General features: G+C 47.2%; 1 protein-coding gene across 2 annotated transcripts; it reads right to left on the bottom strand.

Annotated features, from left to right (window-relative positions):
* Nucleotides 1-51,550: 51,550 nt before the first annotated feature.
* LOC146822435 (uncharacterized) lies at nt 51,551-125,867 on the bottom strand. Of its 2 annotated transcripts, none has more exons than XM_085613537.1 (2): nt 125,487-125,867; nt 51,551-54,414 (listed from the first exon to the last, which is right to left on the bottom strand). In XM_085613537.1, the coding sequence occupies exon 2, from the start codon at nt 53,995-53,997 to the stop codon at nt 52,180-52,182; it is 1,818 nt and encodes a 605-aa protein (XP_085469663.1). In that variant the 5' UTR covers nt 53,998-54,414; nt 125,487-125,867; the 3' UTR covers nt 51,551-52,179. The 2 variants fall into 2 exon arrangements, with proteins under 2 accessions (XP_085469663.1, XP_085469664.1); XM_085613538.1 differs by having other exon boundaries at nt 125,514-125,667.
* Between the last annotated feature and the right edge of the window lie 18,312 nt (nt 125,868-144,179).

Genomic DNA, 144,179 nt, shown 5'->3' with positions numbered 1-144,179 from the left:
GGCGATGCGCTCTTGGACCAGGTGTTCCATAGCGAACTGCAAAGCTCCATCCTTGAATACAGCTGGCGATTCCATGGCGATGCGCTCTGGGACCAGGTGTTCCATTGTGAACTACAAAGCTCCATCCTTGAATACAGCTGGTGATTCCATGGCGATGCGCTCTTGGACCAGGTGTTCCATAGTGAACTGCAAAGCTCCATCCTTGAATACTTTGAGATTAACGCTGGAACTGTGTCCACACAGGCCACCCTGTGGGAGGCCTTCAGGGCATATGTCCGGGGGGAGGGGTATGTATTTCCAAGCATGTGGGTATCCTTAGGGATATCCGCACACAACTCGGCCGAGTTCAGGGGAAAATACGGGACCTGGAGCTTGAGGCAATAGCAAACGGGGATCACCAGTTGCATAAAAGGGTGGAGCTCCTGGCCAAATACTGGGACTTAGCAGACAAACACGTTCAAGTGCGTCGATATGGAGAGGAGAGACCAGGTCGCGCCGTGGCATGTCTACTGCGCCCAAATAGGTCACTTAACTATGTGGTGGAGCTCCGAACTAAGGACAGGTAGACTGTCACGGGTGGGGAGCGCATTATGACTAGATTCTGGTCATATTACCAGGAATTATACGCTTCTCGTACCTCTTATCACCCGATGCAACATCTTCGTATCTTGCAGACATCGCAGTGGTATGGCTTCCAGTCAGCCAGAGGCAATTCCTGTGTGAACCGCTAACTTTGGAATAAGTAACACAAGCAATTGATGCTTTAGATGGGTCCATTGTATCTGAAACAAGGGTTACCCTTCTCACAAGGAACCAGGGTATCAGTATTGTAACACAGAACAACAGTTCCTGCGGCATATGTGTCTGGATACTTCATAGGTAGGACGACCAATGGCAAATATTTGTGCGGGCGGTGAATGTCAGAAGGAGAATCAGGGTCACACACCAGATGCAGTTATCAAAACAGACAATTTTACTGAGTGATAATATTTTTCACAAAAAATGTAAACATATAAGTGCGCAGTTTCCCGAATGAAATAGAATCTTATAAAGGGAAAGAGGTGTGAATGAGTGGTAAGAAGGTTTCTATGTACAACAAACGAACACAATACAATATTTTCAGATCATCAATCAGTCCCCTAGAACAATGCTAAGGGTCTGTGAAGGTTGCTTGTTTGTACAGCGTGTTGATGATGTTTTGACCCCACAAGCAATGAGGAGGTTTCATCAGGACTCTATGATATGGAACACCTGGAATATAGTGATAAGGGAAAATGACTTGAACTGACAAAACAGCAATGGGGGTGGGGGGAGGGGAGGTGTGAATAGCTCAGTTAGCGCTTATTTGAAAAATACCCGAGTTGTGCCATTGGACTGCCAATGTGCTCAGTGGAAAACACCAGCGGATTGAAGTGGCTCAAGACTGGAGTGAGAAAGAGAAGAAAAAGGAATACTCACAGTGGGGCACAGCCGGGCACTGTTAGAGAGACGGAAACCACAATGGGTAGGGGTGTAGTTGGCTGCTTAATAATAAACACAAACACCGTCTCTGCAAAAAATCATACTAATGATGTATAGAGGTATACGGTGAAAAAGTCTCTAAAAGTGTACAGTATTGGTGAGCAGCGTGGCCGCTGAAGAATGAAAGAATGAATGAATTAAATTATATCTGTAAAGCGCGATGGCTGCCCTGAACAGCCAATGGCCGAGGAGGTATGAGTATTAGACACCATTTCTGAAGAGGCATGTTTTAAGAAGCTTTCAGAAGACCGGCAGACCGGGCTTGGATACTCTGGTGCTTATTGGTGGTATATTGAGGGGCTCCCAGATAGAGGACGTTTCCGTAGTCCAGACGGGAGAGGATAAGGGCCTGGACCATGATCCTTCTGGCTTGGAAAGGGAGGAGGGGAAGGATCTTACGCTGCAATCTGAGTAATCCAAAGAAGGTGGCCGAGAGTTTAGCTGCTTGGTGATTAAAGGTAAGGGAGCGGTCCAGCCAGATGCCCAGACTCTTTATCTGATCTTTCGGGTAGGGGCAGGTCCAAGGCAGTTGGGCCAAAGCAAGGCAGAGTTGAATGAGGGGAAGTTGCCCAGGAGCATAAGCTCCATCTTGTCCCTGTTGAGTTTAAGGCATGAGAGTTCCATCCATCTGTCAACTAGGCGTGGGCGAAAATTCCGTTCTGCTTGCGGAAATTGCGATAATTTGACATTTTTGCGTTCCGCGGAGAGCGCTAAAATGTCAACATTTCCGCAATCCGCATCTTACCGGATTTTTTTTTCTTGTTCGCGCTGTAAAAAAATACATTCTTGTGTGTACGCGATCGCCTTACCTGAATCTACGCGTTCGCCGACAAGTTTCCCGATCCGGTCGCGTTCTCCACGAGAAGATGGATTGTTGGTAGCCATTTGCGCTGTCTCGCGACAGTTCGCGCCCGCATTAACGTCATTCATCGCGCGATCACGTCATTCGTTGCGCGATCACGTCTTTCTTCTCGCGATCATGCACTGCGAGAGTATGAGATGATTGAGATCCCGAACACGTCATTCTCCACCGCGAGCGAGAGCGTGAGGACGCGGGCACGTCATATCGAACGCGAGCGGACAGGACAAGTGAAAACAAGATGGCCGCGCCCGTGAGCAACCGCATGGGTAAGTTGAAGAGCCGCGATCACGCAGAAAATACCGGGAACGGGCGGGAAAAAAACTTCCTCGTCTTCGCGATTTTTAACATTTTTGCGATAGTTTGCCAAAGTGAATTTCGCAAATTCCGCCCACCCCTACTGTCAACCTCCTCTAGGCAGCAGCCTAGGGTGCAAGATGACCTCCCGGGGTGGTTTAATGCCACTACGAGCTGCGTGACATTTGCATAGGTGATGATTTTGATGCCAAATGGATGGATAATCTCAGCCAGGTGTCTCATGTAGATATTAAATAGGGTGGGGCTCAAGGAGGAGCCCTGGGGAACCCCACAACTGAGAGGCAGCTGCTTGGAGACCACTCCTCCTTCAAAGACCTTAAAGGATCACTCGTTCAGAAAGGATTGTAACCAGGTTAGTGCGATACCGGATACTCCTAGATTTCTAAGTCTGAGGATCAGAGTGTTATGATTGACAGTGTCGAACGTGGCACTGAGGTCAAGGAGGATAATCACGACATTACCCCCATGATCCAAGATCCTTCTAGTCTCCTCAGTTGCTGCGAGGAGGGCGGTTTCTGTCCCAAATTGAGGTCGGAAGCCAGGCTGATAAATTGATCTTATTTCCGTAGAAAACAGCTTGGGCAGCTTTGATCAGGGGCGGCTCTAGGCTCATGGTGGCCCTGTGCAGGGAGCGTAGGTAGGGGGCCCCGGAAGAGGGGGTCCGGGCGGGGTGGAGCTCAGGAAGGTGGTTTAATAAAACGTCCAGAAAAGGCGTTAGATGACCAGTACCTGCGGCTGCTCCTACCCTTCCGAATTCGTCTCAGAACGATAACATTTAGGAGGAGGAGGGCATTGTGACACACGACGTGAGGGACTGGCACAGCAGGGGCGGCCTTAGGCATGTGCAAGCTGTGCACCTGCACAGGGCCGCCAAACCCCAGGGGCCACCACGAGGAATCGGATACAATACTATATATATACGTGGCGGCCCCTGGCAGGGATTTGGCGGCCTCCGGCTTCCACTAACTTTCGAAAACAGGCGGCAGAGAAGTAACAGGACTCTGTCTTTTCCTTTTCGCCCAGAGAAGACAAAGACAGTGTCCACTACTGCTCTGCCGCTTCAGCTGCCCCCCCCCCCACGCTTTCCTTCTTCTCTCTCTTTCTGTCTAGCAGTTCATCTCTTCCTGAAAACCGAGATTTCAAGACGGGGTTCTCACTCTCTTTCCTCTCCTTTCTTTTATTTGCTCCCCTGTGAAATGGATCCAAAAAAGAAAAGCACTTTTGCTGGAAATGTCGTATTTTAATTCCAAAGTGCAGCATCTGGAATAAAAGGTTAAAAATATGAAAAATAACTAAATAAAGTAAGACAGAATGGTAGCAAACTGACCAGATTGATTTTATTCACACCCAAACACATTAGCGCCACTTTTACAGAGTTTGCCAATGAAGCGCTATTTTTGTTTTCTTGTCTTTGTTTTCCCTGGGCTTGCAACTTCTGCACCAATCCTGGAGGGACTGCAAAGTGTGGATTGGAAAACAAAATGTGTACTGCGGCTCTGCGTCCAGGGATGTGGTCTTTTTACCATACTGCTCATGTTTTGTAAGGATATAAGCAATGGACATTGAAATGGGTCCATTCAGGGCCCTGTAGTCATGTTCTTAACTTTTCAGGCAAAAGCACTCATTGATTTCTGAATGGTGAGTGTAAAAGCGTTAAGGTAACCATGTTGTTCCTGCTTACATTTCACATGGTTTGCTAAATTTTGCATTCCCTATGAGGGTTTGCTTTTTCCAGGATGTTGTTACTTTTTGTTTGTAGGCCGCATATTGCTCTTGCCCAGTGCGTCATTTAAATTGAGCCGCATCCAGGTGTTTATAGTTGGCAGCAATTGGGTTGTAGTTGAAGGCAGTGTGAGTTTTTCTCATTGGGGCAGTATGGTGTTCACTGGGGGAGAGGATGTGGCACTATGACCAGAGCTGCTTAATTTAGAACTGGGGAACCAGGTTCAGCCTTAATGACCAGTCCACCTGACCACTCTCATGAGAGAGCACATTCCCATGCTAGGCCTTAGAAGGCTTCGCAAGAGCTTAGAAGCGCTGGTATCTTAGCACCAGCAGGTGGACCCTAGCAGTGGCAAGTGTGGGTTAACCTTCAAGGTTTGTCCACCACAATCCATACTGAAGTTCACCTCAAGTCTTGCAGACAGGCCTTTGAAGCAGCACACTCTAGAGCAACAGTGACTCTGTCACTGAGGTCACAGGACACTTGAGAAGGGCCAGCTCTAGGGCAGTGCAACCAGTGTGACTGCTCCGGGTGCTGACTTTGGGTGGAGGCATTATGTTTGCAAGTATATTAAGGTTTTAAAAGCGCTTGCTGCCTCCTTCCTGGCCTCCAGTGATTTTCGGCAACAATAAAAATGTCATGATGACTCTGGTGTTTAATGTTCTTCCTAGAGGGTATAAAGATAGAATATCGACGGGAAAATATCGACTAGCATTAATATCGTGGTAAGAATATCGACTGTGAAAAATATTGTAATAGAAAATATCTTTGTAAAAAATATCGTTTCGTGAGAATGACAAAAATATCGTCATAAAAAAATATCGATGAACAGAATATCATTGATCAAAATGTCGTTTTATATAATATCGACAGAAAAATATAATTTGTTATAAAATTTATAAAAAAATATGTATTATGTTTTTAAAAAGCTTACAAAACTCCTACTAGTAATAATATGTGTTAAAAAATATTTTCTACAAAAGAATTGTTAAAATTTTAGTAGCGGGTTATTGGTATTATAGGGGATAAGGGTGGGTAGTAATTTAAAATTTGATTTTTAAAAAATTTATAAAATATAAACAAATTAGAAAATATTTAAGAAATCCAAATTTTAATTTGAAATTTCGAATTGTTCACGAAATTAAATTTGTAATTAAATTTTATAATTTCAAATAAAAATTTTAGGAGCGGGTTTTTGGTATTATAGGGGATTAGGGTGGGTAGTAATTTAAAAATGTAGTGTTTAAAAATTGTATAAAAAATTAAAAGATTAGAAATTTATAATGAAATCAAATTTTAACCTCAAAATTTAAAATTTTACACGAAATTTATTATTTAATATTAATAAAAAATATTACATTAATATTGAAGAAGCGTTATTTTGGAATTATAGGGGAATAGGGTATAAAAAATAATTTAGATAGAAAAATTTATATTGTTTACTAACCTGCACATTTCCTGACTTATGTTGGATTGGAGTTAGAATAGTAAATTATTATAAAATATAAACAAATTTGAAAATAATTAAGAAATGTAAAATTTAATTTTAAATTTCTAATTGTTTACGAATTTAAATTTGTAATTAAGTTTAAAAATTTCTAATAAAAATTTTAGGAGCGGGTTTTTGGTATTATAGGGGATTAGGGTGGGTAGTAATTAAAAAATGTAGTCTTTAAAAATTGTATAAAATATTAATAAATTTGAAATTTATCATGAAATCAAAATTTAACATCAAAATTAAAATTTTTACACAAAATTTATTTTTTAATATTAATAAAAAATATTAAGTTAATATTGAGGAAGCGTTATTTTGGTATTATAGGGGAATAGGGTCTAAAAAATAATTTAGGTAGAAAAATTTATATTGTTTAATAACCTGCACATTTCCTGACTTATGTTGGATTGGAGTTAGAATAGTAATTTATTATAGTTTACTATCCAGCACTTTCCCTGAGTTATGTTATGTTTGGAGTTAGAATAGTAATTTATTATGGTTTACTATCCAGCACTTTCCCTGACTTATGTTGGATTGGAGTTAGAATAGTAATTTATTATGGTTTACTATCCAGCACTTTCCCTGACTTATGTTGGATTGGAGTTAGAATAGTAATTTATTATGGTTTACTATCTAGCAGTTTCCCTGAGTTATGTTATGTTTGGAGTTAGAATAGTAATTTATTATGGTTTACTATCCAGCACTTTCACTGACTTATGTTGGATTGGAGTTAGAATAGTAATTTGTTATGGTTTACTATCCAGCACTTTCCCTGAGTTATGTTATGTTTGGAGTTAGAATAGTAATTTATTATGGTTTACTATCCAGCACTCTCCCTGACTTATGTTATGGTTTACTATCCAGCACTTTCCCTGACTTATGTTATGTTTGGAGTTAGAATAGTAATTTATTATGGTTTACTATCCAGCACTTTCCCTGACTTATGTTGGATTGGAGTTAGAATAGTAATTTGTTATGGTTTACTATCCAGCACTTTCCCTGAGTTATGTTATGTTTGGAGTTAGAATAGTAATTTATTATGGTTTACTATCCAGCACTTTCCCTGACTTATGTTGGATTGGAGTTAGAATAGTTATTTATTATGGTTTACTATCCAGCACTCTCCCTGACTTATGTTATGGTTTACTATCCAGCACTTTCCCTGACTTATGTTATGTTTGGAGTTAGAATAGTAATTTATTATGGTTTACTATCCAGCACTTTCCCTGACTTATGTTGGATTGGAGTTAGAATAGTAATTTGTTATGGTTTACTATCCAGCACTTTCCCTGAGTTATGTTATGGTTTACTATCCAGCACTTTCCCTGACTTATGTTATGTTTGGAGTTAGAATAGTAATTTATTATGGTTTACTATCCAGCACTTTCCCTGACTTATGTTGGATTGGAGTTAGAATAGTTATTTATTATGGTTTACTATCCAGCACTCTCCCTGACTTATGTTATGGTTTACTATCCAGCACTTTCCCTGACTTATGTTATGTTTGGAGTTAGAATAGTAATTTATTATGGTTTACTATCCAGCACTTTCCCTGACTTATGTTGGATTGGAGTTAGAATAGTAATTTGTTATGGTTTACTATCCAGCACTTTCCCTGAGTTATGTTATGGTTTACTATCCAGCACTTTCCCTGACTTATGTTATGTTTGGAGTTAGAATAGTAATTTATTATGGTTTACTATCCAGCACTTTCCCTGACTTATGTTGGATTGGAGTTAGAATAGTAATTTGTTATGGTTTACTATCCAGCACTTTCCCTGAGTTATGTTATGTTTGGAGTTAGAATAGTAATTTATTATGGTTTACTATCCAGCACTTTCCCTGACTTATGTTGGATTGGAGTTAGAATAGTAATTTGTTATGGTTTACTATCCAGCACTTTCCCTGAGTTATGTTATGTTTGGAGCTAGAATAGTAATTTATTATGGTTTACTATCCAGCACTTTCCCTGACTTATGTTGGATTGGAGTTAGAATAGTAATTTATTATGGTTTACTATCCAGAACTTTCCCTGAGTTTACAATTTATTTTTGATCAAAAGGGTATTTAGTCTTCTGGAACGCGAAGACCCTCGGTTTCAGTCGTCACATACTGTAACTACATATTCTGTGGGAAAGTTATGTCAATCCTGGCTGCGATATTCCACCTTAGCATCTGTCAAAGTTCATTTATCGAAGTTACATGACAAAATAGATTTGAATTATTTTGTTAAAGGTCCTGTGGGTGGCAGAACCAAAAGGTGGGCGTATGCTATTTACAACGAAGTGTGGAAATTTTCGCAAATTGAGGCGGCTTCAAGATTGAGAGCTATTGACCAAGCAAACATGGGAAAGGTTTTAGCTGTTATAGATAACAGCATTAGCACTCTCTCTTCCAGAATTTATACATTAGATAATATTGTTTCGTCAGTTGTTGATATTGTGCATGATGATATGTCTGTGTTATATAATGGTTAAAACCAGTTGCGTTCTGTTATGCAGTTTGCATGGACATTGCAGACGTTAAAGGCAGGGAGGGTCCCTTGGGACTATTTGAGCACTACATCGTTATTCATTCCTTTTAACTTTACTGATAAGCAGCGATTTATGTCCATGAAAGATGCTACATATTCATTATTACATATTGAAAAATTAGAACCGTTACCTTTCTCTGTTTTCGGAAATCAATTCAGTCACGTGGCTTATACACGGGTTGATAACTCTACCGTTCGCACTTCTTAAGTTTACGTCTTGTATGAAACATTATGCTCTGGTTAGATATGAACAGCTGGGCACCGCTTTCATACATGAGGTTTGGTCCCTCCCCTTTACGTATAGATGTACTAGGGACGGAACTGAGGTTTATCTGAAGGGTGAGGAATGTACCACGACACCAGATCATTCCTTGGTATGTAGGCACATTCAATTACACGGTGCATGCAATGTACAAGCCCCGATTTTGGCCTGCGTCCTACGAGGTGTCCCAGTGCCTGTGATTACGCCTTCTTTGACGCTGCTTGCAAACAGTAGTTATTTAATTTTGAATAATGAAGCTTGCTGCGGGATGTTAGTGGGAATCCCATATATAGTAACTGTATCGCAGAGGGTTGTCTGCTGCAATAATGTTCTCTTTTCACCCCCGCACGGGCAGCTGGATGTTTCCATCTGGCCTTCGATTCCAACCTTGAAAGCAGAGTTCAACAAGTTGAGCAGAATAAGAGCTGTATTGTCCCAAAAACAGGTGCCATTGACTTCCTCTCGTGAAACATTTGTCCTTCACGTTGCTAATACGCGTACTGAGGTACAGGCGGTTTTGAATACTGACCTCCCCCTACATTTTGGAGCTTTGATCCAAACTATTTTCAATGGCTCGTCCACGATCGGCCTGGCTCATTTTTTTAAACTTGTAGGCTCAGGCCTCGTGACCTCTTTCCAAACTATTTTTGGTGTGATTCCGGCATTTTTTCATTCGATTTTCTCGAGCATCTTTGGAGGTGTTCCGCTGCTTCTGGCGCTGGTGGCAGGTGTGCTGCTTTTACTTTTCATACTACGGAATGGCTGCTGTTTCTGTGCCACACGAGCACCTGTCCCGTCTGCATCTTCTTCGTGATAGGATGCTTGACTTTTATGGCCATTGGCGACTTTAAGCCTGGCATATGGATTATCCTTCAGGTATTCCTACTTCACCTGCGTGCAACCTGTATTTCACTGCCTGGATTGTCCCTTTGAATGGCCTCTGGATTTGTGCTTGACCAACACGGTGTCTCCGGTGCCGGATTTCGATCGACTGATGAGGCCCTTAGTGTCTCACGAGTTGGCCTGTTCTGGTGTCCGGATTATGGCTTGTGGTGCGGCGCATGGTATCCTCGGTAATTGGGACATATTAACGGCTGCCTACGACTTCTTGGCTATGAGCTATTTAGAGGAACATTCCGGTTGCCCTCTGATTGTGCTAGAGGCTCCGATGGTTGAAGAACACGTATGTTCCTTTTCTTTAATTAATTGGATGGCTGAGACTTTTAGTGGCCCTGCAAACGATTTTTTGTTGGAAGCAGTTGCCACGTATGCTGCCTATACATTCATGGATTAACTGAACTATCGTCCTTTGCGCATGTGCTACTGGACAGCAACCTAGCGCAGCATTCATTTTTTTTTCTAATGATTTTGTTATCTTTTAGTATTTGGATGATAATAGTTGTTAATATATGAAGTAAATTGTACATTTACTTAGCAAGTTTAAATAATTTTTATCAGCTATCTAAGTAGACATGGATAAGGTAGTTAATAAATGTTTTTACATGTAAGTTTCTGGTCGTTGTTGATAAGTTCAACATGTTTTGTTTTCACTCTAAAGAAGAACAGTTTTTAAATTAGGGAGTTTATCTAATTTTTGGTAAGTTCGAATGAAAAAAGCAATGGGATTTTACTTACTTCAAGTGTAGTATGACGTTTTGTAGTTGTAGTCGTAGGTTTGTATTCTCTTCTCTCAGCAAGGTAACCGTTTTTCTCCAAGTTAGGCCCAAAAATGGTAAATTACGTTAAGTGTATAATTGTTTTTATATTAGTGAGTTAATTAATGGTAGCTTTTGATTGGTTCAATTAGTGAAATTTCAAAATCATTGGTCGAGAACTTTATTTTGAATTAGAAAACCGTTAAATAATGATATGTGTGAATAGTTTTGTAAAGTAAAATAGTTAAAAAAAGTGTGTAAAATAAAAGAATAGTGCATATCGAGTTGGTAATAAAAAGACGATATTTTTTGTATATTTCTATAAACAGATAGGTCGTCGATGTTAGTGTAGTCGATATATATGTCTAAGGTCATGTTATTTAAAATAAAGTCGATCATGTAGTAGTCGATATTTATGTTGTCGATATTAGTGTGAACGATATTAGGGTTGTCGATAAAAAAAAATCGATATTTGTGTGAATCCTTGTTTAAGTATAGGATGACGATATTAATGTAAGCGATATTTTAGTGACGATATTTATTTCTGACGATATTTATGTTAACGATATTCCATCATGGAACCTTCCTAGAGAGAGATCATTTTGTCTACTGGAAGTTTTGATTCATGGAAAGGTAGCTCAGAGGGTTAATGGCCCTGCTGCAAAGAACATGTACCATGCAGATTGTGAGAAGTTGGCCTGGTATATGCTGTCCACTAGTTATAACGGGCACCTTGTACCAGTCCAAACAACCCTTATTGATGAATTGGTTAAAGACAACCTTTATTGAAAGCTATCCTAGTGGTAGCTGTGTGGAGCAGCCTTCAGGCTTAGTCTTGAAGGAATGTAAAGCAGCTTGGTTTACCAGATTATTACCTCTTGAATTACTAAATGAAAGGACAACCACACCAGGTAGATATAAAATATATGTATTTATTTCTAAACACTCACTACTAATCTCTTTCTGAGATTAGAGTCCAAGATACACAATAATATAGTTCTGCATGCACCACCTTACCCAGGCTGCAGTGACTCAGATGTTGATCCCGGAGATTTACATACCGAGCTGCGAATGTTCTCCTCCTTAGTGCCAAATAATGCAACAGCTTTGGAAACATTACAATTCATTTATGAAAACAAACTGAACACTGCAGTTCCAAATCTTACAGTGGCTTTACGCATTGCGTTGACAATCCTAGTTACAGTGGCTTCAGGGGAAAGAACTTTTTCAAAACTGAAATTGATTAAAAATTGTTTGAGGACATCAATGACTCAAGAGAGACTAAATCATTTGGCCATGTTATCAATTGAACATAACATTGATAGATCTCTGGATTACGGACAGTTTATCAGGGAATTTGCAGCACAGAAGGCTCGCAAAGTTGACTTCCTCTCATAAAGAAGTACGCAAGATGTTTTCCATGGTTTTAATCAGACTCGCTATGTTGCTACTCACTAAGTATGCAGAAATGAAAAAAACAGGTGGTAAGATAACGAAAGAACGAAAATGGAATTGGAAAAGTGGAAACAATATAGAAGAGATAGCAAACAGTAAAACACAAAAAGGTAAAAAAGTAAAAGAAAAAGTTAAAAAAACATAACATAAAAAACAAACCAATAAAAAAAAAAGCTGGGTATTGCTGCTACCTCCACGTGGTGCCTGGTGGAAACAGCGAAAGCTGGCAAAACGCAGCGGCAAATTTTGGCAAAAGTTAAACGCTTGTGTCACGATGCGGCTATGCAGTGTCCGCAACGGACATGGCCATGCGTAAGACACCATATTCGATATGGTATTGATATTACTGTTTCCGGGCAAAGAGCCACAGATTCTTTCTCTGTGGGGGGGCTGTGGGTCCGGGGCCCCCCTGTCATGGCCCTGCAGCCGTCTGTGCCCAGGGGCGGCTCTAGGCTCATGGTGGCCCTGAGGGTAGGGAAACTCAGAGTAGAGCACTCCACGGCATACTGAGAGGAGCCTCACACAGCAGAGAGCAACATCATCTGGCAGGCGATACACACCTGTCTCATCTTGCCAGTGCATATTAGTCTCACAGTGGTTGTGTAGCACAAGATGGGTACATGTGAATGTCAGGCCTCATTGACGATTGTCTTAGCAGTCCGGATCCCACCACAGAGGGCAAAGACAAGGCCACGGCTCCTGATCGAATATGTTTAATTTCAGTTATGTGGGATCGGGGCTTGCAATCTCATTCCAATTACAGTCAGAAACGGAAATTGTAATGGAATTTTGTGAGTTATTGGGCTCACTCAGCAGTGTGGTAAGCAAGAGTTAAGCACAATTTCCATATGCCTGAAGGGTGGCACAGGCAACAAGTTTAACACAGCCAAAACATATCAAGGCACTCAGTGGCAGATGCACTATGACATACGTTCACAGAAACCAGACACCATTTATTTGTCTGCCGTAGTTTATCAACAAAACTGCCTGCGCAACTGTCTGGTCGATGCAGCTAAGTGTGTGCACTCTGCAAACAAGGGCATGTTACAGGTTGCTTTAGTTAAACTATTTTCACCCTTCCTATAGCCATGGCAGCCAGGCGGGTTGGGAAGCTGTCACCTTACAAGTATGCTGTGGTTCAAAAGTTGGGGAAACATCGGGTTAGAGCAGAAGTGGCTACAACGCATTAAAGAACATTTGGCATTCCCAGTATTGAAAAAAGGGCAGGTAGCTGTACACATTGTTCCCCTCATGTTCCCACCAACTTGTCTGCACCCTGGTATACATTAGCAGAAGTTGGGAGTGCAAGACCTCACCTAGGGTGGTGACTGGGCAAAGTTTGAGGGACAAGTCCAAAATGTTTCACATTTACTGAACGTGTGAACTTTTTCAATTTCCTGTGCATAGTTTTACCCAAGACACAGTATCATATTAATTTAAATAATCACTGTATTGACTAGTGCGACCAGAGGACGCTCACGCATCAAGGAATCAGCTGCAGTGAGTGTTGCTATGCTGTAAGGATATAAAAGTTAAATACGACTGCCAGGTCCCGATGGGGTGTCAGCCTATTGGCCTCTTACGGGTTAAAAGGAGAGTTCAAAGGGCACATGAGGGGTCATGGCAAAGGAAACCTGGACAGATGTATCTTTTGGGTCTGATGGTGGGTTCGACCTCATTGTCAGAGGATCACACCTCGTTGGGCTCAATCAACCTTTCATCCTTCTGTGGTTGTTAAAATGAATATCTGGGAGCGGGGTAATTTATATTGCTTATTCCGTGGCAGCATGACCACGGGAGCACTTGCACATCACAAATACACAAGCATCATGTTGTTCCAACAAGCGCTATACACAGATCACTGGGTGAGAGGAAAGTAGGGCGGGCTGGATATAACTCCGACTTGTCAAAATTAGTATCAGCGAGTGGGGCATCAAACATCCCTTATTCCGCAGCAACATGCCTAGGGGAGCATGTGCACTTCACAAATGCACAACTAGGTTATCTCCAACAAGCACTGTACACAGATAACTGGAAGAGAGGGAAGTAAGGGGCGCTGGTTGTAACCCTTACTTCCACCTGCATTGGCACATCTTGTAGGAGTGGCTGGGCAAAGGGTATTGCAGACTGCCAGGCAATGTTGACAACTCATCCACACCGAGCAGAGTGTTTAAGTTCATCCAGTGTCACACATTCACAGCTCTGCAATAGGCCCCTGCGGGTCAGCGCCTTGAATTACCAATATTACAACCGAGGAGGATCAGAGGGTTAGCCCTGCTAGCAGAGGTGATACAAGAGGGATTTTGGGGCACATGGGTTTTCCATGCAGCACGGCCCTCGCTGTTCACAACACAAGGTTATTTCACACATATTACCACTGTGGGGGGGGAGTTATTTAGGTACACCCATCAAGCAGATCTAGTCAGGTACACAAGCTGTAGAGGTCAAAGGGGAGTACTTGCCCAGATAACCACTGCTTTAAAATATCATCTAATTGTAACATTTGACTACGGCTGCTAGCTCCATTCTTGGTCAGTCGGAGAAGGGAAACAGTGTGTAGATACCGCAAGGTTTATCAGTTATTCTAAGGGACTTACTTGGTGATGCACAATAGGCAAGTACCCGCTGGTACTGGATTATGACACAACATTGGTCCAATTAGAGGAATAAATAATTCATGTGAGGTGCAAACCTTCTGGGCAGATAACGGCAATGTGCTCTCAGAAAAACCTGGGTACAACAGGTCGCTTCAATTAATGTTGGAGACTGCCTGCTTTATGCTGGTCAGCCATGTGGGTGGAGTGGTTACCCGGTAAAATAAAAAAGGGTCCAGGGTTCTCTAGGGTGTGAGACAGGATAAGAAGCTGAGTACTGTAAGGATGAGTGTGGGTTAGTTGAGCACGAATATTACCTTAACTGCAGACAATGCCATTTCCAAACAGTGGGCTGTCCACCCAATAGGGTTGGAAAATGGGTTTGGAGCACAGATACTGACAAACCACCAGACCCAATCTGTAGGGAACTTTATGGAGGGCAAGTAAATTGTGCATAGGCGTTTCTCCATGTCCTCAAAGCTTATACCATTGGAAACCTTTTGGACACCCTGGTATAACTTGAGCAGAAGCTTGGGCTGCATCGCTGGGGTGGGGGACACCAGCAGAGTATCACAGCGTCTGATGATCCCAGCCAGACTGAGGGTTTTTTTGCAGGCAATAAGGACATGAAACAGAGCAGATTTTTATGAGTACCTTATGGGATCACAGGCCTCACCGAACCAGAGCCTCTTTTAAGGGGACTAATGCTAGAACCATGGAATGGAGGTACATCTGACTCAATAACCATCTTCACCAAGCATCAGTGCGTCAAGTGTTGCCAGGTGTCTGTCAGTGACAGGCAAGTGCCTTAAGGAAGCTGCATGAGGTAGCAAGGTTACTTGCAGTGAGGCAGTCTGGTCCCAGCGGACTCACAAAATGGGGCTGCGGTGAAACATGAAACTGGGAATCTTGATTCCAACAGTATCATTGTTTTATAATACGCACGACTCCCTGGTTATGCGGGGTATGAATGTTCCAGCCTGAATTACAAGGTGACTAGAAGGTAATCTGAATGCGGCTTTGGTTGTGTGGAGGGCAATCATTCCAGGATAACAAGTGAACAAGGTCTATAGCTGGATTGAGCACCAAGGGTCACAGCTGGTTAGCAGGTATGTGTGTATTGGTGATCGAGCTTTAGGTAAGGAAGCCTGGTAGGCGGCGTAAGTTGTCACTCCAAAAAGGGTGCTGTGACTGCAATAGTGTGCGCAATGTGAACATTTCTGTTCGCCATGGTTTAGCAATCAAAAAGGTCTGTGCAAATGTCTGGTCAACTTCAACAAAGCATGTGCACTCTGCTCCGAGGGCAGGTTACGGGTTGCTTCAGTTAAGTATAAAATTCCCCGCCCTGATAGCCATAGTAGATAGGCTGGTTGTGAAAGCGGTCATCTAACAAGTGTACTGCTGTTCCATAAATTGGGGAAACAGGTGTTTAGGCACATAAAGTGCTAGAAGGATTGCAGCTACAGGTTGCAGGAGGTTGGAGCCTACATTAGATTAGCTTGAAGGGTAATATAGCTGTGGTTAAGAGTAGAGCTCCCTCCTGGGAGGCCATCACATTCCTACAGGTCATGTGAGGCAGTTGAACATTCCAGGAGAAGGATAAACAGCTCCATGCGCAAGTTCACAGACCAAAGGGGCTTTGACTTCATCAGGCACGGGCTAATCCAGGCGAACACCAAAGGTTATTTTGACGAAGTTGGGATGCACTTGTCACAGGTGGGCATGGATCTGTTCCTACTGGACATTAGCGGGGCCCTGGAAATAGCGGGTTGCAGGTGAGAAACTTGGCAATCTTGATGGGGGCTCTGTAGGTGACGGGAGCCACCTCCAGAGCTTTGGCGGAGTTACAGGGCGATCCGGAGGCAGAAGGGTACCTCTTCAGGAGCACAATTGGGGTGCCAGTGCCAAATCCCAGGAGTCCTCATGGCAGGTCCCTGGAAGAAAATTGTCGGCGCCCCGCTAGTTCTTAGGGCGGTTGTAAGCTTGAACAACCGGGGGCTGGCCTTGCAACGCTTCACCCAGAAAAGGGCGTGAGTAAGATGGTGGTCCAGTGGTCCACATGATCCTAGAGAGGAGGATCACACCATAATTTGTAGCACTGATTGGGTTGGCCACAGTGCAATTTGGCTCATCAGGCAGGCAGGACAGCGTAGGTTAGTCGCACGCTGCCTGCCCTTGGATCGCCGAAAGATAACCCACCATATTGCATACATGTGTATGGAATAAACCTGCAGCAATATTTTCCCAACCAAAAAATTGTGTTGTGTATTTATTTATTCCATCATGCATGCTATTTGGCATTGGGTGGAGAGTGTTGCCTATATAGGCACCATTACTCTTCCTTGTAGACAACAAACAGTACTGTAGATAACTAATATAAGGTCTGAAATAACTAAGGTATGGTGTAGTGAAGGTGGGGAGAGCAGGACTTTGTCCTACTCGAAGGTGGTGATGGTCAGATTTGTTTAGACGGTGGGGGGTGGAGGCAAACAGTTTGGACTGACGGTTTGAGGGGGGAGTTTAGGTATTTGTAGAAGAGTAGCAGTTTCCGTTTCTTTTAGAAGTGAGGAAATGATTGATTGTTCCGTAAATCTTGAAGTTGTGAGTTCCAAATTCTGGGGGCATTTCCGAAGAAAGAATGTGTGCAAGATTTCTCGCTCTTAAAGTTTGCTGGAATCAGGAGTAGACGGTTAGAGCGGCGGAGGTGTCTCATTTGGACAGCTTTTGTTAATTCATGTGTAAGGTAGATTGGGTTTTCAATGTAGAGCGCTTTGTGTGTTATGCACACAGTTTTGAGTATAGCTCGTGCCTTAGTTTGTAGCCAGTTACAATTCTTGAGAACGGGAGGGATGTGGTTGAAGCGACTCTCCCCAGACAGAAGTCTGGACGCTGCGTCGAGTGTGACTTTTGGGGTGCCCATGATCATTGCGCTGCCGTAGTCTAACTTGGGGAGGACCAAGGATTGCACCACAGTCTGTAGGTCTTCTGAGAGGATGAAGGGTTTGACTATTTATAGGTATTTTAGCATCCAAGAGGTACCTTTTGGCTGAGGCGTTTGTATGCTCCTTCATGCTCAGATGACGGTCGAGTGCCATCCCCAGGGATTTCACAGAATTGGAGGTTGATGGTTTGCAGTTTAATGCAGTAAAATTGTCGGGTCCGAGATTTATGGGAAAGGAGTTTTCTTTGGGTTGGATGAAAAGGAGTTTTGTTTTGTTTGGGTTGAGTTTAAGATGGTTGGTTGTCAGCCAGGACTGAACTATGGTAAGGGTGCTATTTACGTGCTGGATGTCTTTAATTGCTGAGATTTTTAGGTAGTGTTGGGTGTCGTCTGCATAGAGATGATAACAATTTTGGTTTGTTTCAGGATCATTGTTCTGTATAGAGGCTGCATAGGGCTGTATTGAGACCCTTGTGGGACTCCTTGTGGGACTGGTGTTTCTTTCGAAGTCGAGTTGTTAAGTTTGATTATCTGTAAGCGCTGGCTCAAGAAAAGATGTGAACCATTTAAGGATCATTCCATTGATGCCTGCACGCTATGCGAGGATGTTTATGAGGGTGTCATGGCTGAGAGTGTCAAAGGCAGCCGATAGGTCCAGGAGGACTAGAAGGCAGGCCTGGCCATCGTTTGGGTATCTGTGTAGGTTGTCTATGATGTTCAGTATCGCAGTCTCTGTACTGCAGCCTTTCCTGACTCCCGATTGGAAGCTGTCGTGCAGATTGTATTTGTCTATGTGGCTCTTGAGTTGTGTAAGTCCACATTTTTTTATGACTTTGGCGAGGAGAGGGAGGTTAGCTATAGGTCTGTAGTTATTACGGTTGTTCTGGTCCACGTCTGTTTTTTTGATGAGGGGGGTGACTTGGCTGAGTTTGAGGGGGGGCGGCATTGAGCTGCTCCATAGGGAGAGAAGATGTAGCTGAGTTTTTTTAACAAGAACTCAAGGTAGTGTCCCCCACATGACACTATGTTCTCTTACACATCAAACACCCCCTTATTCACAACTCGCCTATTCAGCCTGAATGACTGAACCCAATCATATGTAATAATATAACATTTTATTATTATAGTAGTATAAAAATGTTTTAAAAACAGTACTTATTGTAAAATTCCAGCCTGACAAATTCTAATATTTAATTACAAAATTATCTCTTAGTACATCAACAGGCAAAATGTACACATCAATGTACATGAATAAAAACTACATTCAATCATCTATATCTCCTTAAAAAAGCACAAAAATATCTGCCATATGTTAATCCGTATGTACATATAAAATAACGAAAACCATAGAGTTGTCAATGTGGCGTTTCAGTGGATGAAACTCGATAGGACCACCTTCCTCCGGACTTTAATTATATGACGAGAGTATTCTATTGGTGAAAATATAAAACAAAATTACTACTACTCAAAAATGTCACAATTACATATAAAGAGGTCAGTTATTTGCACATCCATTCCAATGTGTGCACCCTTTTATCAAATTAATTCATACTAATGTTCTAAAAGGTTGAGGCCCAAATCGTAAATCTATTAATTTTTTTTTTTTGTGCAAGACAGGTGGATTTAGACCATCAATTAGGGTGACTGTATTGTCTTAAGTTCACTACCCTTATCACCCTAATTGTTATTGTTACACCCCAGTTAATTTAGGATTAACCTCAATTATACTATATATAGGCCCCACAAATAATCCAGGAATACTATCTTTAGATACCAGTTTGTTGTTATTCACAGAATCTGTAATTATTCGCAGATTCCAAGCTGTGTTGAAATCTACAATCAAAAAATAGTTGATCTGCAACTCATGATTATGGGATCAATTATCTCCAGCTCATTGCTCCCACCCAGGCTCCTTCATTACCTTTACTGGGTGGCAACCATTGCGTTCCCAAGATAATTAAAATGCTCTTAAACATCAAATTTGCGCTTCCAAACGGATATCTGGTTAGGTACTCTAGAAAAATAAAATACCAAACACCAATCATGTTATTACCCCTGGGTCTCCCAGACCAATTTTTTTATAAAAGGCCTAGTGCCTAGTTTATGTTGCTCACCTCTACCATTAGTACTCTCTAACTCTCTTTCATTATCTGTCTATTTTTCCACACTTCTCCCCAGGTTTTCTTCAAATATCCTTATGGCGTCAGCGTGAATGAGTTCCTGATGCAAAGAGGGGTTACATGTAATTCCTGCACACTAAGGTGACATGGGTATTTACCTTCCTACTGCAATAAAGCCAGAATTTAAAACACTCTCTTCATGTATGACAAACACCATGTTCTCTGTTTCTCGCTCTCTTTTTCTCTCTCTCTTGTTCTCCCTCGCTTTCTTCTCTCTAGCACCCAGCCGCTCACAGGTATCGTGTCTTGTCCTAAGACGCCAGCACAGGACAGAATTTCTGAGCGACTTCTGGAAATTTTAGTTTAATAAAGTCTGCCACTTGTTAATGCTTCCGATAAACTCCTCTAGGTAAGTGCTCTGCATCGTGTGTTTGGTGCTTGCATGCGGGGAGCTTTACATGCTGACTTGTCACTCTACGTCTCGCTGCAAAAAATCAAAAGGCATCCATGTAGTTTGGGAGCAAATCCAGCTGTGCAGATGGCACTCATTATTATTATTGTATGAACTTGTGTTTTATTTTTAATCCATGGCCACATGATTATTCAGATGCACATGTCCTGCACTTTGAAACACACTTTACTCTTCGACTCTGCACTAAATATGATAGTCATTGGGGCATTTTTTTGATGTAGATCTCCAATTTGGAAATGTAGAAATATAAAATATCATTTTTGGGGGGGAGGGAGGGTGAGTGGTAGAATTTACTACAGCTTGAGCTCCAAGCAGTTCAGCCCAGTTTGAGGTGTGTAAGGCCTCCGGGTAAAAAAAAAACGGTGGGATCCACACGTCACATCAACCAGAACACCACAGGGTGTCTACGTTTCATGAATGTCTGCGCTTGATAGGTTTCCCTGGGTGGCATCGGAGCTAGGGCCCAAATTCCGCAGCTACACACACCACAATAAAGGTGGATTTTACAGGGTTCTTCAGATTGCATTTTGGGGCATTTTTAGTTGAGGGTGCCAGCTCCATCCAAGCAAGTGGGGTACTGTTTTTATCGGAAGATGTGTGGCAACACTAATTGGTCGGAATTTTGTGGTTCCCCGCAGCTCCTGATAATTTTGCTCACAGAAATCTGAGGAAAATGGGTGTTTGCAGCCAATGTTTGAGGTTTGCAAGGCCTTCTGGGTACAAAGCAAAAGACACACAATTTATGGATGGAATGCAGAACCAATCAAAACAACCACCCCCAGTCAAGAGATATGGGTTAAATCCATAATTCTTTTGCTCACCATGCCACCCCAGTTTAGACCTGGCCACATGCAAATCAGTCTTGACCCTGTGCCCCATGGGAACAGTCCAGCCCGAACGGCCAAGCCAGGTCCTCTCTGGACTGGAAACAGCATCCTAGGACCGGTTTCGTGCGTTCAGCCCTCATCAGCCAGGATAGCTTGACTCCAGTGGAATGGAGAGCATGGTACCCACGTCTGGGCATACCCGTCCCAAATGGGGTGACAAATGCAAAAACAACAATTGATGGACAGAATGCAGAACAATGTCGTACATTCACACCAGTATTGGTATTGGTGGTGGAGGTGGTATTGCTGGTGGTGGTGGTAATGGTGGTGGTGGTACTGGTATTGGTGGTGGTATAGGTGGTGGCGGTATTAGTATTGGTGTTAGTGGTTTTGGTATTGGTGGTGGGATGTTGGAGGTGGTATTGGTGTTGGTGGTATTGGTGGTGGTTGTATTAGTGGTGGTGGTATTGGCATTGGTGGTGGTATTGGTGGTGGTATTGGCGGTAGTAGTGGTATTGGTAGTGATGGTATTGGTGGAGGTGGTGGTATTGATGGTGATGGTATTGGTTGTGGTGGTATTGGTTGTGGTAGTATTGGTGGTGGTATTGGCGGTGGTATTGGTGGAGGTGGTGGTATTGGTGGTGGTGGTATTGGTGGTGGTGGTACTGTTAATAAAACAGGCTTTTGAAAACAACCGGTCAGGTGGCTTTAGTACAGATGACATATAACACAGATACAGATGTGCTGTCGTCTGCTTCAGCCCATTAGTACATGGTTATGTGCTACCTGGAATTTACATGACTTAATTCGCTAATCATTTCTAAATCCATTTTACTTGGGGGGGGGGGGTGAAACAGACACACGATAATGCTATAGGTTAAAGTGATTGGAAGCAGGCGCCTGTGTTAAGGGGGCGGCCGTACTGCTTAAAAAAACACAAGCAGTTTCAGCTGAAGCAGCACGTTTGGCCTGCAGTAAGAGAAACTCAATAAAGTAAATAGCGCTTACAGACTAAATAACAGATCCAGTGTAACAATCGAAGTAAAAGGGCCAGTCGCCATGGGAGGGTAAAAATGAAGACAAGGCCGTACTAAGGACAGACTAACAAGCCTATTAACGAATACGAAGGCAGTATTTACGAAAGACAATGGCACAAGCCAATGAAAAATATGGGAGGAGAGAGGGCGCAGCTTCTCTCTCATACTCTACTACAGCAGTCTTGCAGTGCGAGCAGCACGTGCACGCTGCCGCTAGGCTCGATCTTAAAACAATGTTTCCTTCAAACCCATTTTCCATTTATCAGATGTTGCCATATGAATTGCTGCATTGTTGGTACACAATGAAAAATCATTATAAGCTGCAGCTGTGTTGTTGGCTCTGGGTATCTTGTGTTTTTGGAAAACCTAAAACCCCTGTATATCCCTGCCAAAAGTAGGGTCTGACAGATTTGATAATATATTGCTTTTGTAAATTGGCCATAGTGCTAAAATAAATAACAGATGAAAACATTGTCACTAATTGTTTATATTTTTTTAAACGTATTTTCAATATATTTTTAACTCAACAATTAGTTTCTTTGGGAAAGCTTTGAGGGATCTATACAATGACCTCTTTCTGAATTAAGAATTTTGACGACTTGGGATCGTAGTCATGATCGGTACCAAGATGGCAGCACACTTCTGAAGCTCCAGCTCAGCGTTTCCCTACTTGCTGTTTGCTGCTTCCGGAACCCTTACATATCAGCATGCACAACTATCTGGGAAGCCAGGGACCAGAGGACCGTGGAAATGGTGCCCGGCCAAAGGACTAATGCCAGCATTTGAAGAAGAGGGGAAAGGCAGGCCTGCGCAGCCGACACAGCCTCAGAGGCCCCATGGCGACAGGGGCCGCTGGTGAGCCTGAGGCAGAGATCACCCAACCTCGTCGGTTACTGACATCCTCCCTCCTTCGTCTCTACATCGAGCTGCAGGAACGGGCAGCCCCTCGCTGGGGGCACAAGAACTGCCCTCAGGAGACCGCGACGTGGGAGACAGCTGCGGCCTACCGGGAGATGCAGCCAGATGCAACCGGGTCCTGTGTGGGAGTGGCGGTCTGCCCAACACTGGCAAGAATTTGAATGAAGCCAAGACCCACTCCCTGCCGACGCACCAGGCCCCAGAGAGACCGCTGTGTGGACAGAGCCGAACACCTATAAAATTGGTGTGAGTGCTCTGCCGCACACAGACACTAATTGGACTGCGCAACTGCCCAGCTCCATTGAGTGTGGCAGGGATGAGATTGCGGCGGACTGCCACTACCTGCAGAGGTCCGCCCAGTGCTATAAGGCCCTTACGGCCCAGCGACCATGCTGCAGCACTGGCTGCAAGTGAACTTTCTGCTGCCCCCTGCTGTCTCAACCATATGACTACGTGCAATACACGCTGCATCTACCTACTGCCACTCCCATTAACAACACCCCCCAACTAGGGGGACAAGACAGTTGAACCCCCGGGCAGGATAGCTTCTCATCAGAGATGCACTCCTTTGAACATTGGGGGCTAGGCTCGCGGCCTTGTCCCCCTTTCCTTTTTTTACGTAGGTAGGGGAGGAGACAAGAGTAAAATCCTGACACTACCCATGGGCCATTGCCTGTACTGTGAGGGCGCTGCTTCGTTGGGACCCCAGAATTCATCGCTCAGACCCTAAACAGAGAAGTGTCACTTTTGACCATGTGGGCATTGCCAGAAACTGGTGTTGTCAGTCTGATTCTGAGGAGGCACATAGCCTTGACACTGCGGAGGCCCACGTGTGACATATCTGCAGTAACAACTGAACTAAGGGCTGGCATTGGTGCCATTGAAGCATGGTTTGACACACTGGCTGGCTGCATGGACAAGATGGGAGAGCGGGTGGACAGATAGGGGGGCTGTATCCATGGTGCAGAGGAAAGACTTTCCAGCCTGGAAGATAACACCACAACACTACAAAAACGCCTAGATAAAAAGGAGTGGATACTGAAACAGGTGGCAATCAAAAATGAAGATTTGGAGGCCGCCTACAGACAGAACAATATCCGCATTTCTGGTACAGCGGAAACTACCAACATGGGACGACCAGAGGACTTTGTGGAACGACTCATAACTACTCTCTTCAAGCGCTCTAGCTTCTAGTTGACCTTTGTGGTATCGCTCCTTGGGGCAGCGCCCCCCTGAAGGAGCACCTCCAAGTATAGAGACGGAGATATCGCACGGATGGCCCGGGAAAAGGAGCCCTTGCAGTACCAGGGCTCAAACATCTTTATGTTACTAGACTTCACCCCAACTGTACAAGAAGCTAGGAGGAAATACAACAAAGTGAAATGCACTTCGCAAGCAAGGGGCTCGCTATTCCATGCTCTAAGTGGCTCGCTTGAGGGTGCGTGTTGAGATCCTTGATACCCCAGCTGCTGCAGAATCTTTCTGTAAATCTATCCCTGCTAGATACCTCGCAACCAGTGGCTGTGACGGACCTGGGAGATATGAGAGCCCTCCATCGACCTCTCGAGATGAAGCTACATGAAACGGCCTGATTTGAAATTGAGAAACGGGAGATGTTGAAGATATAGACACGAGTGCAGGACACTGTTTCTCACGATATTGCACCCAGCCAAAGTTAACGTACCCTACAACGGCGACTACAGTATGACTGTTCTTTTGGGGACTGCTGATGTGTGTTGGCACCACACCTTCATGGTGTTTACCAACTCTTACTACTTGGGGTTATGTTTTCTTTTTTCTAAGTGTTTGAATGGGATTCACTGGATGTTCTTAAATCTGCTGTGGGTGGGGGTGGGAAACTGTTAGAGGGTTAATTCATTGGGTTTGAAAAATTAACTGATGATGCACATCACATTTTTATACACAATGCCCTCATCGCCATATATTGCTTGGGCTTAAGGCCTGAGACACATCTCTATAAATCTGCTTCATAGTATGGCTAAAACAATTGACTTATCAGTCATCTCATGGAACACACATGGCATCAACAACCTGCAAAAACGGAAGAAAGTACTGTCCTATCTTAATAGACACTCCATTAAAATTGCCTTTCTCCAAGAGACACATCTTCTCCAGCTCTCTGAGCACACCTTCACCAAGGATTGGGGCACACACCGCTATTTTTCATGTTATAGCTCATACTCCTGAGGTACCTGTATTCTATTCCACAGAACAATACCATTCCTCTGTCATTCCCACTACTCCGATCCAGCAGGCAGATATTTGTTATTGCAGGGAACACTCTGGGACAAAAGCATTTTGTTCGTAAACATTTATGCTCCAGACACTGATGATCCTGATTTTTTTCAGAGACCTCTATACCCGACTGGATGGTTTCGAAGTGAACCATCTAATAATAGACGGGGACCTTAATGTGCCACACCGCCTGCAAACGGACTCCATTAGCACACAATCAACAGATAAACCTCGGGCTAGGGAGGTGTTTAGGCATTTCTTTGATACTTATGCCCTATATGACATATGGCGGACCCATCACCCTACTACCCCCAGTATTTTACATTTTACTCGGCGCCCGCGCGGTTTGGTCACGGTTAGATTAGTGGTTTCTGTTGGCCACTGCCCGCATGTGGGTGTCTGAGATCACCGTGCTCCCACAGACACTTTCAGACCACAACCCTGTCCTTTTGAAACTCCGGATCCCACACGGTTGTTGCCGTGAATACCTTGGTGATTCCATGGCGATGCGCTCTGGGACCAGGTGTTCCATAGTGAACTGCAAAGCTCCATCCTTGAATACAGCTGGCGATTCCATGGCGATGCGCTCTGGGACCAGGTGTTCCATAGTGAACTGCAAAGCTCCATCCTTGAATACAGCTGGCGATTCCATGGCAATGCGCTCTGGGACCAGGTGTTCCATAGCGAACTGCAAAGCTCCATCCTTGAATACAGCTGGTGATTCCATGGCGATGCGCTCTGGGACCATGTGTTCCATAGCGAACTGCAAAGCCAGAAACCGGTCCTAGGAAGCTTGTTTCCGGTCCAGGGAAGGCATGGCTTGGTAGTTCGGGCTGGACTGTTCCCATGAGGCACAGGGTCAGACTGATTTGCATATGGCCATGTCTGAACTGGGGTGGCAGAGTGGGCTAAAGAACGGTGATGGATCAAACCCGGATCTGTTGACTGGGTGTGAGTGTTTGATTGGTTCTGATGCTCCGTCCATCACCACCCCCTTTTGTACCGCTTTGTTCGCCATAAGTTGGCAGGGTATGCTCAGACGTGAGTCCCTTGCTCACTTTGCCACTGGATTCAAGCAAGCCTGGCTGAAGACGGCTGAAATGCCAGAAACCGGTCCTAGGAAGCTTGTTTCCGGTCCAGGGAAGGCATGGCTTGGTAGTTCGGGCTGGACTGTTCCCATGAGGCACAGGGTCAGACTGATTTGCATATGGCCATGTCTGAACTGGGGTGGCAGAGTGGGCTAAAGAACGGTGATGGATCAAACCCGGATCTGTTGACTGGGTGTGAGTGTTTGATTGGTTCTGATGCTCCGTCCATCACCACCCCCTTTTGTACCGCTTTGTTCGCCATAAGTTGGCAGGGTATGCTCAGACGTGAGTCCCTTGCTCACTTTGCCACTGGATTCAAGCAAGCCTGGCTGAAGACGGCTGAAATGCCAGAAACCGGTCCTAGGAAGCTTGTTTCCGGTCCAGGGAAGGCATGGCTTGGTAGTTCGGGCTGGACTGTTCCCATGAGGCACAGGGTCAGACTGATTTGCATATGGCCATGTCTGAACTGGGGTGGCAGAGTGGGCTAAAGAACGGTGATGGATCAAACCCGGATCTGTTGACTGGGTGTGAGTGTTTGATTGGTTCTGATGCTCCGTCCATCACCACCCCCTTTTGTACCGCTTTGTTCGCCATAAGTTGGCAGGGTATGCTCAGACGTGAGTCCCTTGCTCACTTTGCCACTGGATTCAAGCAAGCCTGGCTGAAGACGGCTGAAATGCCAGAAACCGGTCCTAGGAAGCTTGTTTCCGGTCCAGGGAAGGCATGGCTTGGTAGTTCGGGCTGGACTGTTCCCATGAGGCACAGGGTCAGACTGATTTGCATATGGCCATGTCTGAACTGGGGTGGCAGAGTGGGCTAAAGAACGGTGATGGATCAAACCCGGATCTGTTGACTGGGTGTGAGTGTTTGATTGGTTCTGATGCTCCGTCCATCACCACCCCCTTTTGTACCGCTTTGTTCGCCATAAGTTGGCAGGGTATGCTCAGACGTGAGTCCCTTGCTCACTTTGCCACTGGATTCAAGCAAGCCTGGCTGAAGACGGCTGAAATGCCAGAAACCGGTCCTAGGAAGCTTGTTTCCGGTCCAGGGAAGGCATGGCTTGGTAGTTCGGGCTGGACTGTTCCCATGAGGCACAGGGTCAGACTGATTTGCATATGGCCATGTCTGAACTGGGGTGGCAGAGTGGGCTAAAGAACGGTGATGGATCAAACCCGGATCTGTTGACTGGGTGTGAGTGTTTGATTGGTTCTGATGCTCCGTCCATCACCACCCCCTTTTGTACCGCCATCCTTGAATACAGCTGGCGATTCCATGGCAATGCGCTCTGGGACCAGGTGTTCCATAGCGAACTGCAAAGCTCCATCCTTGAATACAGCTGGTGATTCCATGGCGATGCGCTCTGGGACCATGTGTTCCATAGCGAACTGCAAAGCTCCATCCTTGAATACAGCTGGCGATGCCATGGTGATGCGCTCTGCGACCAGGTGTTCCGTAGTGAACTGCAAAGCTCCATCCTTGAATACAGCTGGCGATTCCATGGTGATGCGCTCTGGGACCAGGTGTTCCATAGCGAACTGCAAAGCTCCATCCTTGAATACAGCTGGTGATTCCATGGCGATGCGCTCTGGGACCAGGTGTTCCATAGCGAACTTCAAAGCTCCATCCTTGAATACAGCTGGCGATTCCATGGCGATGCGCTCTGGGACCAGGTGTTCCATAGTGAACTGCAAAGCTCCATCCTTGAATACAGCTGGTGATTCCATGGTGATGCGCTCTGGGATCAGGTGTTCCATAGTGAACTGCAAAGCTCCATTCTTGAATACAGCTGGCGATTCCATGGCGATGCGCTCTGTTACCAGGTGTTCCATAGCGAACTGCAAAGCTCCATCCTTGAATACAGCTGGCGATTCCATGGCGATGCGCTCTGGGACCAGGTGTTCCATAGTGAACTGCAAAGCTCCATCCTTGAATACAGCTGGTGATTCCATGGTGATGCGCTCTGGGATCAGGTGTTCCATAGTGAACTGCAGAGCTCCATCCTTGAATACAGCTGGCGATTCCATGGCGATGCGCTCTGTTACCAGGTGTTCCATAGCGAACTGCAAAGCTCCATCATTGAATAACGCTGGCGATTCCATGGCGATGTGCTCTGGGACCAGGTGCTCCATAGTGAACTGCAAAGCTCCATCCTTGAATACAGCTGGTGATTCCATGGCGATGCGCTCTGGGACCATGTGTTCCATAGCGAACTGCAAAGCTCCATCCTTGAATACAGCTGGCGATTCCATGGCGATGCTCTCTTGGACCAGGTGTTCCATAGCGAACTGCAAAGCTCCATCCTTGAATACTTTGAGATTAACGCTGAACTGTATCCACACAGGCCACCCTGTGGGAGGCCTTCAGGACATATGTCCGGGGGAGGGGGTATGTATTTCCAAGAATGTGGGTATCCTAAGGGATATCTGCACACAACTCAGCCGAGTTCAGGGGGAAATACGGGACCTGGAGCTTAAGGCAATAGCCGACGGGGATCACCAATTGCATAAATGGGTGGAGCTCCCGGCCAAATACTGGGACTTAGCAGAGAGAAAATGCATATATGGGCAAACACACTCAAGTGCATCGATATGGAGAGGGAGAGGGAGAGAGACCAGGGCGCCCTGTGGCACGTATACTGCACCCCAATAGGTCACTTAAATATGTGGGTGAGCTCCGAACTAATGACAGGGAGCGCATTATGGCTCTGGTCATAATACCAGGAATTATACGCTTCTTGTACCTCCTATGTCCCCGATGCAATATCTTCATATCTCGCAGACATCGCAATGGTATGGCTTTCAGACAGCCAGAGGCAATTCCTGTGTGAACCGCTAACACAGAAGAACGGTTCCTACGGCCTATGTGTCTGGATACTTCATAGGTAGGACGCCCAATGGCAAATATTTGTGTGGGCGGTGAATGTGAGAAGGAGAGTCAGAGTCACACACCAGATGCAGTTATCAAAAGAGACAATTTTACTGAGTGATAATATTTTTCACAAAAAATTTACACATATAATTGCGCGGTTTCCCAAGTGAAATAGAACCTCATAACGGGAAAGAGGTGTGAATGAGTGGTAAGAAGGTTTCAAACAAATGACAACAATGACTACAATACAATATGTTGAGATCATCAATCAGTCCTCTATAACAATGCTAAGGGTCTGTGAAGGTGCTTCGTTTGTAGAGTGTGTTGACGACGAGCAATGAGGGGGTCTCATCAGGAACTTATGATGTGGAACACCTGGAATAAAGCGATAAGGGAAATTGACTTGAACTGACAATACAGCAACAACATTCTTATGGATAAGCCAAGGAAAGCAATTTCAGATTTTTTTATGGTGGCAGTAAAGGTAAAGTGTTTTTGGACGTTGTTGAGGTACAGCACGAAGTCGTGTAAATCGACTTCACATCCAGACCAAATCAGGAAAATATCATCTATATACCGCTTCCACACAGAGATGTTGGAACGAGATCTATTTTGATGAGACAGGGCATATCTGTGTTCAACATGATCCATGTGAATATTCGCCAAGTTTGGCGCAAAACTGCCCCCATCGAAGTGCCAGAACATTGTTGACAAAACTGGCCATCGGAAAGAAAATAGTTGTGTTGAAGTGCTGTCCTTAATAATGATATGATAGAGTTTGTTGGCACTTGTGTGGGCTGTGTGCACGTGTCTAGTAAATTCTTTATTAGCATGATGCTCTCCTCCTGTTGGATGTTTGTGTACAATGAAGTGATAGCCAATGTAGCAAGCCCATCTGTGTCGATGCTGAAGGGCAATCCTTCAACCAGGTTTACCATAAACGTGCTGTCTCTCACATAGGGTTCTTGTAGAGGTACAAAGTCTTTGAGAAAGAAATAGATGTATTGGCCAATTGGTTCAAGAGCTGACCCACAGCCTGATAGTATTGGGCGACCTGGTGAATTGGTGACACTTATGTATTTTGGGTAAGGTGTATCAGACTGAGGGGCGACCTGGTGAATTGGTGACACTTATGTATTTTGGGTAAGGTGTATCAGACTGAGGTCCGGGGTGTCTCATTGTTGAGGTATTCAAATTCTTTCTTTGTTAAGAATCCCTGTTCTTCGTCCTCATGGTCACTTTAAAAGTTTCATTTTTAATAGTTGAGAGGGGATTTGATGTCAATTTCCTGTAATGTTTGGGGTCTGCTATCGGTTTGCTAATCTCATTGTCGTACTCTGCACGATCTTGGATAATGATCCTATCCCCTTTATCTGCTGGTTTTAGGATTATTGAATGGTCGTTTTTTAGATTTTTTTTAGACCGTCCCTTTTGGGGAAAGAATTATTGTAAGGAATGAAACACCATTCTGATTTTAGTTTATCTATGCAGCTGAGAATCAATTTCTTGAAAAATTATTAATTCCGGTGGCATCATGGAATTGGTAGGGTAAAAGGTGGATGGTAGTTTTAAACCAGAGATCGAGTCTTGTGTAGAGTAATCGTTATCCATAAAGTAAAACCTATGTGAGAGACAGCCCGTTCGAACCAGATGATCTTGAAAATGCTGTATTTCTGTCGATGGACAGAAGAAAACACCTAGGTGCAATCACGGGAGAATCACCTTGAGGCAAGTTTGACTACAGGGGTCTCCCCTCCATTTTCTTCCCATGGGGCATGTAGGGTTTGTTCCCAGGGCTTACTCAGAGCTCTGCTCTCTTCGGTCAAGTGTAACACAGGCCATCCCACCAGTGGTACCTTCTCACCACAAAGTTGGTAAGAACGGAGCCCCCTTGTTTTAGGTCCTGATGAATGCCACAAACCCATCTGGGCCAAACGGCAGAAACATGTTGACCGCACTCATCACGGTGAGGGGACAATAAATTCTTCCATTCACTGTCCACCCTCTTTTTATAATACCATATAGCTACCTACCACACTAAAAATGCATTGGGTAACTATAACTTTACTCACTTTTCACGGGCCCCCACTTAGTTTAGAAGTGCATCCCTGTCGTCAGGTGAATGCCTGCCCTCTACCAGAGTTTCTAGAGGGCGGGGACTGCCGATGAAGAAGCATGACACCTGGTGGTGTGTGAGGCCAGTCCTTCACTTTTTGTGAGATGTCCACACTCACAACTTAGTCTCAGAGCACCTTCGATCACTGTACTGGGAGCGGCCCTATTTGTGTTGAACATTTTAGGTTGGAGGCTGGTCTGCTCCTAGCTCCCCGCACCTCTAGTTCCCTCCTCCAGGATTCCCCTTGGGGTTAGTGTGATTTCACTCTCTATATCGCCTTTCACATAGGTCTGAATCAGGTGACTTCTGCCCCTGTCCTTGCTGACTTTTCGTATCTACAACCAAGGTGGGCCTTTCCCTGGTTGGGAATTAACCAACCCCGTACCACGATTGGAGGGACCTTACCCAAAGACCAAACAGGACTGCTACTCCACCCTCACCATGGGTGAGTACCAGGGCTGGGCGGAATTGGCGTAATGCCATTACGCAGAATTAAGGAAAAAATGTGTGGAAAACTAGCGCACGTCCTGAGGGTCCGTGTGCCCGGGACAGGAGTCCCTTGTGCCCGGGCAGGCTCCCCGATCTCCCTGGCCTGGCTGGGTTGAGAAGCAGGGACTGGCTCCGGGGCCTGGGGTCCGGTGAGGGCCTGGGGTGTGAGAGCCCCCATCCTGCGGCCTGCCAAGTGTCCAGGGACAAGGGTCCCTTGTGCAGAGCCCTGGAGCCCTGCAAGGGCAGACGGGAGCCCTACCGCTATGGCTCAGCTCGGGGTGGGCAACTGAGCATCCTTTCGGTCCCAGCCATCTGGTCGCACCTTTCCCCTCGACCATCTTGTCGCACACAATGCTTTCCAATGGGGCGACCAGATGGCCGGTGTGAGAAGTTGGATTAGCATATGCTGGTCACTAGTTATAGTGGCCACCTTGCACCAGTCCAATTCGACTCTTATGGTAGATAGGTTTAAGACAACCTTTTAAAGAAAGCTATCCTAGTGGTAGCTGTGGAGAGCAGCCTACAGGCTAAGTCTCTGAGGAATGTAAAGCAGCTTGTTTTACCTTATAATATCTTGAATTACCAAATGAAAGGACACCACACAGATATATATATCAAATATGTATTTATTTCTAGACACACTCTACTAATCTCTTTATGAGATTAAAAGTCAGGTACACATTCAAATGTCAACAGTTCTCAATAAATTAAGCACAAATATGGCTGGAGCCCTAGGGGCGTACCAGACCATATACTAAAAAAATGGGTTAACAAAGTCGACTTGCAAAATGACAAGGCCTAGGGCCTGGGGAATCGCTGGGGCTTCACTACTGCAGTGTTAGCAGGTAGGTAACAAGCCCACGGGAGACACGTGCAGTGTCTAAACACAGCCGCGGGTACCCTATTGGTTTCAATGGAGCAAGTCGCGGTTTGTATTTTAAAGTTCTAGGGCACTTCGAGGAAGTCAACAAGCAAGCCACTTACAAGGTAAGTACTTCGAGGGCCAACACACACTTGGGCACCGGAGTGCACGAGTTACCTCACCCAGGGAAGCCGGGTGCATAGATGTCTTTTGGTGTCAGGTCGAGGCGCTGTTTTCAATGGAGACCAATGAAGACTTGCTGCTTGTGACGACTGGAGAGGTGTCCGCTGGAATCCGAAGATGGGTTGAAGATGGAGAAGACCTGAAAATTTAGGGGACAGTGTTCAAGGTCACTTGCCAGTGACCGCTGGCCAGCAAGATGGATGACCACTGATGTTGCGTCGATTCAGGCTGGTGATGGAGTTTTGACTCTTCGCCCACGAGGTCCAGGAGAGATCGACGATGACCAACAGCTGGATTCGGAGTGCCCCACGACGGCTGCAGCTGATGGCGGTGTAGGCAACCAGATTGGAGCCAACAAGCCTTGGCAACTGCAAGTCTTGTGTAGACTGAAGATAGTCGATGATGCAGACCAGCAAGTTCTGAAGGACTCACCCAGCAAGGGTAAGTGAGAGCAGGCATGGAGCAACCAGGGGAGCCCTTTAAGTTGATGAGAAAGTCTTCGGGGGACTCACTAGGCAACGGGCAAGTGACCGCAAAGACGTCACCTCAGGAAATGCTTCACAGGAGCCCACGGTCACTCGGGACGGGTAGGCAGCTGATTTTTGGTGCAATACCTGCTGGAGGCTTGGGCCACAAATGGTCCAATGCACAAGTTCTTGGCACGTTGTTTAGGGTTTGCACTCGACAATAGTGCACGGTTCCCGGGTATTACTGTTCCTCGTCACTCGTGGGGTCCACTCACCACAGCTTTGATGGGGACTCACAGGGGCCATCGCGAAGTCAGGAAATCCACTTCCGGGGCAGCATGGACTTCGAACTCCAGCAGGAATGTTTGCAACCGTTGATTCAAGTTTCTGGTGCCTGCCAAGCAGGGGAGTAACTCCTTGACTCCAAGGGAGATTCTTCTGTCTTCCAAAGGTAGTGGAACGTCGAAGGGCCAGGATTCTTGTTTGCAGAGCGTCGTTCAGGGTTATCTGCTTTGAAATGGCAATGCTTGGTATCTTATAGTGAAGATAGGGGAGGGACTAGCTCTATGACCACTCCTCTAGGAGGGCCAGGGTCGTGGGTGGTTACACCCACTTCCCTTTGTCCAGTTTTGCACCAGAGCAGGGGCAGGTAGCCCCTGAACCAGTTTGAGCTGGCATATGCACAGAGGAGCCTACTGCTCCCCCAGTGCAGGACTTCAAAGCACTCTAAGAGTGCACCCACCCAGCTCCAATACACTAAATCCTGTCTGGGAGGTGGTGACACCTCCCTGTGACAGGATACCTTTTGTTGGGCTTCCTCCACTGCGAGTTTCGGTCAGCAGCAGGAGGGCAGCCCAGTCTCTGTGCTGGTGGCATCCATTTTGTGATGCCAGGGCTCCTTTAGATTTCTACCGTTTAAAACAGTGGGTACATGTCATCCCCTCTAGAAGGGTGGGATCATACTCCCACACCAGTTACTGGTGTGGAGGTATGATTCCAAGTTGTTTGACACCAAACACGACATGTTTTGATGCAGTCATTCCAAAGTTAGCATTTACCGCGAGGTTATAATGCACTTAAGAGTATATGGTTTAACCGCATCCAAAAACCGCAGCAGAGAATAGACTCTGCCATCTGCAGAGGGGTCCTGCTCATGCAGAAGCACCCCCTCACATAGTAAACCAAGCACCCTGCCCTCAGGATTGATAGGGCCTACTATAGGGGTGGCTGATAGGTTTATATGTGTGTGTATGGTGAGATATAGGAACCTATACCTCAGTGAGGAGTGCTAACACTACCTCACACAGGCTGCAGTAGCAGGCCTGTGGTGTCAGATTGAGAATGCTTCCCAGGGGTGGCATAACATATGCTACAGCCCCTGGTAGGCCTGTGAAGTACCAATGCCCTAGGTACCATATACCAGGGGCTCATAAGGTACCACAGTATCCAATCACTAGTGCATCTAATATGCGCACCAATCATTTAAAGGAGTAAGCAGATAGGCTGGGGTCCTGGATAGCAGGATCCCAGCCAGACTAGTCAAAAACCATGCAAACACCAGGAGAAAGGTGGGGGCAACCATATAGTCAGATTCCACCTTCCTACAGCCGGGCTTCCCTGGAAGTCCCGATGGGGGCTCATTTGCATCCTGGATCCCAGCCTGGGCTCCAGGAGGTCAGGCGCGTCCAGGCCCACGGTCCCCTGAGTCTTGTGGTGTGCACGGGCTCCCAGAAAGAGGGGTACCTTTCCTCCAGATTAGTAGGGGCAGGGTATGCTGGAACACCCCTCCCGGGCTGGCAGTTCTTTCTAGATGGTCTATGCCCGGACAACACCTCTCCTCCTTCCGGGGGCTCCCTCCTCCAGCCCACGGTGTGGCAAAGTACTCGGTAAGAGCTCCATGGGTCCCGGGCAGTCCTCCCCCAGGCGTCTGGGCCCGAGAGCTCCAGTGGTCCTCCCCGTGCCGGAGGCCCAGCCAGTGTCCCCCCGGCCACCCAGGTCGCAGAGCCCCTGAGCCCTGCCTGGGCGGGCGGGAGCCCTACCATGAAGCTCAGGCGGGCAGATGGGAGTCTTTTCGGTCACGGCCATCTGGTCGCACCTTCCCCCTCGGCCATCTGGTCGCACGCAATGCTTTGTAATGGGGCGACCAGATGGCCGGGCTGCCCTGTAAGTCCCGATGAGGGCTCCTTTGCCTCCCGGATCTCAGCCAGGGCTCCAGGAGGTCTGGCACGTTCACGCCCAGGGTCCCCTGAATCTCGTGGTGCGCAAGGGTTCCCAGAAAGAGGGGTAGCTTTCCTCCAGGTTAGTGGGGACAGGGTATACCGGAACACCCCTCCCGGGCTGGCGGTTCTTTGCCGGGGACCAGATGGGCTATACCGGGACAACACCTCCCCACCCTCCGGGGTTCCCTCCGACCGGCCTACACCATGGCAAAGTGCCCGGGACGGGCTTCATCGGTGATAGGCAGTCCTCCACCGGGCATCCGGGGTCCGAGAGCACCAGCGGGCCTCCCTGTGCCTGAGGCCCAGCCGGGGTCTCTAAGTCCATGGGAAGCGCATCCCCCAAGCCCTGCAAGGGCAGGCGGGAGCCGTACGCTGAAGGCTCGTGGGGGGGGCAGATGGGCGTCCTTTTGGTCCTGGCCATCTGGTCACACCTTTTCACCCTCTGCCATCTGGTCGCACGCTATGCTTTCCAATGAGGGGACCAGATGGCCGGACCGCCCTGGAAGTCCCGATGGAGGCTCATTCGCCTCCTTGATCCCAGCCAGGGCTCCAGGAGGTCAGGCACGTCCAGGCCAAGGGTCCCCTGAGTCTCTCGGTAAATGTAAATGTAGTGCATATATATAGCGCTCCGCACACCCCCGAAAGGGTCTCTCAGGCGCTGTGCACATACCGCTGTGGAACCCTTCCTGGCATTTCCCTGTGAAGTGCCCACTCCTGGGCACCCCCAAGTTGAAGCCAGGCATCCTAGCGCTGTTGGGGCCGTTGTGGAGATTAAGCAAGCTATTGCCCAGAGTGGCAGAGTGTGACCCATGATTAGAATAGGCACAGAGGCGAGAATTATCAGGTCCGGGGAAATTGAGCCCAAGACCCGCCGAGGCGGGAATTGAACCCTGGTCCGGGCCAGACCTCTGCATCATGGTCTGCTGCTCTAACCATTGAGCCACACTTCTCCACTTCTTCGGTGCGCATGGGTTTCCAGAAAGAGAGGTAGCCTTCCGTCGGATTACTAGGGGAGGGGTATGCCAGGACACACCTCCTTTGCTGGTGGTTCTCAGCCAGGGACCAGATGGGGTCGGCCCAGATGACCCCTCCCCACTCTTCGGGGCTCCCTCCGACCGGCCCGCGCCATGGCAATGTGCCCCGGATGGGCTCCATTGGTGCCAGGCAGTCCTCCCCGTGTCCGAGGCCCAGCCGGGATCTCCCAGCCCATGGTAAGCGCATCCCCCGAGCCCCACTGGGGCAGGCAGGAGCCCTACGGCAAAGGCCCAAGGCGGGCAGATGGGCGTCCTTTCGGTCCCAGCCATCTGGTCACACGCCATGCTTTCCAATGGGGCGACCAGATGGTCGAACCACCCTGGAAGTCCCGATGGGGGCTCATTCGCCTCCCTAATCCCAGCCAGGGCTCCAGGAGGTCAGGCACGTCCGGGCCTAGAGTCCCCTGAGTCTCTCGGTGCGCACGGGTTCCCAGAAAGTGGGGTAGCCTTCCTCTGGATTACTAGGGACAGGGTACTCTGGGACCCCTCTCGGCCTGACGTTCCTCAGCCGGCAGCTGGACGGGCAAGGACGCCTCCCTAGCCCTGGGTCTGTCTGTCCCCGGGCCTGCCGCATGGCAGGCTGCCCCAGATGGGGTCCCGCAGACCTCCCCCTGCTCAGCTGGGTTCAGGAGCTCCCAGGGGCCCAAGGAATGCAACCTCCCCACCCCAGGCTCCGTCCTCGGTCCTGCCGTGTGGCAGGGTGCCCGGGATGGGGCCCCGCGGGCCTGGGGAGGCTTCCTCTTTGCCTCTTGGCCCAGGATCCCCGGGTGGGTCCAGGGTCCCGCCAGGCCACTGGGTCAGGTGCTCCAGCTCTGGGCCCTGTCCTCCAGCCTGCCAGCCTGTCAAAGTCCCGGGATGGGGTTCCGTCGTGCCCGGGAAGCCTCTCGCTGCTCGGCTGGGTTCAGCGGCTCCCAGGGGCCCCGGGAAAGGCAGCCTTCCCACCCCAGGCTCAGTCCTCAGTACTGCCACGTGGCAGGGTGCCCGGGACGGGGTCCGGCGGGCCCAGGGAGGCTTCCCCTGCGCCGCTGGACCTAGGAGCCCCAGCTGGTTCCAGGAGCCCACTGGGCCCCGGGTTGGGTGCTCCGGCCTTGGGCCCTGTCCCCCGACCAGCCGCTCTGCCAAAGACCCAGGACGGGGTTCCGTTGTGCCTGGGGGGCCTCACCTTGCTTGGCTGGGTTCGGGAGCTCTGGCCGGGGCCCCTGAGGGCCCCGGGAAGGGTGGCCTCCCCACCCTGGGCTGTGTCCTTGGTCCTGCCGAGTGGCAGGGTGCCCGGGATGGGGTCCCGTGGAGGCTTCACCTGTGCCTCTGGGCCCAGGAGCCCCGACTGGGTCCCGGGGCCCAGGGTCAGGGGCTCTGGTCTGCCGTTTTGCCCCCGCCGGGGTCCCCAAGGGGCCCGGGTACGCACCTGCCTCTCAGCCACTTCCCGATGGTCCTATTGTCTCCGAGTTTGCTCAGTCAGGCCTTTGTGAGTTCTGGCGATGCCGAGATGGGGAAGACAGCACCCGGGCCCACCCGCCTGGGCCCCCAGGGGTCCTGGTATGCACTTACCTCTCAGCCCCTTCCCGATGGTCCTTTTTCTCCGAGCCTGCTTGCCCCGGGAGCAGGCAGGGACGTTAAGCCAGCATACCCCCTGCGCAGGGCAGCCTGCCAGGGTGTGCCCCAGCCATACTCTGATCGATTGGGCATTCTCTGTCCATTTAGGGATTGACTGCTTGGCTAGCCTCGGCTGTTTTTCAAGCACGGAGCTTCCTCTCTGCATGGACAGTCTGACTCGAGGGCCTGCCGCCTGGCGGGAGGCCCTTCACCCTACCCAGTAGAGCGAAGGCCGAGTGGCCCAAGCAGCCTGTGTCCCCCAGTGGTCTGACCCGAGTGGAAGGGGTCGGGTGGCGCCAGGCCTTCGGATGCTGCTGCCCAGCAGGTTTGTGGGCCCCGTGCACCACGCTGTCACCCCTCTCCGCCCAGCAGATTTCCACAGCAGCTCGGAAGGACCGTTCCGAGGGGTGCCGCCGCCAACAGGCTCCAGCACCCCTGCATCTCGCTCAGGCTGCGCCTCGACCCACCTCTCCTTGAGATGGCTGGGCCTGACAGTGCTCATGTGACCGCACCTCTCCACCCCTCTAGTGGGCTCCTTCCCCCAGTAGGCTCACAGAGGGAGGGATGCGTAAAGGTTGCCGGTCAGGGAGATGGGCACGCACACCCCTGAACCTACCCCGTCTGCAGGTGCGGCTACCTGGTTGATCCTGCCAGTAGCATATGCTTGTCTCAAAGATTTAGCCATGCACGTGTAAGTACACACTGCCGGTACAGTGAAACTGCGAATGGCTCACGAAATCAGTTATGGTTCCTTTGATCGCTCTATCTGTTGCTTGGATAACTGTGGTAATTCTAGAGCTAATACATGCCGGCGAGCGCTAACCTCCCGGGATGTGTGCATTTATCAGACCAAGACCAATCCAGGCACGCCCGACCGCTTTGGTGACTCTAGATATCCTCAGGCCGATCGCACGTCCCCGTGACGGCGACGATGCAATCGGATGTCTGCCCTATCAACTTTCGATGGTACATTCAGTGCCTACCATGGTGACCACAGGTACTAGGGAATCAGGGTTCGATTCCGGAGAGGGAGCCCTAGAAATGGCTACCACACCCAAGGAAGGCAGCAGGTGCACAAATTACCCACTCCCGACTCAGGGAGGTACTGATGAAAAATAACAAGACAGGACTCTTTCGAGGCCCTGTAATTGAAATGAGTACACTTTAAATCCTTTAACGAGGATCCATTGGAGGGCAAGTATGGTGCAAGCAGCTGCGGTAATTCTAATACCGAGCTTCTTTCTTTCTTAATACTTTCTAAAAATGGCATTTTCAAACGCACAATTTAAAAACTATCTTTAGTAAAAGATGTGTTATTAAAATCTGAGTTCAGAGAGCCTAAACTTTATTTTTCTATCTTATCCCTTTGGGAAGATATGCTTGTAAAATGTTACAAAGCATTCCCCATTCTGTCCTATGGGGCAAGATAGCCTTTCAATAGTGAAAAACAAAATTGGCAGTATTTCACTATCAGGACATGTTACACACATCAGTACATGTCCTACCTTTCACATACACTACACCTTGCCCAGGGGGGTACCATGGGCCTACCATAAGAGTGTCCTATATGTAAGAAACGGGAAGGGTAGGCCCTGGCAAGTGGGTGCACTTGCCAATGCAACATGGCAGTTAGCAGACTGCGCACAGGCACTGCAGTGGCAGGCCTGAGACATCTTTTTAGGGCTACTCATGTGGGTGGCACAATCAGTACTGCAAACCCACTAGTAGTATTTGATTTACCAGCACCGGCACACCCAGTGCATTTTACTAGGGACTGACCAGTAAATCAAAATATGCCAATCAGGGAGAACCAATCATAATACCAATTTACATAGAGAGCATATGCACTTATGCACTGATTAGCAGTGGTAAAGTGCCCAGAGTCCTAAAACCAAGAACAACAGATCAGGAAAAAAAATAGGAGGAAGAAGCAAAAAGTTTGGGGATAACCCTGCAAAAAGGGCCACATCCAACAACCCTCAAGACCTGGCTGTTCAAATCAGCCTACAGGACCTGCAAGCGCCTGGATAACCTATTGGGCGATTAGCTGTGTTTTATAAATCCTGCTCGATTGAAGCCTTGATCATTGTCGAATTAACAGTTAGCCTTTCATAAACAAGTAAAGCGAAGCAACCAGTTTTTTTAATAGCCTCTATCCAAGTATCGATGTCTTCAGGATGGTGAAACACTGACCTATCAATTGCTCCTTCTGTCTTTTCAAGACTGAGGATTTAACTTCGTATTCTTCCCGCTGCGGTTCTTGGGTCACCAAATGGTGTGCGTAGATTTATTGTGACTGGTGGATAAGTGTCACTTCTAGAAGTTGGCATGTCTGTGTGCTGTGTGATGTGAATTGCCTGTCTGGCTTGTGATTGATAGGAGCAGGGAGGACTGGGGAATTCCAGGTGCCAGGGTGAGTCTGCCCGGTGGTGAATGGAGAGATCTGCATGTAGATGGGAGGGAGGAGTTGCAACTGGGACCTGAATGGGGCTGGGCCTTCACTTCACTGTGCTGGCTCCACCTCCTGTGGTGCGTCTGATGTCCCTGGCCTGTCCTGTGAATAGAGAGGGGAGATGAGCAAAACAGTGCTCCTGAACCAGTTGTATCTGGTTCTCCCCTTGCCCTACAGTTGCAGAACAAAAGGAAAATGCTGTATAAAAGAAGGGGCTGTGACCCCATGAAAATGTTCTTGTTTTTGACTTGAAACTACCAGGGGCGTGCTGCTGCTGGGGCCCAGGGGAAGGCTTGCCTCCCTGGGCCCTGCCCCTGGATACCTGGAGGACTTCTTTTTGGGGACCCTTCTGCCCTACATCGCACACCCTGGATGCATTAAGGACTTTTTGTGACCATTTTCTCCCTTTGTTTATGCCCCCAGGAATTTGGCATCATCTAGCGCCTGGAAGCGCTATCCTTTCATTGCCCAACTGAGGATTAGTGTGGGCTGCGCAGCGCGATGCTGGTCGCCTCGTTGGAGGGAATCCCCACCGGAGGGATGCCCCCGTGAGGCTGGTCTCGCGGGTGCCCACCCTGCATTTATCGCCATTTCGTGGGTGCCCACCCCACATGGCCGCTTATTACTCATTCAGAGTGGCGGGAGCCCACCCCGCTTTTTGATCATCATTGCGGGTGCCCACCCCGCTTGGCATTTTGAATTTAGAGGGAGCCTACCCCTTCCGCCTTTCTTATAAAATGGGAGCCCACCCGCGTCTAACCACCACGGCCGGAGGCTGAGGAGGAAGTCAGGCAGAGATTGCCTGTGACCTGGGCGGGGCCTCACTGGAGTCCGGAAGCCCCACCCGCACTACCGAGGAGCGTTAGAAATACAGAGAGAAGGGAGGGCGGGAGCCTACCCCACCTCCCCGAGCACCGCGGCAAAGTCCCGGGTCCCAGGAGGGGGCCCGGGTGAAGAGAAGGAGGCGGCAGGTCCGGTCGAAGTGCCTCGCATCCCAGCGGGGCTCACTTGAGCGGCAGGGAGCCTCGGGAGCCCAGGGTGACGAGCGAGACGTGCGGCGATGATGAAAGCCCCGGTCCCAGAAGAGGGACAGGGTGAAGAGGAGACCGGAGGAGCAGAGTCTGCTGCCTTTACCCCCCAGAGCCGGTGAGTGAGGGCTGAAAGGGGGACTGGGCCGCATTTCGCTCCCGCCCCAACGGAGGGATCATATGTTGTTTTACGTGCCAGTGCAGGTACTGTGTTTAGGTTTCTTGGGCGGCCCCGTCTGGCAGCGGGCCGCCCCAATGGGGGCAATATTATTTCCAGAGCCTACGTGGCTCCCATGTTTGGCCCCATAGTCTTAAGAGCCCCGTGTGGCTCCAACGCTGTGGGCATATTTACTTTAATGGGCCAGAGGAGCCAGCGTTCTTTCCCAAGTTTGCCCCTACTCTTTTTAGAGCCTAGGTGGCTCCAACTTTTGGTACATTTGTTTTAAGGGCTACTGAAAGCCCATGCTACATTTTAGTAGTTACAGCTGCGCAGCAATTAGTGCCAGCTGCACCGTTTAGGCCCCCAGACTATTGTTCTCAGCTGCCCAGCAAGTAGTGGGCAGCTGCAATGTTTAGGTTTTGCGCAGATTGCGCACCCTTGACTTTTGCTGCCTTTGCAGCGCGCCCTGACTCTTGGGACATAGGGCATTTGAGCCCTCTTTTTGGATGGCCAGTTGGCCGGGGGGGGGGGGGGGGGGATTGTTTGATTTATAGGGCACCAGGCCCTACTGTGATTCTTGGGTGCTAGGAAATGTAATGTATGTAGAATGATTTACGCACCTGTGTTGATACCTCTAAATGTGCGTTATGATTATGAGGTTGGTTCGCATATAATGGTTTATGCTAGTGAGAGTTATTCCCTAAGGTAGTTATACTTAGGAGGTTAGGGTCTAATGTGTTTAGACTTGTGAGAGAATTGCTTAATGTGGTTATGTTGGTGAGGTCGGCGTACAATGCGTTTGGTGCCTAATGTGATACTGTGCATAATGTAGTTTATGTTACAGACGGATGCTAAGAACAGTGAGTCCCGGTGGTTGCAGGTTGTATGTTTATGATCTGCTGTACTTTTACTAAGTTCGCTTTGTGATGGTACTGACAGTGGTCCATGTGGCCCTGTCAGGTGTACATAATCCCTTGTAAATATTGCCCAGTGCCAGTTGGCATAGTGTATAATGTGTGTGGCATCGTAGAATGTTCCTCACGTTGCCTGGGGAAAAGGAATGTTTGTGATTGAGAGGATGGAATGATGTTAGGAAGAGGAGCAGTTGAAGCCAGCCTGAGATGCTTGCAGGAGCTCCTGGTGGATGGGATCTTTTACTTATAATAAACCTGAAGAACCTACATTTATTTCTGGCTTTAAGTACTTTATTATACTTGGCGACGCTGGATGGTTCAACTTTAAGGATTTATTGATTTAGACAAGGTCCCAACCCTACTTCGTTTCAAAATGGATCAATTTTAAAGGAAATGAACTCTTTGATCGCGCTGCTCTACAGGTATGGCACAGTTTTAAACCTATCTCGACGTTTTGAATGGACTCTGCGGGCTTTGAGGCTTTGTTTCATGTTCCCAGTTTCAAAAGAAGCAAGCTATGAACTGTCCGCCTGCTTGGCTCGTTTGAAGGGAAAGTGATTGCATCGTAGACTCAGCGTTTGTGTATTGTGGCCCGGTGTGGAGTGGTTTGAGGAACCCATGCACTGCGAGCATGTGCGCTTCTTTGGGTGTGCAACAAGCTGATTGGAAGCGTTCTGCGCAGCAATTAATTTGAAAAGTCTACGAGTCTGACTCTGAGTCAAAGAAAGCTTAAAGGTGTATTTGAATCAACGGCAGCAATTTGGCTCATCAAAAAAAAAAAAGGAAGAAGAGAAGGGAACCACATGGCATCTTTCAAGTCGGCGCCTCTCACCGTTTTCGAACGCCGACAGTGATCCGCCATTCTGCCATTCAGGTCTCGCGTTTGAGTGAGGCTAGACGCACTAGCGTGTTGCGTCACCAGCTCTCCACACGTACTACGCTGGTTGTCAAGGAAACCACAATAAACAAGTGGGTTGCTGCTGGACGCATCGCGTCTTAAACCGTCTTTCTAAATGTGTTTGGCGTTGCTGGGCAACAAAGATGGACATCGGCAGCTCGTGATCGGCGCATATACGGGGAGAGAGGTACTTTTAACGGGCATGAGTAAAGGATTAGAAAATGTACCTCCTCAGTGATACACACATTTTGCTACAAAATGAGACTGAATAACAGTACAGGTGCACACGTTTGTTACTGAACATTTTAAAAGAAAAGGAGACACACCATTTTTTTTTTCTTATTTCAACCTCTTAGTAACCAGTTTAGTGTTTAAAAAAAAAAAAGGGTAATTGTTAAATTTTCATTTGTCTCACATTTCCATTTTATTTTTTTTTTTTTTGAAAAGGTACAATTTTATTTGGGGTAAAGTGTTCCAAGTTAAAAGTATTACAATGCAAAACGTTACTGCACCTCCTTTCTTTCTGTCATCACCGGGAGATCCTCCCATAAAGTGGCGAAAATGGCGCAACGTTTTTGAAAGGTAGGCTAGAGTGTGTGGTGTCTTTAAGTGCAGAAAGGAAGACTGCCTTGTTATTGCATTGCCTGGGCTCGGAAGGACAGGAAGTCTTCGACCATCTTCCTGAACTGGTTGATCGTAACCTCAATGAGTACGAAATTTGCATTGCCATGTTAGATAAACATTTTTTACCCAAAGTTAGTACCATTTTGGAGAGATACCACTTTGGCAGAAGGTCCCAATTGGAAGATGAGAGTGTTGAGAACTACATCACCTCTCTCAGGAAATTGGCTTCCTCATGTAAATTTGCTGCAACACTCGACGAAAGAATAAGGGATCAATTCATGTTGGGTTGCAGCATTGAACGGTGTCAGAGAGGAATTGTGGCAAAAATATTAACCGAATTTGGAAGAGGTTATTGTATTTGCCAAGAGGATAGAACACTCTTTAAAATGCGTAGATGTCATAAAGAAAAATGGGGAAAGTAAAGAAAAAAACTCTGTTCAAGCCGTCAAGACTACCCTTAGAGGAACTCTTGATCATAAAGAAACCCAGAAAAACTAAGCTTTAAAAGAAGCTCCCAAGAGATTTAATGTGTCTAATGTAAAATGTTTTCGTTGTGGGAAAAATGGTCACTTTGCAAATGACAGGCAATGTCCAGGGTGGAAGGTCACATGTAGCAAATGTAAAAAGAAAGGTCATTTCTCTGCTATGTGTAAAGGGAAAAATCACAAGGGGAAAGTAAGTGAAATATATTATGATGTAGATGATGATTATCAAGGCCAAGATGAAGTGGATTGTGGGCAAATTCAAGTACAGGTAGTACAAAATGGAGAAGGGAAAAATTGCCCAATAGATGAAATCCTAGTTGAAGGAAAGCCTACTAAAGTTCTTTTTGATTCGGGTGCAAAAATAACCATTATTTCCAGAGAATTTTACAAAAAACATATTATGGGAAAGACAAAGGTTTTTCGTCCCGACATAAAACCTGTGGCCTATGGGGGGGGACCAATTAAACTTGTAGGGTACTTCTGGGGTTTAATTGACTACAAAGAAAGATTAGCCAGTGCAAAAATATACATCTCACAAAAGGGAGACAGCATTCTCAGTTGGTTCCACCAGAAGTACTTGGGGGTCATGTTAGGCCCAAATTCGTCTCCCCCCGTTATTTTAAAAGATAGTTTTGTGTCGGTATCTGTTGTTCAAGACTCTAATAGCAAGGAGTTTTCAGATGTTTTGAGGAACAGATTTCCAAATGTGTTTTCAAGTAAATTAGGTTGCCTCAAAGGGTACCTTCATCATATTAGAATGATTGACAATGCTAAACCCGTTTGCTGTAAAGTTAGGAATGTACCTGTTGCAGTTAGAGATCTGGTCAAAGTAGAATTGGAGTGACTCAAGGACGAAGGAGTAATTGAGGAGGTAGAGGCGACTCAGTGGGTTGCTCCTGTCGTCGCAGCAAAGAAAGGTGATGGGTCTCTTTGTTTGTGTGTGGACCTTCGCGAAATAAATAAGAGTGTAGTCACTGACCGATACCCTCTACCAAAGATAAACGACATGTTGATGTTCTTAAAAGGTGCACAGGTTTTCAGTACCATTGATTACGGTCAGCATACCACCAGATTAGATTAGATGAGGTTTCTAAAGATCTAACGGCGTTTGTCACTCCTTTTGGCACGTTCAGGTTTGCTAGACTTCCTTTTGGGCTGGTATCAGCAGCCTCAGTTTTCCAAAGGGCACTGGAGAAGGTTTTAAAGGGTTTAACAGGTGTAAAGATTTATCAAGATGATATATTGATTTTTGGATGTGACACAAAAGAACACGATGACGGGTTATACAAGGTGTTGGACAGATTACAAGACTTCAACCTCACAGTTAAGATTGAAAATTGTGAGTTCAGGAAAAGCTCAATTGAATATCTAGGGCACACCATCTCTCAAGGGGGGGGTGTTACCAAAGGAGAGTTTGATTAATGTGATACAGAATCTAGCTGCACCTACGAGTAGAGAAGAACTTATGAGTTTCTTGGGTATGGCCGAATACTATCATAAGTTTAAAAAGGGTTTCGCTTCATGTTGTGGGCACATGAGGGCTTTACTACGCAAAGGTTGCGAATTCTTGTGGGATACTGAATGTGAACAAGAATTTTGTAACCTTAAAGAAAAGTTAAAATCTGCTCCCAAACTGTGTAGTTTTGACCCCGAGAAAAAGTCTATTTTGATCAAAGATGCAAGTTTGAAGGGATTAGGAGCAGTTCTAGTACAAAAGGATCAGTCCCAAGAGCAAGTCATTCTTTTCTTATCCAGGAGTTTGCGAGATGCTGAGTTTCGCTACTCTGTAATAGAGAGAGAAGCTTTGGCGGTATATTGGGCCATAAGCAAGTTAAAACATTTCTTGTGGGGTGCTACTTTTGAAGTCAGGTCTGATCATAAACCTTTGGTTGAAATTTTCAAGAACAAAGGGATTGACGCTGTTTCAGGTAGAATCACAAGATGGGTTGTCGGGCTCCAAGATTACAATTTTGATGTAAAGTATCTACCTGGGGTGGAAAACAAGGTAGCTGATGCTTTGTCCAGACTGGTTGTAAAAGCTGACGTCAATGCTGACGATGAGTGTGAACGAGACGACAAAATGGTTTGTCTGGTGGAAGATTCCACTATTGATAAGGACAGATGGCAAAAAGAAGCTCTTCAAGACCAAGTATTATTAAAGGTCTTAGAAGCCATTAACAGTGGTTGGAAGAAAAAACATAGAGATGACGTAGAATTAGAGAAGTTTTGGCATGTCAGAGACCAATTATCGGAACGTGATGGTCTACTTTTCAGGGGTTGAGGCTCATTCCCCCAAGTAACGTTAGAGTAGATCTCATATCGCTTGCACACGGTACACATCATGGTATTTCTAAGACAAAAGAGAGACTTCGTCTCAATTATTGGTGGCCAGGGATGGATATACAGGTTGAAAGGAAAATAAGAGAATGTGTGGAGTGTGCCCTGAGTGAGAGGGTAGCAAAGCCCAAGACACAACCCATGGTGATAAGGGAAAGACCTGATGCCCCTTGGAAAGGAGTGGGTTTAGATATTTTGGGCCCCATACAGTCGTACGGGAACTGACTGGTATGTTTTCGTGTTAATTGATTTTTTCTCAAGGTGGCCTGAAATAGGAATTTCAAGAGGGGTTGAAACCAAACATGTGATAGGCTTCTTAAAGAACATTTTCTCTAGAGAAGGAATACCTGCTAATATTTTAACGGATAATGGGGTGCAATTTGTATCCAGAGAAATGCAGACGTTTTTTGCAAAACAAGGTATCAAGCACAAAAAAAATCGTCATTGTATCACCCAGAAACCAATGGCATGGTTGAGAGGTTCAACCGTGTACTAAAAGAAACTATTAACATGGCAAGGTAAAGGGGTCTGGATTGGCGTAAACAAATTTGGGATAAGGTTGAAGCTTACAGGGTATCGCCCCACTCTGTCACGAATAGGACTCCTTTTGAATTATTCAGGGCCAGATGTCCCAATACTTTGGTAGCTCCCCCGTGGGTAAACAATATGCAACCTGAGTTAATCACTAAGAATGATAAGTCTAATTGGAGGGTGAAAGAATCAGGAAAAATTGTATCTAGGAAAGAGAATTTTGATGTGAGGAAATCTGTGAAGAGGACTGCTGTGAAAGTGGGGGATTGGGTTCTCATAAAGAACCCAATCAAAAAGAGATCTGGAGAACGATTTTTGAAACCCATTCAAGTAATAAAAGTGTTCAGTAATGCTATAAAAACTGCTGACCACCGCATTTGGAATTTTAACAGGGTGGTGGTTGTAAGGAAAGATATGTTGACTGGTCAAAAGTTGTCCGGTTGTGATGATGCAAGCAGAGCCCCCCAAAGCATTCGCAGATCCCCCAGAGTTCCCAACCCTCCTATGTTTCTAAAAGATTTTGTTAAATAGGTTTTTGAACATTGTTATGTTGTAATATAGATTTGCACTCTTGGTGTAATTCATACACTTTCTTTGTAAAGGAAGGGGATGTGTGGCATCGTAGAATGTTCCTCACGTTGCCAGGGGAAAAGGAATGTTTGTGATTGATAGGATGGAACGATGTTAGGAAGCGGAGCAGTTGAAGCCAGCCTGAGATGCTTGCAGGAGCTCCTGGTGGATGGGATCTTTTACTTACAATAAACCTGAAGAACCTACATCTATTTCTGGCTTTAAGTACTTTATTACAATGTGCTTACTATTTTAATGTGTTATGATAATACAAAGGCTATTTTTATATAACCGTGTGTGGAGTTTCTTTTGTGGTGGGCCTGGGATGTTGTTGCTGTGTGCGTGTGCAAATGCCTTACACATTGCCTCCGGGATAAGCCTGACTGCTCGTGCCAAGCTACCAAGGGGGTGAGCAGGGGTTATCTTTGGCATGTAACTTCCTTGCCCTGACTAGAGTGGTGGTTTCTGCCTGGCTTTGGCGCACGCCTTAGCCAGCCAGAAATCCCATTTCTAACAGTAACCAAAAGACACACAAATGATAGACGGAATTCGGAATAATTCAAATATTCACCCCCAGTCAAGCGATCTGGGTTAAATCCATTGTTCTTTTGCTCACCATGCCACGCCAGTTAAGACTTAGCCATATTCAAATCATTGGCCCTGCTCCTCATGGGTACATTCCAGCTTGAACTTTCAAGTCAGGTCCTCCCTGAACCAGAAACAAGCATACTGGGACCGGTTTTGGGGTATCACCCCTCATCAGTCATCTTGAATCCAGTGCACAGTGAGCCCGGGACCCACGTCTAGGCATACCCATGGCCCTGTATATGGTTCCTCCCCAGGGTGGGCTTTTCTATGGTACATTGGCTGTGCAGTGCCTTTCTAATAAATGCCTTGTCACTTTCTGTACATTCATACGGTTACTTCATTAAGAACACTTTAGCACATTCTCCAGGAACTCGCCCAGAGTTCTGCAAAGTCATTCTTTACTTCATCACCTAACTCGCCATTGCCTCCGAACACTACATATTCATAGCAGATCTCAGCTTCCACATGGAAGACCTTAGCGACGTCAGCACTGCCAACCTAATAGAAAGCATGAACAACATCGGCCTCATCCAACTCGTCATCGACCCAACACACATTGTAGGGCACATGCTTGACTCCAGCCTCATCTCCAGTGAAACAATCAAGGATCCGCCATGTCAGGGAACTCACCTGGACCAACAACTCCATTGTCCACTTCATCATCACAGGGCACAATACTACGGAACCAAAGCCAGACAACCCAGCGCAACTGGAAAACTGTCTCAGACGAGAACTGAAACACTCTCCATGCTAACTGACTGGACACAGCTCCAGACCTTAAACAGGCCCTCAGGAACTTCACAGACTGGATCACGACTATGTCACCCCCACGGAGTGGACCAAGATCAGAGAATCGGCAAAGAGTGTCAACTTCTTTACCCCGGAACTTCAGACCTCTAAATGAGACTGTTGTTGGCTAGAAAGAAGATGGCGTACCAATAAGGATACAGTGCACTACACCACCTTCAGGACAGCGATCAACCACTACCATCTCCTCCTTAAAGAAGCAAAGAAGAATGCCTTCACATGCTGCATAGAGATCAGCTCAAACCACAGCAATGAGCTCTTCACTATCATTATGGAATTCAGCAACCCTGCAGCCACCGAGAATATCATAACTCCCTCCTAGGATCTGTGCTACACGCTTGCTGACTACTTTCATTAGAAGATCGTGGCATCTACAGGGACTTTGAACCTCAGCTCTCTGCCAGCGACAGCCTCGACCTCCTCACACCCACTGACACTAACTCTGACCGCTTCCTGGGATCTTCTCATTGCACAAGAAACCACCTCTATAATGAACTCCATGCACTCTGGGGTACCCACTGATACATGCCCCCACCATATCTTTAACCTTAGGAGCAAGGCGATCAGATTAGAGCTCAAAAACCCACTGAACAGATCGATCGCCATGGGCTCCTTCGCGGAAGAGTGGTAACACGTAGAAGTGAAACCCCTCCTAAAAAAAACCTTCAGCAGACCTAGAGCAGCTGAAGAACTCCCAACTGATACCACTGCTCTCGTTCCTGGTCATAGTCTTCGAGAGAACAATCAACAGTAAGCTGACCAGACACCTGGAGCACAACAACCTCCTGGACTCCTCCCAGTCAGGCTTCTGTGCCAATCAAAGCACAGAGAATGCCCTGATAGCAGCCACAGATGATATGAGAGCCCTCCTGGACCTCAGTGAGAATACAGCCCCCATCCTTCTTGACCTCTCGGCTGCCTTCGACATGGTCTCCCACCAGATCCTGATTGACAAGCTCCACCACATCGGAATCCAAGGAAATGCCCTCAAATGGATCACCTCCTACCTCACCAGAAAAACTCTGAAAATCAGACTCCCACCCTACTCCTGAGCCCAAGGACATCATCTGTGGTGCCCCACAAGGATCCTCCATCATCCCCACCTTCTTCTACACTTACATGATACCCCTAGCCAACATTATTGAATCGCACGGGCTGAAAGTCATCTTCTACACCCACCTCACCAACTCCAGAGACAACTTACATAGGTGCACAGCCAACATCACCGACTGGATGAAGCACAACTGCCTAAAACTGAACACGGACAAGACAGATGTCCTCATCTTCAGTAACCACGCATCTTCTTGGAGCGACACATGGTGGTCAGCAGAACCTGGCTTCTTCCCCTCCCTTACAGACCATGCCCATGCGCTGTAAGATCTTTAGATCTTGCAGCTACACATCAGCACCAGACAAATGATCACCTAAGCCCTGGTGACCAACTGGCTTGGCTACCTAAACACTGTATGTAGGAATCAACACTAACCTCCAGAGACAACTGCAGACAATGCAGAACTCAGCAGTAAGGCTAATCCTCAACCTCCTGAAGCAGACCCACATCACTCCCCACCTCAGTAAACTCTACCGGCTCCCAGTACAGAAAAGAGGCAAGATACTGACCCATGCTTATAAGGCACTCCATAACGAAGGAGCTGCCTACATCAGCCAAAGCTTATTCTTTAACCAGCCCATCAGACACCTGCATTCTGCCTCCCTCTTGCTTGCTCACACTCCCAGAGTCTGACAAACCAGGCACGGAGGCTGCTCTTTCTCCCACCTGGCTGCAAAGACCTAGAATTAACTTCCCCTGCACTGGAGATCTGACACATCAATGAGTCTGGAAAGAACTCAAGACCTGGCTGTTCAACTGATCAGCCTCTCCGGAAAGCAACTCCTCCCCCAGCGGCTTGAGAATCTCACAGATGATTTGCTGCACTTAATAAATACCCATTGATTGATTTGAGTCCGTACATTCATATAGGTTTTTCCCAGTGGGGACTTTGATGTTGTTTAACTCTCCCTTACTAACAAATGCCTTGCTACAATCAATGTAGTCTTCAGGGTTGACTTTTGATGTTGCGTTAGCTCTCCATTTATGAATTCATGGTCACAATCAATATATTTATAGAGTTTCTCTCCTGTGTGAACATTCTGATATATTACATTTTGTTTTGTAATTGATCCCTTGCCACATTCTATTTATTATTAGGGTTTCTCCCTAGTGTGGATTTGTTGATGCTGCATCAGCTTATTCTTCCTTGGAAGACTTTATTACACTCTGTACATACATTGGATTGTTTGCCATGTAGATTTTCAGACATCACTTAAGTTGTCCATTTATTATGAATGCTTTGTGATATTCAATACATGCATTTTCTCTGCTGTGTGAACTTCCTGATTTTGTATTCAATGTTGCTTTGTGATGAATACCTTGTCACATTCTGTAAATTCATGTGGTTTCTCCCCACTGTGGATCTGATATTGTTTTAAATCTCCCTTTACAATAAATAGCTTGTCACATTCAGTGCAGTTGAATGGTCTCTTTCCATTTGGTATAAATGCTTTGTCACATTTTGTACACTGATATAGTTTCTCTCATGTGGGAACTTTTTGGTGAATTTTTAAACTTTTCTTTGTAATAACTGCTAAGTCACATTCAGTACAGCCCTATCGTTTCTCACCAGTGTGGAATTTGATGTACTAGTATGTACATTCATAGTGTTTCTCCCCTGTGTGGACTATCTGATTTGCATAAGAAGTGACTTTCTAATAAATGCCTTCTCACATTCAGTGCAGTTGAATGGTTTCTCTCCAATGTGGATTTTCTAATGTCGCTTCGGCTCTCCATTTGTTATAAGTGCTTTGTCACATTCAGTGCATTCATACGGTTCCCCCCGCAGTGTGGACCTTTTGATGTTGCTTTAGCTGTCTATATTTTATAAATGCATTGCCACATTCTGTACGTTCATACGGTTTCTCCCCAGTGTGGATATTTTGATGTCGCTTCAGCTCTCCATTTGTTATAAATGCTTTGTCACATTCTGTACATTGATATGGTTTCTCCCCAGTGTGGATATTTTGATGTCGCTTCAGCTCTCCATTTGTTATAAATGCTTTGTCACATTCTGTACATTGATATGGTCTCTCTCCAGTGTGGACTTTTTGATGTCGCTTCAGCTCTCCATTTGCTATAAATGCTTTGTTACATTCTGTACATTGATATGGTCTCTCTCCAGTGTGGACTTTTTGATGTCGCTTCAGCTCTCCATTTGTTATAAATGCTTTGTCACATTCTGTACATTGATATGGTCTCTCTCCAGTGTAGACTTTTTGATGTCGCTTCAGATCTCGATTGGTTATAAATGCTTTGGCACATTCTGTACATTGATATGGTCTCTCTCCAGTGTGGACTTTTTGATGTTGCTTAAGCTGGACATTTGTTATGAATGCTTTGTCACATTCTGTACATTGATGTGGTTTCTCCCCAGTGTGGACTCTCTGATGTTCCATTAGATTTGACTTTCTAATGAATGCTTTGTCACATTCTGTACATTGGTATGGTTTCTCCCCAATGTGGATTTTCCGATGTTGATTTAGCCCTCTATTTCTTATAAATGATTTGTCACATTCTGTACATTGATATGATCTCTCGCCAGTGTGGGTTTTCTGATGGTTTTTTAGGTCTCCACTGAAAATAAATGCCATGTCACATTCTGTACATTTATATGGTTTCTCCCCAGTGTGGATTTTCTGATGTTGTTTTAGCTGTCCATTTGTTATAAATGCCTTGTCACATTCTGTACATGCATACAGTTTCTCCCCAGTGTGGATTTTCTGATGTTGTGTTAGCTCTCCATTTGTTATAAATGCTTTGTCACATTCTGTACATTGATATGGTTTCTCCCCAGTGTGGACTTTCTGATGTTTCATTAGATGTGACTTTCTAATGTATGCCATGTCACATTCTGTACATTGGTATGGTTTCTCCCCAGTGTGGATTTTCTGATGTTGTTTTAGCTCTCTATTTCTTATAAATGATTTGTCACATTCTGTACATTGATATGATCGCTCTCCAGTGTGGGTTTTCTGGTGTTGCTTTAGATCTCCCTTTCTTTTAAATGCTTTGTCACATTCTGTACATTGATATGATCTCTCTCCAGTGTGGGTTTTCTGATGGTATTTTAGGTTGTCACTGAAAATATATGCCATGTCACATTCTGTACATTTATATGGCTTCTCCCCAGTGTGGATTTTCAGATGTCGTTTTAGCTCTCCATTCGTTATAAATGCTTTGTCACATTCTGTACATGCATACAGTTTCTCCCCAGTGTGGATTTTCTGATGTTGTGTTAGCGTTCCATTTGTTATAAATGCTTTGTCACATTCTGTACACTGATATGGTTTCTCCCCAGTGTGGACTTTCTGATGATTCATTAGATGTGACTTTCTAATGAATGCCATGTCACATTCTGTACATTGGTACGGTTTCTCCCCAGTGTGGATTTTCTGATGTTGTGTTAGCTTTTCATTTGTTCTAAATGCTTTGTCACATTCTGTACATTCATACGGTTTCACCCCAGTGTGGATTTTCTGATGCTTTCTTAGATTATCCTTCCTTCCGAACACTTTACTACATTCTGTACATTGATAAGGTTTCTCCTCTACGTGGACACTCTGATGCTGCACTAGGTCTTTCATTGTAAAGAACGCGTTTCCACAGTCAGTCCATCGATCTGGTTTTTCTCCAGTATGAAGTTTCTTATGTCACACTTGCTCTTTTTTTGCCTAATAAATGTTTTGTCACATTCTAGAAATTATTATGGTTTTTCTCCTGTGTGCTCTTCCTGATACCAGGTTACCTCTTCCTTCGTAATGAGCACCTCAGACTTGTTTCAGTATGTCAGTGTGTTGTGTCTCCAATGTCTATCAGCTGATATCTAAGAGCCAAGTACAGACCTCATTGGGCAGTTTGGATTTTCTGCTGTAGAAAAAGATTTTGGCGAGGCATTGGCCCTCAAGGGAAGAGTTTTTGAGGCATACTGTTTTTACATCACTGCCCACACCAGTGATGTTTAATAGCTTTCCTTTTTTCGTTTATTACTGCATTTATTTCACCTGTTGGATTAAGAAAAAGAAACAATGAATAAGCTTAAATGCAAAGCTCATCAGAAAAACCAATTGGCATTTAATGATACATTTAAGTGTCCATATAGACAAGTGCGCTGAAGAAATTCTAGATTCCACTTTCAATGTAAAGATGCAATAGGCAGAGTAAGGGCATACAATCCTTACACGATCCCCTTATATCGAGGAGTGTGGACTCAAGGAGTAACCAAGAGACCAGAGACTGTTGCTTGTTCAGCGAGTGAGATCTTCTCCCACGACACACTACAATGTTAAATCCACAGCAACAAGATGCCTCCCTTCTTAGCCAGGGAACGGTTCCTATGATCACACGGCCTAACAAATAATGCAAGATTGAGCCTGTTAGAAACCGGGTCTCTAGTTGGCAGAGGAACGCACCATGTCCAAGTAGGGCCAGCAATCCTAGTCAGGGTAAGTCACAACACAATTCCAAATTATCCTGTGCTCACCCCTGGTAGCTGGGTACAGAGCAGACAGGCTTAAAAGGCAATGTTTAAAGGGTTTGTGCAATGCATCATACAACAACTAGGCCTGGGCTAAAATTTTGTTCCATTCGCGGAAATTGCGATAATTTGACATTTTCGCGTTCCGCGGAAAGCGCGAAAATGTCAAAATTTCCGCATTCCGCAGCTTTGCGATAATTTGGTTCTTGCTCGCGCTGTAAAATAATACATTCTCGCGCGATCGCCTTACCTGAATCCCTGCGTTCGCCAACAAGTTTTCTTGATCAGGTCACGTTCTCCATGAGATGTTGTATTGTTTTTAGCCATTTGCGCTGTCTCGCGACAGTTCGCGCCCGCAGTGACGTCATGCGTCGCGCGATCATGTCTCTCTTCTCGCGATCATGCACCGCGAGACAACTGAAAACAAGATGGCCGCGCCCGCGAGCAACCGCATGGGTAAGTTGCCGAGCCGCAACCATGCAGAAAATCTCGCGAACATGCGGGAAGAAAACTTCCGCATCTTCGCGATATTTCCGCGTGTTTGCGATAATTTTCAACATTTTCGCGATAATTTGCGAAAGTGGATTTCGCAAATTCCGCCCACCCCTAACAACAACACAGTGAATACCTCACAAAAAGACTCATCAACAGTTTAGAAAAATAGAGAACATTTATCTGAGTAAAACAAGTCCAAAACGATCAAAATCAATCAAGTAGAAGCTGAGATATTGAATGTTGTAGAAATAAAAGCTAATAAAACGATTAAAAGCAGGTAACGCTAAAAAAGGATACTTCAGGTTGGTCAAGAGGGACTGGTGCAAATTCAAAGTGCAGGCCGACTATGATGGAGAGCAGGAAGACTACAGGGACCCATTTGGGCCCACTGAACACAGTACCTTGGAGCTTGGGGTGCAGTGTGTGTGGGGAGGCCTTGTGCCATCTAGCGGCAGAGACTTTGCAGGGCTTCGTGCTGCGTCACATCGGATTTAGCAGAGACTCAGCTGCAGAACCCACCTCTGAGGTCCAGAACTTGGAGGGGGCACCTCAGGCAAGGGTAGGACTTACAGAAGGGAGAGTCCAGCAGCATCAGCAGAACTGTAGGAATTCTTTTGTGTCTATGACACTTCAGAAACAGGAGGCAACTAACAAGCCCTTGGAGAACACTTTGGAGTGAAGGCAGAGTCTACCTCTCCTTCCAGGAATCAGAGTGCTGCACTCCCCAGGGCAACACACAGAAAAGCAGTTCTTCCACAAAAACAATCCAGTTGAGTCTTTTCTGCAGCACCACAGTTCTTCTGACAGCGGTTCTGTGTAGATCCAGAAGTGTCGGATTTGACGGGGCCAGAGACTTAGCACTTACATCCAAATGTGCATTTGATCTGAGGGAAACTCCAAAGAGTGGTTTTGAAGTGCACCAGTATCTCTTTCAATCCCAGCACTCACTCCAGACTACCAAAGGGAGTTATCAGTAATTTGTATGGGTCAGTCTGCTACCCTGTGATCTGCCCAGGAAGACCCATCAGAATACAGATGGATGCAGATGGGTGCTAAATCACACCCAACCCATGCACTGTCTGTGGGTGTCTAGACGGAATGCACAAAGGGGTCGGTCACCTAGCCCAGACGTGTATTAGAGACAGGGTGTAAGGCACAAAGAGCAGTACAAGCATAGAAAAGTCCACTTTCTAAAAGTAGCATTTTTAAAATAGGAATGTTAAATCAGACTTTACCAGTAAAGAGGATTTATCATTACTATTCCAAAGATATGAAATATGAAACTTGAAACGGCTACTCCTTTCCAATCAGGAATTACAGCTTAAAGGTATTCTAAGGAATTCCCAGTTCTAGCCAATGAAAGTCGGTCTTACAGCAGTGAAACATTAATTTAGCTGTTTGTCATTACCAGGACATGTAAAACATAGAATATATGTTCCGACTTTTACTTACATAGCGCTCTCCCTTTGGTTTACCAAGGGCCATCCTTAGGGGCAACTTATATGTAAAGAAAGGAGATTTGAAGGCTTGGCAAGTAGTTTTAAATGTAAAGTTGATGTGGCAGTAAACTGCACACACACAGGCACTGCAGTGGCAGGCTTGAGACATGGTTTCAGGCTTGAGGAACTTTGATTTTCGATCACGATCGAATCGACCCGCCATTTTGTAACCCGCCGCCATTTTGTGTTGCCATCACTCAGGCAGCACGGCGAACGAAGTCTATTCTGCCTTTCCCGTAGCTTGGTGTCAAAATACGTCCTCGGCCTTGTTTGCGAGACTGGTGTTTGGACTAGCCGAGTACACTAATCCGTGTCTGGCTCTCCTAATCCCTGTTTCAACTATCTGTAGGCTCACACCATTTTTTCCTGATCATATCTTATCGACTGGCCTTCACTGTCTCCTGCCAGCATTCTCTTGTGTCATGCACGTCCTCCAATACACACAAACGTATCTCACCACCTGCAAGTCAGTTGTATTCTGTTAATGAATCAGTTCGGGGGTGGGATAACAAACATAGTTGGAGGAGCGGACTCTTCGAGACATCTGATCTTTTTGTTTTCGAACCTTTCTTACTGTCATACCTGTGCTCGAGAAGGAGTCGCGGCCGCATGCGTACTTCCGCATCCCTCAATATAAAACTCCTCGTTTTGGACAGCATGACGCTTCGCGTTCTAGTTGTTGAGACGACACGTCACTTCCGGGTATTCCCTTCCGCATCCGGAGCTTGTTCGTCCGAGGAGAAGCGTCGCACCTGGATTCCTGATTCTTCCGTTTTGAATCTCTGAGTGAGCGGCCTGAACTGGAGTCCCTAGAAGCTTGTCGGACTGGTTCTTCGCGGGAACTTCACCACACTCAGGCGGTAACGCGCTCACGCGCATTTAGAGGGGCTTGTCCCTTCATTGAAGTGCTCGCAGCGGGCTGTTTTGAAGCTCTCATCAGTTACACTTCGTCCTTCCTTGAATCATAGTCTCTCGGGGTGGGAGATAGGGGCTTGTACAAAGACGTTGTGGCATCTGCATCTACTTATATGATTAGCCGCTACACATTTATGCAACCCCAATTCATGCTGTGCTAATCCCTACATTTTGTAGTGTCTTATATGTTTCTAAAACGTTACGAAAACGAATGCCCTTTTTTGTTATGCTTTCCCTGTGATGCTCGGTATGACAAGGAGCCATTGACAAGCATCAGAGGATTCCAATAGGATTGTGCCGAGAACAATCTACCTTATAGCATATGAGTGGACATTATTGGTTGTGCTGATAACAACCAAAGGGTTTAACGCTGCCACTTGACAGTCCTTGACACCGCTCCTTTAAAAGGGTAAGAAGAGTAGAGACACTCTATACATTTGGTTAGAGCACATAGGAGGTATATACTTAACGCTATTGTTTCTTCGTAGGAGTTTCACACTGGTCGTTTAAGTCATTTGTCCTTTTGATTGACCATCCGAGGAAGAGGGGAGCATTACAGGTAGATCCTGGGTTACTTGTTGAGTCATTGCTGGTCTACTTATTAAGCTAACTGTCTGCTAACATCGCCTTTTGTCTGCAGGACTTCATTTGGATCTCAGTGGTGGCTCTCGAGGTGCTGGAAGTGCGCTGGACCTGCCTTATTTCTCATTCCCTTGTCTCCCCTCTTCCCCCCATCCACTTGTTCTGCTTTGAATTTGTTGGGCGGACTGGTGGTGGAGGGACGTGGGGAACAGTCTTCTGTTTCCTGCTTCCTGTCCCCGTAGAGACCTCAGGTGAGCCTGACAGAACGCGAAGGCCACGTGGACTCTCTGCCAGGGCAGGATGGAGGAGAACAAGATTACCCTAGTAGACTTGGCCCATATGATAGGAAACTTGCAGAAAGAAACACAAGCCCTTTCCCTCAGAGTAGACACGTTGCAGAGTGTAACGCCCTGAACGTCTCAGGATCGTTTAACAGACACGACAATGAGGACGCAACCACTTGTGAAGGGTTAGTTCTTTTAATGAAGGCAAATAAAATACAAAGAACAAACAAAAGTTATAGTCACTGGAATCCTCCAGGCTAAGTACGTTACCAGCCCACAGCACGGATGGTCCTAACCGTCCTCTGCATATACGCCGATCCCGGCGTATGCCAACAGAGGGCAGAAATGAAATGGCCGACAATGCCAATCGGTAGGCTGTGAGGGGCACGAAGAGTGTTGGGGAGAATCGAGGAGTCAGGGAAACACCCAGCCGGGGTCTCTACCTGAAGGGAGCAGCCGCTCAACCTCTTCCTCAGACTGCACCGGGACGCGGAGTCACCTCCTGGTGATGCGTCACCGATACCCCAATCACAAGCAAGAAGACTGAACCGAGAGCAGCCGCTCGATCGATCCTGTGGACTTCCGAGTCTGTAACGCGGCAAACACCTCCTGGTGTGCGTTACAGCTGGCAGTCCCTGTGTCTCTGGTCGGGCTGGGAGTTACGACTCCAACCAGCAAAAGCGCCACTGCGCTTGGACTCAGCCGAGTCAAAAAGCGAAGCTCAATGGTTGACCGGTAGAGCTTCCGGGTCCTTCACAGGTGACGATGGGGCAAGACACGGCCCAGGGAGTAACGACTCGACCTACCTCCGTTCTTGCCTTACTGGAGCACCACTCCGGAACACTGCTCTTCACGAAGCAGGTACGTCGGTGTAAACACAATATCCGACAGCCTTGTACCTCCCGGTTCCTCCCTTTATAGGGCGTGTTTTCCTTGAGTTATGTAACAGCTCTCCTGTTTACATAAGGGCGTGTTTCCCTTGAGTTATGTAACAGCTCTCCTGTTTACATAAGGGCGTGTTTCCCTTGAGTTATGTAACAGCTCTCCTGTTTACATAAGGGCGTGTTTCCCTTGAGTTATGTAACAGCTCTCCTGTTTACATAAGGGCGTGTTTCCCTTGTATGACAGGAATTCTTGACAGTACATCCTCCCTCTCAGCGGCTCCCCACGGGTCCAGCGCTGGCAGGAAAACGCCGATGGAACAAGGAGACCAAGCGCGGAGCATGAACCCCTTCAGCCGGTTCCCATGAATGCTCCTCCGGGCCATAGCCTTTCCACGCAACCAGGTACCACAGCTTCCCCCTGCGCCATTTGGACGCCCGTATGCCCGACACTTCATACTCCACCTCCGACTCCACGCATACCGGCCTAGGTGTCCCAGACGGCTTGGAGGGTGCTGGTTTGAGCAATGATACATGAAAGACAGGGTGTATCCGCAATGACTGGGGCAAGCACACCTTCACGGGATCCATACACTTGGTAATTCGATAGGGGCCCATGTACTTGGGATGGAACACACTGTTCTTTCGAAACCTCCTGTTTCTTGTGGATATCCAGACGTAGTCTCCAGTGCGGTACAGTGGCCCGGGCCTTCTCTTCCTATCTGCCGCAGCCTTGTATCTTCTCTTGGCCTCTATTAGGACAGCCCTTGAGCGCATCAACGTGTCTTTTATGTGTGCCACCCTGTCCGCTGTGGCGGGAATCCTGTCCTCTCTGAACGGATGTAGAAATGGCAAGAACCTGGGATGTTGGCCATAGTTGCTATAGAACGGAGATGACTGTGTGGAGCTGTGAGTGGCGTTGTTATAGGCTATCTCTGCAACCCATAGCAAGTCGACCCATTCTTCCCTGCCCTGGTCCACAAAACATCGCAGATACTGTTTGAGCGTTTGGTTCAGGCGCTCGGTTTGGCCGTCCGTTTGAGGGTGGTAGCTGGTGGACAGGGCGGTCTTAACATGCAGCGCAGTGCACCAAGTCTTCCAGAATTGCGCAGTAAACTGCGACCCCCGGTCCGACACGATCACCCCAGGTAATCCATGCAGTCGTACCACATTCTTTAGGAGTAGTGACGCCAATTCCCCGGCCGTAGGGACTCTCTTGCAGGGGATGAAGTGCCCCATTTTCGTCAAGTAATCCACCACCACCAGTATTGCCGTCATCCCCTGGTCTACCGGTAGGCCCACCACGAAGTCCAGTGATATGCTATCCCATGGTCTATCCGGGGTCGGAAGTGGATGTAAGAGCCCTTGGGTTCGGCCATGGTCGGCCTTCATGGTAGCACACGTAGGACACTCCTGTCCCCACCTCCTGACATCCACTCTCATGGTTGGCCACCAGAAATGCCGTCCCATGCTAGCCACCGTTTTTTCAAAGCCCAAATGACCTGCGCATGGAGAGTCATGGCACCAGATGAATGCTTGTTTCCTTAGCCTAGGCGTGGGTATCAATAGGCACCTGCCCTTCAGGGGTATCCCGTCCTTCAGCTGCCATTCTCTGTGACTGAGGAGCCACCTCCGCCATGCGAATGACCTGATCCCTCTCTTTATTCCCCTCAGGAAAGTATCCGGTTGGATAACCCCCAATACCATCCTCGGGGAAATGATGGAACGCTCGGTTGCAGGCAATGGTTCCTTAACTGCAGATTGACGGGACAGGGCGTCCGCCTTCCGGTTTTCAGTCCCCGGCCGATATGTGATGCGGAAGTTGAACCCCGCAAAGAAGATCATCCACCGCAGCTGCCTGGGAGAAAGGTGTCTAGTGGCCGTCATGAACTGTAGGTTCCGATGGTCCGTGTACACCGATACCACATGTCTTGCCCCCATCAACCAATGCCTCCATTCGGTGAAGGCGTCCTTGATTGCGAGAAGCTCCTTCTCCGCAATATGGTAGTTGCGTTCGGCGTCGTTGAGTTTGCGGGACATGTACGCAACGGGATGAAGCACCCCTGTGTCGTGGTTGCGTTGGGACAAGATAGCCCCCAGCGCCACATCCGACGCGTCCGCTTCCACCACGTAGGGGAGATCCGGATCGGGGTGAGCCAACACCGGCGCCTTACCAAAGGCGCTTTTCAGGGCCTCAAAGGCTTTGTTCGCTTCAGGGGACCAGACAAACTCCTTGGACTTCCTCAGTAGCTGTGTGATTGGGGCCACCACTCCTGAAAATCCATCTATAAACCGCCTGTAAAAGTTGGCGAAGCCAATGAAACTTTGGACGTCCTTCACGCTTTGGGGCACCGGCCATTCTTTCACCGCCTTGATCTTTCATTCTGCCATCTCCTGTCCCTCTGGACTCAGCATCACTCCGAGGAATTCCACGGATGTGACGTGGAAGTCACACTTGCTGAGTTTACAAAACAGCATGTTTTCCCTCAGCTTTTGGAGCACAGCTTTGACGTGGTGTACGTGCTCCTCCACACTGGACGAATAGATGAGGATGTCGTCGATATATACGACCACGTAGATATCCAACTCCTCTCTGAATACCTCATTCAAAAAGTACTGAAAGGCTGCCGGGGCGTTGCACAGACCGAACGGCATGACGAGGTACTCAAAAAGGCCGAACCTGGTCTTAAAGGCGGTCTTCCACTCGTCTCCGTCCCTCATGCGCACCAGATGGTATGCCCCTTTCAAATCCAACTTGGTGTAGATACGAGCTTTCTTGACCTGTTCCAGAAGTACACTGATGAGAGGCAAGGGGTACCGATTTTTTATGGTTATCGCATTCAATGCCCTAAAGTCCACACAGGCTCTCAGCTCCCCATTAGCCTTCGGGATGAAGAAGAGTGGCGAGGCGGCCGGAGACTTGGACGGGCGGATGAATCCTAGCCTGAGGAGTTTATCCAGGTACCCCCGGAGATGCACGTTTTCAGGCTCCGTCAGGGCATACAGCCTGCCGCTGGGAACGCTGGCCCCTGGCACCAGGTCGATCTGGCAGTCAAACTGTCTATGTGATGGTAGCACTTCCGCCTTCACCTCATCAAATACATCCTCAAAACTGTGATAAGCCTGGGGGAGAGCCACATCTTTTTCTGCCGCTGTAGCCACCGTCTGACTCCCGCTCTCATCTGCGTCAAGGGATTCCGTTCTTATTCCACAATGCAGGATGCAATACGGTGACGTCATTTCGATGCGATGTGTTGGCCAATCCACAAAGGGGTTGTGTTTCTGTAGCCACGGCAATCCCAATATGACGCCATATTGGGGCGCTCGGATGATGTTAAAATCGATTTGTTCCAAATGGTTCCTCCCATATCTCATCGGAAGGACCCCTGTGTGCTGTCCGATGGGCCCCGTCACCAATCGCCTTCCGTCTACCGCATAGACGTCTTCGGGTACTGCTTTGGGAAGAAGCACTATCCCTAGCCTGCATGCCTCGTTGTGGTCCATAAACATGCCAGTGGCCCCTGAATCCACCATGGCCACAACGGGTATCCACTGGTCATGCACTCCCACGTGCACCGTGATAAACAGGTGTCGTTGTCCCTTAGTGACCGAGTTGGAAAGTGAAGGGATGGATGAGTGACTCCGAGATGCCCCTTCTCTGGTCTTGGAGTCCTCTAGTTTTCCGCCGGTATGTCCACCACGGCTGTTACCGACCGGTTGGCCCGATAACGTGACGTCTTCGGTTTGGCAGGGCATTCACGTACGTAATGGCCTTTTTTGCCACAATATAGGCACAATCCTTGTTTACGGCGTGACTCTTTCTCCGTGGCTGTGAGGCTCGCTCGTATTGCGCTGATGTCCATGGGTTCTCCCTTGGATGCGGTGGAAGTTTCAGGACTTCCCACCGTCACATAGTATGGAAGGGATTTTCCTTTTCTCCCATGATCCCCCTTTCTTTCACTTAGCCTATGTTCCAGCCGTAATACCAGGTTGATAAGGCCCTCACATGTCTTGGGTTGAGGGTCAATATGAGCCACGGCGTCCTTGAGCTCATCGCACAGCCCTTGATGGAAGAGCGCCGTCTGTTTAGCAACAGGCCACTTGGTTTCCGCAACCAGCCTTCGGAACGCGTTGAGATACTGCACCAGGTCGTTGGATCCCTGTCTCAACTCAAGCATTTCACGGTCCGCCGTGTACGAGTCAGCCCTTCTGTCGAATACCTTCAGGAATTCCTCGCGAAAAGCACCCCAATCACATAAGAGGGGGTCGTCCCTGCTCACCAGAGGTACGGCCCATTGTGCCGCGTTTCCAGCCAAATAGGATATAAGGAAAGCCACACAAGCCTGACTCGTGGGGAACGCCTTTGGTTTGCACGATAAATGTAGCGCCACTTGTGTGAGGAATACCTGCACTGTGTTAGGATCCCCACTGTACCTCTCTGGTGTTGCCAAGGGGATGGCTACCGGCATTTCCACTACTACCGCAGGGGTCTGGTTCGTGAGGGAGGTGCTGGGCGTGAGCGGGTCCAATTGGATAGCATCCAGTCTGGCTTTTACATCGGCTGTTTCTTGCCTAGAGGCAGCCACTTCAACTTGCATGGCCGCTAAAGCAGCCAGCACATCATCAAGTGTTGCCATGTCTGTTATCGACCGGGAGACAGTTAGTGTTATTAAGGTCGGATATTTTGTAACGCCCTGAACGTCTCAGGATCGTTTAACAGACACGACAATGAGGACGCAACCACTTGTGAATGGTTAGTTCTTTTAATGAAGGCAAATAAAATACAAAGAACAAACAAAAGTTATAGTCACTGGAATCCTCCAGGCTAAGTACGTTACCAGCCCACAGCACGGATGGTCCTAACCGTCCTCTGCATATACGCCGATCCCGGCGTATGCCAACAGAGGGCAGAAATGAAATGGCCGACAATGCCAATCGGTAGGCTGTGAGGGGCACGAAGAGTGTTGGGGAGAATCGAGGAGTCAGGGAAACACCCAGCCGGGGTCTCTACCTGAAGGGAGCAGCCGCTCAACCTCTTCCTCAGACTGCACCGGGACGCGGAGTCACCTCCTGGTGATGCGTCACCGATACCCCAATCACAAGCAAGAAGACTGAACCGAGAGCAGCCGCTCGATCGATCCTGTGGACTTCCGAGTCTGTAACGCGGCAAACACCTCCTGGTGTGCGTTACAGCTGGCAGTCCCTGTGTCTCTGGTCGGGCTGGGAGTTACGACTCCAACCAGCAAAAGCGCCACTGCGCTTGGACTCAGCCGAGTCAAAAAGCGAAGCTCAATGGTTGACCGGTAGAGCTTCCGGGTCCTTCACAGGTGACGATGGGGCAAGACACGGCCCAGGGAGTAACGACTCGACCTACCTCCGTTCTTGCCTTACTGGAGCACCACTCCGGAACACTGCTCTTCACGAAGCAGGTACGTCGGTGTAAACACAATATCCGACAGCCTTGTACCTCCCGGTTCCTCCCTTTATAGGGCGTGTTTTCCTTGAGTTATGTAACAGCTCTCCTGTTTACATAAGGGCGTGTTTCCCTTGAGTTATGTAACAGCTCTCCTGTTTACATAAGGGCGTGTTTCCCTTGAGTTATGTAACAGCTCTCCTGTTTACATAAGGGCGTGTTTCCCTTGAGTTATGTAACAGCTCTCCTGTTTACATAAGGGCGTGTTTCCCTTGTATGACAGGAATTCTTGACACAGAGAAACATGGCCAAAGAGACATCAAAGGGGGCTGAGGGAGGTATTCCTTCCTCCTTCTCACCCCAAGCGGTAGTTGGCAACCCAGTAATTCAGGTTACCACTCCTCCCACTATACCATTAGCTCCTCCAGAAAGATTCACGGGAGATCCTGCCCGTTTTGCAGCCTTTATTAATCAATGTCAACAGCACTTTATGTGCAAGGCTGCTTGTTTCCCCACAGAACAGGCCAAGGTGGCCTTTGTACTGTCTTACTTGGGGGGCGTTGCAGCTACCTGGTCTATCCCTTTAGTAGAACGGAAAGACCCTCTTTTATACAATTACAATCTATTTAAGGAGGAATTGAAAAAATTGTTCGACAGACATACCTTTATACAGTCTGTGGATTCCGAACTGTTGAAATTGAAGCAAGGTTCTAAGGATTTGATTACGTACATAGCGGATTACAACCGCCTGGTAGTAGAAGCAGGGTGGCCTGAAGAAAAAAGAAGTGCCTTGTTCTATAGAGGACTAAAAGATGATTTTAAAGATGTATTGTCTCAGGTGGTGGAACCCCCCCAAGAGTGTAAGGCATTGATGGATCTAACCGTAAAGTTGGATCATCGTTTGCATGAACGGAAGAGGGAGAGGGGGCGACCAGAGGCACGGCTCCTGACCTATCGAGAGAAACGCACTGAGACCGAGAGGTCTGCTTCAGAGGTAGAACCCATGCAGATCGGGAGTTTGAGAGGTCCTCTCAGTAATGATGAAAGACAACGACGTCGTGACCAGAAATTATGCCTGTATTGTGGTAAACAAGGGCATTTTTTGAGAGATTGTTCAGTTAAACCTAAGAAAGCAAAGGAGCAGGGAAACTAGAGAGCCTGGGATCTATGGGGACAAGAATTTCAAGCGTTTCCGGTTTAATAGTCTCCCAACCCGCAGTTGTAGAATCCTCTTGTACCATGCTCTCCCATTTCCATGTAGATGCCTTGTTGGAGTGGGGAGGCCACCAGGTCAAGGTCCACGCTATGGTTGATTCCGGTGCTACCGGAAATTTTATGGATATTCAGTGGGCCGCTAAGACATGTATTCCTAGTGAAGCTAAAGCAGTTATAGAAGAAGTACGAACCATAGATGGGAGTTCTATTAAATCAGGTCCAATTACACACACCACCATTCCTGTAAGAATGTGCATAAATGAGATACACTCGGAAAATCTTGCTTTTGATTTGATTACATCTCCTCAATTTCCTGTGGTATTGGGGGTCTCTTGATTAACACAACATAACCCAACAGTTGATTGGAGTCAGAGAACTGTTTCCTTTACCTCACAGTTTTGTGATAAACATTGCCTTAAGCAGTCTAAGCTCACAGCTCCTTTGTTAGGTTCTTGTACAACAGCTGAGCCTGAACTCCCTTCCTGTTATGCGGACTGGAAAGATGTGATCGATAAGCAAAAAGCTACAGCACTACCACCACATCGTCCCTACGACTGCAGAATAGACCTGATACCAGGGGCTCAAATACCATGTAGTCGTATCTACGCGCTAACGGAAAACGAGAACCTTTACCTGCGCGAATACTTAGACGAGATGCTCCGCATAGGCTTTATTCGTCCTTCCCGGTCACCTGCATCCTCTCCTCTCTTTTTCATCCCCAAACGAGAGGGAGGCCTCAGATGCTGTATTGACTATCGCAGTTTGAACAACAACACCATTAAAAATCGGTATCCTTTACCGTTGATTCCATCATTGTTGGATCAGGTGAAGAACGCCAAGATTTTTACGAAGTTGGACTTACGAGGGGCATATCACTTAGTGCGAGTCCAACAAGGAGATGAATGGAAAACAGCTTTCCGCACTAAGTTTGGGCTGTATGAATATTTCGTTATGCCCTTCGGGCTTTGTTACGCCCCAGCTGCGTTCCAATATTTCATAAATGAGGTATTGAGAGACATGATGGACATCTATGTAGTTGCGTACATAGACGATATCCTGGTGTATTCCTCCTCCATGGAGGAACACATAGGTCATGTACAGTCGATATTACAAAGACTCCGAGACCACCAGTTGTTCGCTAAACTGGATAAATGCGAATTCCATACCTCCAGGGTGGCTTTTTTGGGTTTCATTCTCACCCCTACAGGAGTCTGTATGGACCCACAGAAAGTAGAAGCAATAACGCAATGGCCATCCCTCAAAACGGCGAAGGACGTCCAGACCTTTTTGGGGTTCGCCAATTTCTATAGGCGTTTTATCGACAAATTTTCTGAATTGGCATCACCTATTACCAAACTACTGAAGAAAAACGTTGAATTCCAATGGTCCCCTGCAGCAGAAGCCGCCTTTGACACTCTGAAGCAAGCTTTTACGGCAGCTCCCATCTTGAAACACCCAGACCTATCTCGTCCTTTCTTAGTAGAAACGGATGCATCTCAGACTGCTATCGGAGGCATTTTGTCCCAAAGGGATGTGGTCACTGGCTATTTACATCCTGTTGCCTTCTTTTCCCACAAACTGTCTGCAGCAGAACAGAACTATTCCGTAGGAGATAGGGAGCTCTTAGCCATTAAGCGAGCTTTTGAAGAATGGAGACAATATCTGTTAGGAACCCTCCATAAAGTTACAGTTCTCACAGACCATAGGAATTTATTGTTTCTGAAATCTGCACGAGCTTTGTCCACAAGACAGTTACGATGGACATCTTTCTTTAGTGAATATGACTTTGTCATCCAGTTTCAACCTGGAAGAAAACATGGGAAAGCCGATGCATTATCCCGATTGGGGTTTGATACAGCCGAACCAACCCTTGACCCACCTCCTATCATCACTGCAGATCGCATTGTGGGGGCCCTGACGTTAGAGGAAGAATATGTGCAGAAAGTGAGAGAAACACAAGGCTTAGATGAGCTAAAGGAATGGGAGCAGCAATATCAAGGGAAAAAACTTGATGGATTGTTGCACATTCAAGGAAAGCTTGCAATCCCTACCGCTGAATTACAAGAACAAGCTTTGAATTGGTGTCACATGCAAGTCCTGGTGGGGCATCCTGGTTATAAAAAAACCCCTTGATTTGGTACGCCGTTACTTTTGGTGGCCTTCTTTAGCAACCGACGTGCAGGTGTATGTTCAACAGTGTCATGTGTGTGCACAAGGCAAGAGCTCGCATCAAGCTCCAGCCGGCCTTTTACGACCCATGCCAACCCCACCTAGCCCCTGGCACACACTATCAATGGACTTTATAGTAGAGCTCCCTAGAACAGCAAACGGGCATACAGTGATATGGGTGGTAGTGGATATGTTGACCAAGTTAACTCATTTCATTCCTCTAAAAATCCTCCCCACGTCCCAGGAACTAGCAAGGTTAGTTGTGAAGCACGTGGTCCGATTACATGGATTGCCCTCTGTTTTAGTCACTGACCGAGGGCCCCAGTTCATTTCAAAATTTTGGAAAGGGTTGGGAAAATTGTTACACATAGACATGAGGTGTTCTTCGGGGTATCACCCACAAACTGACGGACAGACAGAGAGAATGAACCAGTGTTTGGAACAGTACTTAAGGTGTCAGCTTGTACAAACCTCAGCTGATTGGGATAGTTTCTTATGGGCAGCTGAGTTCGCCATTAATAACAGTATACATGCCTCCACCAAGTTCTCTCCGTTTTTTACTTCTTATGGTTTCCATCCACGCTATTTACCTGCACATGTTACTCTTACAGCCCCTGTCCCTGCTGCCAAGGAGCTCATCACACAAATACAGGAGGTACACAAAACTGCTGTAATAAACCTTGAAAAGGCCAAAGCGGCATATAAGGAGAGTGCAGATGCGCATCGTCGTTCAGGTCCTGAATATGAGGTGGGAGACAAAGTCTGGCTATCCACACGCCATGTTCCAATTAAAGGGGCCAATAAATTCACACCACGATACATTGGGCCTTATGTGGTCACTGAAATTATCAATCCGGTGGCTTTGAGATTGCAGCTCCCTGAAACCATGAAGATACATCCAGTATTCCATGTCTCATTACTGAAACCTGTTGTACCTGGTACTGAATTACCGACCCTCCCAGCTCCTCTCGAAGTCGACAACGAGAACGAGTATGAAGTTGGGGCTATAGTGGACTCTCAGAGAGTACGGGGGAAACTACAGTACCTCATTCATTGGAAAGGGTATGGACCAGCAGACAGGACTTGGGAACCTGTTGGTCATGTTAACGCTCCCCGTTTGCTACGCCTGTTCCATCGTAAACATCCTTGGAAACCCAAACCAGTGGGGGGTTCCATAGGGGGGGTATACTGTCATACCTGTGCTCGAGAAGGAGTCGCGGCCGCATGCGTACTTCCGCATCCCTCAATATAAAACTCCTCGTTTTGGACAGCATGACGCTTCGCGTTCTAGTTGTTGAGACGACACGTCACTTCCGGGTATTCCCTTCCGCATCCGGAGCTTGTTCGTCCGAGGAGAAGCGTCGCACCTGGATTCCTGATTCTTCCGTTTTGAATCTCTGAGTGAGCGGCCTGAACTGGAGTCCCTAGAAGCTTGTCGGACTGGTTCTTCGCGGGAACTTCACCACACTCAGGCGGTAACGCGCTCACGCACATTTAGAGGGGCTTGTCCCTTCGTTGAAGTGCTCGCAGCGGGCTGTTTTGAAGCTCTCATCAGTTACACTTCGTCCTTCCTTGAATCATAGTCTCTCGGGGTGGGAGATAGGGGCTTGTACAAAGACGTTGTGGCATCTGCATCTACTTATATGATTAGCCGCTACACATTTATGCAACCCCAATTCCTGCTGTGCTAATCCCTACATTTTGTAGTGTCTTATATGTTTCTAAAACGTTACGAAAACGAATGCCCTTTTTTGTTATGCTTTTCCTGTGATGCTCGGTATGACAAGGAGCCATTGACAAGCATCAGAGGATTCCAATAGGATTATGCCGAGAACAATCTACCTTATAGCATATGAGTGGACATTATTGGTTGTGCTGATAACAACCAAAGGGTTTAACGCTGCCACTTGACAGTCCTTGACACCGCTCCTTTAAAAGGGTAAGAAGAGTAGAGACACTCTCTATACATTTGGTTAGAGCACATAGGAGGTATATACTTAACGCTATTGTTTCTTCGTAGGAGTTTCACACTGGTCGTTTAAGTCATTTGTCCTTTTGATTGACCATCCGAGGAAGAGGGGAGCATTACAGGTAGATCCTGGGTTACTTGTTGAGTCATTGCTGGTCTACTTATTAAGCTAACTGTCTGCTAACGTCGCCTTTTGTCTGCAGGACTTCATTTGGATCTCAGTGGTGGCTCTCGAGGTGCTGGAAGTGCGCTGCACCTGCCTTATTTCTCATTCCCTTGTCTCCCCTCTTCCCCCCATCCACTTGTTCTGCTTTGACTTTGTTGGGCGGACTGGTGGTGGAGGGACGTGGGGAACGGTCTTCTGTTTCCTGCTTCCTGTCCCCGCAGAGACCTCAGGTGAGCCTGACACTTACTGGTTCCGCTTTGTTTTCCACTTACCCTATTGGCTCTTTTCTTCTTTGCTTGGGGCGTGTGTTAATAATTCTGTATTGTATAGTATTTAATCTGATGCGCCACAGAGTGAAGTGGCAGTCTCCTGAGAACCTACTTTGTGTACTTCTAGGATAACTGTACTAGCTGCAGCTAAATAAATCCAATCTTCTAACGCCGACAGAGTGTCCCGTGTCTCTGTGTAACGAAGCAGGTGAACCCAGAAGACGGAGGGCGTACCCTGCGCCGCCAGGTCGAAAAGGTTCTGGTTCTTCAATTGGCGCCCGACGTGGGGCGGCTTCAGTGGTACCGGTTCTGCTCGAAGGTCGTGAGGAACCTCGCAAGAAAATTCCGGAGGGTTCGCGAGCCACACTAAGCGACCCCTGTATGTCGAAAGTGGTCTGAAGGTCTTTTGCAGCGCGGTTACTCCTTCCTGACGGCTACTGGCGACCGCTGCCCTGCTTTGGCCCATTCCTTTGGTGATGTATGGTAAAGCGAGACGATAGACGGGCCTCTGTTGGTGGAAGAAGACGTCCTTAGTTAAGTTAAGTATTTTCGTGGGTCGCGCCCACAACTTTGGTTCTTTGTTTGATGTCCTTAGGTTACTTAGATTTAGTTTTTGCAGAGACTAAAGCCGAGGGTAAGTGCATTTGTGCTGCGTAAACTGATTTTACTCCCTTGAAGTTTGTGAACGGTCCAGAGACATTGTGAAATGCCTGGTCTGACTAAGCTTGGAAGAATTTGTTGTCTTGGTTGTAATAGGGACTCCCGACTTGAGGACTCTTGTCCGATTCCTTCGGTTGGAACTCCCACATATGAGCTCTACTCGAAACATGGTATCGGCCCCATTGCCTTTAACGAGACACGGACTCGATACACGAAAAAAGATGGTGTTCTTGAATGGCCAGAAAACTGTAGTTTTGATCCCGATGTGCTAGATAATTTAGAAACAGTTTTGTTCAAAAGGAAAGCCCGGCCGGCAATGTTTGACTCTCTCCGCCTTTGGCGTAAGGAAGCCAAACAGTAAGAAATTAAACAAGCAAAACGAGTTAGGAAAGCACAGGGTATGACGATTATACAGGCTGCCCAACAGTTCAAAAATTATGAAATTGACAATGCGACTGAAATCTCAGAAAGACAACATCGTATGGCGATAGATAAATGCTATCCGGTGTTGCCTGTTTCTCCTTCTAATAATAAGAAAGATATAGAAGAAGATCCCCTAATGTCTCATTTATTAAGGTTGCCTCCATCTTATGCGCAAAATGCTAATGTGCCTCAGCCGTTACAGCCTGCTCAAATGCTGGTAGTACCTCCGCCGGTTCTGGCTCTTCAACATTTGCCTCCTCCAGCATTACCGCCTTTGCAGGTTTCACCATTAGTCTCAATTTCTCAACCTTCATCTCCTGATCCTAGCTCTCCTTTGCCTTCTGCTCCTCCTGTAATTTCTAGTCCTGTTAGTTCTCCTAATATTCTGTCTCCAGTTCTGATGTCTAATTCACCATCTATGCGTAAGCGTCTCACAGATTCCGTTACTAGTATTTTATCTCCTTTCTTTGGAGCTCTTAATGCGTCTACGGCTTTTGCTCGAAGACAATCACGTAGTCAGTTTCCAGATTTCGAGGAACGAGAGAAGCTAGATTCTCTGTCACGAAGATGGATCAAGACGGGTCCACAATATAGTGTGTCTGATATTATGCTTACCTTTTTGCAATGGAATGCACCTACACAGAGATATGTTTTTAATGTAATGTGCGACATTCTCATTAAAGAATGGGAAGATGTGAGTTCGAGTCCGATCTCACAAGATTTATTAGATGTCCAAGCCAATTTTGAAAAAGGATTTATTGTAGGTTCCAAAGTTGAGGAAGCTGTAAGGACACTCATCTCTTTTAGAACCTTATTGTTCTCTCAGATTGTTCTTGATTCTGATCCGTCGGTTAAACTGACATCAAAAAATTACCCTATGAGAGAAGTTCCTCCAGTTTGGAAAGAGGAAGTTGCAGCCGCAGGTGCTAATCCTGCTATTCCAGCTCATTTCCAGCGTATATGGGTACATGTACCATGGAAAAGATCCGAAGTTTTGGCCCTTAAGCAGACTCTACCAGATCCTCGTAAGAACCCTGCAAGTTATTACAAAGAATTATCGCAGACAATCGATGCTTGTATTATGAATCTGGCAGATATTGATATGCTAATGGGTAATGTAGTTCCACAGACAATATGGGCAAAAATTCGTAGAGAGGATCACGCACAGGAACTGGGTGCTACTTGGGATGTCATAGCTGGTACAGATAGAGACCAAGTGGGTGGTGCAAATCCTGACGCTTTGATCTCGGAGCTTCCTGGTAGAATCATTACGTTAATGATAACTATGATGCCTGCATTGAGAGTGAATTGGGATAAGCTAGCAGCATGTAAACAAAAGAAAGATGAAAGTGTCTCTGATTTCTTTACTCGTTTTGAGGAGACATTTATCGATCATAGTGGTCAGGACATGGCTACCGAAGGTGGACAGCGACTATTCGTGGACAAATTTGTATTCAATTTGCTTCCCGAGCTGTCACACAAATTAAAGGATTCAGAAATTTCTTGGGCTGTTTCTTCTTCTGCCCAAATATTGGCTACTGCACAATATTACGAGAATAGAGACAAAGAAGAAAAAGAAAAGCAATAGAAAAAGACGAAAGATTTAAAAACTAAGGTTCTCTTGCAACAAGCTTATCCTCCACGTTATGTTCAGCCTCAGACTCAACAGCCGCCGCAGTTTCAAAGATTGTACCAGAAACCTGAGCCGTACATTCCGCGACCTTTGTTAGGTCCTAATCAATGTGCCTATTGTAAAGAGGAAGGTCATTTTAAGAGCAGTTGTCCGGTTTTATTGCAGCGCAATGGAGCATCATCTGCTCCACGAGGTCGTGCTGGTCCTCCAGTCAGCAAACAGAGGTAGAGGTCGAGGCATGTTAACTCAAGAACAGCGTGCCCTTCCTTCTCCTAATTCCATGAACTATTTTGATCAACAGACTGTGAGGTCCACTCAGTATTATAATGAGGACCATTATGTTGAAGGCGAAAATGAGAGTCTTCATGCCAACTAGGACAGCCATGGACAAAGTAGAGGAGTTGTGCCAATCCCAGTAGATCAAAATGGCCCTTATGTCAACGTCACTACAATGGGTGTATCAGAGCCATTCCTTCTAGATACTGGAGCAATGAGAAGTTCTATCATTCATTCTAAACTCCCTGGCGCACCTTTGTCTGGCTTAACGAATGTTTCTGTAGGATTCTCTGGCGCCCCTGTTCGCAATGCGGTTTCTTGTCCTTTGCCTATCTCAGTTGGTCCTTATAATTTGGAAGCTTCACTTTTGTTAACGAACGGTTGTGGTGAAAATCTGTTGGGTCTAGACCTATTGAAAAGAATGCATGCTACAATATATTGTTCTCCTTCAGGCGTACATCTCACCCTGGGTCAGAAGTTGATCTCCCCAATGTATCTGTCTAGAGATCAGTTTCCTCCTGAGTTGCTTTCTCTTCCAACAGCGCTTTGGGCCACGGGTCCGAATGATGTGGGTTGTCTTGAGATACCGCCTTATGTTGTTACTCTCAAGCCCAATGTTGAATTACCACGTATCCCACAATACCGAATTTCTGCAGAGGGTGAAAAAGCACTTTTGGAAATCATTCATGATCTTATTCAGAAGGATGTGGTCGAAGAAACGAGAGGTAACACATGCAATAGTCCTATTCTCCCTATTCTTAAACGTACTGATCCTTCTCAGCCTCCTGTGTACCGATTTGTGATTGATCTGCGAGAAGTAAACAAAATTGTGATTCCACAATTTCCAGTTGTTCCAGATATCACTGCCTTGTTGACCATGATACCTTCCACAGCGACTTGGTTTTCTGTTATTGATCTAAAGAATGCCTTCTTTAGTATTCCAATTGCAGAAGAGAGTAGGGACATTTTTGGTTTTTCTCTTGGAGGCCGAAGCTTCCGATTTAAGTGCGCACCCCAAGGGTACTGTGAAAGTCCCTCCATTTACAGCCAAGCTTTGAAATGTCATCTTGATACTTTTCACTTACCGTCTGGTGCTGCTCTTATCCAATACATGGACGACTTGTTAGTCGCTGCCGATTCAGAAGACATCTGTAAGAGTGTTACTGTTGCACTATTGCGTCACTTATTTAAGCTTAATCACAAGGTTTCACCTTCCAAACTACAGTATGTTTGTCAAGAGGTTACCTACTTGGGTCATCTCCTATCAAAGGAGGGACGACGATTGACACCAGAACGAATTCAGGCGATTGCGCGAATGTCTGTGCCATCCACACAAAGGGAAGTATGTGCTTTTCTGGGAATCACTTCTTATTGTAGACAGTGGATCCCTAACTTCTCTATGATTGCCAAACCTTTGTTGGCACTCACTTTAAAAGATACACCTCAGCCCCTTCCTTGGACTGATGAGTGCCAAAAGAGTTTCACTGATTTACGCACTGCTCTGTGTTCTGCTCCTGTACTGGGTACCCCAGATTACACTAATCCTTTTACGCTGTATGTTCACGAGAAAGAGGGTTGTGCATTATCAGTCTTGACACAGCAATTCGGAGATAGACAGCGGCCATGTGCTTATTTTTCGGCTACGTTAGATCCCGTAGCAAAAGCATTGCCTAGTTGTCTCAAAGCCACAGCAGCCGCAGCGATTTCTATCCGACAGTCCGCTGGGATAGTGTTAGACAACACTCTTATTGTCATGGTGCCACATGCAGTGGATACTTTGCTAAACAGAACGAAAACACAGCATCTTACGAGTGCACGTCTAACAGGTTACGAGCTGACGCTTTTGGCTAGTCACGTACACATCAAATGATGTAATACCCTGAATCCAGCTACTTTGTTGCCCTTTCCAAATGAGGAGAGTGTTGAGGATCAACATGACTGTTTCTTCCGTACTGAGGAAGAGACAAAAGGAAGAATTGACCTAAGAGACACACCACTAGAGAATCCGGATGGGACTCTATGGGTAGATGGTTCTTGCTTCAAAATGCCTAATGGGGATACGGTTTCAGCCTATGCTGTAACTACCTTACATACGATTGTGGAAACTGCGCGTATTAGACACAACTCAGTGCAAGCAGCAGAGTTGATAGCACTGACGAGAGCTTGTGTATTATCAAAAGGGAAAAGAGTGAACTTGTACACTGACAGTCAGTATGCCTTTGGTGTCGCGTTCAATTTTGGGCGTCTCTGGAAAGAGAGGGGTTACCTAACTTCACATGGCACTAAGCTACAGCATGGTCAGTTAGTGACTGATCTCCTTGAGTCACTTACTTTACCTGTACAAATTGCGATAGTGAAGTGTAGTGCACACAAGATGATTACGGATGATGTTGGACGAGGAAATGCATTTGCTGGTGAAACAGCAAAGAAAACAGCGAAAGATTCAATGAGTCGAATGTATTTGGCAGGTCCTGCGAATTGGGTCAGAGAGAGAGGAATGTGTGAGAATACAGTGGAAAGCGTGAAAACGATTCAGAAAGAGGCTACAGAAAGAGAGCTCAGCATGTGGAAAGAAAGTACGGAAATGTTAGATAAGATGGGTTGTTGGGTAGAATTGTCCGAACATCAACGATGGTTGTTACCAGATGCTTATGTACTTCCAGTGGTTACTATGACTCATGGTCCAGCTCACCTTAGTGCAAAAGGCATTTGTAAACTTTTAGCTCCAGTTTGGCAGAATGAAAACATACCTAAATGTGCAGACAACGTAGTAAAGCATTGTATTGTTTGTCTGATGTATAATCTAGAAAAGGGAACCCCCACTCCAGCAGGTCACTTTGCTCCTCCGACATACCCATTTGAAGTGTTGCAAATCGATTACATTCACATGGATCGATGCAACAACCTCAAATATGTTCTGGTGGTAGTATGTGCCTTTTTGAGATGGATAGAAGCACACCCTTTGAAAGACAATACAGCTTTGTCCACAGCCAAAATCCTTCTAAAAGAGTTCTTTCCCAGATTTGGATTGCCGCGCATTGTCTGGAGTGACAATGGGAGCGAATTTGTTGGCCAAGTCATGCAGAAAGTTTGTGCAGGTCTTGGAATCAAGCAAAAGTTCCATGCGGCAAATCATCCCCAATCAGCAGGTTTAGTAGAATGCTACAATGGGACCTTGAAATTGAAGTTAGCGAAAATTCAAGCAAGTACGGGACTTAATTGGCCTGATGCTTTGCCGTTAGCTTTGCTATCCACCAAACCGCAATACACTCTCGTCTGGGACTTAGCCCCCACGAAGTGGTGTTTGGCCGTCCGGCCAACGTATGGGGAATACCTCGTCCTAAAAAGTTCTCAGATTTGCCCTACCCAATGTTAATTGACTATTTGCATGACCTTACAACTAAATTGCATGTCCTTCATCGACAGGTTCGGAGTGCTTTGCCGGAGGCTTCCACAGATCCAGGTCACTCCATCCGTCCAGGTGACTGGATCTGCATCCGCAATTTTCAGAGGAAGAAGAATCTAGAGCCCAGATGGCGGAAGCCCCGAATGGTTCTGTTAGCAACAAGGACAGCAATTAAAGTTGAAGGAAAGAAAAATTGGATTCACGGTGTGCACTGCAAGAAAGTACCTTTGCCCCTGCCTTTCGATCAGTTGGTTCGTAGAGGGATTGGTGACTGTGAAGGCGAAACAGTTCCACGATTCATACCCTTTAGCGATGCACACCTGAATGGGACATTGTCTGAGAAAGAGGACGACGACATTTTACAGAAAGCGATTCCCTTGCACCGTCGCTTGAACACGACTGAACCAAAAACATTGTTTCAAGATCAGAGTGTTCCTGGGAAGGATCGCTACAATCTTAGGCCCTGACAAAAGAACATTTGAAGACTTTTTTTTTCTTTTCTCCCTTGTGTAGTGTTCTGTTTAGGTTGCAGGGTCACGGTAGGAGTCTAGGTCACGACCTGAGTAGTGACAATAGGTCTGCAGGATCTTTCAGTGTCATAGGATGGTTGAGCATCGTGACTTCGGTGATTGAGGAAGATTGCCGTGAGCCTCCACTAGTGAAAATGGAAACTACACCAAGTAATAAAGAGAGAAGAAATGAAATGAAGAAAGCATCTTGTAAAATAATGTACAGTCGTTACAATATAACCCTATGTATTTTGATATCATTATGTATTGCTCTGGCGATTATTGGTTGGGTTGTTTATGTTTTGCAGTCAAGAAACACCTCCCCTTCCTCCTCTTTGCCTTCTTCTACTATCTCTCCACACCTCTTTCATACTTTTCCTTCACATGAACTTGTCAGAAGAACCGAATATTACAACAATTCTTTTGTCCAGCTGTTACACCAGCATCAATTAGTGGTCAACACAACTGATTGTTTGGTATGTGGTCTTATGCCGCATACTACTGAGAAAGGAATACCATATTTAGTTCTCCCTTTCTCCTATGAGGGTTCCGCTTGGGCATTCTTTGTTATTTTCTCAAATGCGTATCAAAGTAAATTCAGACGGTCTGTCGCTTCACAAATTAATTATCCGGATTTTAGCCATAGTTCCTTGATTAAAGGTATGGTAGTTATGGCTAAAATCATGGAGAATAGCAAGATTTCTATCGATGAGAGAAAAGCCTACACCAATTGGAACGTCACCCAATACATGTCGAGTCTCAATAATAAAATGGGAAAGGAGAAATCCTCACCAATCTGGACTATACCGCACCAAGGTAATTTCTGTTTAAAAATAAACGATTGTTCTTCTGACTCTGTACCAAAGAGTAATTGCTCCTATACATACATTTATTCCTCTCTGAACTCGCCTCCTCTAGTACCGTCCCAAGGCACCTATTTAATTTGCTATGATAGAGCTTATACCTGGTTGCCAGCGGGTTTCTCTGGTACCTGTTACCTAGCTTTCTTTCTTCCTCCTACTTACACTGCTTCTGCCAATTATCACCGAACCCGTCTCAGCCGAGGAATTATTGACTCCAAAGACACCACGGGACAAGAGGGAGGAGATTTCCTTAAAGGTTTTCTTCCTTTCTGGGGTCCAATGGCCAACAGCAGAAATATAAGGCAACTGGTCCGTGTTGTAGAGACTACAATAGACATCACTGTAGGAGCCTTGAGTAATATCACGGCGGAACTACAGGCGGATCGTCTTATGACCTTACAAAATCGAGTTGCCTTAGACTTTATTCTTGCCGATCGTGGTGGAGAATGTAAATTGATCGGGTCAAGCTGTTGTATTTTCATTCCTAACGCCGCTCCGACAGTATACAAGCGATTTCCAAGTTGCATATAATCTCCGAGTCTATTCATCAGGACGAAGGAGATTGGTCCTTAACGGAATGGTTTTGGGGACTACTGTCCAAATGGGGTTGGAAAGTATTGACATTCCTTGGAGTAATTTTGACAATCATATTTTCTTGTTGTCTTTGAATGCACTGTGGTCCCGCTATCTGTGATCTTTGTGCCACTATGTGCATTTCAAGACCCAAACCTCAAGTAGCAGAAAACATAAGGATGATGCTACAACAACAGCTTGATGATCTCATGGCCATCGATGTGGACTCAGATTAACGTGAGTCTATCTTGCCTGAGTTCTGGCAAAAGGAGGGTCTGAGGAACTTCGATTTTCGATCACGATCGAATCGACCCGCCATTTTGTAACCTGCCGCCATTTTGTGTTGCCATCACTCAGGCAGCACGGCGAACGAAGTCTATTCTGCCTTTCCCGTAGCTTGGTGTCAAAATACGTCCTCGGCCTTGTTTGCGAGACTGGTGTTTGGACTAGCCGAGTACACTAATCCGGGTCTGGCTCTCCTAATCCCTGTTTCAACTATCTGTAGGCTCACACCATTTTTTCCTGATCATATCTTATCGACTGGCCTTCACTGTCTCCTGTCAGCATTCTCTTGTGTCAGGCACGTCCAACAATACACACAAACGTATCTCACCACCTGCAAGTCAGTTGTATTCTGTTAATGAATCAGTTCGGGGGTGGGATAACAAACATAGTTGGAGGAGCGGACTCTTCGAAACATCTGATCTTTTTGTTTTCGAACCTTTCTTACTGGTTCCGCTTTGTTTTCCACTTACCCTATTGGCTCTTTTCTTCTTTGCTTGGGGCGTGTGTTTCGTTAATAATTCTGTATTGTATAGTATTTAATCTGATGCGCCACAGAGTGAAGTGGCAGTCTCCTGAGAACCTACTTTGTGTACGTCTAGGATAACTGTACTAGCTGCAGCTAAATAAATCCAATCTTCTAACGCCGACAGAGTGTCCCGTGTCTCTGTGTAACGAAGCAGGTGAACCCAGAAGACGGAGGGCGTACCCTGCGCCGCCAGGTCCAAAAGGTTCTGGTTCTTCAGGCTGCATATGTGGGTAGCACAATCAGTGCTGCTGATCACTAGTAACTAATAATTTGCAGACCCTGGGCACATGTAGTGCACTTTACTAGGGACTTATAAGCAAATTAAATATGCCAGCTGAGTATGAGCCCATGTTACCATGTTTATGGGAGACAGCACAAACACTTTAGCACTGATTAGCTGTGATTACGTACGCAGAGTCCTAAAGCCAGCAAAAATGAGCACAGAAAATGGAGGGAGGCAGGTAAAAAGTTGGGGAAAGACCACCTTAAGACTTTCAGGTCTAACAGAGACTTTTCCAGTGAATGGACCACGCAACACAGAACATCACAATAACAGTGGGAAACATAAGCCACTGCTGCAAGGGAGTCCTCTATACTATCAGGGAGTCTGGGACAGGATCTGGACAGGTAATCTGAGCATCTTCCACATAGTGTGCCCAGAGATCAGAAGCTCTGACCAGATCTACACAAGCAACAGGAGGTTTACAACCATAATAAACACACATTAGCAAAGTCAAGAAGTCTCACCTTTTAGACGTATAGGCTTTCCCAATGCTGCACAACATTAAGAAAAAACAAGTATTTGCAACTCAATAGGTCTCGCATTTGTTAGAGTTAGAGCTATTGGCATTGTAAATTTACATATTTTTTACTTATGTGTTTAGTAGTGGATGGATGTGATGCCAATTGTGTGTTTTACCAATAATCTTAAAGATAGCATATCGATTGCGTTTCTAGTGTATGGGGCTTACTGGGATACAGTTTAAAGCAATCCTGGATTTGTTTTAGGAAATGAATACTATGCATTTATTAAGGACACAACAAGAATTCTTCATTACATAAAGGAAAAAGGTCACCCTAGGTGGTAAGGGTGCATAGAGCGCCTTGGTGGGCCTAGGAGAGTGGGCAGAGGCTAGTGCCTGAGAGGAGGGAAAGGCAAGGCAAGCAGGGTACTTTAGGTGAAGGAGACAAAGAAAGTGCCTCCGGGAAGAAGGGGCAGTGGGGATTGCTTCAAAGGAAGGACATTGTAAAAGAATAACCCAGCACTGGTGAATTGCATTCTCAATTACATGGAGTCATCATGTAAACCTACCTGGTCAGTAAAGCCTTTGCAGGTGGAGCCATGCCAGATTTTCACAATATCCACCTGAATCTTATTTACATGCTGTTAACGAAAATGGGAACCAGAATGGGTGCTTAGTCTGGCCCTCGTCAACCTAGGTTGGGTAACCCTAATTTATAAACAATGTGAAAGCATTATCACGATGCCTCCACAAGAAGAGCAGGCATCTTTTTGATGCTAATAATCATATCCAAAATTAAACTCACTTTTATTTTTTTTAAAAACGCTCTAGCTAGGAAGGCATGTGTTATTGATGTGTATCGAATGACTAGATTGTCTTATTAAAAACATAAAAAAGAGACTAGGAAAACCCTGAAGGTCAGACGGGACCAGGGGTAGACAAGTATTTTTAAGGAATAGTGGTCCCATTCAACAGGAGTCAGAATAAATATCACAATTACTACAATAAGAAATTGGAGTTCAAAAGAATGATCAATGCAAGTGATGAAAAAAGTATTTATAGTGATAATTAGGAAAACGTAATAAACAATTCAATGAGTGAGCTAGCCGTGAGGAGGTTAGAAGGGAAATCAGCCGATTTCCTTAACCCAGGCTGGTGACTTAAAAAGGTGATTTTTTAATGAACAGCGAAAGTACATAAAAGTCAGATCAGCATCTCATACTCTATCAACAGATATACAATAAAGTATTGAGTTTAGAGGCGTAGGTCGACGACGTTTCGATCCCCATACGAATAGTGGGATCTCTTCAGGACAAGGTAATGGTAAGGGTGCCTGGGAAGTTAGCGTAATAGCAAAATTTGAAGAGGGGCCGGAGAGCCTCAGGTGCGGCAACGCATGCACGATAAGGAGGGGAAGGTAGGGCGTCCGATGTCCGCAACGGGGGGGCTGGATCGCTGAAGCAAGGCAGGGTGGTGAGATCCGCGCCGGGACCAGCGAACGGGAGAGGAGCGAGGCCTCGGGTGCGTGCAAGGCTTGAAGAGCTCCTGACCCGACCTCATCGTAGGCTTCACTTCTTGCACCTAAGGCATTGCTCCACTTCATTACGGCAATCCCGGCGCGGACCCAACCGCTCCGAATTGTACCCGCGCGTCTGCCCTTCAAGCCTAAATGTGTTTTAATCAACGCCACTGAAGTTACCATATAAAACTTCCTAAAGGGGGCTTTGCGCACCTGTGTAAACTTCTTGGTGGTCAAAGTACCATTCCACAGACGAGACCCCTGAAGCACCCATGCTATTTCCCTCCCAAATATGGATATGTGAATTACTCTGCATATGAGCCCAGAAAGAATGGAGCAAGGTGTAAGCAAGTACACTTAACCACTTCCATGCTCATGACGGCTTCCGGCCGTCATGAGTCACGGTAGTCGTGTGCTCATGACGGCCGGGAGCCGTCCGACCGTTGCCGCTCCACCCACGCGCGGCTAATTCCCCGCCTGTGCAGGCAAAATAATTAGTGGGCGGAGTTCGGACGGCTCCCGGCCGTCATGAGCACACGCCCACCATGATTTATGACGGCCGGGAGCCGTCCTGAGTACCTGGGCGCCACGCCCAGCCCCGCCCCCCCTCGCACCGCGGCAGAAACTGCCGCGCGTGCAAGAGGTTAAAGCGCCTTGTGTCCTACAGCTCAAATAGCCACTCTTTTAGCTACAAAGAATAGAAGACAATGATCAGGGTGAACAACAATGGCAAACTCAAAGAATGCCACAGGAGCTTAACCAGAGCCAAAGAAGTGCGCTTGCATCCACGATGAAGGAACCACCCTAAGGGCTACCTACATCTGAAGGCGAGAACTGTCAATGGGCCCGATAACAAGGGCTTTGCACTCAAATGACCAACAACAAACCAATGAAGAGTGCGCCATGTCCCATACAGTGCATCCCTCTATGCAAACTGGGCATGTGGACCAGGAACTGGCTGTGAAAGGATGCTTCTGGTAATGGTCAGAATGGACTGGCCCAAACTGCCATCACCCACCAAAGCAGACATCATGCAGGACTTGAGAGGGAAAGATCCGACATAGCTTATGCATGCTTGCTGAAAGTAGACGATAAGCTCAATAGAACATTAAGTTGTTTATTGTCTCTATCACAGAGCAGGGACATGATTTACCCAGAGTGAGGACTGGGCCGAACTATAACCCGTAGGAGCTATGACCAGCCACCAGGAGAACACTACAGATCAGACCATCTTTACACTAGCTCAGTACCCATCTGTCAGGCTTCTGTTCTGAAACTACTAGTGTGAAACTCTACAAAACACAAACAGTTACCACGCAAGACGTCCATCCAGCCACCAAATGATATGGAATGGGGTCCTGCCCTCACTGGTCCTATTCTCTGGGTTGGAAGGTTGTGCTCCCTTCTCTTCCACACATGAGCGCACTACACAATCAACGGTAACATGACATGGGCACAGTACACAAGTGCCAGTAACATAACATGGGCACACTACACAAGCGCCAGTAACATGACATGGGCACACTACACAAGCACCAGTACCATGACATGGGCACACTACACAAGCGCCAGTAACCACTACACAAGCACCAGTAACATGACATGTGCACAGTACACAAGCACCAGTAACATGACATGTGCACAATACACAAGCACCAGTAACATGACATGGGCACACTACACATGCGCCAGTAACATAACATGGGCACACTACACAAGCGCCAGTAACATAACATGGGCACGCTACACAAGTACCAGTAACATAACATGGGCACACTACACAAGCGCCAGTAACATGACATGGGCACACTACACAAGCGCCAGTAAGATGACATGGGCACGCTAAACAAGTGCCAGTAACATAACATGGGCACACTACACAAGCGCCAGTAACATAACATGGGCACACTACACAAGCGCCAGTAACATGACATGGGCACACTACACAAGCGCCAGTAACATAACATGGGAACGCTACACAAGGGCCAGTAACATAACATGGGCACACTACACAAGCGCCAGTAACATGACATGGGCACACTACACAAGCACCAGTAACATGACATGGGCATACTACACAAGCGCCAGTAACATGACATGCGCACAGTACACAAGCACCAGTAACATAACATGGGCACGCTACACAAGCGCCAGTAACATAACATGGGCACGCTACACAAGCGCCAGTAACATAACATGGGCACACTACACAAGCGCCAGTAACATAACATGGGCATACTACACAAGCGCCAGTAACATGACATGGGCACACTACACAAGCGCCAGTAACATGACATGGGCATACTACACAAGCGCCAGTAACATGACATGAGCACACTACACAAGCACCAGTAACATGACATGGGCACACTACACAAGCGCCAGTAACATGACATGGGCACACTACACAAGCGCCAGTAACATAACATGGGCACACTACACAAGCGCCAGTAACATGACATGGGCATACTACACAAACGCCAGTAACATGACATGCGCACACTACACAAGCACCAGTAACATGACATGGGCACACTACACAAGCGCCAGTAACATGACATGCGCACACTACACAAGCACCAGTAACATGACATGGGCACACTACACAAGCGCCAGTAACATAACATGTGCATGCTACACAAGCGCCAGTAACATAACATGGGCACACTACACAAGCGCCAGTAACATGACATGGGCACACTACACAAGCGCCAGTAACATAACATGGGCACACTACACAAGCACCAGTAACATAACATGGGCACACCACACAAGCGCCAGTAACATAACATGGGCACACCACACAAGCGCCAGTAACATAACATGGGCACACTACACAAGCGCCAGGAACATGACATGGGCACACTACACAAGCGCCAGTAACATAACATGGGCACGCTACACAAGGGCCAGTAACATAACATGGGCACACCACACAAGCGCCAGTAACATAACATGGGCACACTACACAAGCGCCAGTAACATGATATGGGCACACTACACAAGCGCCAGTAACATAACATGGGCACACTACACAAGCGCCAGTAACATAACATGGGCACGCTACACAAGGGCCAGTAACATAACATGGGCACACCACACAAGCGCCAGTAACATAACATGGGCACACGACACAAGCACTAGTACCATAACATGAGCACACTACACAAGCGCCAGTACCATAACATGGGCACACTACACAAGCGCCAGTAACATAACATGGGCACACTACACAAGCGCCAGTAACATGACATGGGCACACTACACAAGCGCCAGTAACATGACATGCGCACACTACACAAGCACCAGTAACATGACATGGGCACACTACACAAGCGCCAGTAACATGACATGTGCACGCTACACAAGTGCCAGTAACATAACATGGGCACACTACACAAGCGCCAGTAACATGACATGGGCACACTACACAAGCACCAGTAACATGACATGGGCATACTACACAAGCGCCAGTAACATGACATGCGCACAGTACACAAGCACCAGTAACATAACATGGGCACGCTACACAAGCGCCAGTAACATAACATGGGCACGCTACACAAGCGCCAGTAACATAACATGGGCACACTACACAAGCGCCAGTAACATAACATGGGCATACTACACAAGCGCCAGTAACATGACATGGGCACACTACACAAGCGCCAGTAACATGACATGGGCATACTACACAAGCGCCAGTAACATGACATGAGCACACTACACAAGCACCAGTAACATGACATGGGCACACTACACAAGCGCCAGTAACATGACATGGGCACACTACACAAGCGCCAGTAACATAACATGGGCACACTACACAAGCGCCAGTAACATGACATGGGCATACTACACAAGCGCCAGTAACATGACATGCGCACACTACACAAGCACCAGTAACATGACATGGGCACACTACACAAGCGCCAGTAACATGACATGCGCACACTACACAAGCACCAGTAACATGACATGGGCACACTACACAAGCGCCAGTAACATAACATGTGCATGCTACACAAGCGCCAGTAACATAACATGGGCACACTACACAAGCGCCAGTAACATGACATGGGCACACTACACAAGCGCCAGTAACATAACATGGGCACACTACACAAGCACCAGTAACATAACATGGGCACACCACACAAGCGCCAGTAACATAACATGGGCACACCACACAAGCGCCAGTAACATAACATGGGCACACTACACAAGCGCCAGGAACATGACATGGGCACACTACACAAGCGCCAGTAACATAACATGGGCACGCTACACAAGGGCCAGTAACATAACATGGGCACACCACACAAGCGCCAGTAACATAACATGGGCACACTACACAAGCGCCAGTAACATGATATGGGCACACTACACAAGCGCCAGTAACATAACATGGGCACACTACACAAGCGCCAGTAACATAACATGGGCACGCTACACAAGGGCCAGTAACATAACATGGGCACACCACACAAGCGCCAGTAACATAACATGGGCACACGACACAAGCACTAGTACCATAACATGAGCACACTACACAAGCGCCAGTACCATAACATGGGCACACTACACAAGCGCCAGTAACATAACATGGGCACACTACACAAGCGCCAGTGACATGACATGGGCACACTACACAAGCGCCAGTAACATGACATGCGCACACTACACAAGCACCAGTAACATGACATGGGCACACTACACAAGCGCCAGTAACATGACATGTGCACGCTACACAAGTGCCAGTAACATAACATGGGCACACTACACAAGCGCCAGTAACATGACATGGGCACACTACACAAGCGCCAGTAACATAACATGGGCACACCACACAAGCGCCAGTAACATAACATGGGCACACCACACAAGCGCCAGTAACATAACATGGGCACACTAAACAAGCGCCAGTAACATGACATGGGCACACTACACAAGCGCCAGTAACATAACATGGGCACGCTACACAAGGGCCAGTAACATAACATGGGCACACCACACAAGTGCCAGTAACATAACATGGGCACACTACACAAGCGTCAGTAACATGACATGGGCACACTACACAAGCGCCAGTAACATAACATGGGCACACTACACAAGCGCCAGTAACATAACATGGGCACGCTACACAAGGGCCAGTAACATAACATGGCCACACCACACAAGCGCCAGTAACATAACATTGGCACACGACACAAGCACTAGTACCATAACATGAGCACACTACACAAGCGCCAGTACCATAACATGGGCACGCTACACAAGCACCAGTAGCATAACATGGGCACACTACACAAGCTCCAGTAACATAACATGGGAACGCTACACAAGTGCCAGTAACATAACATGGGCACGGTACACAAGCGCTAGTAACATAACAAGGGAACACTACACAAGCACCAGTAACATGGGCATGCTACACAAGCGCCAGTAACATAACATGGGCACACTGCACAAGCGCCAGTACCATAACATGGGCACGCTACACAAGCGCCAGTAACATAACATGGGCACACTACACAATCACCAGTAACATGACATGGGCACACTACACAAGCGCCAGTAACATAACATGGGCACGCTACACAAGCACCAGTAACATGACATGGGCACACTACACAAGCACCAGTAACATGACATGGGCGCACTACACAATCAACGGTAACATAACATGGGCATGCTACACAAGCGCCAGTAACATAACATGGGCACGCTACACAAGCGCCAGTAACATAACATGGGTACACTACACAAGCGCCAGTAACATGGGCACACTACACAAGCACCAGTAACATAACATGGGCACACTACACAAGCGCCAGTAACATAACATGGGCACGCTACACAAGCACCAGTAACATGGGCACACTACACAAGCACCAGTAACATAACATGGGCACGCTACACAAGCACCAGTAACATAACATGGGCACAGTACACAAGCGCCAGTAACATAACATGGGCACACTACAGAAGCGCCAGTAACGTAACATGGGTACACTACACAAGCGCCAGTAACATGGGCACACTACACAAGCACCAGTAACATAACATGGGCACAGTACACAAGCGCCAGTAACATAACATGGGCACACTACACAAGCGCCAGTAACATGACATGGGCACGCTACACAAGCGCCAGTAACATGAGCACACTACACAAGCGCCAGTAACATAACATGGTTACACAAACACCAGTAACATGACATGGGCACAGTACACAAGCGCCATAACATGGGCACACTACACAAGCGCCAGTAACATGGGCACACTACACAAGCACCAGTAACATGACATGGGCACGCTACACAAGCACCAGTAACATGACATGGGCATGCTACACAAGCGCCAGTAACTTAACATGGGCACGCTACACAAGCACCAGTAACATGGGCACACTACACAAGCGCCAGTAACATAACATGGGCACGCTACACAAGCACCAGTAACATGGGCACACTACACAAGCGCCAGTAACATGGGCACACTACACAAGCGCCAGTAACATAACATGAGCACACTACACAAGCGCCAGTACTATAACATGAGCACACTACACAAACGCCAGTAACATAACATGGGCACACTACACAAGCGCCAGTAACATGACGCGCTAAGAAGCTTTCTTTCCTACCGTGAGGGGAACGGTTGCCAAGTGTAGCTGCATTTTGTCCCTGGACTGCTGTGTACCAGTTCCCCCAAACCCGTGAAGGGAACAATACCGGCCCGTTGCAGGGCTCGAACTTCAACCCCCAGAAGGCCTTGCGCTTTAGCGCGCGCATCACCAGCTGAGGGGAATCCCTCATAAGCACAGGCCGATCACCGCAGCGCGGGACGCGCTAAGAAGCTTTCTTTCCTACCGTGAGGGGAACGGTTGCCAAGTGTTGCTGCATTTTGTCCCTGGACTGCTGTGTACCAGTTCCCCCAAACCCGTGAAGGGAACAATACCGGCCCGTTGCAGGGCTCGAACTTCAACCCCCAGAAGGCCTTGCGCTTTAGCGCGCGCATCACCAGCTGAGGGGAATCCCTCATAAGCACAGGCCGATCACCGCAGCGCGGGACGCGCTAAGAAGCTTTCTTTCCTACCGTGAGGGGAACGGTTGCCAAGTGTTGCTGCATTTTGTCCCTGGACTGCTGTGTACCAGTTCCCCCAAACCCGTGAAGGGAACAATACCGGCCCGTTGCAGGGCTCGAACTTCAACCCCCAGAAGGCCTTGCGCTTTAGCGCGCGCATCACCAGCTGAGGGGAATCCCTCATAAGCACAGGCCGATCACCGCAGCGCGGGACGCGCTAAGAAGCTTTCTTTCCTACCGTGAGGGGAACGGTTGCCAAGTGTAGCTGCATTTTGTCCCTGGACTGCTGTGTACCAGTTCCCCCAAACCCGTGAAGGGAACAATACCGGCCCGCTACAGGGCTCGAACTTCAACCCCCAGAAGGCCTTGCGCTTTAGCGCGCGCATCACCAGCTGAGGGGAATCCCTCATAAGCACAGGCCGATCACCGCAGCGCGGGACGCGCTAAGAAGCTTTCTTTCCTACCGTGAGGGGAACGGTTGCCAAGTGTTGCTGCATTTTGTCCCTGGACTGCTGTGTACCAGTTCCCCCAAACCCGTGAAGGGAACAATACCGGCCCGTTGCAGGGCTCGAACTTCAACCCCCAGAAGGCCTTGCGCTTTAGCGCGCGCATCACCAGCTGAGGGGAATCCCTCATAAGCACAGGCCGATCACCGCAGCGCGGGACGCGCGCGGGCAGCGCCCGGGCGAAGCCCGGGACAAGGGCGGGACCGTTTGTGGCCGTTAGTGGCCGGAAGAGGCTGGGCTGGACCATCCCTCTGAGTCCCATTCCTTTGAGCACTGACAGTCCGAAAGGTTTGTCAAACCATTCGTAAATTCTGGCCATTGGTGTAGTACCTATAGTTTGTGCTATAGCAAACTGTGATAGGGGAGTCGCTAATATCATATTGTAATTCATTTGTTGTGTATATGTATATGGTTATTTAGCTGGTTCACCATCCTCTATAATACGCTTTAGGTTTGTATTCTCTAATAGAACTTGCACAATGAGAAAGCGTAATACCCATAAAACCTTACTTGCTCACAACCAAGATGCTATTACACCACAGCTTCCTAGCTTAACAGCGATAGACCGTATGTTACAAAAGACGATTGGCGTGGTGGCAAACGCCATTGAAAGTACGGAACGTCGCTTATCATTGCCCATGGGTTGTGTCCCTCCCCTCCCCCATCCTGATCTGTCACTACTTACTACCAATTCTCAGGATTCCACCCTATTACCTTCCTTTGTATCGCTTCCAATGACTCGTCAGGTTCCTGACACCGTAGTTGTGTCTTCTACGGATAATAATGTGTCCCTTAACCCTCCCCCTTTGCCATTCCACTCAAGGCTATCCCAGTCGCCGATCATATCAGCATCCCCTCCAGGTGGTTCCCAATTAATTACTAATTGTTCGAGGTCACCTAATCTGTCTGGGATGTCAGAGGATGCCCAAAACATGAGCTCGCCTCATGTAATTACCCGAGGTCAGTCTGCTAGGCTTAGATCTGAGCTATCCCATGGGGTAAATCCCTTTGACCAAAGATCTAGTGGGGGTAGGGGAACTGCAAAAAACAAAAAGTACCAAAAATCCAAGAAGCGCAAGATAACTCTTGAAAACTGATGTTAGTCATTTATCTGACAACCCTATTATAATATCCGAAACTGGTGGTGTTATTCCTGGAGACTCACCCTCACATAGGCCTGAAGCACTAGCAGGAAGACTTCCGGTACAACCCAACAACGAAACTACTAATACTAGTCCCATATTACCCCAGAGTGATGCTTCAAACCGGAAACATCCCTTAAGCCGTCCTCAAGAGGTTCCTCTAATTGACTGTATTGAAAAAACTATGAAGTCTCTTTTACTTCCGGTCAATGAGAGGCTTAAAGCTTTATCTACTAGGTTGGATAGGCTTGAGCAAGATATCCTTGACAACTTCTTTTCCTTAAAATCTCTTATTAAATTGCACGCAAAAAATAGTTCTACCTTACAGGAACAGAAGTCACAAGATCCATTGCTAATGCATACTGTTGCTATCTTAGAAAATAATAATGTTACCCCTGGTAATGTGGGTAGTGACAACTCTTCTACATTAAGCTCGAAAAAAGGAAATAAAACGAGCAAAAGTTTAGCAACAAAAACTAATAAGGTGTTAAGAGCCGACCAAGCCTCCCAACCTAAGGCCACCCTCAATATCCCTAACAATGGAGCTATTGCGGGAAGTGAGAGAGTCGGTCCTGCCACACCTTCACAAAATTCCGGTGATAAATCCACTCCTAAGAAAGCAATTGCAGTGAGGGCAAAATTGTTAAATGGTGTAGACAGGGGTGACAATGAACAGTCTAGTCCCCCCAATATTGACCTACCTTCAGCCAGCATGCCTTATGTGGTAGTATTGGTAGGAGTCCCTCAGCTGCCATCTGGTAAGATTGAAGCATACTCGGAATTGAAAAACAAAACTATTTATCACTTGAATAAAACCTGTCCTCTCCCTCGACAGCTAGATGGCAAGGTCCTGTTTGTTAGAAGGGTTGGCTGGGTAGGCAACAGACGCAAGGAGGTCCTTGGTGACTGTATTATAGTCAATTTTCGTGATGCACAGGCCGTGAAGTTTATTTGTAACCACCAGAATGAGTCCTCTAGCAGCACAATCAGAGTAGTTGGTTTAGATTTCTTTTATCCCTGTCAAGCTTCCCAAATACAATGGCCAGCACAGGGCAATAGATTTTGGGTTAGGCATATGAATGAGCACCATCCTTGTGCTACTTCTACCTATGGCTATATGGGGGAATTTTTTGACCACAACTTAGGGTTTTGACGTATCCATCAGTCCCCCTCGTATTTACAAATCAACCCCATTGATCCCTTCTCTTTGGTGCCCCCTTTAGTGGATATAAGTAGCACTCTGGATCTGGAAACCTCTTTCCATTGTACTCCCACTCTCAATCAAACCAATGTAGTGGTTAATTCCCCCAGAGATCAATTTGATCCAACATTGAATTGTATTAGTCCTACCCTGGAACCATTTAAAATTATTAGTTGGAACGTGGCTGGCATAAATAGGAAGTTGGGCCTGCCAGAATGGAACTCTCTGGTAGAAGATCATAAGATCTGTATTTTTCAGGAGACCTGGAGTCTGAAGCCCCTCCACAAAGTCGGGTATGTTACCTTCTTCCTGCCCGCAATACCTTCAAGTACAGGGAAGGGCCGCCCATCCGGGGGTCTCCTTATATGGGTAAGCGTTACGCTTGGTTGTAATATCACGCAAAAAGATACTAATTGCCCGGATATAATGAGAATTTTACTGAGAGGTCCCAATAGGGGGAGAGCCCTGGAAATAATTAATGTTTATGCCAGGGGTCCTAAAAATGGTTCCATTTCCCCTACAGTAACTCTACTCGAAAATGAGCTTAGAGCCGGCAGTGATGGGGCTCAGGTGTTGGTTGCGGGAGATTTTAATTGCTCATTTGAGCCCCTTGCGACCGAAGATATTTTGGACCTGGTGGAAGATGATTTAAAAAGAGGCATACCACCATTAACCATTAAACCAATTAAAAAGTGGTCCCAAAGGGTGATACAACTAAATGCGTTGACTATGGAGTTCGGATTGAGAGCTGTAAATGGCCGCACTGTCTCAGACTCAATGGGTGCAGACACCTACAATAGGGTGAATTGCTCTTCACGGATCGACTATATCCTACTTGATCTTTCACTTTGGAACTCGGTTCAGGATATGAAGGTCCTATCTACTATTGAGAGTGATCATAACCCGCTGTCTTTAACCCTTAATGATCTATGGCTCAGTAAGTCAAATGGATTGAGTCATAAGCCTGCCCCTAAAGTTTTACTATCCAATTGTGGGCGGCGTCTAAAGTGGAACAAAATAGCTCTAGACGAAATTAAACTCAATCTCATAGACCAGACCTTGTTGACCTCTCAAACAGAGCTTGATGCTATTTCTCAAAGTCCCCTTGCAATAGGTAGGGTAACCCTAATCTTTGAAGAAGCAATCAAAACTATAGGGGAGATTTTCTTTAAACAAGTGCCCCGGGGTAAACCCATAACAAATTCACAGCCGAAGGGCACCCACGATTGGTTTACTCCTGCATGTAGGCAGGCAAAAACAGCATTAATTAAAGCAATTAAGGGTAAAACACAATCCCTAATACAGTCCAATAGGACGAATTACAAACGGGTGATAGCTAGTGCCAAAAAGGATTGGGAGGATGAGTACTGGTATACCCTGAAAAAGGCTAGCTCTGCTAAGGATCCTAGACTTTTTTGGGATACTATCAGAGCTAGGAATAGACCTGATAGTAACCATATCACATGCAGTATCACCGGCCAAGCATGGTTTACCCATTTCTCCCAACTGTATACTTGCCCACAGGGGTCTAGCATTGGAGCATCATTTGACTACTTTGATTTAGAGGGTGATATGACCGAGCCCGATTATACAACTAAAGAAGTAGAGTCTGCTATTAAAACTATCTTACCCCAAAAAGCGGCAGGGCGTGACGGTATTCCTGGCGACTTGCTCCGCTACGATATTCCAACGTGGGGGAAGCTTATACATTCCCTGCTTGTTGCCATCCATAAAGGTGCGACAGTCCCGGAATCATGGAAGGGCGCGGAGGTAGTCCCTATTTTTAAAAAGGGCTTAAGGGACGAGCCTTCTAACTACCGCCCTATAAGCTTATTGGATACAACCCAGAAGGTAGTCGGGAAGGTCCTATTGGGGAGGATCCAACAATGGATTGAAGATAATGATATCCTCTCCAATTACCAAGCGGGGTTCAGAACAGGCACGGGAACAATTGAGCAAGTATTTAGATTAATGCTGATTTATTGGAAGGTCGTGGTTATAGGCAAAGGCAGTCTTTATCTCGCTTTCATTGACTTAAAGACTGCCTTTGACCTTGTGCCTAGGGAGATCTTATGGGAAGTCCTTTATAAAATGGGCCTCCCACGCTATATTCTCTCAATGTTGATGAGGCTCCACGATGGTAATTTTGCCCAAATTAGATGGGGTACACAGGGCGAAAAAACAAACAAAATCCCGGTGGATAGAGGGGTCCGTCAGGGATGTGTTCTTGCTCCCACCCTTTTTTCTTTATATGTCAACGGTGTGGTTGAGCATCTGTTAAAAGACCCTTCAGACGAACCATCCCTGGCGGGCGAGCGTGTTCCAACTCTCCTCTTTGCGGATGACACGCTGTTGTTATCCAAATCCCCAATGGGCCTACAGAAGCTCCTCAACAACTTTCAGACCTTTTGCTTGGAGCGGGGATTGGTCATTAATACTGACAAAACCAAATATTTGGTGATGAACCCCCCAAAAAAACTCGCCCGACCCCCTGTCCTGAATTCAGTACCCTTAGGTAGGGAGAGGGTATTTGATTACTTAGGAATACGCATCTCGCAAACAATGCAATGGACCTCCCACTTATCCAAAATGCTTCTAAATCATAAGAGGGTCACAGGGGCTCTACTAAAGGAACAGCGTCTCTGCACAATAAGACCGATAGCCCCGATTGTAGACATCTATAAAGCAAGAGGAGTTAGTTCAGCTCTATATGGAGCAGAACTATGGGGTACCCAAAATATAGATGAACTCTCCAAATCGGAAAACAAATTTTGTAGGTCATTGATGTTGCTCCCTCAGGGTACGCCAACTTTACCGTTGATGTTTGATTTAGGCTGTCGTTCTATAGCAGATCTTGCAAAACTCCGGCCATTGCTCTTATGGGCCCGGTTGTGGCGGGTCCCAGAACTCGCCAAATACGCTAAAGGACTGTCCGAAATAATGGCATCATCAGGATGGCACAAAATAAAGTGGTTGAGAGATGTAAAAGCTTTACTTATCGCTCTTGGACTAAGTGAAGCATGGGACAATAGATCATCTCCACCAAAGGCAACTCTAAAGTCTCTATACTGGAATTGGGTTATGTCCCGAACATATGTTGATCAGTCTTTGGGAAAACTAACGGAGGACTTCCTGAAGTTTAAGGACTCACCCATTCGGGAACTGTATCTGGACATTATTGAAAAACCGTTCGATAGAGCTCTCTATTTCAAGTTTAGAGTTGGGACTCTCCCACTAAGAGCATTTACAGCACGATGGAAAATTCCGGCACAGACAACTGCCTTTTGCCCTTTTTGTACAACTTGCACCGAGACCGTAGCGCATTTCTTGTTCCAATGCCCGGAATATGTAAAACCCAGGAAAAAGTGGCTCAAAGCATTGTGTCGGCTGTTAGGCACTAGGTCACACATTGAGGCCCTGCGTATCCTAACGTCGTATTTATCTCTTTGTTGAAAATTGATGAAATCTAGTGATTCTTGTAAATGTTTTTTAAAAAATGGAAAATCTATTTATACTCAGCTTTTATGATATGTTTTATCGAAATAAAGCCTTTTTTGACTTTGACTTTGACTTTGAGTAACATGACATGGGCACACTACACAAGCGCCAGTAACATGACATGGGCACACTACACAAGCGCCAGTAACATAACATGGGAACGCTACACAAGGGCCAGTAACATAACATGGGCACACTACACAAGCGCCAGTAACATGACATGGGCACACTACACAAGCACCAGTAACATGACATGGGCATACTACACAAGCGCCAGTAACATGACATGCGCACAGTACACAAGCACCAGTAACATAACATGGGCACACTACACAAGCACCAGTAACATAACATGGGCACACTATACAAGCGCCAGTAACATAACATGGGCATACTACACAAGCGCCAGTAACATGACATGGGCACACTACACAAGCGCCAGTAACATGACATGGGCACAGTACACAAGCGCCAGTAACTTAACATGGGCACGCTACACAAGCACCAGTAACATGGGCACACTACACAAGCGCCAGTAACATAACATGGGCACGCTACACAAGCACCAGTAACATGACATGGGCACGCTACACAAGCGCCAGTAACTTAACATGGGCACGCTACACAAGCACCAGTAACATGGGCACACTACACAAGCGCCAGTAACATAACATGGGCACGCTACACAAGCGCCAGTAACATAACATGGGCACGCTACACAAGCACCAGTAACATAACATGGGCACACTATACAAGCGCCAGTAACATAACATGGGCATACTACACAAGCGCCAGTAACATGACATGGGCACACTACACAAGCGCCAGTAACATGACATGGGCACAGTACACAAGCGCCAGTAACTTAACATGGGCACGCTACACAAGCACCAGTAACATGGGCACACTACACAAGCGCCAGTAACATAACATGGGCACGCTACACAAGCACCAGTAACATGACATGGGCACGCTACACAAGCGCCAGTAACTTAACATGGGCACGCTACACAAGCACCAGTAACATGGGCACACTACACAAGCGCCAGTAACATAACATGGGCACGCTACACAAGCACCAGTAACATGAGCACACTACACAAGCGCCAGTAACATAACATGGGCACACTACACAAGCGCCAGTAACATGACATGCGCGCACTACACAAGCGCCAGTAACATAACATGGGCACGCTACACAAGCACCAGTAACATGAGCACACTACACAAGCACCAGTAACATAACATGGGCACACTACACAAGCGCCAGTAACATGACATGCGCGCACTACACAAGCACCAGTAACATGGACACACTACACAAGCACCAGTAACATAACATGGGCACGCTACACAAGCACCAGTAACATAACATGGGCACAGTACACAAGCGCCAGTAACATAACATGGGCACACTACAGAAGCGCCAGTAACATGGGCACACTACACAAGCACCAGTAACATAACATGGGCACAGTACACAAGCGCCAGTAACATAACATGGGCACACTACACAAGCGCCAGTAACATGACATGGGCACGCTACACAAGTGCCAGTAACATGAGCACACTACACAAGCGCCAGTAACATAACATGGTTACACAAACACCAGTAACATGACATGGGCACAGTACACACGCGCCATAACATGGGCACGCTACACAAGCACCAGTAACATGGGCACACTACACAAGCACCTGTAACATGACATGGGCACGCTACACAAGCACCAGTAACATGACATGGGCACGCTACACAAGCGCCAGTAACTTAACATGGGCACGCTACACAAGCATCAGTAACATGGGCACACTACACAAGCGCCAGTAACATAACATGGGCACGCTACACAAGCACCAGTAACATGGGCACACTACACAAGCGCCAGTAACATGGGCACACTACACAAGCGCCAGTAACATAACATGAGCACACTACACAAGCGCCAGTACCATAACATGAGCACACTACACAAGCGCCAGTAACATAACATGGGCACACTACACAAGCGCCAGTAACATGACATGGGCACACTACACAAGTGCCAGTAACATGACATGGGCACACTACACAAGCGCCAGTAACATAACATGGGAACGCTACACAAGGGCCAGTAACATAACATGGGCACACTACACAAGCGCCAGTAACATGACATGCGCACAGTACACAAGCACCAGTAACATAACATGGGCACGCTACACAAGCGCCAGTAACATAACATGGGCACACTACACAAGCGCCAGTAACATAACATGGGCATACTACACAAGCGCCAGTAACATGACATGGGCACACTACACAAGCGCCAGTAACATGACATGGGCATACTACACAAGAGCCAGTAACATGACATGGGTACACTACACAAGCGCCAGTAACATGACATGGGCACACTACACAAGCGCCAGTAACATGACATGCGCACACTACACAAGCACCAGTAACATGACATGGGTACACTACACAAGCGCCAGTAACATGACATGGGCACACTACACAAGCGCCAGTAACATGACATGGGCACACTACACAAGCGCCAGTAACATGACATGGGCACACTACACAAGCGCCAGTAACATGGGCACACTACACAAGCACCAGTAACATGACATGGGCACGCTACACATGCACCAGTAACATGACATGGGCACGCTACACAAGCGCCAGTAACTTAACATGGGCACGCTACACAAGCACCAGTAACATGGGCACACTACACAAGCGCCAGTAACATAACATGGGCACGCTACACAAGCACCAGTAACATGGGCACACTACACAAGCGCCAGTAACATGGGCACACTACACAAGCGCCAGTAACATAACATGAGCACACTACACAAGCGCCAGTACTATAACATGAGCACACTACACAAACGCCAGTAACATAACATGGGCACACTACACAAGCGCCAGTAACATGACGCGCTAAGAAGCTTTCTTTCCTACCGTGAGGGGAACGGTTGCCAAGTGTAGCTGCATTTTGTCCCTGGACTGCTGTGTACCAGTTCCCCCAAACCCGTGAAGGGAACAATACCGGCCCGTTGCAGGGCTCGAACTTCAACCCCCAGAAGGCCTTGCGCTTTAGCGCGCGCATCACCAGCTGAGGGGAATCCCTCATAAGCACAGGCCGATCACCGCAGCGCGGGACGCGCTAAGAAGCTTTCTTTCCTACCGTGAGGGGAACGGTTGCCAAGTGTTGCTGCATTTTGTCCCTGGACTGCTGTGTACCAGTTCCCCCAAACCCGTGAAGGGAACAATACCGGCCCGTTGCAGGGCTCGAACTTCAACCCCCAGAAGGCCTTGCGCTTTAGCGCGCGCATCACCAGCTGAGGGGAATCCCTCATAAGCACAGGCCGATCACCGCAGCGCGGGACGCGCTAAGAAGCTTTCTTTCCTACCGTGAGGGGAACGGTTGCCAAGTGTTGCTGCATTTTGTCCCTGGACTGCTGTGTACCAGTTCCCCCAAACCCGTGAAGGGAACAATACCGGCCCGTTGCAGGGCTCGAACTTCAACCCCCAGAAGGCCTTGCGCTTTAGCGCGCGCATCACCAGCTGAGGGGAATCCCTTATAAGCACAGGCCGATCACCGCAGCGCGGGACGCGCTAAGAAGCTTTCTTTCCTACCGTGAGGGGAACGGTTGCCAAGTGTAGCTGCATTTTGTCCCTGGACTGCTGTGTACCAGTTCCCCCAAACCCGTGAAGGGAACAATACCGGCCCGCTGCAGGGCTCGAACTTCAACCCCCAGAAGGCCTTGCGCTTTAGCGCGCGCATCACCAGCTGAGGGGAATCCCTCATAAGCACAGGCCGATCACCGCAGCGCGGGACGCGCTAAGAAGCTTTCTTTCCTACCGTGAGGGGAACGGTTGCCAAGTGTAGCTGCATTTTGTCCCTGGACTGCTGTGTACCAGTTCCCCCAAACCCGTGAAGGGAACAATACCGGCCCGTTGCAGGGCTCGAACTTCAACCCCCAGAAGGCCTTGCGCTTTAGCGCGCGCATCACCAGCTGAGGGGAATCCCTCATAAGCACAGGCCGATCACCGCAGCGCGGGACGCGCGCGGGCAGCGCCCGGGCGAAGCCCGGGACAAGGGCGGGACCGTTTGTGGCCGTTAGTGGCCGGAAGAGGCTGGGCTGGACCATCCCTCTGAGTCCCATTCCTTTGAGCACTGACAGTCCGAAAGGTTTGTCAAACCATTCGTAAATTCTGGCCATTGGTGTAGTACCTATAGTTTGTGCTATAGCAAACTGTGATAGGGGAGTCGCTAATATCATATTGTAATTCATTTGTTGTGTATATGTATATGGTTATTTAGCTGGTTCACCATCCTCTATAATACGCTTTAGGTTTGTATTCTCTAATAGAACTTGCACAATGAGAAAGCGTAATACCCATAAAACCTTACTTGCTCACAACCAAGATGCTATTACACCACAGCTTCCTAGCTTAACAGCGATAGACCGTATGTTACAAAAGACGATTGGCGTGGTGGCAAACGCCATTGAAAGTACGGAACGTCGCTTATCATTGCCCATGGGTTGTGTCCCTCCCCTCCCCCATCCTGATCTGTCACTACTTACTACCAATTCTCAGGATTCCACCCTATTACCTTCCTTTGTATCGCTTCCAATGACTCGTCAGGTTCCTGACACCGTAGTTGTGTCTTCTACGGATAATAATGTGTCCCTTAACCCTCCCCCTTTGCCATTCCACTCAAGGCTATCCCAGTCGCCGATCATATCAGCATCCCCTCCAGGTGGTTCCCAATTAATTACTAATTGTTCGAGGTCACCTAATCTGTCTGGGATGTCAGAGGATGCCCAAAACATGAGCTCGCCTCATGTAATTACCCGAGGTCAGTCTGCTAGGCTTAGATCTGAGCTATCCCATGGGGTAAATCCCTTTGACCAAAGATCTAGTGGGGGTAGGGGAACTGCAAAAAACAAAAAGTACCAAAAATCCAAGAAGCGCAAGATAACTCTTGAAAACTGATGTTAGTCATTTATCTGACAACCCTATTATAATATCCGAAACTGGTGGTGTTATTCCTGGAGACTCACCCTCACATAGGCCTGAAGCACTAGCAGGAAGACTTCCGGTACAACCCAACAACGAAACTACTAATACTAGTCCCATATTACCCCAGAGTGATGCTTCAAACCGGAAACATCCCTTAAGCCGTGCTCAAGAGGTTCCTCTAATTGACTGTATTGAAAAAACTATGAAGTCTCTTTTACTTCCGGTCAATGAGAGGCTTAAAGCTTTATCTACTAGGTTGGATAGGCTTGAGCAAGATATCCTTGACAACTTCTTTTCCTTAAAATCTCTTATTAAATTGCACGCAAAAAATAGTTCTACCTTACAGGAACAGAAGTCACAAGATCCATTGCTAATGCATACTGTTGCTATCTTAGAAAATAATAATGTTACCCCTGGTAATGTGGGTAGTGACAACTCTTCTACATTAAGCTCGAAAAAAGGAAATAAAACGAGCAAAAGTTTAGCAACAAAAACTAATAAGGTGTTAAGAGCCGACCAAGCCTCCCAACCTAAGGCCACCCTCAATATCCCTAACAATGGAGCTATTGCGGGAAGTGAGAGAGTCGGTCCTGCCACACCTTCACAAAATTCCGGTGATAAATCCACTCCTAAGAAAGCAATTGCAGTGAGGGCAAAATTGTTAAATGGTGTAGACAGGGGTGACAATGAACAGTCTAGTCCCCCCAATATTGACCTACCTTCAGCCAGCATGCCTTATGTGGTAGTATTGGTAGGAGTCCCTCAGCTGCCATCTGGTAAGATTGAAGCATACTCGGAATTGAAAAACAAAACTATTTATCACTTGAATAAAACCTGTCCTCTCCCTCGACAGCTAGATGGGAAGGTCCTGTTTGTTAGAAGGGTTGGCTGGGTAGGCAACAGACGCAAGGAGGTCCTTGGTGACTGTATTATAGTCAATTTTCGTGATGCACAGGCCGTGAAGTTTATTTGTAACCACCAGAATGAGTCCTCTAGCAGCACAATCAGAGTAGTTGGTTTAGATTTCTTTTATCCCTGTCAAGCTTCCCAAATACAATGGCCAGCACAGGGCAATAGATTTTGGGTTAGGCATATGAATGAGCACCATCCTTGTGCTACTTCTACCTATGGCTATATGGGGGAATTTTTTGACCACAACTTAGGGTTTTGACGTATCCATCAGTCCCCCTCGTATTTACAAATCAACCCCATTGATCCCTTCTCTTTGGTGCCCCCTTTAGTGGATATAAGTAGCACTCTGGATCTGGAAACCTCTTTCCATTGTACTCCCACTCTCAATCAAACCAATGTAGTGGTTAATTCCCCCAGAGATCAATTTGATCCAACATTGAATTGTATTAGTCCTACCCTGGAACCATTTAAAATTATTAGTTGGAACGTGGCTGGCATAAATAGGAAGTTGGGCCTGCCAGAATGGAACTCTCTGGTAGAAGATCATAAGATCTGTATTTTTCAGGAGACCTGGAGTCTGAAGCCCCTCCACAAAGTCGGGTATGTTACCTTCTTCCTGCCCGCAATACCTTCAAGTACAGGGAAGGGCCGCCCATCCGGGGGTCTCCTTATATGGGTAAGCGTTACGCTTGGTTGTAATATCACGCAAAAAGATACTAATTGCCCGGATATAATGAGAATTTTACTGAGAGGTCCCAATAGGGGGAGAGCCCTGGAAATAATTAATGTTTATGCCAGGGGTCCTAAAAATGGTTCCATTTCCCCTACAGTAACTCTACTCGAAAATGAGCTTAGAGCCGGCAGTGATGGGGCTCAGGTGTTGGTTGCGGGAGATTTTAATTGCTCATTTGAGCCCCTTGCGACCGAAGATATTTTGGACCTGGTGGAAGATGATTTAAAAAGAGGCATACCACCATTAACCATTAAACCAATTAAAAAGTGGTCCCAAAGGGTGATACAACTAAATGCGTTGACTATGGAGTTCGGATTGAGAGCTGTAAATGGCCGCACTGTCTCAGACTCAATGGGTGCAGACACCTACAATAGGGTGAATTGCTCTTCACGGATCGACTATATCCTACTTGATCTTTCACTTTGGAACTCGGTTCAGGATATGAAGGTCCTATCTACTATTGAGAGTGATCATAACCCGCTGTCTTTAACCCTTAATGATCTATGGCTCAGTAAGTCAAATGGATTGAGTCATAAGCCTGCCCCTAAAGTTTTACTATCCAATTGTGGGCGGCGTCTAAAGTGGAACAAAATAGCTCTAGACGAAATTAAACTCAATCTCATAGACCAGACCTTGTTGACCTCTCAAACAGAGCTTGATGCTATTTCTCAAAGTCCCCTTGCAATAGGTAGGGTAACCCTAATCTTTGAAGAAGCAATCAAAACTATAGGGGAGATTTTCTTTAAACAAGTGCCCCGGGGGAAACCCATAACAAATTCACAGCCGAAGGGCACCCACGATTGGTTTACTCCTGCATGTAGGCAGGCAAAAACAGCATTAATTAAAGCAATTAAGGGTAAAACACAATCCCTAATACAGTCCAATAGGACGAATTACAAACGGGTGATAGCTAGTGCCAAAAAGGATTGGGAGGATGAGTACTGGTATACCCTGAAAAAGGCTAGCTCTGCTAAGGATCCTAGACTTTTTTGGGATACTATCAGAGCTAGGAATAGACCTGATAGTAACCATATCACATGCAGTATCACCGGCCAAGCATGGTTTACCCATTTCTCCCAACTGTATACTTGCCCACAGGGGTCTAGCATTGGAGCATCATTTGACTACTTTGATTTAGAGGGTGATATGACCGAGCCCGATTATACAACTAAAGAAGTAGAGTCTGCTATTAAAACTATCTTACCCCAAAAAGCGGCAGGGCGTGACGGTATTCCTGGCGACTTGCTCCGCTACGATATTCCAACGTGGGGGAAGCTTATACATTCCCTGCTTGTTGCCATCCATAAAGGTGCGACAGTCCCGGAATCATGGAAGGGCGCGGAGGTAGTCCCTATTTTTAAAAAGGGCTTAAGGGACGAGCCTTCTAACTACCGCCCTATAAGCTTATTGGATACAACCCAGAAGGTAGTCGGGAAGGTCCTATTGGGGAGGATCCAACAATGGATTGAAGATAATGATATCCTCTCCAATTACCAAGCGGGGTTCAGAACAGGCACGGGAACAATTGAGCAAGTATTTAGATTAATGCTGATTTATTGGAAGGTCGTGGTTATAGGCAAAGGCAGTCTTTATCTCGCTTTCATTGACTTAAAGACTGCCTTTGACCTTGTGCCTAGGGAGATCTTATGGGAAGTCCTTTATAAAATGGGCCTCCCACGCTATATTCTCTCAATGTTGATGAGGCTCCACGATGGTAATTTTGCCCAAATTAGATGGGGTACACAGGGCGAAAAAACAAACAAAATCCCGGTGGATAGAGGGGTCCGTCAGGGATGTGTTCTTGCTCCCACCCTTTTTTCTTTATATGTCAACGGTGTGGTTGAGCATCTGTTAAAAGACCCTTCAGACGAACCATCCCTGGCGGGCGAGCGTGTTCCAACTCTCCTCTTTGCGGATGACACGCTGTTGTTATCCAAATCCCCAATGGGCCTACAGAAGCTCCTCAACAACTTTCAGACCTTTTGCTTGGAGCGGGGATTGGTCATTAATACTGACAAAACCAAATATTTGGTGATGAACCCCCCAAAAAAACTCGCCCGACCCCCTGTCCTGAATTCAGTACCCTTAGGTAGGGAGAGGGTATTTGATTACTTAGGAATACGCATCTCGCAAACAATGCAATGGACCTCCCACTTATCCAAAATGCTTCTAAATCATAAGAGGGTCACAGGGGCTCTACTAAAGGAACAGCGTCTCTGCACAATAAGACCGATAGCCCCGATTGTAGACATCTATAAAGCAAGAGGAGTTAGTTCAGCTCTATATGGAGCAGAACTATGGGGTACCCAAAATATAGATGAACTCTCCAAATCGGAAAACAAATTTTGTAGGTCATTGATGTTGCTCCCTCAGGGTACGCCAACTTTACCGTTGATGTTTGATTTAGGCTGTCGTTCTATAGCAGATCTTGCAAAACTCCGGCCATTGCTCTTATGGGCCCGGTTGTGGCGGGTCCCAGAACTCGCCAAATACGCTAAAGGACTGTCCGAAATAATGGCATCATCAGGATGGCACAAAATAAAGTGGTTGAGAGATGTAAAAGCTTTACTTATCGCTCTTGGACTAAGTGAAGCATGGGACAATAGATCATCTCCACCAAAGGCAACTCTAAAGTCTCTATACTGGAATTGGGTTATGTCCCGAACATATGTTGATCAGTCTTTGGGAAAACTAACGGAGGACTTCCTGAAGTTTAAGGACTCACCCATTCGGGAACTGTATCTGGACATTATTGAAAAACCGTTCGATAGAGCTCTCTATTTCAAGTTTAGAGTTGGGACTCTCCCACTAAGAGCATTTACAGCACGATGGAAAATTCCGGCACAGACAACTGCCTTTTGCCCTTTTTGTACAACTTGCACCGAGACCGTAGCGCATTTCTTGTTCCAATGCCCGGAATATGTAAAACCCAGGAAAAAGTGGCTCAAAGCATTGTGTCGGCTGTTAGGCACTAGGTCACACATTGAGGCCCTGCGTATCCTAACGTCAGACTCACGCCCACTTTATGTCTGTGGTTTATCTAAATTTTTATCATGGGCATGGTATTTACGTAGCAAAAGGCTTAAAATTAATGTTTAATTCCTTTTTATTGCTAAATTGCTAATTGCTTTTAACTTGTACAGAATGTATTTATCTCTTTGTTGAAAATTGATGAAATCTAGTGATTCTTGTAAATGTTTTTTAAAAAATGGAAAATCTATTTATACTCAGCTTTTATGATATGTTTTATCGAAATAAAGCCTTTTTTGACTTTGACTTTGACTTTGAGTAACATGACATGGGCACACTACACAAGCGCCAGTAACATGACATGGGCACACTACACAAGCGCCAGTAACATAACATGGGAACGCTACACAAGGGCCAGTAACATAACATGGGCACACTACACAAGCGCCAGTAACATGACATGGGCACACTACACAAGCACCAGTAACATGACATGGGCATACTACACAAGCGCCAGTAACATGACATGCGCACAGTACACAAGCACCAGTAACATAACATGGGCACACTACACAAGCACCAGTAACATAACATGGGCACACTATACAAGCGCCAGTAACATAACATGGGCATACTACACAAGCGCCAGTAACATGACATGGGCACACTACACAAGCGCCAGTAACATGACATGGGCACAGTACACAAGCGCCAGTAACTTAACATGGGCACGCTACACAAGCACCAGTAACATGGGCACACTACACAAGCGCCAGTAACATAACATGGGCACGCTACACAAGCACCAGTAACATGACATGGGCACGCTACACAAGCGCCAGTAACTTAACATGGGCACGCTACACAAGCACCAGTAACATGGGCACACTACACAAGCGCCAGTAACATAACATGGGCACGCTACACAAGCGCCAGTAACATAACATGGGCACGCTACACAAGCACCAGTAACATAACATGGGCACACTATACAAGCGCCAGTAACATAACATGGGCATACTACACAAGCGCCAGTAACATGACATGGGCACACTACACAAGCGCCAGTAACATGACATGGGCACAGTACACAAGCGCCAGTAACTTAACATGGGCACGCTACACAAGCACCAGTAACATGGGCACACTACACAAGCGCCAGTAACATAACATGGGCACGCTACACAAGCACCAGTAACATGACATGGGCACGCTACACAAGCGCCAGTAACTTAACATGGGCACGCTACACAAGCACCAGTAACATGGGCACACTACACAAGCGCCAGTAACATAACATGGGCACGCTACACAAGCACCAGTAACATGAGCACACTACACAAGCGCCAGTAACATAACATGGGCACACTACACAAGCGCCAGTAACATGACATGCGCGCACTACACAAGCGCCAGTAACATAACATGGGCACGCTACACAAGCACCAGTAACATGAGCACACTACACAAGCACCAGTAACATAACATGGGCACACTACACAAGCGCCAGTAACATGACATGCGCGCACTACACAAGCACCAGTAACATGGACACACTACACAAGCACCAGTAACATAACATGGGCACGCTACACAAGCACCAGTAACATAACATGGGCACAGTACACAAGCGCCAGTAACATAACATGGGCACACTACAGAAGCGCCAGTAACATGGGCACACTACACAAGCACCAGTAACATAACATGGGCACAGTACACAAGCGCCAGTAACATAACATGGGCACACTACACAAGCGCCAGTAACATGACATGGGCACGCTACACAAGTGCCAGTAACATGAGCACACTACACAAGCGCCAGTAACATAACATGGTTACACAAACACCAGTAACATGACATGGGCACAGTACACACGCGCCATAACATGGGCACGCTACACAAGCACCAGTAACATGGGCACACTACACAAGCACCTGTAACATGACATGGGCACGCTACACAAGCACCAGTAACATGACATGGGCACGCTACACAAGCGCCAGTAACTTAACATGGGCACGCTACACAAGCATCAGTAACATGGGCACACTACACAAGCGCCAGTAACATAACATGGGCACGCTACACAAGCACCAGTAACATGGGCACACTACACAAGCGCCAGTAACATGGGCACACTACACAAGCGCCAGTAACATAACATGAGCACACTACACAAGCGCCAGTACCATAACATGAGCACACTACACAAGCGCCAGTAACATAACATGGGCACACTACACAAGCGCCAGTAACATGACATGGGCACACTACACAAGTGCCAGTAACATGACATGGGCACACTACACAAGCGCCAGTAACATAACATGGGAACGCTACACAAGGGCCAGTAACATAACATGGGCACACTACACAAGCGCCAGTAACATGACATGCGCACAGTACACAAGCACCAGTAACATAACATGGGCACGCTACACAAGCGCCAGTAACATAACATGGGCACACTACACAAGCGCCAGTAACATAACATGGGCATACTACACAAGCGCCAGTAACATGACATGGGCACACTACACAAGCGCCAGTAACATGACATGGGCATACTACACAAGCGCCAGTAACATGACATGCGCACACTACACAAGCACCAGTAACATGACATGGGTACACTACACAAGCGCCAGTAACATGACATGGGCACACTACACAAGCGCCAGTAACATGACATGGGCACACTACACAAGCGCCAGTAACATGACATGGGCACACTACACAAGCGCCAGTAACATGGGCACACTACACAAGCACCAGTAACATGACATGGGCACGCTACACATGCACCAGTAACATGACATGGGCACGCTACACAAGCGCCAGTAACTTAACATGGGCACGCTACACAAGCACCAGTAACATGGGCACACTACACAAGCGCCAGTAACATACCATGGGCACGCTACACAAGCACCAGTAACATGGGCACACTACACAAGCGCCAGTAACATGGGCACACTACACAAGCGCCAGTAACATAACATGAGCACACTACACAAGCGCCAGTACCATAACATGAGCACACTACACAAGTGCCAGTAACATAACATGGGCACACTACACAAGCGCCAGTAACATGACATGGGCACACTACACAAGCGCCAGTAACATGACATGGGCACACTACACAAGCGCCAGTAACATAACATGGGAACGCTACAGAAGGGCCAGTAACATAACATGGGCACACTACACAAGCGCCAGTAACATGACATGGGCACACTACACAAGCACCAGTAACATGACATGGGCATACTACACAAGCGCCAGTAACATGACATGCGCACAGTACACAAGCACCAGTAACATAACATGGGCACGCTACACAAGCGCCAGTAACATAACATGGGCACGCTACACAAGCGCCAGTAACATGGGCACACTACACAAGCGCCAGTAACATGACATGCGCACAGTACACAAGCACCAGTAACATGACATGGGCATACTACACAAGCGCCAGTAACATGACATGCGCACACTACACAAGCGCCAGTAACATGACATGGGCACACTACACAAGCGCCAGTAACATGACATGGGCACACTACACAAGCGCCAGTAACATGACATGGGCACACTACTCAAGCGCCAGTAACATAACATGGGCACACTACACAAGCGCCAGTAACATGACATGGGCATACTACACAAGCGCCAGTAACATGCATGCGCACACTACACAAGCACCAGTAACATGACATGGGCACACTACACAAGCGCCAGTAACATGACATGCGCACACTACACAAGCACCAGTAACATGACATGGGCACACTACACAAGCGCCAGTAACATGACATGTGCACGCTACACAAGCGCCAGTAACATAACATGGGCACACTACACAAGCGCCAGTAACATGACATTGGCACACTACACAAGCGCCAGTAACATAACATGGGCACACTACACAAGCGCCAGTAACATGACATGGGCACGCCACACAAGCGCCAGTAACATGACATGGGCACGCCACACAAGCGCCAGTAACATAACATGGGCACACTACACAAGCGCCAGTAACATAACATGGGCACGCCACACAAGGGCCAGTAACATAACATGGGCACACCACACAAGCGCCAGTAACATAACATGGGCACACGACACAAGCACTAGTACCATAACATGAGCACACTACACAAGCGCCAGTACCATAACATGGGCACACTACACAAGCGCCAGTAACATAACATGGGCACACTACACAAGCGCCAGTAACATGACATGGGCATACTACACAGGCGCCAGTAACATGACATGCGCACACTACACAAGCACCAGTAACATGACATGGGCACACTACACAAGCGCCAGTAACATGACATGCGCACACTACACAAGCGCCAGTAACATGACATGGGCACACTACACAAGCGCCAGTAACATAACATGGGCACACCACACAAGCGCCAGTAACATGACATGGGCACACTACACAAGCGCCAGTAACATAACATGGGCACACCACACAAGCGCCAGTAACATAACATGGGCACACTACACAAGCGCCAGTAACATGACATGGGCACACTACACAAGCGCCAGTAACATAACATGGGCACGCTACACAAGGGCCAGTAACAAACCATGGGCACACCACACAAGCGCCAGTACCATAACATGGGCACGCTACACAAGCACCAGTAGCATAACATGGGCACGCTACACAAGCTCCAGTAACATAACATGGGCACGCTACACAAGTGCCAGTAACATAACATGGGCACGGTACACAAGCGCTAGTAACATAACAAGGGAACACTACACAAGCACCAGTAACATGGGCATGCTACACAAGCGCCAGTAACATAACATGGGCACACTACACAAGCGCCAGTACCATAACATGGGCACGCTACACAAGCGCCAGTAACATAACATGGGCACACTACACAATCACCAGTAACATGACATGGGCACACTACACAAGCGCCAGTAACATAACATGGGCACGCTACACAAGCACCAGTAACATGACATGGGCACACTACACAAGCACCAGAAACATGACATGGGCGCACTACACAATCAACGGTAACATAACATGGGCATGCTACACAAGCGCCAGTAACATAACATGGGCACGCTACACAAGCGCCAGTAACATAACATGGGTACACTACACAAGCGCCAGTAACATGGGCACACTACACAAGCACCAGTAACATAACATGGGCACACTACACAAGCGCCAGTAACATGACATGCGCGCACTACACAAGCACCAGTAACATGGGCACACTACACAAGCACCAGTAACATAACATGGGCACGCTACACAAGCACCAGTAACATAACATGGGCACAGTACACAAGCGCCAGTAACATGGGCACGCTACACAAGCGCCAGTAACATAACATGGGCACACTACAGAAGCGCCAGTAACGTAACATGGGTACACTACACAAGCGCCAGTAACATGGGCACACTACACAAGCACCAGTAACATAACATGGGCACAGTACACAAGCGCCAGTAACATAACATGGGCACACTACACAAGCGCCAGTAACATGACATGCGCGCACTACACAAGCACCAGTAACATGGGCACACAACACAAGCACCAGTAACATAACATGGGCACGCTACACAAGCACCAGTAACATAACATGGGCACACTACACAAGCGCCAGTAACATGGGCACGCTACACAAGCGCCAGTAACATAATATGGGCACACTACAGAAGCGCCAGTAACGTAACATGGGTACACTACACAAGCGCCAGTAACATGGGCACACTACACAAGCACCAGTAACATAACATGGGCACAGTACACAAGCGCCAGTAACATAACATGGGCACACTACACAAGCGCCAGTAACATGACATGGGCACGCTACACAAGCGCCAGTAACATGAGCACACTACACAAGCGCCAGTAACATAACATGGTTACACAAACACCAGTAACATGACATGGGCACAGTACACAAGCGCCATAACATGGGCACACTACACAAGCGCCAGTAACATGGGCACACTACTCAAGCACCAGTAACATGACATGGGCACGCTACACAAGCACCAGTAACATGACATGGGCACGCTACACAAGCGCCAGTAACTTAACATGGGCACGCTACACAAGCACCAGTAACATGGGCACACTACACAAGCGCCAGTAACATAACATGGGCACGCTACACAAGCACCAGTACCATTACATGAGCACACTACACAAGCACCAGTAACATGGGCACACTACACAAGCGCCAGTAACATAACATGGGCACACTACACAAGCGCCAGTAACATGACATGGGCACACTACACAAGCGCCAGTAACATGACATGGGCACACTACACAAGCGCCAGTAACATAACATGGGAACGCTACACAAGGGCCAGTAACATAACATGGGCACACTACACAAGCGCCAGTAACATGACATGGGCACACTACACAAGCACCAGTAACATGACATGGGCATACTACACAAGCGCCAGTAACATGACATGGGCACACTACACAAGCGCCAGTAACATGACATGGGCATACTACACAAGCGCCAGTAACATGACATGCGCACACTACACAAGCACCAGTAACATGACATGGGCACACTACAGAAGCGCCAGTAACATGACATAGGCACACTACACAAGCGCCAGTAACATTACATGGGCACAGTACACAAGCGCCAGTAACATGGGCACACTACACAAGCACCAGTAACATGACATGGGCACGCTACACAAGCACCAGTAACATGACATGGGCACGCTACACAAGCGCCAGTAACTTAACATGGGCACGCTACACAAGCACCAGTAACATGGGCACACTACACAAGCGCCAGTAACATAACATGGGCACGCTACACAAGCACCAGTAACATGGGCACACTACACAAGCGCCAGTAACATGGGCACACTACACAAGCGCCAGTAACATAACATGAGCACACTACACAAGCGCCAGTACCATAACATGAGCACGCTACACAAGCGCCAGTAACATAACATGGGCACACTACACAAGCGCCAGTAACATGGGCACGCTACACAAGCGCCAGTAACATAACATGGGCACACTACACAAGCGCCAGTAACATGGGCACGCTACACAAGCGCCAGTAACATAACATGGGCACACTACACAAGCGCCAGTACCATAACATGGGCACACTACACAAGCGCCAGTAACATGGGCACACTACACAAGCGCCAGTAACATAACATGGGCACACTACACAAGCGCCAGTAACATGACATGGGCACACTACACAAGCGCCAGTAACATGACATGGGCACACTACACAAGCGCCAGTAACATAACATGGGAACGCTACACAAGGGCCAGTAACATAACATGGGCACACTACACAAGCGCCAGTACCATAACATGAGCACACTACACAAGCGCCAGTAACATGACATGGGCACACTACACAAGCGCCAGTAACATGACATGGGCACACTAAACAAGCACCAGTAACATGACATGGGCATACTACACAAGCGCCAGTAACATGACATGCGCACAGTACACAAGCACCAGTAACATAACATGGGCACGCTACACAAGCGCCAGTAACATAACATGGGCACGCTACACAAGCACCAGTAACATAACATGGGCACACTATACAAGCGCCAGTAACATAACATGGGCATACTACACAAGCGCCAGAAACATGACATGGGCACACTACACAAGCGCCAGTAACATGACATGGGCACAGTACACAAGCGCCAGTAACTTAACATGGGCACGCTACACAAGCACCAGTAACATGGGCACACTACACAAGCACCAGTAACATGACATGGGCACGCTACACAAGCGCCAGTAACTTAACATGGGCACGCTACACAAGCACCAGTAACATGGGCACACTACACAAGCGCCAGTAACATAACATGGGCACGCTACACAAGCACCAGTAACATGAGCACACTACACAAGCGCCAGTAACATAACATGGGCACACTACACAAGCGCCAGTAACATGACATGCGCGCACTACACAAGCACCAGTAACATGGGCACACTACACAAGCACCAGTAACATAACATGCACACGCTACACAAGCACCAGTAACATAACATGGGCACAGTACACAAGCACCAGTAACATAACATGGGCACACTACAGAAGCGCCAGTAAGGTAACATGGCTACACTACACAAGCGCCAGTAACATGGGCACACTACACAAGCACCAGTAACATAACATGGGCACAGTACACAAGCGGCAGTAACATAACATGGGCACACTACACAAGCGCCAGTAACATGACATGGGCACACTACACAAGCTCCAGTAACATGGGCACACTACACAAGCACCAGTAACATGACATGGGCGCGCTACACAAGCGTCAGTAACATGACATGGGCGCGCTACACAAGAGCCAGTAACATGAGCACACTACACAAGCGCCAGTAACATGACATGGTTACACAAACACCAGTAACATGACATGGGCACAGTACACAAGCGCCATAACATGGGCACGCTACACAAGCACCAGTAACATGGGCACACTACACAAGCACCAGTAACATGACATGGGCACGCTACACAAGCACCAGTAACATGACATGGGCACGCTACACAAGCGCCAGTAACTTAACATGGGCACGCTACACAAGCACCAGTAACATGGGCACACTACACAAGCGCCAGTAACATACCATGGGCACGCTACACAAGCACCAGTAACATGGGCACACTACACAAGCGCCAGTAACATGGGCACACTACACAAGCGCCAGTAACATAACATGAGCACACTACACAAGCGCCAGTACCATAACATGAGCACGCTACACAAGCGCCAGTAACATAACATGGGCACACTACACAAGCGCCAGTAACATGACATGGGCACACTACACAAGCGCCAGTAACATGACATGGGCACACTACACAAGCGCCAGTAACATAACATGGGAACGCTACACAAGGGCCAGTAACATAACATGGGCACACTACACAAGCGCCAGTAACATGACATGGGCACACTACACAAGCACCAGTAACATGACATGGGCATACTACACAAGCGCCAGTAACATGACATGCGCACAGTACACAAGCACCAGTAACATACCATGGGCACGCTACACAAGCGCCAGTAACATAACATGGGCACGCTACACAAGCGCCAGTAACATAACATGGGCACACTACACAAGCTCCAGTAACATAACATGGGCATACTACACAAGCGCCAGTAACATGACATGGGCACACTACACAAGCGCCAGTAACATGACATGGGCATACTACACAAGCGCCAGTAACATGACATGCGCACACTACACAAGTACCAGTAACATGACATGGGCACACTACACAAGCGCCAGTAACATGACATGGGCACACTACACAAGCGCCAGTAACATGACATGGGCACACTACACAAGCGCCAGTAACATAACATGGGCACACTACACAAGCGCCAGTAACATGACATGGGCATACTACACAAGCGCCAGTAACATGACATGCGCACACTACACAAGCACCAGTTACATGACATGGGCACACTACACAAGCGCCAGTAACATGACATGGGCACACTACACAAGCACCAGTAACATGACATGGGCACACTACACAAGCGCCAGTAACATGACATGTGCACGCTACACAAGCGCCAGTAACATAACATGGGCACACTACACAAGCGCCAGTAACATGACATGGGCACACTACACAAGCGCCAGTAACATAACATGGGCACACTACACAAGCGCCAGTAACATGACATGGGCACGCCACACAAGCGCCAGTAACATGACATGGGCACGCCACACAAGCGCCAGTAACATAACATGGGCACACTACCCAAGCGCCAGTAACATGACATGGGCACACTACACAAGCGCCAGTAACATAACATGGGCACGCTACACAAGGGCCAGTAACATAACATGGGCACACAACACAAGCGCCAGTAACATAACATGGGCACACTACACAAGCGCCAGTAACATAACATGGGCACGCCACACAAGGGCCAGTAACATAACATGGGCACACTACACAAGCGCCAGTAACATAACATGGGCACGCTACACAAGCGCCAGTACCATAACATGGGCACACTACACAAGCGCCAGTAACATAACATGGGCACACTACACAAGCGCCAGTAACATGACATGGGCATACTACACAAGCGCCAGTAACATGACATGCGCACACTACACAAGCACCAGTAACATGACATGGGCACACTACACAAGCGCCAGTAACATGACATGCGCACACTACACAAGCGCCAGTAACATGACATGGGCACACTACACAAGCGCCAGTAACATAACATGGGCACACCACACAAGCGCCAGTAACATAACATGGGCACACTACACAAGCGCCAGTAACATGACATGGGCACACTACACAAGCGCCAGTAACATAACATGGGCGCGCTACACAAGGGCCAGTAACATAACATGGGCACACCACACAAGCGCCAGTAACATAACATGGGCACACTACACAAGCGCCAGTAACATGACATGGGCACACTACACAAGCGCCAGTAACATAACATGGGCACACTACGCAAGCGCCAGTAACATAACATGGGCACGCTACACAAGTACCAGTAACATGACATGGGCACACTACACAAGCGCCAGTAACATGACATGGGCACACTACACAAGCGCCAGTAACATGACATGCGCACACTACACAAGTACCAGTAACATGACATGGGCACACTACACAAGCGCCAGTAACATGACATGGGCACACTACACAAGCGCCAGTAACATGACATGGGCACACTACACAAGCGCCAGTAACATAACATGGGCACACTACACAAGCGCCAGTAACATGACATGGGCATACTACACAAGCGCCAGTAACATGACATGGGCACACTACACAAGCGCCAGTAACATAACATGGGAACGCTACACAAGGGCCAGTAACATAACATGGGCACACTACACAAGCGCCAGTACCATAACATGAGCACACTACACAAGCGCCAGTAACATGACATGGGCACACTACACAAGCGCCAGTAACATGACATGGGCACACTAAACAAGCACCAGTAACATGACATGGGCATACTACACAAGCGCCAGTAACATGACATGCGCACAGTACACAAGCACCAGTAACATAACATGGGCACACCACACAAGCGCCAGTAACATAACATGGGCACACTACACAAGCAGCAGTAACATAACATGGGCACACTACAGAAGCGCCAGTAACGTAACATGGGTACACTACACAAGCGCCAGTAACATGGGCACACTACACAAGCACCAGTAACATAACATGGGCACAGTACACAAGCGCCAGTAACATAACATGGGCACACTACACAAGCGCCAGTAACATGACATGGGCACGCTACACAAGCGCCAGTAACATGAGCACACTACACAAGCGCCAGTAACATAACATGGTTACACAAACACCAGGAACATGACATGGGCACAGTACACAAGCGCCATAACATGGGCACACTACACAAGCGCCAGTAACATGGGCACACTACACAAGCACCAGTAACATGACATGGGCACGCTACACAAGCACCAGTAACATGACATGGGCACGCTACACAAGCGCCAGTAACATGACATGGGCATACTACACAAGCGCCAGTAACATGGGCACACTACACAAGCACCAGTAACATAACATGGGCACAGTACACAAGCGGCAGTAACATAACATGGGCACACTACACAAGCGCCAGTAACATGACATGGGCACACTACACAAGCTCCAGTAACATGGGTACACTACACAAGCACCAGTAACATGACATGGGCGCGCTACACAAGCGTCAGTAACATGACATGGGCGCGCTACACAAGAGCCAGTAACATGAGCACACTACACAAGCGCCAGTAACATGACATGGTTACACAAACACCAGTAACATGACATGGGCACAGTACACAAGCGCCATAACATGGGCACGCTACACAAGCACCAGTAACATGGGCACACTACACAAGCACCAGTAACATGACATGGGCACGCTACACAAGCACCAGTAACATGACATGGGCACGCTACACAAGCGCCAGTAACTTAACATGGGCACGCTACACAAGCACCAGTAACATGGGCACACTACACAAGCGCCAGTAACATACCATGGGCACGCTACACAAGCACCAGTAACATGGGCACACTACACAAGCGCCAGTAACATGGGCACACTACACAAGCGCCAGTAACATAACATGAGCACACTACACAAGCGCCAGTACCATAACATGAGCACGCTACACAAGCGCCAGTAACATAACATGGGCACACTACACAAGCGCCAGTAACATGACATGGGCACACTACACAAGCGCCAGTAACATGACATGGGCACACTACACAAGCGCCAGTAACATAACATGGGAACGCTACACAAGGGCCAGTAACATAACATGGGCACACTACACAAGCGCCAGTAACATGACATGGGCACACTACACAAGCACCAGTAACATGACATGGGCATACTACACAAGCGCCAGTAACATGACATGCGCACAGTACACAAGCACCAGTAACATAACATGGGCACGCTACACAAGCGCCAGTAACATAACATGGGCACGCTACACAAGCGCCAGTAACATAACATGGGCACACTACACAAGCGCCAGTAACATAACATGGGCATACTACACAAGCGCCAGTAACATGACATGGGCACACTACACAAGCGCCAGTAACATGACATGGGCATACTACACAAGCGCCAGTAACATGACATGCGCACACTACACAAGTACCAGTAACATGACATGGGCACACTACACAAGCGCCAGTAACATGACATGGGCACACTACACAAGCGCCAGTAACATGACATGGGCACACTACACAAGCGCCAGTAACATAACATGGGCACACTACACAAGCGCCAGTAACATGACATGGGCATACTACACAAGCGCCAGTAACATGACATGCGCACACTACACAAGCACCAGTAACATGACATGGGCACACTACACAAGCGCCAGTAACATGACATGGGCACACTACACAAGCACCAGTAACATGACATGGGCACACTACACAAGCGCCAGTAACATGACATGTGCACGCTACACAAGCGCCAGTAACATAACATGGGCACACTACACAAGCGCCAGTAACATGACATGGGCACACTACACAAGCGCCAGTAACATAACATGGGCACACTACACAAGCGCCAGTAACATGACATGGGCACGCCACACAAGCGCCAGTAACATGACATGGGCACGCCACACAACCGCCAGTAACATAACATGGGCACACTACCCAAGCGCCAGTAACATGACATGGGCACACTACACAAGCGCCAGTAACATAACATGGGCACGCTACACAAGGGCCAGTAACATAACATGGGCACACAACACAAGCGCCAGTAACATAACATGGGCACACTACACAAGCGCCAGTAACATAACATGGGCACGCCACACAAGGGCCAGTAACATAACATGGGCACACTACACAAGCGCCAGTAACATAACATGGGCACGCTACACAAGCGCCAGTACCATAACATGGGCACACTACACAAGCGCCAGTAACATAACATGGGCACACTACACAAGCGCCAGTAACATGACATGGGCATACTACACAAGCGCCAGTAACATGACATGCGCACACTACACAAGCACCAGTAACATGACATGGGCACACTACACAAGCGCCAGTAACATGACATGCGCACACTACACAAGCGCCAGTAACATGACATGGGCACACTACACAAGCGCCAGTAACATAACATGGGCACACCACACAAGCGCCAGTAACATAACATGGGCACACTACACAAGCGCCAGTAACATGACATGGGCACACTACACAAGCGCCAGTAACATAACATGGGCACGCTACACAAGGGCCAGTAACATAACATGGGCACACCACACAAGCGCCAGTAACATAACATGGGCACACTACACAAGCGCCAGTAACATGACATGGGCACACTACACAAGCGCCAGTAACATAACATGGGCACACTACGCAAGCGCCAGTAACATAACATGGGCACGCTACACAAGTACCAGTAACATGACATGGGCACACTACACAAGCGCCAGTAACATGACATGGGCACACTACACAAGCGCCAGTAACATGACATGCGCACACTACACAAGTACCAGTAACATGACATGGGCACACTACACAAGCGCCAGTAACATGACATGGGCACACTACACAAGCGCCAGTAACATGACATGGGCACACTACACAAGCGCCAGTAACATAACATGGGCACACTACACAAGCGCCAGTAACATGACATGGGCATACTACACAAGCGCCAGTAACATGACATGGGCACACTACACAAGCGCCAGTAACATAACATGGGAACGCTACACAAGGGCCAGTAACATAACATGGGCACACTACACAAGCGCCAGTACCATAACATGAGCACACTACACAAGCGCCAGTAACATGACATGGGCACACTACACAAGCGCCAGTAACATGACATGGGCACACTAAACAAGCACCAGTAACATGACATGGGCATACTACACAAGCGCCAGTAACATGACATGCGCACAGTACACAAGCACCAGTAACATAACATGGGCACACCACACAAGCGCCAGTAACATAACATGGGCACACTACACAAGCAGCAGTAACATAACATGGGCACACTACAGAAGCGCCAGTAACGTAACATGGGTACACTACACAAGCGCCAGTAACATGGGCACACTACACAAGCACCAGTAACATAACATGGGCACAGTACACAAGCGCCAGTAACATAACATGGGCACACTACACAAGCGCCAGTAACATGACATGGGCACGCTACACAAGCGCCAGTAACATGAGCACACTACACAAGCGCCAGTAACATAACATGGTTACACAAACACCAGGAACATGACATGGGCACAGTACACAAGCGCCATAACATGGGCACACTACACAAGCGCCAGTAACATGGGCACACTACACAAGCACCAGTAACATGACATGGGCACGCTACACAAGCACCAGTAACATGACATGGGCACGCTACACAAGCGCCAGTAACTTAACATGGGCACGCTACACAAGCACCAGTAACATGGGCACACTACACAAGCTATAGTATTTAAATGGAGACACTGTTCCTAGAGAGACAGAGAGAGATATATAAATGAATGAAGCGAGAAACCTAGGCTGATATTAGGCCCAACTACCTAAGGATTAAGTGGGGGGGGGGGGGGCATTCCTTAGTTTCTCTTGTTGCCCTCACACACCCCGAAGGATGTCATGCTTCATCATTGGGCGTTTGCTCCTCGTCGGGCCGGCGCTGCAATGCCCTACGGGTCCCCCGAAGGGTCACTTTAGCGGAGATCTTTTAGAGAAAACGCCGTTTGGTGCATGCGGGTATGTGGTTTGGGTCCCCCCCCCCCCCCCACTTAATCCTTAGGTAGTTGGGCCTAATATCAGCCTAGGTTTCTCGCTTCATTCATTTATATATCTCTCTCTGTCTCTCTAGGAACAGTGTCTCCATTTAAATACTATAGATATAATACGGAGCACAGACACTGGACCATAACTAGCTCCCGGTCCCCCCCCCTCCTTCTTTATGTACACACACTACACAAGCGCCAGTAACATGGGCACACTACACAAGCGCCAGTAACGTAACATGTGCAAAAACAACAATTGATGGACAGAATGCAGAACAATGTCATACATTCACCCCAGTACAGAGATCTGGGCCTAAATCCATCGTTTTTTTGCTCACCATGCCGTTCCATTTTGAACCCAGCCATATGCAAATCAGTCTTGACCCTGTGCCTCATGGGAACAGTCCAGCCCGAACTGCCAAGCCAGGTCCTCCCTGGACTGGAAACAAGCATCCTAGGACCGGTTTCGGGGTTTCACCCCTCTTCAGCCAGGATAGCTTGATTCCAGTGGCATGGAAAGCAAGGGACCCACGTCTGGGCATACCCTTCCCACTCGGGGTGACAAATGCAAAAAGAACTACTAATGGGCAGAATGCCGAATAATGTCATACATTCACCCCAGCACTAAGATCTGGGCCTAAATCCTTCGTTTTTTTTGCTCACCATGCCATTCCAGTTTGGACCCAGCCATATGCAAATCAGTCTTGACCCTGTGCCCAATGGGAACAGACCAGCCCGAACTGCCAGGCTAGGTCCTCCATGAACTGGAAACAAGCATCCTAGGACCGGTTTCAGGGTTTCACCCCTCTTCAGCCAGGATAGCTTGATTCCAGTGGCATGGAGAGCACGAGACTCACGTCTGAGCATGCCCGTCCCACTCGGGGTGACAAATGCAAAAAGAACTATTGATGGACAGAATGCAGAAAAATGTCATACATTCACCACAGTACAGAGATCTGGACCTAAATCCATCGTCTTTTTACTCACCATGTCATTCCAGTTTGGACCCAGCCATATGCAAATCAGTCTTGACCCTGTGCCCAATGGGAACAGTCAAGCCCGAACTTCTAGGTTAGGTCCTCCCTGGACTGGAAACAAGCATCCTAGGACCGGTTTCGGGGTTTCACCCCTCTTCAGCCAGGATAGCTTGATTCCAGTGGCATGGAGAGCACGGGACTCACGTCTGAGTATACCCGTCCCACTCGGGGTGACAAATGCAAAAAGAACTACTGATGGGCAGAATGCCGAATAATGTCATACATTCACCCCAGTACTAAGATCTGGGCCTAAATCCTTCGTTTTTTTGCTCACCATGCCATTCCAGTTTGGACCCAGCCATATGCAAATCAGTCTTGATTCAGTGGGCAAAAGAACGATGGATTTAACCCAGATCTCTTGACTGGGGGAGAATGTCTGCATTGTCAGCATTCCGTCCATCATTTGTTTGTTGTAACAGTAACATAACATGGGCACTCTACACAAGCGCCAGTAACATGGGCACTCTACACAAGCGCAGTACTATAACATGTGCACACTACACAAGCGCCAGTAAGATAACATGGGCACGCTACACAAGCACCAGTAACATGGGCACACTACACAAGATCCAGTAACATGACATGGGCACACTACACAAGCGCCAGTAACATGGGCACACTACACAAGCGCCAGTAACATGGGCACACTACACAAGCGCCAGTAACATGACATGGGCACGCTAAAGAAGCGCCAGTAACATAACATGGGCACACTACACAAGCACCAGTACCATAACATGGGCACGCTAAACAAGCGCCAGTAACATGACACGGGCACGTTAAACAAGCGCCAGTAACATGACATGGGCACGCTAAACAATAGACCGCTAAAGGCATAAACCGCAAACAAGGCAATAATATAGAACTTTACTCAGAAAGCTTGAAGGGGGTAATAAAATATTCAGATGTTTTTAACTTTGCCATAATTTGTTTAATATGCATCAAATGTGGCTGCAGTCAGCAAGTGACACCCTAGTGCCGGGATTTCAGGTTTTATGCAGATCCAACGTGTGTGTGGTGGGGGTGATGGACAGAGCCATAACTCACCTTTCAGCTGTGAAATATGTGGGAACATGCGGTAAAGGGGATTATTAGCCCTACACCAGATGCTCCCCAAACAGATCAGCAGAACTCTCATGTGCAGCGCTCACAGGACTGCCATGAAGTTTGATTTCTGATTGCCTGGACTCGTCGGCTGGTTTTATATTCAATGAATGCCCCTCTCTTCATTCTGGGGAGTCATTACAAGGCAAAGGCAGCCCAGGCTCACACGTGTTTTCTATATGCACCGAGTGGAATATGTTATTTGCAGCCACTGATGAGCGGTGGCGAGGGTCATAATTTATGAAGGAAAGGGTCAAAGGGCGCAAGGATGCCGCTCATCCCTCAACAATGGTCACAGGACATTCCATGTCCATCCGATTTAAAATAAGTTAAACCAGGATTTAAGAGGTTACAGTTGTTCAAGGTAAACCGCAGGCACAATGAAGGTGCCATGGGCTGGGGTGGGTGAGGGGGCATGGGAAGGTGCAGTTTGAACCAGTAAGCACTGGCTGCTGCCCTTGGGGGCAGTAAACTGGCTCGGGTACTGTGGTATTATGGGATGTGCCCTCTGTACTCCTGTAATGTGCGACTACATCAATGAGCGCAGTGGCTCTAAATACCGTTATTGAGACACCCATGATCCCTGCTATAGAAAATATAGAGTACACGTTCACATACATTCTGCGAGCTTGGATGTTTTTATTGCACAACACAGTGGTATTTAAAAATAAAAATAAACATTTCAGAGACTCATGGGGCTTTCATCGCCATGACCGTTCCGCATAATTCTGGTGGGATTTCCTGTTTAACCAACATTCCGTTAATCAATTCAAAACCTTAAAATAAAAAAGTGCTTTCAAAATATAGATTTAAGTAATACCCAGACTGTACGTAGTGCAAATGTTTTTATAACTATTTGTTAAAAGCACACACTTCACGGCGTAGCTAGGAGCTTCTTCACAATGTCTCTCAGAAAGAATAAATGTGCGTCATCGAGAAGCCTCGAGTGGGTCCATTAATTAAAGCCAATACTGGCTTCCAGGCTTCGCAGATGAACACATTGTGCACATTGGCATGTATTCCAGGCAGCAGGCATTCCGGAGAAAGGGCTTCTTTAGCGGCCTGTCCCTCCCTCGGTGTCAGCACAGGAGACTCCCTGACTTACATTCAACTCTTGGAATTAGACATACCGGGACGGTTCCCTCGGTGTCAGCACAGGAGACTCCCTGACTTACATTCAACTCTTGGAATTAAACATACCGGGACGGTTCCCTCGGTGTCAGCACAGGAGACTCCCTGACTTACATTTAACTCTTGGAATTAGACATACCGGGACGGTTCCCTCGGTGTCAGCACAGGAGACTCCCTGACTTACATTTAACTCTTGGAATTAGACATACCGGGACGGTTCCCTCGGTGTCAGCACAGGAGACTCCCTGACTTACATTCAACTCTTGGAATTAGACATACCGGGCGGTTCCCTCGGTGTCAGCACAGGAGACTCCCTGACTTACATTCAACTCTTGGAATTAAACATACCGGGGCGGTTCCCTCGGTGTCAGCACGAGACTCCCTGACTTACATTCAACTCTTGGAATTAGACATACCGGGACGGTTCCCTCGGTGTCAGCACAGGAGACTCCCTGACTTACATTCAACTCTTGGAATTAGACATGCCGGGACGGTTCCCTCGGTGTCAGCACGAGACTCCCTGACTTACATTCAACTCATGGAATTAAACATACCGGGGCGGTTGTGCTGCCACCAAAAGTTGGGGAGCTGGCTTTCTACAATGCCAAAAGCATGGGCATGTCGTGCCCCTCAGACCCCTCCCTTCGACCACTAGTTGTAAACCAGGGACACTGCCCCCAACTTCATCACGTGGTATACCAGGGGCCACACTCTTTGGTGGCTCTGGGCAGGCGCGCAACACCCATTGGGCTCACCGGGCTTCAGCTCCCCTCCCTCATGTGTGTCAGCCCGGCTGAGACAGCCTCGCGGGCTGGCGTCCGTCTAATTGCAGCCGCACCCGAGGACTTCAAGGTCTTTAAAAGACCATTTACTCGTTAATGAGGCTTTTGTTGTGTTGTCACCCCTTCTTACAGCCACTCTGCCTATGGCTGGAAGACTTAGCCCCCCCCCCCGAAATTTGGCTCTAGTTGCCCGCCTGGCTCTGGGGGCCTCTTTTCCATTTCAGCTCAAGTTCCCAAGGAGTGGCAGTCTGAGCGGTGATATTTTGTAAATTACATTGTTCCTAGACAGCTATGTAAGATTGGTAATGTCACTGTTTAATGACACACTTGGACTGAACTCATGTCTAGGCGTTACTAGCACCGGATCAGAGACAAGGGCCTGGACTGGACAGGAGGGTTAAAAACAAAGCAGGTCCTGCTCTCGTACTGTCTCTTTAACTGCAATTATAACAGTCTTTAGGTGCCCGGTGCCCACGTCTATTACTTCAAACATTACACTTCGGCTAGGAACACGCAGCTGCAAACTGCAGGAAGTACAAACACAGCACCTCCGGGTGAAAGTAATGCGAGTGTGTGTCTGCCACCCACAACTCACCTGCAGCAGATCACACGGCGCACTCAGTTCACACAGTACTTAAACATGATAATTGGAGGGTCTGTGCCTGCCACCCCCACAACTCCCCTACAGCACACGGCGCGCTCACCTCAGGCAGCACTCCGGGGTGAAAATAACTCGGCAGTCTGTATCTGCCACCCCACAACTCACCTTCAGCAGATCACACGGCGCGCTCACCTCAGGCAGCACTTCGGGGTGAAAATAACTCGCCAGCCTGTGTCTGCCACAGCAGATCTCACGGCGCGCTCACTTCACGCAGCACTGCCGGGTGAAAATAATCGGAGTGTCTGCCATCTACCCCCGCCATTACCAGTGACGTCAGCAGTGAGTCATGGTGGGGGGGGGGGCTGGGTGTTGTCAGCCGGGCACAGTTCCTGAACACCCTCCTGTCACCCCCAGCTGAAGGACAGAGAGTTGATGTTTAACACAGGCCCCCGCATCCCCCGCGGCGAGGGGGGCCGAGCTGCAGGGGGCCCCCTCAGCACAGTACTCAACCCTGCGCGCTCCGGATTAAATCCGGAGCGGGCCCCCTCTGTGTACATTGCAGGGGGGCCCTTAAACTTTCGTTATGCCACTGCTCAGTGCAGCCAGAGAAGGCGGGTTTTGTATGTTGGTGACGCTCCTTAGAGATATATGTAAGGCGCGAGACAGGATTAGAGCAGCAGCGAAAACAAAGGTCACATGAGGAGTAGACAGGAGTCCACAATGGGAGTGAATAGAGCCTTCATCCTTGCTGGGGCCCCCGTTCCTGGGGGAGGGGCCGGGCGGCCAGTTAGGAGCCGGGGGTCCGAGCTGGGCCGTGAGCCGCTGCTGTGGCCCCCCAGGCAGAAGGTAACACTCGGGGTCCCTGAGTCGAGTGCCTGCTGATGGGGGGTGCCATAGAGCCGCTGCTGACACATGCTTTAGCTCTGCCTTTATCTGGCAGCGGTGGAAAGGGTGGGGGGGGGGGCTTCTCTTCCCTCGTTAGGGGTCACTGGTAGGCTGACTTTACCTACACGGAACTTTGGGAGGCCCAGACGAGGCTCTGAGGTGTGACGGACGCATCGCACCTCAACTTTGGGAGGCACAGACGAGGCTCTGAGGTGTGACGGAGGCATCGCACCTCAACTTTGGGAGGCCCAGACGAGGCTCTGAGGTGTGACGGAGGCATCGCACCTCAACTTTGGGAGGCACAGACGAGGCTCTGAGGTGTGACGGAGGCATCGCACCTCAACTTTAGGAGGCACAGACGAGGCTCTGAGGTGTGGCGGAGGCATCGCACCTCAACTTTGGGAGGCACAGACGAGGCTCTGAGGTGTGACGGAGGCATCGCACCTCAACTTTGAAGGCGCAGACAAGGCTCTGAGGTGTGACGGAGGCATCGCACCTCAACTTTGGGAGGCCCAGACGAGGGTCTGAGGTGTGGCGGAGGCATCGCACCTCAACTTTAGGAGGCCCAGACGAGGCTCTGAGGTGTGACGGAGACATCGCACCTCAACTTTGGGAGGCACAGACGAGGCTCTGAGGTGTGGCAGAGGCATCGCACCTCAACTTTGAAGGCGCAGACAAGGCTCTGAGGTGTGACGGAGGCATCGCACCTCAACTTTGGGAGGCCCAGACGAGGGTCTGAGGTGTGGCGGAGGCATCGCACCTCAACTTTAGGAGGCCCAGACGAGGCTCTGAGGTGTGGTGGAGGCATCGCACCTCAACTTTGGGAGGCACAGACGAGGCTCTGAGGTGTGACAGAAGCTTCGCACCTCAACTTTGGGAGGCCCAGACGAGGCTCTGAGGTGTGGTGGAGGCATTGCACCTCAACTTTAGGAGGCCCAGACGAGGCTCTGAGGTGTGGCAGAGACATCCCACCTCAACTTTGGGAGGCCCAGACGAGGTTCTGAGGTGTGACGGAGGCATCGCACCTCAACTTTAGAAGGCCCAGACGAGGCTCTGAGGTGTGGCAGAGGCATCGCACTTCAACTTTAGAAGGCCCAGACGAGGCTCTGAGGTGTGACAGAGGCATCACACCTCAACTTTGGAAGGCACAGACAAGGCTCTGAGGTGTGACGGAGGCATCGTACCTCAACTTTAGAAGGCACAGACGATGCTCTGAGGTGTGACGGAGGCATCGTACCTCAACTTTGAGAGGCACAGACGAGGCTCTGAGGTGTGGCAGAGGCATCGCACTTCAACTTTAGAAGGCCCAGACGAGGCTCTGAGGTGTGACAGTGGCATCGCACTTCAACTTTAGAAGGCACAGACGATGCTCTGAGGTGTGACAGAGGCAATGCACCTCAACTTTAGAAGGCACAGACGATGCTCTGAGGTGTGACGGAGACACTGCACCTCAACTTTGGGAGGCAAAGACGAGGCTCTGAGGTATGACGGAGGCATCGCACCTCAACTTTGAGAGGCACAGACAAGGCTCTGTGGTGTGACAGAGGCATCGCACCTCAACTTTGGGAGGCACAGGCAAGGCTCTGAGGTGTGACGGAGGCATCGCACCTCAACTTTGCGAGTGTGAGAAGTTGGCCGGGCATATGCTGTCCACTAGTTATAGGGGACACCTTGCACCAGTCCAATCTGACTCTTAAGGTGATAGGTTAAAAGACAACCTTTAAAGAAAGCTATCCTAGTGGTAGCTGTGGAGAGCAGCCTTCAGGCTAAGTCTTGCATATGTGTTAAGCTTATTGTTTTAAACAATAGAAAAAATGGGGCGACATCTCACTCCATTTCCGGAGGCACAGCGATAATGTATGCATACCAATGATGCAACAAGTTGATCCAGGTTTGCTAAAAATTTATTCAAGTTTCATCAAGAAGGTATTTTCATAATTTCCAAGTTTTATCCATAGTCACATGAGGGACGTCTCACTTTTGTCACTGTAACCTTAACCTCTTCAGTGCCCCGCCCTTTCCCCGCCCTGTGCCGGGCGTTGAATTAGCGGGGTTCATGACGAGATAGTCTCGTCATGGGCACAGCGCAACCGCGCTCCATGACGAGACTATCTCGTCATGGGCACTGAAGGGGTTAAACGCTGCAGAAATGCCAACAGGCCTTAATCGGTAGCTAGGAGTGTACGCAAGTAATCCTCATCAGCTCATCTCGATAACCCAATGCATTTCGGGCCTTTCCATGGCCCTTCGTCAGGGGTATTCTACAATTTAAAAATCAATGTTTTAATACCAAGTATTTCGATCTGATTACCCATGTTCATTCCTGTTCAAAACATTGCAAGCCCTTGCCTCATGACTCATCCACATCATTAACGTCTTCCCGCTAATTGTAGCCAAAAACGCCACCACTAAGTTGATGCCCGGATCCACCTCCCTTGTTTCTCTCACGTTTTCATTACACCTTTAAGTCCCCGTACAACGGTTCCCTTGCATGCAAGCCTTCTGTATTCTAGTTAATCTAAAAACAAAATCTAACCCGCCCGAATAGTTACCTTCCAAAAATCTTTCCCATCACCTCACGGCGAGTGTGAGAAGTTGGCCGGGCATATGCTGTCCTCTAGTTATAGTGGTCACCTTGCACCAGTCCAATTCAACTCTTAAGGTGATAGGTTAAAAGACAACCTTTAAAGAAAGCTATCCTAGTGGTAGCTGTGGAGAGCAGCCTTCAGGCTAAGTCTTGCATATGTGTTAAGCTTATTGTTTTACCATAGATAACCTCTTGAATGACCAAATGAAAGAGTAGTCCACACAGGTATATATTCAAAATATATGTATTTATTCTAAGAACAAATCTCACTAGTCTCTTTATGAGGCTTGAGGTAAAGATACAATTCAATAAAGCATTAATAGTTACAATAAATAGCACTGGAATCATAGGGCCCCAGGGGGGACCAAACCATATATTAAAAAAGTGGTATAAGATCAAAGACAATTCTGCAGACAGTGCCTAGGGCACTTAGGGTCGCTGGCCCCTTACGAAACCACCCAAGGTAGTGAGGAAGGGGACCCACGGGAGACGGGTGCAGTGTTTAATCTGCAGTCGGGGTCCTGTACTGTGGTAATATGGGATGTGCCCTCTGTACTCCTGTAATGTGCGACTACATCAATGAGCGCAGCTGCTCTAAATACCGTTATTGAGACACCCATGATCCCTGCTATAGAATATATAGAGTACACGTTCACATACATACTTCGAGCTTGGATCTTTTTATTGCACAACACAGTGGTATTTAAAAATAAAAATAAACATTTCAGAGACTCGTGGTCCTTTCATCGCCATGACCGTTCCGCATAATTCTGGTGACATTTCCAGTTTAATCAACATTCCGTTAATCAATTCAAAACCTTAAAATAAAAAAGTGCTTTCAAAATATAGATTTAAGTAATACCCAGACTGTACGTAGTGCAAATGTTTTTATAACTATTTGTTAAAAGCACACACTTCACGGCGTAGCTAGGAGCTTCTTCACAATGTCTCTCAGAAAGAATAAATGTGCGTCATCGAGAAGCCTCGAGTGGGTCCATTAATTAAAGCCAATACTGGCTTCCAGGCTTCGCAGATGAACACATTGTGCACATTGGCATGTATTCCAGGCAGCAGGCATTCCGGAGAAAGGGCTTCTTTAGCGGCCTGTCCCTCCCTCGGTGTCAGCACAGGAGACTCCCTGACTTACATTCAACTCTTGGAATTAGACATACCGGGACGGTTCCCTCGGTGTCAGCACAGGAGACTCCCTGACTTACATTCAACTCTTGGAATTAAACATACCGGGACGGTTCCCTCGGTGTCAGCACAGGAGACTCCCTGACTTACATTTAACTCTTGGAATTAGACATACCGGGACGGTTCCCTCGGTGTCAGCACAGGAGACTCCCTGACTTACATTTAACTCTTGGAATTAGACATACCGGGACGGTTCCCTCGGTGTCAGCACAGGAGACTCCCTGACTTACATTCAACTCTTAGAATTAGACATACCGGGGCGGTTCCCTCGGTGTCAGCACAGGAGACTCCCTGACTTACATTCAACTCTTGGAATTAAACATACCGGGACGGTTCCCTCGGTGTCAGCACGAGACTCCCTGACTTACATTCAACTCTTGGAATTAGACATACCGGGACGGTTCCCTCGGTGTCAGCACAGGAGACTCCCTGACTTACATTCAACTCTTGGAATTAGACATGCCGGGACGGTTCCCTCGGTGTCAGCACGAGACTCCCTGACTTACATTCAACTCATGGAATTAAACATACCGGGGCGGTTGTGCTGCCACCAAAAGTTGGGGAGCTGGCTTTCTACAATGCCAAAAGCATGGGCATGTCGTGCCCCTCAGACCCCTCCCTTCGACCACTAGTTGTAAACCAGGGACACTGCCCCCAACTTCATCACGTGGTATACCAGGGGCCACAGTCTTTGGTGGCTCTGGGCAGGCGCGCAACACCCATTGGGCTCACCGGGCTTCAGCTCCCCCCCCCCTCCCTCATGTGTGTCAGCCCGGCTCCCAGAAGTAGCGCGTTGCAGTAGTCTAACCTACTGAGTATGGTACTACGCACTACCTCTGCTCTAGCACCCTCGGGGAGTAATGGTAAAATTTTGCGCAGGGCACGAAGCAGGCCCATACAAGTCGCTGCAGTCTTATTGACTGATACATCCAGCTGTAGACCAGGTTCAAACATCACTCCTAAGTTCCGAGCTGATGTAGCGGCTTCCACAGAGCCCGGAATTGAAGTTGGCCAAAAGTCGTCAGGTAAAGCACGAGGAAAACGATCAGGAGAGCAGTGGAGAACCTCCGTTTTTGACCCATTGAATTGGAGCGAGTTATCTCGCAACCACTCTGCTGTTGCCGACATGCAGCGGTGAAAGGTGTCCTTCGAAACCGACTCACTGCCCTCAAATGAAAAAATCAATTGTGTGTCATCGGCATAGTTGATAACCGATATGCCGAATGACTTGATTAGTTCTATGAGGGGTCGGAGATATAGATTAAACAGGATCGGACTAACCGCCGACCCTTGAGGGACACCCTGATTCACCTGTCGAGTGGCTGATCGAAATGGTGGTAAAGCTACAGCTTGCTGTCTGTTACTGAGATAGGACGCTTACCAACTTAAGGCTAGACCAGTTACTCCCACGCGTTGAAGACGATCCAAGAGAACCGCATGATCAACCGTGTCGAACGCGGCCGACATGTCGAGCAGTACTAAAAAAGCTGACCTGCCCCTGTCGACTCGCGTTCGTAGATCGTCTAACACGGTGACCAATGCGGTTTCAGTGCCGTGGGCCGGTCTAAAGCCAAATTGGGCTGCATCCAGACAGGAATTTATTTCCAGAAAGTTAGACAAGGCTCTCGTGACCCATCTCTCAAGGATTTTTATCACAAATGGTAAAAGCGAGATGGGTCTATAGTTGGCTGAGCATGAAGGATCTAAAGAGGCCTTTTTTAATAGTGGAGTTACTATTGCCAACTTCCAACTGTCTGGAACAGTCGCTGTCATCAATGACTGACAGCAGATAGAGTAGAGTGGAGGAAACAACTCATCTTGAAATGCCTTCCAGATCTTATGAGGCATCGGATCAAGTGGTGAACCTGAGGATACTCCGTTGGCCAAAACACCGAATTCCTCTAACGAAAAGATGGGAAAACAAGACAAAGAATCTACCTTGTTGTTGTCCCATACCGGCGCCGAGTAGCAAAAGGATTCCAGGGGGAGAGGTAGTGATGATGCCAGCTGCCCAGGCACTGACAGTCCACTCGGAATGGTCCTGATTTTCTCCTCAAATGCAAGGGCCAAAGAATCACACAGATCTTGAGAGGTCGGAATAGCTGGGACTGTACAGGATGGATTGGATAAGTTTTTAACCATCTTGAATAGGGTCTGCGATTTATTAGTGGCCTTCCTCAAGGTATCTTCTAAGAACTTTGCTTTAGCACTTCTTAGCTGGGTCTTATATACCTGCAAGGGGTGCAAGCACCACCTTACCCAGACTACAGTAGTGGTCTGGTGGTGTCAGTTTGTATGGCTGTCCCAGGGGTGGCACAATAAGTGCTGCATCCCCTGGTAGGCCTCTGAGGGACCCCTGCCCTGGGTACCTAGGGTACCATCTACAAGGGCTCACAGGGTGTCCTCAGTATCCAATTGGAATGTACCTAGAGTACTCACATCAGTTTAGAGAGGAAGCAGATAGGCTGGGGTCCTGGATAGCAGGGCCACAGCCTGGCTAGAGTAAAAAAACAGTCAAAACATCAGCAAAAAGCTGGGGGCAACTATGCAGTCGATGCCACTCCGTTACATAACCCCCCCCCAAACGCAGGAACATTAAACTAACCTTGACCAGTTGAGTCTTCATGTTCTAAGTGGAAATATCTGGAGAGGCCATCTGCATTGGCATGGTTGCTCCCAGGTCTATGTTTCACTGTATAGTCCATCCCCCGTAGGGAAATGGATCACCTGAGTAGTTTGGGGTTTTCACCCTTCATCTGTTTTAGCCATAGGAGGGGCTTATGGTCGGTTTGAACAATGAAGTGAGTGCCAAACAAGTATGGCCTCAGCTTCTTTAAGGCCCAGACCACAGCAAAGGCCTCCCTCTCTATAGCTGACCAACGTTTCTCTCTGGGGGTCAACCTTCTGCTAATAAAAGCTACTGGTTGATCCTGGCCCTCTTCATTCAGTTGTGATAATACAGCACCTACCCCCACCTCAGATGCATCAGTTTGAACTATGAATTCTTTTGAGTAGTTGGGGCTTTGGAGCACTGGAGCAGAGCACATGGCCTGTTTTAGGTCATCAAAAGCTTTCTGACAGCTGACAGTCCACTGAACCTTTTTGGGCATCCTCTTAGAGGTTAAGTCATTTAAGGGGGTCACAATGGATTCATATCCCTTTACAAATCTTCTGTAGTAACCAGTCAGGCCTAAGAAAGCTCGGACCGGAGTCTGGGTGGTTGGAGCAACCCAGTCTATGATGGTCTGGATTTTGCTCTGTAGTGGTTGAACCTGGCCTCCACCTACAAGGTGTCCCAGGTACACAACCTGACTCTGCCCTATCTGGCACTTGGTAGCCTTGATAGTGAGTCCTGCTTTTTGGAGGGCTTCCAAAACTTTCCTCAGGTGGAGCTGAAGACAGCAACATCATCTAGATATGCTGCACTAAAGTCATCCAGGCCTGTGAGGACTTGGTTCACCAACCTTTGAAAAGTGGCAGGTGCATTTTTAAGACCAAAGGGCATTACAATAAATTGATAGTGCCCACCAGGGGTTGAAAATGCTGTTTTGGCTTTTGCAGATTCAGCTAACCTTATCTGCCAGTAGCCAGCTGTCAGATCAAATGTGCTCAGATATTTGGCTGAGGCCAAATTATCTATGAGCTCATCTGCTCTGGGAATGGGATGTGCATCAGTCCTAGTGACTGCATTGAGTCCTCTGTAGTCTACACAGAACCTCATCTCTTTCTTGCCACCCTGGGTGTGAGGTTTGGGTACCAGGACTACTGGGCTAGCCCAAGGGCTATCTGAGGGCTCAATAACTCCCAATTCCAGTATCTTTTGGACTTCTGTCCTTATGCAGTCCCTAAGATGGCCAGGTTGCCTGTAGATCTTAACTCAAACAATAATAAAGCTCTACCTTTTCATATATAGGTGGATCACATAAATCTCACTAATAATTCACCCATAATTGGTTGTCAAACAGCCACACCATTGGGAAGAGAGCACACAAACAAATTGAATTTGTGATTAAAGATAATGTTTTTCTCTTTATTCTTTTTGTACAGTAATTTTGTTAATAAATCTACAAAAAACACATGTGCTCGGAATAAGCAAAAGAACAGATTTTTTGGAAGGATATATACAAAAAATCAAGATGGGCCCCCACGGGGGGATTGGAGGAGTATATATACAATTAAATAACAGTCATTCTCATCAAACAACCCATACATTCATACACAGTCAGCCAAAACATAAAGTATACATTTACTCTACATTAAAATGTTTGTAGATATACAGAGGAACAATCTCCTCACAAAATTGAAGTGTCTAAAGAGTTAGACACCACTACATCGTATAGAGGTATACGCCAGATCGAACAAAAGGACACGCCGACGCGCGTTTCGGTGCAATCACCCTATCATCAGGGTGCCACCTTCTTCAGGGCGTTTTCTATAATCACGGGGGGCCTGCAAATAGGTAAGATTTGAAAAAATGAAAACTAAAAAAATAATAATAAAAAATCATATTAGGAGGTAAAGAGATTAATAATCAATAATACACATTACATACAGCAATACAAAAATAAAACACATCAATGAATGATAAAGATTAATTCACTGGTCACCTATAGACCGCAATGGTGTGGCATGCAGACGCTCAAATTGGGTTTCCAACAACATAGCTTGATACTGAACATATAAACAAATATATTGGTGAAAATCGAGATATGTTAACCTAAAACAACTGCACATAGTGGGTCATCTCTCATAGGATGGGTTACCCATGGAGAAACCAAAGACAGGAATCTGAGAAACTGAACGCAAATAGTGCGGAGAACATAAAGAGAACAACAGCCAATAATAAAGAGAAACATAATGGTTTGATGTATTGAATGGGTTAAAGGCGTCACCCCATTACAAATTCAGCAGAACCTCATATAGGGTAGAGCATCTACCACAGGGAAGGTGGTGGGAAGGGCCACTTAGAATAAGTGTCCTAAATCAGAAAAAACATGAAGAAAAAGAGGAGGCACCCAATTAGAAGTCATTGAACCCAAGTTGTACTGAATATGAAACAAAATAACAACACAGAGTATGTCCCGCTTGCCTTTCAAAATGTGCGGTAGAAGCTATAGTCAGGGAAGCTTCAGGACTGATGAAATGCCCCAAATTTCTGTTTGTGAAGATGGTTGACTCCGTTGATCGCTGGAAAGCTGAATGTAAAACAGAATGACACAGGTATGGATCAAGGTTAGGAATTAGAAGCTTAGAACGTCCATTCCGAGGTTAAATATGGGGCGAGTGGAGCTGAATGTATGCATTCCAAAACAGGGAAAACTCGCTAATTACTCGCGGTTTTAAGTAAATTGTCGGGAAATTCAATCGTACCTTGTGATCAGAAGCGCGGTACTCGAGAGACAACTGAGAACGTTGCCGTATCGCAGAGAGTTGAATAGGCAATGAATCCCGGGGACAGCCGCTCAAATGGAGGTGTGGGTAATTATCAGGGCGGTGAGGTTGAACTAAAAGATGGGAAGAGAATATAATCAGTAAGCCGGGTTGCTAAACAGATAAATCGTAAGGGCGCACTGTATTTTTGCGTTAAAGTCATGTAATTGAAAGAATTGCAATAAACAGTGCCGAGGACAAAAAAGAAAATAAACAATCTATGCGTCTGTTTCTTTACCTTTAAAATGGATTCCTGATATCTCAAGCCGACGTGGGGCAGTGAAAGCGAGGTTCCGAGTAAGTGGTTATCGTGACAGATAACCGCGCGAACAGTAAGTGAAACGCAAGATCTTTAAATACGCCCGTGAACCAATAGAGGGACGACACAAGTGTGACGTAGATAGACATGTGGTAAAGGTGTAAGAATAACAACGTCGATTGGTGCTCTAGATAGGTCGAAAAAGTATGAGAAAATGACCTAGAAGTTCCCTGATTGGCTCGATACCGACATTAACCACGAAGGGAGAAAAACGACGTCTCGGACATGTTGCCGGTAAATCTGTTTCTCAGCATACATTCCACAGAGGTCAAAGGATGGAATTAAATACGGGATGGGACAGCGTGTAAATAAATGAACAGAGAATCTGGTTCAATACAAACAAACATTGAAAGCATGATTCAGAAACATGAGTCAGAGAGTAAGATGAAAAAATCTGACCAGAAAAAACAATCAATCACAAAAGTTAACAGCCATTAAAGCAGTAGCCATAATCGAATAAGGTCAAATAGAAAGCTCAAACAGAAGATGTGAAAAATGTGTCCCACATGTTAATCCCCAGACGAATCAACATAATATGAGTCAATAAAGATGGTAAAGGCCAGGTCAGCAAGGTGTAAGATCGCCAAAAGAACAGTTCAACGGGATTATAGAATTGCGTTTTCCCATGGTAGCGATTCATTCAGGCCGTTTTTTTGAGAATCAAGGAGGAATATCCAGAACACCTCACGTTTTTTGCGGATGTTAGTGATGTTGGTGCCCTTGTGGCTTTGTATTTTTTCCAGAATGGTGTAGCGTAAATCACTTTCATTGTGTAGATCTTATTCTTCACAGGCAGACTGTCCCCAGTGTCCACTTCATGAGTGCACCAGGTGGTCTGACTTGGAGTCAGTGAAAACGTATGTCTGAATGACTGGAGAACTTGTCTGCAGTCAGACTGTTGCTGGGCAGTGAGGCTGCCTGCCAAGGCTACACCATCTACTGACCCATCATCAGGGTTGTGAGAGAGCAGGTCTGGGAGAGGATCACTCTCCTCCTCCTGTCCCTCATCAGTTGCCATGAGCAAGCCCATGTCAGCCCTGTCCACATATGGTTTCAGTCTGTTTACGTGAAGTACCCTGTGGGGACTTCTGGGAGTGCCAAGGTCCACCAAGTAGGTGACCTCTCCTTTCTGTTCCAATATAGTATGGGATCCACTCCATTTGTCTTGGAGGGCTGCTGGGGCCATTGGCTCCAACACCCATACCTTCTGTCCTGGCTGGTACACCACCAGTACAGCCTTTTGGTCATGTAATTCCTGATTTGCCTCAAGGTTTTTGTTGCCTTCCTCATGTACTCGGCCATCCTGGAGCAGAGACCAAGTACATAGTCCACAATATCCTGTTTAGGGGGTTTGAGAGGTAACTCCCATCCCTCCTTCACTAGACAGAGTGGCCCTCTGACAGGGTGGCCAAACAAAAGTTCCAAAGGACTGTAACCAAACCCCTTCTGTGGCACCTCCCTGTATGCAAAGAGAAGGCAGGGCAGAAGAACATCCCATTTTCGCCTGAGCTTTTCTGGGAGTCCTTTGATCATACCCTTGAGGGTCTTGTTAAATCTTTCAACAATCCCATTGCATTGAGGATAATAAGGGGTGGTGAACCTGTAGTTAACACCACACTCCTTCCACATTGCCTTGAGGTAACTACTCATAAAGTTTGTATCTCTGTCAGACAATACCTCCTTAGGTAACCCTACCCTGGAAAAGATTCCCAGGAGGGCTCTTGCCACCACAGGTGCTGTGATGGTTCTAAGGGGAATAGCTTCTGGGTGCCTGGTGGCATGATCCTCTACCACCAGAATAAACCTGTGCCCAGATGCTGTTTGTGGGTCAAGGGGACCAACAATGTCAATCCCTACCCGTTCAAAGGCAACCCCCACCACAGGTAATGGTATCAGGGGGGCCTTTGTGGACTTACCTGGCTTGCCACTGGCCTGGCAGGTAACACAAGAGCTACAAAAAATCTTGCAGTCCTCACTCATTTGAGGCCAATGAAAGTGAGGGACAATTCTGTCCCAAGTCTTATTTTGGCCCAGGTGTCCTGCTAAGGGAATATCATGGGCTAGTGTGAGCAGGAATCCTCTAAACGTCTGAGGTATGACCAACCTCCTGGCTGCACCAGGCTTGGGGTCTCGACCCTCAGAGTAAAGGAGCCCATCATCCCAATATACCTTATGGGTTCCACCAGCATTCCCAGCAGCCTCAGCAGCAGCCTGCAATCTGAGGGGTTCAAGAGTGGGGCAGCTTTGCTGCTCCAGGCTCAAGTCTGCCCTAGAAGGTCCCCCTGTCCCCAAGAACTCAACCTGATCAGGGTCAAGTTCCTCTGAGACAGTTCCTTCTTCAGGGGTCAGATCCTCTTCTGCTACAAGAGTCTCTTCAGACTGATCCTGGGAGGAAGACTTCCTTACCCCTGCTACTCCTCCTCTTGGGAGGTCCTTGGTCCATTTTTCCAGGATCCAGGGCCTGTTCAGTTTCTGTCAGCTTAGCTTTTGACCTTGTCAGGGCAAACACTTCTACAGGGATACCCAGCATTGCTGCATGGGTAGTTGGCTCTGCCTCAGCCCATGCTGAGGCCTCCAAATCATTTCCTAGCAAACATTCTACTGGTAGGTCTGCACTTACCACAACCTTCTTTAGGCCAGTTACCCCTCCCCAAGAGAAGTTAACAACTGCCAGAGCATGGTTAGTACTGACATTGCTCGCATTGGTCACTTGGTAAGTTTCCCCAAGTATGATTTGGCTAGGGTCCACAAGGTCCTTAGTCACCATGGTGACACTAGCCCCTGTGTCGCTGTATGCTAGAGACTCCCTTCCATTTATCCTAGGCTGTTGTTTGTATTTGCCCAGACCACTGGGACTCACAAATAGGGACAGGTCCCCGTCACAAACCAGCACAGCCTGAGTAGGTGTTCTGACTAGGCCAGAGTCCTCTCCAGATCCCAGGGCCAACCCTACTATACCCTTATTCTGTGTACCACCACCTATAGCTGGACTAGGGGGAACAGATGCCTTAGGGGCAGGTGGAGTGGTAGTTATGGAGTCTTTGGCCTTGTTACAGTCTGAAGTCCAATGGGTTTTCTGTTTACAGTTTTTACACCATGGCTTCCTTGGCTGTTTAGCTTTGTTAGATTGGTAATTTGCAGATGCTGCTTTTTGGGGGCCTGTTGAAGACTGCTGGTCTTTTCCCTTTTCCCCACCCTTCTCAGAGTTTTGGCATCTTCCTTTTTAGTTGCACCTTCCAAGGGCTGGACCTTTTGCTTGATCCTGGTTCTGACCCATTTGTCTGCCTTCTTTCCCAATTCTTGGGGAGAGGTCAGATCTGAGTCCGCCAGGTGCTGATGCAATAGCTGATTCTGACAGTTATTAAGGATCTGCTCCCTCATGATGAGATTGTATAATCCTTGATAATAATTTACTTTACTGCCTTTTAACCAGCCCTCCAGAGCCTTGGTAGCACAATCTACAAAGTCTACCCAATCTTGATTCTGTGCTTTTTGGGTATCTCTGAACTTTAACCTGTATTGATCAGTGGTTAGACCAAACCCATCTATTAAAGCACTCCTCAAGATATAATAATCATCAGCATCCTCTTCTCTAACAGAGAGGAGCTTGTCTCTTCCTTTGTCAGCAAAGGAGAGCCATAAGATTGCTGCCCACTGCTCTACTGGGACCCTCTGAACCTTACATGACCTTTCAAGTGCAGTGATCCACTTATGGATGTCATCCCCTGTCTGATAGGGGGGCACAATCTTATGCAGGTTCCTATGGTCAGGAGTTTTCTCTCTAACTCTAGGGGTATTATTACTGCCACCAGGGGTCTCTAGACCCCACTTCTTGGAAGCTTTCTGAAGCTCCAGGGACTCCCTGTCTAATGCTAGCTGTTCTCTCCTGAGCTGAAGCTTGGCTTGCTCAAACCGGATCAGTCTGCATTTCCTCTCTTCAGAAGACTCTCTTCTCTGAGAAGAGGCAGAGGTACTGTTGGATCTCCCAGAATGGACAGACCCCCTTGAGGGTGATCTGTTCCTCCTCTCTAGATCCACCACTCTCCCATTAGGGGTTCCCCCTCACAAATATCTCAGCACCCTGCCTTGTAGGATTAGCAAGACCTGCCTTAGGGGTGACCTATGAGGATATATGTGTTGTATTTAAGTTGGATACAGGATACCTATATCCCTGTAAGGGGTGCAAGCACCACCTTACCCAGACTACAGTAGTGGTCTGGTGGTGTCAGTTTGTATGGCTGTCCCAGGGGTGGCACAATAAGTGCTGCAGCCCCTGGTAGGCCTCTGAGGGACCCATGCCCTGGGTACCTAGGGTACCATCTACAAGGGCTCACAGGGTGTCTCAGTATCCAATTGGAATGTACCTAGAGTACTCACATCAGTTTAGAGAGGAAGCAGATAGGCTGGGGTCCTGGATAGTAGGGCCACAGCCTGGCTAGAGTACAAAAACAGTCAAAACATCAGCAAAAAGTTGGGGGCAACTATGCAGTCGATGCCACTCTCCTACACTGATAGGTAATAAGGTATCCACCACTATTGTCCAGCGCTTTTTCTCCTGTGTTCGGATTCACGTGTGACGGATGTATGCTGGTGTTACGGGCCCCACCAGTGTATGAGTTACAAGTTAGTGATTTTTCGTGACGAGTCTGTGACACAGGGAGAATATGTAAATTTGCGGTCTCACGCTGGAGCAATATTCTTGGTAGCAGATTGATGGTTATATTGTTTTGGTTTGGTGATTGGTAATGGTTATTATTTTGACTTGTTTAGTGTATATAAAACCCCCATGTTCGAAGGTTCCTGTCTAACACTTATGTGAAGTCTGTGTTGCGTTCTATGTCTGTCAATTGTTTAAAAGACTTCCGGGAAGAAGGAAGTTGGATGCCCTGTATGCAGGCAGGGTTAAACGTGTGGCAAGAGAAGTTGCACAGCGTATGTTCAATTGCCCTGTATACAAGCAGGGGATGATGTGTGGCAAGTGAAGTCGCACAGCCCATTGTTTGGTTTCAAGTTGGTAACATCGTCGTGTGTTATCTTTAGGGAAGTTTCTGTGTGTAAGTGGTGTATGGATAGCAAAGGCCACCTGTGAAAATTTCAGCCTTAAGAACAGGAGCCGATTGTGAGCTCTGATTACTCTTATCCATGGAAAGGTAACGGGTCTCCCCTAAGCTTGTAAGAAGGGTAAAGTAGAGGGAAGTGCTACTTTATCGGTGAAACTGAATAATTCTGTGGTAGGGTAGAGGTAAGCGATGCCTACTGGAAATACAGAATTCTTGTGCGAATGGACTACATTTTTCGTGTGAATGTGTGTAAGTGAAATAGCACTCGGTTTTCTCGTAAAACTCTGGCCTTAATTCTCAGGAGCATTGTAGTCTCCACATGTGTTTTATCCCCAGAGAAACGATTAGCCTTTGCTTGTTAGAAGGGTAAAGTAGAGGGGAGTGCTACTTTATCGGTGAAACTGAACAATTCTGAGGTAGGGCAGAGGTAAGCGCTGCCTACTGGAAATACAGAATTCTTGTGTAAATGGTCAAAACTATCTCTTTGGTTTAACGAAACAGGCAATGGTGATGTTTTATGTTCTTACTAAAAGATTTTGATTAAAAGGAACGTAAGAAAAGTTTGCCGATAATATTTTGTAAAGGAGGGGTCAGCAGAAGCAGGAGTAACGAGAAAAGCTGACGTCAGAAAGACCACGCTGGGATTGGCCAGATGTAGGGAGACGTAGCTTTCACTGATTGGTGCATTAGTGTGAGTCGCGCTAGGAGTGGAGAATCACTGGTGTGACGTAAACGCACAGGATTGGTGCGTTAGTGTGAGGCGCGCTAGGAGTGGAGAATCACTGGTGTGATGTAAACGCACAGGATTGGTGCGTTAGTGTGAGTCGCGCTAGGAGTGGAGAATCACTGGTGTGACGTAAACGCACAGGATTTGTGCGTTAGTGTGAGTCGCACTAGGATTGGAGAAAAATTAAATTGGTTAAGAAATCTGAAAAACTAAAGATCATGTATTATGATCCACCTGAGAAGGAGAAAAAATCCTGGTTTGGGAAAATTAAAAGACTCTTTAAGAAAGATAAGCCGATTGTGACTAGGGAAGGACAGATATTGCCTCCACCAAAATCGCCTGCGTCTTTTATGGTTGCAAAATATGGGTATTATACGTGTATCTGGCTGGAAAATTGGGTGAAGTATACCAAGGAAGACGGAGTACTAGCATTCCCAGAAAGTGGTTCATTTAGCATGGCTGTATTACGGAATCTCAGAGAAAGGATGATGAGGTTAGAACCGAGACCTAGACCTCCCCAATTTGAGGCTCTAACAGAATGGGAAGAGATGTATGAAAGAGAAAAGCATCGGAGTGGACGAAGGTATTCATACATGTTTGGCAGATATGGTGGTCACGAAAGTCATGATGATAAGATGAGGTGATGGCGGAATGCAAATCTGACGGATGGTATGTTTCCTTTGAGAAATGTTGAAGAGGCAAGTGGTAGGAAGTGTACTGAGAAAAAGAATAATACGAAATCGGAAGGGTGTAGCTATGGAGTGAGTGAATCAGAAGACGAAATGCTGGAGGATATGTTTTATAAAAATCCACCCCCATATCAACCAAGTTCTACCATTTTGACCCCAAGTGCGCCAACCAAAGAAACAACGATAAATCAGAATGTTGAGCAAATGTTACCTAATTTGGGAAAAAACAATCCATTTAAGGGTTCTGAATTGCCCCAACCTGTTAGAATTGGAAGTGAAAATTCTGTTGAATTAGCTAAAACCACTTTAGAAATGACTGTGAAAATAAGAGAGTTAACAAAAAATATGGAAGCAGTGACTGTACCCGTAACTATAGGTCCAGTAATGACTGTTAATGATAAACAAAAAGAAGGTGAGCATTGTCTAAGAGTTCCGTATGTTGGTAACAGACAAGAAGAGGAAGAAAGAAACGACACAGGAGTAGATGAGTGGAAAATTATGGTAGGAACATCAGGCTATAGTACTCCTAAAGATTTAACAATAAATCAAAGTTAGGCAAATAAAACCCTTATGACAACAGAATCAGCAACTGAATCCCCAGAGAGAATGACAGAAAAGACAGTCCCTGTCGGGTCCTCTTCTGAAGAATTAAGTGAATGGTCGAGGAGTCTACAGAAAAAGGATACAGAACCACAACCTATAGCTATCGCAAAATTAAAAATAACTTTAGAAGAACTAATAGTGGGAACTATTCCTACTGAAAAATTAAAAACCTACCAGGATGAAGAAAGAATGTTCCTTTGTAAAAGCATTACTTGGAGAGCTAGATCATTACATGAAAAACTTGAGGAGACAGCGAGTGAAATGGGAATCGATTTTGAGAAAATAAGGTCATTACAAAAACCATATAGAGTAGATTTTTCTGAGAAAGACATTGAAAATCTAAATACGGCAGGGAGATTGACTCAAATTAAAGAATTGATTGCGCTGTTAAGGAAATGGGGAGATGTAGATCAGTGGAGAAGTAAATGGTTTCGGAAAAGAGGAGAAACTACAGATAAGACTTCTTCACCATTCCCTGTGAGAGAAAAAGAACCAGTGGTAACTGAATACCCTATGAGGGAAATCCCAGAAGGAGGTTATGTACACGTACCTTAGACTAGACAGGATATATTGTCGTTTACCAATGACTTTCCCAGGTTAAGGAAAAACGTGTGGAGTGATATCGACAGGTGGAAAGGTTTGTCAAACTTTCAGGTATTATGGATAGATCCGAATGGTCTATTCGACATCATTGTACCTGCAGATTTATGGGCAGAATGTAAAATTACAATAGATTGGCCAACACAGGAATATCCTAGGGATCCTAAGCCTAGAACCCCAGATCCAGAAGTAATGAAGAAACATGATCAGGTAATTACTTTTTTGAAAAATAAAGTGCCACCGAAAGAAACAGACTTGGTAAAAATCGATAGAACTCACCAAGAAGCTAAGGAGTCTGTACATGCTTACTATGAAAGGTTACTATTAGCTTTTAAGCAATATAGTGGAGAAGAAAAGCTAAGTGAGAAGGATTTGAGTCATTTTGTGTACCGATTCGTTTATGGTTTGAAGCCTGAAGTTAGTGAAATGATTAACCAACATACAGTAGATTGGCAAAATAAAAAGATTGATGAGGTATTACGACATGCAAAATATTTTAGCGATGAACTTGAAGCTAAACAATGAAAATTGAAAGAAAAAGCAATGTGGGCACAGGTTAAGGTAGCTGAACGACAGGAAGCCCAGTTGTGTGAACAAGCCAACAATATGGGTCAAACTAAACAGAGGCCTAATATTGGGAAAGGAAAAGGACAAATTAGCATAGATGAAGCTAAAAAGAAGTGGCCATGTCATCATTGCTGAAAGTTAGGGCATTGGAAGTCCGAGTGTAAATTGCCTCCAAGAGCTAATGGTGATAATCC

The sequence above is a fragment of the Triturus cristatus genome, chromosome 6 (assembly GCF_964204655.1).
Source record: "Triturus cristatus chromosome 6, aTriCri1.1, whole genome shotgun sequence".
Taxonomy (NCBI): Eukaryota; Metazoa; Chordata; class Amphibia; order Caudata; family Salamandridae; genus Triturus; species Triturus cristatus.
Note: the sequence above shows the minus strand (reverse complement) of the source record. Positions and strands in the feature narration are given on the sequence as shown.

Bases quoted from the DNA above. Each gene is read 5' to 3' on its own strand.
- LOC146822435 (XM_085613537.1), bottom strand. From the start codon at position 53,997: ATGAAAGACCTAGTGCAGCATCAGAGTGTCCACGTAGAGGAGAAACCT.